Below are 144,179 nucleotides of genomic sequence, written 5' to 3' on the forward strand. Positions count from 1 at the left end.
CCAAAACCTTTTTATAGCTTATTAATTTAGTTTGTTTTCTAGGTCCATGTGCAGATCTAGCAGAAATGGATGTCTTACGCGTCTGTTGTGTTTTAAATGTTACAGTAAAATTCAAGGCACAGGCTCAGATTTTTTTAACAATAACTTTGAAATGAAAATGTTGATGTCTTTCTTCGTAGATTGTGGCTGTATTACTACAAATAACGACGAACCCGATTTCAATGTCGATTTCTTTAACTTTTATAGGAACTTTATCTCTTGTCGGGTGTTTTACCGTTTTAAGAGGTGTTAATGTACTGTTTATTTACTGTGTAATTCTTATGGTCGCACTGAATCAATTCTTGAATGCGAATGATAGTGAATATTTTTATTGTCTTTACTGATACATTATCTTATCATAGCATCATTTAATTTTTTTCTTGTCTTATCATAAACGGCCTTGCGTCATTTTGGCTGCACGATAGTGGACTTTTCAGTACTTAAATTTTAGAATTAACTTACAAAAATTGAAGTTGGGATGAGGCAAAGAATCCAATTCACTTAGCATTTTTGGCGGTGATCGCATAGTGGTGGTAATTTTACTTTTTTTAATTCATGAAAGGGTTTTAAGAAGCTCAAGCACTTATTAAAATTTATGAACCACAAGATGTGCAATTTCGCATTTTAAAATTTTATTAATGACTGGGTGTGAAATTACCCTGTTCCACGTAAGAAAATATAGTAGTAACTGAAATAAAGTTTCCACGTGCATTAAGTCTGTGTGACTTTAAAGAGTTGAGATACTAATTTATGTATAATGAACGGTTATCGATGGATAATTCTAGACATGTGCATCTATGTTCATTATATTTGCATAAATCGAAAAGAACATTTTTCATAATAAATATGCGAAATAACTGACAAAGTGCAATGTACCGGTACCTATTAAAATATGGCTATTGATGGATAATTGTAGACATGTGCATCTATGTTCATTATATTTGCATAAATCTAAAACAACATTTTTCATAATAAATATGCTAAATAACTGACAAAGTGCAATGTGCAATACAGTGGACAAAGTATGAAACTTCTAAATATAATTTAATAAATATCCATTTGGAAACGAATTTCGTGTTGAACGAACATGTTAAAGACAGATGCTTCCACATTATGTACTTCAGAAACATGAATTCCCTTTACGTGAGATTGATTTGCGAGTGGCACAAAACTGAAGACGACTTTGTTGACATATCGTTAGTTAATAACCTCTAATTAATTTTCAGTGTATTCTTATCTACGTACTTATTGCATTAAAGAAATGATTTTATCATTATTGTTATTATCATTATCAATATTCGCGTAATAGGCTATTGTGATATTGATATTAAAACTGGCTGCAATGTTGTTACATATAATTACGTATGCAGTATGTATCGTAGTTTAATAAAGACCTATTGAAGTGCTGAGAACGTTATGTTTTATTTATTTCAGTAATTATGTTCCTAGGGCTTGCTAAAATGACTATAATATGTAAAAGCAGGGGAATTTCTTGTAGGTTTAGTGGCAGGTACACTTGTTTGATAGTCTAATAAGTTAGTCTTTCTTGTTTTCAGTATTTGTGTCTAGGGAATCTTGATCAAAGTTATATTTCTCAAGACATATCGCTGGCTCAATATTACAAGGTTCTATGTCTATGTCAGAAATATTACTACATACATCCTTGTAACATTTAGCCAGCGATATTTCAACAATACTTCAGCTTTGAGAATTGATTTAGACAAAGGAATAAGGAAAACAAATTTATATATTACGAGTTTGCTTCCACAGGATAATCGCTAGAATATACCCTTATATTAAAGTGCTGATCATCTGAACAAGTGAAGTACTCATAAATTAAAACAAATTTAATGTGTTCTTTGAAAATAAAAGTTTTCTCACGTATGCTTTCCTTCATTTCATCGACGTATGAAGTGCTGTCCACACACTACCAATTCTGTCTTATCGTATGCATCTATCGTTGCGTAGGTCGTGAAATAGACGTTGATTCTTTACAAAATATATATTCTTAGTTCTTAATACTCTAGAAAGTGAAAAGTTGTATGTCTACAGCTGATTCAAATTAATACATACAACTCTTAGTACGGTATGTTGTACTATTCAGGACAGCAAACTGAGTGGACTCATGTCCAGAAATGCTTGGTTTGGCTGCGTTCCGATTATTATTTTTTTTTTTTTGCATCCTTGTGGTTATGCAACCCATTAGCCATCAGCGCAAGGTGCATGGACTAACTGCACCTGATAGCTTTCCTGCGTATGAGCGACATCACTCCATAGTCCATGCTCCACATCCTAATTGGGTCGTTTGTGGTGTATTGCATTAACGTTGACAGCAGTAAGACATGGTATCAGTACATAACTATGGAAATGAAGGCTATGTTGCTTGCATTTGTAGACGGCGACGTCTGTTCCATGGCCACTACTGTTACCAGATCTTACACTCCTCGACTGTTTTGTTTGGGGTACAATGAAGGGCATTGTGTACGAGACTTCTGTAACATAGACCTTATCAGAATCCACGCAGAGACTGATATACTTAGCACACAACCACACTTTTTCACTGTGTGTGCGCCAGTCTTTGCACCGACGATGTACGCTCTGTAATAAAGTTGGAGGTCGACAATTTGAACCCCTTTTATAATTTAATGCACGATGTGATGCTCTTGTTGGGTTGAAGCGTTGTCATACTTTGACGTCCCACATGCGCCCAAACTGTGTATTTTCGGGCATGGGTCCTCACTTGAAAAATGATCAGTGTCCTGTTCTGTACGACATACTAAGAGTTATCGGTATTATTTTGAATCACCGTGTATATTTTCTTCCTAGCTGTCTTTATCGACAGCTTTAAGGTGGGAACCAATTTTTTATGCACATCCTTTCTTTAAGACTTGATTTCTGGGTTTCTCTTATATCCGTTTACGGAAATTTTACAGTTCGCCCATTTAATACTAATTATATATTCCTGGGAAATGTACAAAGTTATTAACTTATACTTGTTTTTTTTTTTTAAAGATGGGCCATGACAGGAGCATTGCGATCGGAGAAAAACTGAATGTCACATAGCGTGGTAGGCCTGTTGCTATGGTAACAACAGTTGAGTTGCCGAACTTAGCTCTCTCGGCGACATTTATTGTGCATACAATGTTAGCATTGGTACGTTTCGTCTCTGATTCTCTGTCGATTTTTGTATTGTTTTCTTACCTTCGCGTCAATTGTCAATGAATGTTTTAACGTCAGTCATCTCAACGACAACTGCTAGCTTCCATCAGCTGGCAGCGTGGTAGTCCATATTGGCAACATGGCACTGTAGTTCCAAGCTCGGCCGCTTAACTGTCATGTCCCATCTTAAAAAAAAAAAAAACAAGTACAGGTACGTACTGAGCGACCTAAAAGTTTCTCTTTGGCTATATTTTTTTATGTTCGCACTGTGCCGTAGTCCAACAGTATGGAATATCAGAAACCATTTGTTGGCAATATTTTGAACTTCAGGAAAGGTCTCTTCTGTTTCATTGTGACTTCCACTTGTGATTTTCTCCGCCACAAACTGATTCATTAAGAAATATACTATAACTTTTATAATATCCCGAGGAAAAATTACTGACGCGACGTTCAGTGAAAGAAACGAAATGTTGAATTTCTAACAATGACATTAATTATTGTTTCGTGTTATTTTGTAATTTTGTATTTATTACCCAACCGGAATTCAATAACATCTTTTATACGAAACGGAATGTCTCCTGACTTTTTTATGAACCGGAACTGAACAAGTCTCTTTTTTTCACGAACGGGAATAGTGTACTGTTTCGTTCTGAATAAATTCAAGCACTGGGCATGAAGGATATTGCTTTCCGTTATGAAGTTTAGAGATGAGAAGCAATGACACTAATGCTCATACAAGGTGTCCCAGGATGAATGTAAAATATGCCCATGGTAATGTAGTTTGAGTTGACTCATATCAACTTAACCTGCTATAGCTATGTCCAAAATCTAACGGTTGGAGAGATATTGATGGGCGAAGGGAGAGACATACTTTTCTTCTCAGACGAGATTTGCTTCCATCACCATGGCAACGTAAATTCGCAAAATTACCGCTACTGGTCCACTGAAAACCGGACATTATTCATGAGGTTCCTCTACATAACGAGAAAGTTGTATGGTGTGCCATTGGCAGGGGAAAAGAATCGTCGGACCATTTTTTAGAAGCAATTAATATCGATATGTATGTGAAATTGATTTTATACACATTTTTTCAATAGTTGACCGAGATAGAACGAAAGTACGCATTCTTTCAATTGGATTCCACTCATACGGCGAACATTTCCATGCAATACATTAATCAAGTGTTCCAGAACAGTGTCATTAGTGTTAGTCTGTGGCCCCCTCGACATAACCCCCTGTGAGGTTCATTGAAAGAAACTGTATAGGACAAATCCACACATTGTGGAAGATATCAAGCATGTTAGATTTCCTCTGTTGCTCAATGGAAACTCGAAAGAGTCATGTTAAACAGGTATCAACAATTTATAGAAAAGGATGGCGCAATTTCAGCATGTTCTTGGTTGATTGGTCGAGTGCATAACATTTATATGAGCCTATATTCGTATCACCAGCGTCAACTCAGCGCGCCGTGTATCGTCCCTACACATAAAAATGCCGTCGCGCTGGCTATGTTAGGCCGAGACAACCAGTGCTTTATCCTTGAATATTGTGATTTTTTGCGGCGTTCAGAAAACGTGTTCTCAGTTGTTGGTAGTACTGTTCTATAAAGATAATGTTTTGATGTATAATAGGGACATTGGAGAAAGTTATGACTTAGCGACATTTTGACGAAATTGCATAATAAATAAATGTTATTTTTACATCAGCGTATTGCAAAGAATTGATGTTGTAACCAGTGTATAAGTGTATTGTGAAGAAATGACTCTTAAACTTCAGAATATTCGAACCAAATTGCTTGAAATAAAAAAAAAGAAATATATATTATTATAATATACCAAAGTACATATGATATTTCCATGCAGATATTCTGCGTCATCATACGATGAAAGAGTAATGGAACGAGAAAAATTCTCTCCGGCGCCGGGATTTGAACCCGGGTTTTCAACTCTACGTGCTGACGCTTTATCCGTCGGATCCCGGCCAACTAGTCACTCATTACGAGTGCACCTCAGCACATGTGTGTACTTCGGTCCTAGGTTCATAGATATCTATTACGTAGTGCAGAGGGCGGCCACTAGAGGGAACCCAAGAGTTGGAACTTAAAACTGAGACGATTCTTTCGACGCCGGGGTGGAATCCGGTGTGGCTTAGTGGATAAAGCGTCAGCACGTAGAGCTGAAAACCCGGGTTCAAATCCCGGCGCTGGAGAGAATTTTTCTCCGTTCCATTACTCTTTCATCGGAAAAAACAGAAAGCTTTGAAATGTCATCAGTCATCATGTAACACTGAATATGTTTGGAAATTGGTTCAGTAATGTTAATAATAGCAAAAATACACATGTACACGGCCTATCTTTTTTATCTCTTCAATTGCTTTAGGAAACAAGATACAAAATTCACTGATAGGAAGAAAAATTGCAGGCTCTTTGATAGAATGTTCATCTTCCTTCAGCTCATCTGATGAACATTTTAGTAGATAGGATGGCTCGTTTATTTCATTGAGTATTGGTTGTGAATTTATCTGAATACAGCAACGTCTCTAGACTGTAATGTTGGCCTAGCCGTAGAGCAAGAATTGACAAGTTGCTATGTTTAGAGGGATGAAGATAGGGAGTGAAAGACAATGAGTCTGCGGTTGGAGCGATCGACCAAGTTTTACTGTTATATTATCTTGATTTATGTGTTATTGAAATGAAAAGGGATGTCGAGGGATGAAATAAATTGCGACATAGTGACCGTGGCAATGTGATCGATAATTCCATGTAACAAAGAAATTCTGTTTAGAAGGATAAGCGATGCGATGGAAAAATGGGAATAGTTTTATAGAAAACTATTTTCTTCGTAAACTTTCGCTGAATTATTGATAATTTGTGAACCTTTACGCCTTAATTTTATTTAAAATTGGTATCTTGTCTGTAGTTTGCTAAACTTTTGTAAATATTAATGCAAATGCATAATTTTTAATGAAAAACGAAATCTGGCTTCAGTAATGACGATGACTGTGATATATTATGGTGTTGATATGAGTTGAAGATAACAGGATTATTATGAAGTAGAATATGATTATGAAGTTTACTATAATGCTAATGACGACACAGCAGTAATAGCAGGTTCTCAGTACAGTGCCCTTCTTTTGTGATTCATTATGATAGTTGGCCAAGCTTGTGGTCAGTGTTTGGTCCATACGTGCAGGTAAACAAGCATCAGCAGTGATATTTTTAAGTGAAGTGTTAGTTGATTCGGAGTAACTTGGCAATCAAGACATGCCTTCAAGCGGCTCTCCCGCATAGTAAGTCTTAATATTTGCTTTGTGCCATTATTCGAATTTTTCGTAGAACTCTTTCACTTATTTTAATTTTGTACACTGTATTGTGAGTAGTGCATATCTTACGTTTCTGACGTGTTTTTTTGGTTTGAATCGTGTCATCTCGGATGTTTCAATTAAACGTGATTCTGAATTGATTTTCTTATTTTTATTTTGTTCGACGCTGTCCATATTTTTACATACAAGTCGTTCCTCTTTTCTCCTCATTGATTTCTGCGCTGCCTCAGCTGACAGATTAAATCGGCATAAATATCCATTTAAAATGATAAACATGTTAATTTGTACAGCGACATCAAAAACTTTTTCCTTAAATTTTTATAGTACCTTGTTCTTTTACTATGCCATGCAGGCTTTGCTTAATCGTAAGTTTTAGTTGCCATGGTAATATTTTACACTGCACAGGTACAATCAGGACATAGTTAATAATGCAAGAAACAAGTTTTTGATGTCACTTTACTACTATAGTTTCTTTATACAAAGTATGAGTTGGTGCTTAGGTATAATATGCTGCAGCAAAAATCATATCCGAGATTTTCGCGGAAATACAAGTTTGATCATTACTTTTAGCGAAAGTAGCCAAATTTTGGCATTCCGTCCGGGTAGGTCAGGAAAACATAAGTTTATTTTACTTGGATGCACAGTAAATGACTGAATTTGTATTTTGAGTGATAGTCAAGTGAAATAAAGGTACATATTATTGAAGAGCCTAGTTCCGTAAGGCATAAAGACGTAATTTCGAGTATTCTTGGACTTTCTAAACAATGCTGTCAATCGACAGGTGAACTTAAAATTATTTTTGTTAGTTACGTATTATTACAAGGCATCTAAATTGATATCGGTATTATGGCATTTATAGGTTATATTTTATGTATGTATGTATTAACACTACTATTGGGTATACACCCGGTGGCAGTGATATAATATTTTTAATATTCATAATTCTACACATTTAAAAATACTTAAAGGATTAAGAAAGTTTTTGGTGTGTTTTAAAGCTTTTTTTTTCCATTTATTTTGGATTTCGCATAATTTTCTTTGTTTTTTCTTCTGCACGTAACTTTCCCCCCGCCCCCCCCCCCCCCGTTACACAACTTTCAGTTTGTAAATCTGCATCATTCAGTAAGACGGTGTAATTATTTTTATTACAGAACACATTAACACGAATCAATAAAATTATAATAACCTTTAATAAGAGCGTCAGCTTCTGATCTAGACTGCGATCAAGAGAACGAGCCAAATCGCAGTCTGCTGATATCACGCCACCTCAATGCCACTTGATGTGCGCGTTATTTCGCGCATTTCCATGGTCTACATCATCGTGCAGTGTGATAAGACTGATATCTCTTAAAGATCAGGATGTATTGTTACTTTTAGTATTAGTTCTTTCAAGTGTAATTTCAGCGTCTGTGCATTACATTAGATTGTTAGACCATTGCGAAAAGTTCATGCTGGAACAAAAAAAATTGTATGTATGGCCGTGACACATACAGTAAGTAAAAACAGACTCATGTCGAGACACGTGTGTCCTTTCAATTTAGTAAGGGATTACTTGGTGTTCTAGTTCAAGTATTAAAACAGTCAATTCTTAGATTAAGGGAAATGGGATATCTAAATGCTAGAATTTCTAAGCCAAAACGAAGGGTTCTGACTGAACAAAACCTCGATAAAATTGGTGCGTTATGGGAACTTTCTCCAAAGTGTCTCACGGAAAGTATGCATTTCAGAAACCTCACTCTATACGACTACAAAACTTTAAGACTGAAACCTTACAAAGTGGCTATAGTTGAAGAATTACGGCCACATGGCAATTTATGTAAGTCTAGTGACTTTCTGTAATTGGGTTTTACGGAACATTGCTAACGGTATTGTTGATTCACATCAAACAATTTTCTCAGAGACTAGGTTTCATTTACATGGTCATGCTGCTTTGCAGAATAAGTGTTGGAGCATACCGAATGTTATATACCGTATTTAAAATCACTTTCAACTCTTGGGTTACATAGTAAACCGAATGTTATATACCGTATTTAAAATCACTTTCAACTCTTGGGTTACATAGTAAATCCTGCGAAATCCGTATTGAAGCTGCATTACTGGTATCGAATGACTGAAGCTTTTTCTTGATGCTAGAAAAGCATTGGCAATAATACTTGCATGCATCCAGCCATGATTCCCATCTCGTTAGAATCGGTAATGGAGGTAAAGCAATTCCAGGGCATTAATTTTTGAACGGTGTCACACGTGAAGATGATTTTACAACACTTTCATGACATTTGCAATTAGTTTGTTGATCTCTGGAAAATTACTTCTCACCTCTTCAGCAATTCTGTGGTAGGCATGTGCAAGGCATGTTACATGAATGAGATTCTTGTAAGAGCATTTTAGAAACTTCCCTGCCTTAATCATGCAATATATGGCACGGCATCATCAGAAAGGAAAAGGAGCCCTTTTTCCTTAGTCAGTTTCGAAGGCCATAGCAACTTCAGAGCACTTTCAAACACTGAACTAATGCTGGAATAAATAACAAAATCCACAAGTTCACATGCGAGAAGGTAAGGCTTTGTGGGACCCTCTGGATCCAAAGCACCTACAATATTATATTCACTACATGTTGTCCGATGGAGCCTGTTGTTTCGTCCATTGACACCCATATAGTGCTGTCTTTTAGTTTGTTCTGGATGTCGCTAATATATAATTTTTCACTTAATTCTTTCGCAAACTTGTTATGCGGAATTGGCTTTTTGGGTATACTTTTCCAAAAATGCACGCAACTTTTTGTTCCTGAGTTTGTACTGAAGTACAGTATATCTGCCGCAATGAATGCATCACACAGTTCTATATTAAGGGGAGAGGGCGATATTTTTTTGGTGAAAAATTAGTAAATTAAAAAAAAATCTTTAGAATACGCTGTGATATGTGTGGAATGCATTGCATAACATTTTGTGGATATTTGCGCCCTTAGCGAATGTTGAGACGCCATTTTTAAACTTCCTGCGCTGTGGATTTTTAAATCACACGTCTCCGTTCATTGTTGTTTTGGGTAAATTACATTTCCAAAAAAAAAAAAAAAATCTTTAAAATATTCTTTGATATGTGTGGAATGCAGTGCATAACATTTTATGGGTATTTGTGCCCTTATCAGATGTTGAGACGCCATTTTTAAACTTCCTGCGCTATGGACTTTTAAATCACACGACCCCTTTATCGTTGTTTCCGGTAATTTAATTTTTTTTGCTACATTGCCAGATAAAAATGGATATAATTTCTGAACTATTAAAGATACATGCATGAAATTTAGAACACACATTCTTTAGACTATTAGGAAACTTTTCTCTGTAACAGAATTTTGTTAATAGATTTCATTTTTAAAATATGCCCGTTTGTTTGCGAAAAAGGAAATAAAAAAAGTGTTATTAAATTTTAATTGTTTATTTTACAAACGTAGGGACTAATATCAAAATTCTGTTACAGACAGATTGTAGAGCATGCTTTTGCAAGTACATTGCAAAAAATTGTTTCAATCTATATTTAAAAATGGTTTAGATGTATCGGTTTTAGTAAAATCCTGCATTGGGTATATATATATATATATATATATATATATATATATATATATATACATATATATATATATTTTTTTTCAAATTTGGGCCCCCAAATAATTTTTTCAAAATACTTATATTTGGTTGAGTTGCTACAGCTATGAGCTCTCTACTTACAAAAAATTAATATTTTACACCAAATAGGAAAAAAGTTAAAAAAAATACCATCCTCTCCCCTTAAATTGTTGACGTTCGTTCAACTTACCCTGCTGCATCTTATTAGTGTTATCCTGCTGTACCTCTTTTTTGTGGTTAAAATAATTGTCAATGCCTTTCTTATGCATCTTGGTATTCACGTGGTGAGTTACGCAAAATGTTTTGTGTTGGAACTGCAACTTTGCTAAGATTGCAAAATACATTTCTTTCTATATTGCTAAACAAATCTGGACCATACCTGGAGGTTAAATTGCGTAATTTTGTTGACAAAGTTAGTTTCGTCCTTGGCATCCCGCTATTATTGAATGTTGCCTGTTACGAATAGCAGTATTCGGTCGTAATGTAACCAATCAACTAAAGTTCACTGCTGAACGAAACACACTGAAATCCCCACCCCAACGCAATTCCATACCGGTACCTAAAGTCAAAGGCGCATGGAGCACAATGTAACAGCATACAATTCTTAGTCCTAGTTATAAAAATTAACTTTTTTTCATAAACAGGATTTTAAATTTGACTAACTTAATATTACACCATAAAGGAATAAGATAATATTCAGAAATATACAATAAATTTTAATTAAAAAAAAATTGAAATGCTGCGTTTTTTTTTTTTTTTTTTGTGTCTGCAAGTGTACTAGATGTCACATGAAAATACTCATATGGGTATTGATTAGTAACTGGACATAGCTAGTTCAGAAAATATTTATGATTGTTGGGTTTATGTAATGATCTAATTTTCCTATTTTGCAAGTGGAGACTCTTGAAAGGAGAAGATGGGATGGGATACAAGTACTCTTTGAGAGAAGTAGGAAGCTCAGAGGTGTGAAGGTCTTGAAAGCAATAATAGTAAAGGCCCATTCACAATGAAAATTAAACATAACCGTAACATAAACACAGAAGTTTGCGCCCAGGCTACCAAATGGGATCATTCACAATGATTCACATAAGCATTGACATAAACATTACCGTAAGACGTTAACATGAAAGTTTGAAAACTACAAACTTTCGTGCTTAAGCTTACGTGATTTGCAAACAGAACACAATCGTGGAGCGCTGAAGTATACGACAGAATATGAGGAAATGGCGTCGTTGTTATGTTTCCATGGTTACCAAATATGTTTGCGGTTATGTTTATGTTCCCATCGTGAATGATGGTATGACTTCTTGATTTTACCGTAACGTTTATATTCTTAAGTTAAGGCTTACGTTATGTTTAACTTTCATTGTGAATGAGCCTTAACAGATATATTGGGGTGTACATAATCTGTGAGATTGCTGTACATACGCAGTGTAATCTAATCTGACCTAATGTAGACATGATATTGTGTAGATGTATCAGATATTATTATGGTTTCGACACATGTTTCTCTTTATGTAGGTGTCTTATCAGTATCACACTTTGCCTATAAACTAAGTTGCTTAAGTATATTTATAGAACTGCTGATTTTATTTATTTATTTTTTGCAAAGGCTTGTTTGTGAAAGAACGCAGTAACTTATAGTGAGCTAGCTACTCAGAATTTGTGTTACAGCATCCTTTATATTCCCCTCAAGTGCTCGTATGCCGTCACGCTAATACGTCGATGCATTTACCTTCGCCAAATTCATGCTTGATCATAAAATTGATGGAATTAAATATTTGTCCAGTTGCAAAGATTAACGGTTATTTACAAGAAGTCGTCGCTGAACGATTCACATTATTTCCAGGTTAGTTGAATCAACTCAGTGAACGATATAAATCTTTAAAATACTAGGTGTCTCTCTCCCTGGTTACTTGTGGGCCATCCCAAACCCCGACCTCCACCCCTAAGAGCGCCGGTCCTTATATACCCGTCAGTCAAGGCCTTCTGACAAATAAAAGCAATTGACAATAGATATCTCAGTCATGACAACCTCATAAAATATCTTATCAATTGAATAATCGATCTTGCTACGTACAACATAATTATATTATATTATTATATTATTACCCATTTCAGCGAGTACTGACGACCACTGCAAAATACGATAATTTGGTCCAGGGAGTATTCTCTTTTGGCACAAGGATGATTTATGTAACATGTTTCTAAATTATTAGTCTTTTAAATATCGGTACATTCTTTAATAAATCACTGAAAAACAAATGTGAATATAGGAAGTGGAGTGAGTACGAAATTATTATTATTTTTTGGCGCATCATTTTTACGTAAGTAACGAAAAATAAAAAGGGATTATTAGAAAGTACGTACACTGCGTTTGTCAAATGCGCATCACCATGCTTTCGAAAAGGCACTTTTAAGTGCCCGACACCCCGCTTTTTTTCATCATGTGCTACAAGTCAGCTCATCATCGGGGCTTGCAGCCCCGATACCCCGCTTTTCTCATCATGTGCTACATGTCGGATCATCATCGGGGCTTGCAGTCCCGATACCCCGCTTTCTACGTCATGTGTTACACGTCGGATCATCATCGGGGCTTGCAGCCCCGATACCCCGCTTTTCTCATCATGTGCTACATGTCGGATCATCATCGGGGCTTGCAGCCCCGATACCCCGCTTTCTACGTCATGTGTTACACGTCGGATCATCATCGGGGCTTGCAGCCCCGATACCCCGCTTTTTACATCATGTGCTACACATCGGATCATCATCGGGGCTTGCAGCCCCGATACCCTGCTTTTTACGTCATGTGCTACACGTCGGATCATCATCGAGGCTTGTAGCCCCGATACCCCGCTTTTTACATCATGTGCTACACGTAGGATCATCATCAGGGCTTGCAGCCCCAATACCCCGCTTGCTACGTGCAAAACAATTACATTATATTATTACCCATTTCAGCGAGTACTGACGACCACTGCAAAATACGATAAGGATGATTTATGTAACATATATCTAAATGCTACGTACAACATAATTATATTATATTATTACCCATTTCAGCGAGTACTGACGACCACTGCAAAATACGATAATTTGGTCCAGGGAGCATTCTCTTTTGGCACAAGGATGATTTATGTAACATGTTTCTAAATTATTAGTCTTTTAAATACCGGTACATTCTTTAATAAATCACTGAAAAACAAATGTGAATACATAGGATGTGGAGTGAATACGAAATTATTATTATTTTTTATTTTTTGGCGCATCATTTTTACGTAAATAACGACAAATAAAAACTAACATGCCACAAGTCGGATCATCATCGGGGCTTGCAGCTCCGATACCCCGCTTTTTTCATCATGTGCTACACGTCAGATCATCATCGGGGCTTGCAGCCCCGATCCCCGCTTTTTTCATCATGTGCTACATGTCGGATCATCATCGGGGCTTGCAGCCCCGATACCCCGCTTTCTACGTCATGTGTTACACGTCGGATCATCATCGGGGCTTGCAGCCCCGATACCCCGCTTTTTACATCATCTGCTACACATCGGATCATCATCAGGGCTTGGAGCCCCGATACCCTGCTTTTTACATCATGTGCTACACGTCGGATCATCATCGAGGCTTGTAGCCCCGATACCCCGCTTTTTACATCATGTGCTACACGTAGGATCATCATCAGGGCTTGCAGCCCCAATACCCCGCTTGCTACGTGCAAAACAATTATATTATATTATTACCCATTTCAGCGAGTACTGACGACCACTGCAAAATACGATAATTTGGTCCAGGGAGCATTCTCTTATGGCACAAGGATGATTTATGTAACATATTTCTAAATGCTACGTACAACATTATTTTATTATATTATTATTACCCATTTCAGCGAGTACTGACGACCACTGCAAAATACGACAGTTTGGTCCAGGGAGCATTCTCTTATGGCACAAGGATGATTTATGTAACATGTTTCTAAATGCTACGTACAACATTATTTTATTATATTATTATTACCCATTTCAGCGAGTACTGACGACCACTGCAAAATACGATAATTTGGTCCAGGGAGCATTCTCTTTTGGCACAAGGATGATTTATGTGACATGTTTCTAAATTATTAGTCTTTTAAATACCGGTACATTCTTTAATAAATTACTGAAAAACAAATGTAAATACATAGGATGTGGAGTGAGTACGAAATTATTATTATTTTTTATTTTTTGGCGCATCATTTTTACGTAAATAACGACAAATAAAAACTAACATGCCACATAACATTATTTTAAGAAATAAAAGAAATAAGCATGAACGATATTCACCATTCTTAATGATCTTGGGATAGAAAAAAAACCGTATGGAATAGAAATTACATACAAATGTGCGTGTAATAAACAATAAGCAAACCATCTTCGATTAATAATTCCAAAACAACGTGAATATAGCGTGCATTGTGTAGGAAAATAATTTCTTATAAGTTGCTCCCAATGTGCATCATTGTTAACTTATGAAAACAAATGAAAATTAAAATGGCATATAAACACTATTTGAAGAAAGGTAGGAGATATTAAGTAATATTCAGCGTTCTTAATGATCTTCGGATGGAAAATAACAATGAAATATGTATGAAATAGAAATTACATACAGGTGAGCATATAAAAAACAGTAAGTAGAATCATTTATTTGATTAATAAGCTTAAATTACTCCAGGTTTAGTGTGTTGTGTAACAATAGACAATGGAATCGTTCACAGAAGTGAACTATAAATGATGTGAATCGTTCAGTGCATCCATCTTGTTGTGTAACAATACCCTAGAAGTGAACTATAAACGATGTGAATCGTTCAGCGACGACTTCTTACAAATAACCAGATTAACGTAAGAGAGAATAATCTCTTCAGTGAGTATTTATATCTACATCGAATAAATATGAGCAGCATAACCAATTCAGAAACATTAGTATTCTTGTCTAATTGCAACACACATCCATCACAACTTTTTCAATCTGTGAACGAACTCTTCCTTAATGTGATTACAGCAAGATTGTGGATGTCGTGCCATTGTGTTATTTGGCAACACTGTACTGTCAAGTTTCTTAACTGAAGGTGCCACAGTGTTTTCTGTATAATGAGGTAAATATTTGTGATTTGTTTCGAAAATGTTTGAATACTGTAGTTTACTAGAAATCCTTGAGCTATTGGCCAGAATGTTGTTACATAATACACTGCACATTATGAGCATATTTCTTTGTGCGAGATCGTGCGTATTTGCTTGGTTTCCGCACAAAACCAATCCGCGGAAAGTCAAAAATTCCACATTCAGTATTCCCAACCTAACACACACAACAATTTCCCTCTTCTTACCGCTTAAGTGAAATATTGATTTTACTGCTTTAGGCTTTTAACATATTATTTTTAGAGACGTTCAATATAGTAATAATTATAAATTGGAAACTTACCACTGCAATTTCACCTAAATTGCACTGTTAATTATTGTTTTTAAATATTTGAAAAAATTTAAGTAAACTCTACAACTCCACTAAAGTTACTGCATTCGTGATGCAAGTAACATTAAGGAAGCCGTGAAGAAATCAACAAGATTCCAGACTCATCATAGACTGGGGGGAAAAAAAGACAGACGTATATCACGGCCTGCTGGAGTATAGTAAACGCAGAAAACATTTTAAAGCAACAATGTTGAAGATAGATATTTTTGTTTTGCAAATTTGCCGTCATTGAACAGAAACCAGGATGGAGATTTCATTGCAACTAATTAGAAATTCCTCTTTCAGGTATGTAATGAACGATCTTCGCACAAAATAATGTACGATACACGAGCGGTATGTTTTCTTTCAATTCTCGGAAATTAAAAAAGCTCAACTACGTTTCGCTTTTTCAAACTTTTCCTCGAACATGAAGACTTCAACATACCGCTCTTGTAATGCATATTACTATTCTGACACATAGGAAAGCTGTGAGACAAATCATTTTCGTAGTATTTATGTTTTGGTCTTATCTATTTCGTGCGTGGTGCGCTTTGAGTCGACATTTTGAACTGCTTCACTATTCCTTCGTTTAATTCGGCCATAGCAAATGTATTAGAGGATTTTTTTTTTTCAAGCTTCCAAAATTAGCCCAAAATCCATGTTGGTTTAAAAGAAACTTCTTGTGTATGGTAACTTAGCTTCACAAAATATAACAGGATTTATATCCTGGATTCCTGGAATGATTGAGCTTCATTGTTGGACTCGTGCAATTACAGACCATCCAGCAATTTTGTAAAAATGAAATTTCGGTCTTTAAAAAAAAACTTTTTTTAATAGTTCTTGCCCACTTACTTTTCCTCCATTTTGTATTATACGACATCAAACCAAAACTTAGTTTGTTATTGCAAAATTTACATCATATTTATTACAGTGGTAAAATGACCTGTTTGGTGTTGAACTAATTTTCTTCCATTCTCAGTCTGTTGGATGTGAACAAAACTGATACTATGAATTTATAATTAAATTCAATTAAATACCTGAATATCTATGAAAAATGACTTTACTGGTTGGTCTGTTGCATAACTCTGTGCAATCTTAAACTGACCTGGCTTAACCTTAAGATTAATTAGGCAGACTCCTACGTATTGATTGTACAGTATGAGGCAAAACAAACAATACTGAAATTTTCGCTCATCTGCTGTCCATGTTTCTCCAGCAAGCAAGTATTTATTTTATATATATATATATATATATATATATATATATATTTTATATTTTATATATTTATTTTATATATGACATGGTATATTCAGTGTTAGTGTTAGTGCTGCAATCATGATTTTCACAACAGATGAGAAGGTGTTTATCGTCGAGCATTATTTCTGGTCATATGGAGTGGGACATCAGAGTGGACCGATCTTGCGTCACTTTAAAGAGCAGGAGCGAGCGATTTAACAATGCGGCACCAAATAACACAACAATGTTAGCTGTCGTGGAGAAGTTCCGTCGTGCCGAATAAATCTTGTCACTTTGTATGTTATAATGACTTATACTGTATTGAATTTCAGAGTGTTTGTAGTTTCAGTACTCTGTATGACCAGAAATAATGCTCGACGATAAACCTGTACCTCAGAGCGAAAAGGATGAAAGTCCAATTTTATTGATTTTGAGATAAGCACATCATTTTGACCAGAATTTCTTTCTCTATGAGCTGTAAAATGATGGAAGTGCACAAAATCCGTATTCTCTTTAAATTCAGATGTCAAAGGATGCAAGAACCATAGCTCTTCATTGACTTGCTATGGTCCCCCCCCCCCTGAAAATTTCTGTTTTTGTGACTTTCATCCATTTTGCTCTGAGATACAGAAACAGCTCCCTCTGTTGTGAGAACCATAATTGCACCACTAACTCAACACTGAATGTGTAATATGTCACACTGCCATATAAAATAAATAAGTACTTGGTTGCTAAGGAAACATGGATAGCAGATGAGCGATAATTTCAGAATTGTTTGTTTTGCCGCATAGTGTACAAGGCAGAGTTACGAATACAATATTTTTTTCCCCCTCTGATCGTTACATGGTTACCAGATGAGTAGCTTAGACTGAATTCAATTGCAATGGATAGGAGTAATAACTTCTAGTACTGGAAAGACATTGCGCTACCCACATTAATTTATCATTGCTGGACTTGTAGCGATAGTGAGCCAAAATACCAATATAACAACAGTTGGCGGCAAAATCTTTCAAGCCGAGTGCACTGTAGGATATTTTTAGTAACTGCAATGAGTTTAAAGTTGAACTGTAAATGGTTTGTCAATATTAAAAACAGAGGAATGGGAGCAATGGTTGCTATACAAAAAGTAATGTTTATTATTATTTAAGTAATTTGTTTATAGGTTTATCTAGTTACACTTTGATACATTTTGGTTTTCTGTGGACTATACAAATGTGATGGAACACAGTTTGAGGAAACTCTGGTATGAGATAATGAAGTATGGATTATTTATCAATGGTAGTAAAGATCCCTTGCGAATGAAAAGAACAACTTAATGAAACTTAGGAAGACGAAAGCCACTGGCATAGCTCCGTCGGTTAAGGCACTTACCTGCCGGTCTGAAGTTGCGTTCGGGTGCGGGTTCGATCCCAGCTTGGGCTGATTACCTGGTTGGGTTTTTTCCGAGGTTTTCCCCAACCGTAATGTGAATGCAAGGTAATCTATGGCGAATCCTCGGCCTCATCTCGCCAAATGCCATTTTACTATCATCAATCTCATCGACGCTAAATAACCTAGTACTGTAGTTGATACAGCGTCGTTAAATAACCAACAAAAAAAAAGAGGAAGACGAAGGCCTAATAAAACACATACGTACCTGTATATTTAAAGTCCGTCCATGTTTGTGGTCTCTTAAATTAAGTCCATGTTATGGGTATTGAGCATACACTCTTCAACAGCATTATGTGTATGGCTACAAGTATTTCCTTAAAATACGTAACTTTTGAAAATGCAGTTTAACGTGCTGTTGTGTGTATTCATTATGTATATTGATTCTAATGGGGAGGGTTTATGTAATGTCAGTCCACTTGCATTGACGCACAATGGCTATTTTTGTTCAAGTGTTAAAAGTAGAACACACAACCATTGTGTTGAAAGTTTGTACATACTGATAGTTATAATAGAGCAGATATACTGTACGTATTTTATATTCCAATCACAGAGACGCAGATTTTGAACATGTAAAAAGGTAGTTATATCTGACTTGTGTCATAACACAGGTGTCAATGTGAAAGAATCATGAACAGTTATCGAAGTGGACCAGTATGTAGTACTGACAGTGATGGTAATTCTATGGAAAACAGTATGTCGCGAAATCTCAACTCAGAATTTGTTAATTAATATTTAATGCTCCTTGGAGTAAACATAACTCGCATACAGTACTGCCCAATAATTTAATCAGTCGTTTTGACGGTTCTACAAAGAGTTTAAATGTTAATGCCTTTGCAGACATGCTTATTATGTTCATTATTTGTTCCTGGCCAAATGAATATTCAAAAATATCTTTTTGCAGTATCTTTAGCAAGAGGATAGAGAGATATTATTACGTGCGAAATTATCATAATTTATACTTTTGTTGTTGAGCACAAATAGAATGTAATTTAAACATTTATAACAACAATTCAAATTTTTTAAATATTTTTTGCGAAGAATTGTATTGAATGTTTTATTTTACTTGTGAAAGCTTCGTAATGGAATCCTAAAACACGTCAATTTTTGCCTTGTCTTTTTGCTATTGTACATTTTAGTTTCAATATGGCTCTCTTAAAAGGGTGAGTCCCTTCCTTTGCCTGTCGCTATTCAGAAAGTAAATGTACCAAAAATTGCTGTTTGAAACTGCCCGTGTCCGTTATTACGAATGTCCTCTATTGAGGATATTTTATTCCATAAGAATGTATTTCTGCAGGAACTTTTTAAGATGTCCATTATAAAGAGATGTTCGCTATTTGGAAGTGTCCATTATGGAAAGTTTCACTGTTATAACTAATTCTCTATAAATTATTTATTTGCACTTATACTTTTCCATTACTACTACATTTGTGGTTATATCTCTTTTCTGTTGTCTTTCACGGATTGTAATATTTAGATGATTTTTTTTTATTGTTACAGTGAACAGAGTGAGGCATGTCCTCAGTACTGTATAACGCTGGGGGCAGGGCCTCAGTGGTGGTCCTGATGCCCCCCATGCCGCGTTTAGTGTGTCTCCAGTCAGCACAGAGGGCAGCGGCGTGGGGAAACCAAAGGAGCTCTCTGTGAGCCACCCACGAAACTACAACAAAACCGTTACTGTAAGTTTCTGGCATAGGTTAAACACACACCCACACCTAGTATAGACATTACAGTGGAGTCCAAATCTCCTGAGAGAGCCAATAAATGTTGAACCCACAGATCAGGTGATGCATGCTCCACTGAACTCATCTGGCAGGAGGGATGTGTGGCTGGTGTTGAAAACAGGTTCCGTTCTGAATTTAAAAAACAGTGTAATGCAGTAATAACTCATTTTCAGCCTGTCTCATGAAGCAACAGTCATTTGTTTGGTGATTGTTATGAAGAATATGACATTGTGTGCATGCAGCAGTATCCCAAATCCAACTCTCAAATTTTTTTAGTGTGTGTGTGTGTGTGTGTGTGTGTGTGTGTGTGTGTGTGTGTGTGTGTGTGTGTGTGTGTGTGTGTGTGTGTGTGTGTGTGTGTGTGTGTGTGTGTGTGTGTGTGTGTGTGTGTGTGTGTGTGTGTGTGTGTGTGTGTGTGTGTGTGTGTGTGTGTGTGTGTGTGTGTGTGTGTGTGTGTGTGTGTGTGTGTGTGTGTGTGTGTGTGTGTGTGTGTGTGTGTGTGTGTGTGTGTGTGTGTGTGTGTGTGTGTGTGTGTGTGTGTGTGTGTGTGTGTGTGTGTGTGTGTGTGTGTGTGTGTGTGTGTGTGTGTGTGTGTGTGTGTGTGTGTGTGTGTGTGTGTGTGTGTGTGTGTGTGTGTGTGTGTGTGTGTGTGTGTGTGTGTGTGTGTGTGTGTGTGTGTGTGTGTGTGTGTGTGTGTGTGTGTGTGTGTGTGTGTGTGTGTGTGTGTGTGTGTGTGTGTGTGTGTGTGTGTGTGTGTGTGTGTGTGTGTGTGTGTGTGTGTGTGTGTGTGTGTGTGTGTGTGTGTGTGTGTGTGTGTGTGTGTGTGTGTGTGTGTGTGTGTGTGTGTGTGTGTGTGTGTGTGTGTGTGTGTGTGTGTGTGTGTGTGTGTGTGTGTGTGTGTGTGTGTGTGTGTGTGTGTGTGTGTGTGTGTGTGTGTGTGTGTGTGTGTGTGTGTGTGTGTGTGTGTGTGTGTGTGTGTGTGTGTGTGTGTGTGTGTGTGTGTGTGTGTGTGTGTGTGTGTGTGTGTGTGTGTGTGTGTGTGTGTGTGTGTGTGTGTGTGTGTGTGTGTGTGTGTGTGTGTGTGTGTGTGTGTGTGTGTGTGTGTGTGTGTGTGTGTGTGTGTGTGTGTGTGTGTGTGTGTGTGTGTGTGTGTGTGTGTGTGTGTGTGTGTGTGTGTGTGTGTGTGTGTGTGTGTGTGTGTGTGTGTGTGTGTGTGTGTGTGTGTGTGTGTGTGTGTGTGTGTGTGTGTGTGTGTGTGTGTGTGTGTGTGTGTGTGTGTGTGTGTGTGTGTGTGTGTGTGTGTGTGTGTGTGTGTGTGTGTGTGTGTGTGTGTGTGTGTGTGTGTGTGTGTGTGTGTGTGTGTGTGTGTGTGTGTGTGTGTGTGTGTGTGTGTGTGTGTGTGTGTGTGTGTGTGTGTTTTTTTTTTTTTTTTCTGGTATTATGTAGCTTTCCTAGATATATAGAAAGCATTTGATATAGTAAGTAGACAAAAATTGTGGAATACTTTTCTTGTGAAAGATATAGGTATCCTAACATCTGAGTAATGTCATACAAAGTTTGTATTATGGTACTAAAATCAAAATTAAAATTAACAGCCAAATAGGAAACGATTTGAGATTAGTAGTAAGAATCATAAGACAAGGATGCCCACTTTCACTTGTACTATTTAATTCCTGTATTGACAAAGTCAATTCTGACAGGTATAATGAATTGGAAATGTTTTTACAACATTATCTTCCTATCCATTATATTTTATTTGCTGACTATATGGTAATTATTGCCAAGAGAGAACATACTCTTCAGTTTCTTTTAAATAGTACGGTAGCAATTATACTATGGAAATATTACTTGCAAAAACGAAAGTAATGGGATTTAAGGGTAATGAACACTTAAGGGCAGGAATAATCATACAAGATAAATTATTGGAACAGGTTTCTGAATTTTGCTATTTAGGTTGTAACATTTCATATTTGAAACCTGCAGATGTTTAGAATAAATTATCCAGATTCCAAAAGATTACTGGTGGGAAAAGACAGTCACTAAATTTTATAAAACAATGACAATCCCGATATTAACATATGGTTCCAAGACTTGTGCACTGACAGAAGGAGAAATAGAACAGTGGCTGCTGAAATAGATTTCTTCGGTCAATAAAATAAATTAACCAGATTCCAAAAGATTATTGGTGCAATAAGGAGCACTCTGTCACAAAGTAAGAAAAGACTCAATCACTAAATTTTATAAAACAATGGCAGTCCCAATATTAACATACTACTACTGATGCTACTAATATGCAAAAATATCATTTGATTAACATGATCTAAAGTGAATAGTAGTTTATTTTACGATGTTTTATCAACTGCTGTGGTTATCTAATGTGTGAATGAAATTAAAGTGATAATGCCAGTGAAATGAGTCCAAAGTCCAGTGCCGAAAGTTACCCAGTATTTGCTCTTAATGGGTTGAAGAAAACCAGGTAACTTGTCCCAACCAGGATGATCCTGGATCTGCTCGTTTCATGATCATGCCTGCTAACATTATTCCACAGAGGTAGAGGAATGGTAGTTGAGCACTCTATTCTCAGATGCTTTTTAAATTCGGTAATGCTGAATATGTTAATATGGTATTTTTTTATGGATTTTGCAATGGAAATTTGGTTGCTGAATATTGACTTGTTCCGAATAGGGGAAATCCGGATTGAAGAGTGTTTACAAAGCTTTTCAGACTTTGTGAGATACAAGTTCACTTCCTAGAGTGAATCAGCAAACTGAACATGGACCTTGACAAAATACGAATGAAGAAGAGATGTGTATTGTGTAAATATCTTGATGCTTCCCAATCGGGAATATGGAGAACTTTACACAAAGAAGGAATGTATCCATACCATGTGCAACATGTTCAGCATCTCGAACTCTTGAGATCCTGCAAAATGTATCGAATTTTGTAACTGGCTAGATGGTGATCAGCAGTTTTATGATTTATCATGACATCCTGTTTATTCGTGAAGCCTAGTTTATCCACGAAGATGTTAACAATGGTCGAAACTTGCTTGTGTGGACGCAGTTACATCTCGTGTGACTGTTGAAAGCAATTTCCAACATTATGTTAGTGGAATGTGTGGTGTGGTACAGTGCATGATAAATTGAAGACCATTTTTGAAAAACTTGCTAACTGTAAAAGCTAAATTTTATAGGAAAACAAAAAACTGAAATAACTGCAAGTTTTGCTATAGCTCTCACATAGCAGAAAGCAAGTTTTGAAAAAACGATCACACTTTGACACACTACTGTGAAGGAAATAATAAGATTTTCCTAAGAAGCCTTTAGCATCATGTAGAGGCATGTCTTATGTTAACTAATCCACCAAAATCTCAATTTTGAAAATTTTGCAGTTAGCAAGTTTTGCAAAAACTGTCCTCATTTTTTATCAACCATTTGTTTTGGATGTGTGCTATGATAAATTGATCGACCCTTTATTTTGGAGGGTTATCATAGAGTTATCTATAATTTCTGCTGGACGAATTGCCACAACTTTCGGAAGATGTTCTTTAGAAATAAGAAGAGTTGGTATGTGCTTCCAACATGACAGTGCTCGTCATTTTTACTGTAGTTCGGATTTATCTAAATGAGTATACATCATGAAAAATGATGCATGCTTAATTGCAATGAAAGAAAACAAATTATTCCATTTACATTGGACTTCATAATATTTTTTTTTTTAATTTGCAGCGACTTTCTAAAGTTGCCGATTTTACATTATATAATGCATTGTTAACTTTAGGAAAATTTGGAAAATTGTGTGGCATTGTATTTTTCTCCAAATACTGCTTTTTTCGGGTATATAGCCTAGATTCCACATTCTGCAATTATTGTCAAATGGCACAATAAATTGGTTTGAAAAGCAAAAATCATGAACACTAGATCTCGAAGTGAGTTTTCTTCATTTTTGTTCGAGGAATAGCTTGATCCAATTATAAAACAAGTTCTTGTCTCTCTGGGATGCAAAAATTCTTCTTTCATTGAAAATGTAACAGTCAGATTTACATCTGAGTACAAAATGATTAGATATGCGAAATAGTTTCAGATATCGTGTGTTCATTTCAGAACTTTCCACCTTGACTAATTTATTTTAGATGTGTAGGGAACACAATTTTCCGGAAAAAACGCCTCGATTTAGTTATTGTGAGGGGAAGTTCAAAACCACTGCTTATTGAATTTTCTGGTCCACTCCTTTACCAACACAACTAGTTTTGAATTTCAAATTGCGTTCTACACATTTGAAAGAGGATGATAAACACTCTCCATCTACTAAAAAAAATAATTCAGTCTGTCCATTTCTGAGATAAAACCAAAAACATACCATGTAAAGACTTAAAGTATAGTTGATTTAAGACTGTATTATGAAGATACTGTGCCATTATTGTGCCCAAATCTGTTGTTTGTCTGGTGTGACTGGAGTTCGTATTGTCTTGGAATTGTCCAGCTTAATATCTTAGGTCATATCACAGTCTACTATATACAGTCGCGAAGCTCAATATGTAGTAAAAATGCAAACATGGATAGTTGCCCACCACTAGGATCGCTACTATCGCCTCATCATCGCAGATCTCTCTCCTAGCAGACGACAAAATATGTTACACTTTCGTTGTCGTGTTCTTTTGGAAAAATTAACACCTTCCTTCCATTATTGAAATATTAAATGCATAAAGTTAATTTATTATTTTAATGAAGTATATTAAATTCCACCATAAACTTGAAGATACCTGCAAGAAATAAGTTAATATAATTTTTGTTCGTGCAAAACGAACTGAAATGTACTATAATAGCTTCACTCATTCAAGATTGTAGCGATAAATAACTATGAAACCAATAAATATTAATTTGCATTTCCCTTTACAACAATAATAATGGAAATATGAATTAATGGAGTAACTTACGTGTACCGGTACTTGTAGTGTAGGCTTACGTAGTTAACAAAGTGGGATGAGGTTAAGCAATAATAATCACACCAGAATTGGAAATAAAACGTGATCAATACATTTTATTGTAACAGACTTTTTCTACGTCTCTAGTAAAGCAACAAATAAAAATAACAACAAAATTAACAGCTATAATTAAAAACATATCCTTTGAAAAAAAAAAAGTAGGCCTAAGCAATAATAATCCCACCAGAATTGAAAATAAACGTGATCAATAAATTTCATTAAAACAAACTTAATTTTTCTACGTCTTTAGTAAAATAACACATAAAAATAATAACAAAATTAATAGCTACAATTAAAAATATATCCTCTGAAAAAAAAAAGTAGACCTAACCTTTATTTCTCTGGAAATTTAGCAGCCTAAGTGACAGAACTTTAACATGTATCTAATGTCCTTCCGGTTAGACTGAAACATTTCATTGTGAAATTTAAGGATATAATGTATTCTAACAGTCACAAAGAACTTCAAAATTAAGAGTTTTGTAATCTTTCGGAAATCGGAAAAAGGATAACTCTGGCCTCTTTCTCTTACTGTTGCTACAATTTATAGCACTACAAACGTCTCCTCTTTGTCCCATATTATTATTCCAGTTATTATATTTTAGCCATTAACATTTTCATTACAACCAATAACGAACATTTCACATAACGAACATTTCACAAGCATCAATGTGAAATACGCAACGAGCTAGCACTCGATAGAAATACGACATAATCCAAAGTCGACCATGGACAGTCTATTGTTTCTAGTTGCTAACCGCTTGGAGCGCTTTATCACGAGATTTGCAAAAAAACACCTCAAGCTTCGCGACTGTATATAGTAGACTGTGGTCATATTGTGTGTGTAGGATCTTTGGTATTTATCAGTAGGCTGTGAACTATTGTGATTCTGTTTCTATTGTAATTTGTTAAAAATGGCTTGTATCCATTTTTAACCCTATGTAATCGTATTATTGTTATTCATTGAATGTTTAGAGTGCTGCAGGTGAAAACAATAAGCTGTCACAATCTTAATTGAGTTGTCTATTTCATTTTGTAGTTGTGATATAATCACTTAACAGAGGATACCCTAGTGTTTATTTTGGCTCGTTAAGAATGCTTTATTCTAATTAATTCTCTATTACAGGAGGAGGAGTTATTGGAAGCAGCTGAACAGAAGCCATCACTACGTCTGACGTTCTTGCTGCGACTGACCCCATCACTACGTCTGACGTTCTTGCTGCGACTGACCGAGAACACTGAAGTCTCCTGGGAAACAGTGCTATGGCAGCATCGCCTCTACATCCAGGTGCCATCATACCTTCTGCCAGAAGGCTCCAAAGAAGGGTAAGTGACAGAAGGTGCTGAGTTTGTTATTTTCGTAGTTGAATTGTGTGATTGCAGGATGTTTAACTGGCACTTTTAAAATCCCATTTCTTCAAAGTTTTTAAACTGGTCACGTGTTGCATTTTGGAATGTTCTATTGAAGAGATCTAATTAATGCACTATGTTCCTAGTAAGTGATGTATGCAATGGGGAGGGTGGGGTTACCAGACATAAAGTCCAGGATTATAATGTCCATGGAATAATGTCCACGTTGAAAATGTCCATGTTAAATCGTCCAGAGTCAAAATGTCCATAGTTCTATAATGTCCATAGCTCTATAATGTACACTATATCCATTGTTCAAGGTAGTTATAGTAATGTGTGTAAAAAAATTTTCAAGTACAGAACTAACCAGAACTGAAATTTTTGAAGGTGAAACTAAATCTTCAGTTAGTGCCATCACAGAAGGGTAAGCCACTTCTTTTATTTTCGTGGGTATCTGTACCAACATCATGACTTTAATAGAGAGAGGACAAAAATATATTGGCGATGCAGGGAAAGAAAAATTTGTAATGCTGCAATGATAACTAGCAGCAACCTGGATAACATTCGGGTTTTGCGGGATGGCACAGATAAGCATTTACATAGTGCCGATGAAGCAGGTATAGAAGTAAAGTGCATCTTGAACAGTGTTAAAGGGAAGAGCAAGAACGTTGGCTGTACATCATCCATTCATTTGGTGATTTATACACTGCCTAAAGCGCGAAGAAAATGAAATTTGGAGACAAATATTGCAAGAAAGAAGGCATACACAAATTAAAGAGCCGATGAATAAAACGTATTTGACGAATCAAAGAAAAATTCTCCAGATAGTGAGAAACTACAACGGGTACAAAGAAAATGGAGAAATTCTCATATAGCTACCTTAAAAGTATTGGTTACTATCTTAAAAGTGGGGCTCCGGTTCACCGATGATTAATAACTTATTTGTACGAGTTATGGAATAAAATTTGTGTTCTATTCAAGCAGAATTTTCCTTTGCACTTGGACATTATGGACGTTCGACACTATGGACATTTTCACCTTACGAACGTTTTATCATATGGGCTTTCTGTCGTATGGGCATTTAGTACATGGACATTTTCACCGTATGGACATTTTGACTTTATGGAGGTTTTATCATATGGACGTTCTGTAGTATGGACTATATACGGTGGAAGTGAGGGTGGGGATTGCATCACAGGACTAACTTGCTTGCCTGCAATGTGCACTGAAACAAGGATAGACTTAAATCAGTAAAGTGTGTTGTGAATAAAGATAAAAAGATATGAGTACTTTATGAATTATCACACAAAATTACATTCAGCTGTTTGCTGATAACATAAAGTCCACTATAGTCTATTCAGTTTTTCATTTCCACGAGAAATGAGGGGTATTTTGATCGGTGTTCATTATAGATGCCTGTTACTAGTAGCCAGAGTTGGGGTGTAGTCAATATATACTGCAGGGCTGTGTCTTCTGCAACTGGTACTGATGATTTTAATTTACTTCTTTTGTGGTTTATGGATGGGACAATGAAGTAGGTAGTCACCTTGTCGTGGTGAGGGGGCTTAAACTTGTTGTTTAAGCTAACATGTAACAAAGGTATCCACAGAAGCTGCATTAACACCAATGCAGTCCCACTATATTTTTCACTATCTGAAGATTTGACAATGAAGTATGAAAACCATAAATGATCTATACACAATTTATTTATTTTTCTTATGTAGCACCTCTCTTCTATAATGATCAACATATGAGATACAATTTTATATAAGGATTTTAGTGATTAGTTGAAAGAGTAAAGATGAAAATAATTAAATTCAGGACACAAGGAGCCAGTAAAATTGAATTTACGAAAAATACATGTATATTAAAATTAAGTAAAAATGATAATTTTGTCTAAGTAACTTCATTTTCACGAACTATGCACAGTCTTAGAAAAAAGTTTTGCCACACAGATACTTTGTAAGTCTCAGAAAGGAGGCAGTGAGCATGATCAGATGTACAACGAAAGAAAACTAATTTTATTACCTCAACTAGTCCTCTTGTGAACCAGATTGCTCATTCTCTGATCATGTGCACTGGCTCCTTTCTGGGAATTATAAAGTATCTGTGCAACAAAACTTTTTTCTAAGACTGTACAAATTTGTGCGTTAAAGAGTAAAAGAAGAAGTGAAACCAGTCAAAATTTCACTGAACTATCTGTATTTCACGACAACCAGCCAGATATAACTTCTTTCAGTCTGCAGATTCGAGTGAAATTTCAGTCTTGAGTCTTAGCCTTGATCTTTTGCTTTCTGAAGGTATAGTGTCTTCAGCCCAGACTCTATGATATCCCGGAAAAGAGGTTGCTGTTTTCTCATGTTACAAAATAGTCAGTTACTATATGTTGTAGTGGTGCACAGTGCCCTGTTTTCAGATAAGTTCCATTCTGATGTACCAATAAACTGAATTATGTGAGGTATACAAGTGCCATTTTAAATGTCTCTCGTGAGGTAATAGTGAGTTTTATTTTTGTTGACAGGTTCGTGTCACTGCTGGAATATGCCGAGGAAGTGCTTAAGTGCACTCACATCATTGTGTGCTTCAAGAAGGATCGCAATGATAGAGGTATGTTATAGATTCTTGCTAAATAATATGAGTACACCTACTGACACAATCTCAGAAGTTTGTGAAGAAAGATAAATTTTGGTTCTGTTTAGTGCAGTTTTTTTCTCACTATCTGCGTCATAGATGTAGAGACTTCTAGTTTCAGAATTACATATTAGTTCCATCATCAAGGAAAGGGGAGTCTCTCGGATCATACTAGGAGCTCTATATTTTCGTAAGAAGACTGGAGAGCAGATGTTCACCTTTTCTCACTTTCCCTTATGTTGGAGTTAATATACAGAGTGATTCAGACCACCCGTAATAGGAATTTATTTCGGAAACCAGTGCATTAAAATTTTCGAGACAAAAATATTTATTACTAAAGCACATGTGAACTTTCACTTGAGCTTGATTTCATCAATCAATCTTAACAGAAAGTAGGGTCAGTGGCGTATCACTTTAAAATTTCAAAAGAGAGTAGTGGTCAAATATGGTACCATTTGATAGAGCTCTTCAAAACAAACAACTTTCAGAGGAAACTTTTTATTAATTCATACTCTTTCAATGAGAAAACGTACGAAAAGATAATGCCATTAATACTGAGAAATGTTACAAGAAGAAAATGTATTAGGAGTCATTGACGGTGTTAGAATAAGAGTACGGGTGTGTGCTGCTCAGAACGGCAGATAGTGTGAACATTTGTAAAAATTAATGACATCATCCAGTTTTCAGTAACATCTGTCAACATTAATTGTCTTGTTTACATTTTCGTATTGTAACATTTCTCAATATTGATGCCATTGTCTTTTCGTACGTTTTTTCATTGAAAGAGTAGGAATTAATAAAAACGTTTCCTATGAAAGTTGTTTTGAAGAGCTCTATCAAATAGTACGAAATCTGACCGGACTGCCATTTGAAATTTCAAAGTGATACGCCACTGACCCTATTTCCTGTTAAGATTGATTGATGAAATCAAGCTCAAGTGAAAGTTCACGTGTGCTTTAGTTAAAAATATTTTTGTCTCGAAAATTTTAATGCACTAGTGTCAGAAATAAATGACAACGGTGGTCCGAATCACCCATTGCTTTTTCGTATGTTTTCTCATTGAAAGAGTAGGAATTAATAAAAACGTTTCCTCTGAAAGTTGTTTGTTTTGAAGAGCTCTATCAAATGGTACCATATTTGACCACTACTCCCATTTGAAATTTCAAAGTGATACGCCACTGACCCTACTTCCTGTTAAGATTGATTGATGAAATCAAGCTCAAGTGAAAGTTCACATGAGCTTTAGTAATAAATATTTTTGTCTCGAAAATTTTAATGCACTGGTTTCCGAAATAAATGACTGTTATGGGTGGTCTGAATCACCCTGTATAGCTCTGAAATTTTTAATGTTGCATCTACAACTTCTTGCAAAAGAAAAAGACCATATTGAACACCACAAAAGTCTTCAATCTATTAGTCCACTTGTACCTGTGGGCCATTGCTAGTTGGCAGTAAGATCAGTTCCACAATGCTTGTAAACAAATTTTCCCCCATGGGCGAAAGGTTACTGTTATTTTCAAACGTATTGGAAGAAAACTATTTCATGAACTGCTTTTGTAAACATAAACTCCCTGTTTCATTGGTCTGTATTTTAGTGTTCGGAAATGACTAACTGAACAATTCTCCTAGTTACATGCTTTTTTTAATTGGCATATTTATTTTTTGTAACTAACTATGAATTTGAAAGTCATATTGAGGTTAAGATTTCAGACAAGTTGAATGAAGTGTATTATAATAATGAATTGTTTTATAATTTCAGTCAACAACTTATCAATTATTTCAAATCACAGGTTATATATACACAAATGTTCGATTTTTTAAAATCATCTTCAGGTGGAGAGACATAAATTGACAAATTGAGCATAGGTGACATACAAGGAAAAAAAAAACACACACACATATTGTAAGTGAAAATCAAAACTGTTTAAAAACAATATGATATAAAATGTGGTTCTGTCATTTTAATAACTAACAGTCATATAAAGTGATGAACACACTATTTGAATCTTTTGACATTATATAAGAATTTCAATCATAAAATTGTGTGTATGTATTGATGAAATTAAAATTTAAAGCCATTAGTGATACCATGTTCACAAGAGAAGGCTACAATTATTGGTATTCTGTAAGTTTGTTAATCAGTCACTCAAATCAATGATATGTATGTGACATGATGTTAAGAGGAAGATACAGAGTAAGAGTGGGCACAGGTTAGCTCTGGCTTCTCATTGGAGCCCCACTGAGATGGAGTGATTCTTGATTGCATTATCAAAAAATGAACTAATGATTGTTTCATGCCAAGGTTTTATTTGAAGTATCACAGAAATTGCGAAGTTGTTAGAAATTTCTATTCTTATCCAGAAATTAATTTCTTTCAAGAATAGTCATCTGCTATTTTCGAAAATAAAAGCCTGATATAAATTCAGTCTGAACTGTTGCCTTTCGTATGATTGTAGTTACAGTCCTATCACACCAAAACTAGGAAATGTAAATAGAACATGCAAGTTTTTTTAGTTGGCTATGTTCTGTTCAAGCAGATTCGAACAAGTTGTACTTCTGACTTCACACTAATTGAACTGTTCGAGCAGTGCTGATTCCCATCCCTAATGTAAATTACCAAACAGTTCAGCTCAGTTGTTTGAAGTAGCCAGATCTAACAAGTCCAGGTGACTCTTCCGGTTGGACCTATTTGCCCTGATGATGAAACCTGTATGTAGTTAGGAAACATTGGAAGTATTAAGTTCCAGAACACGGAATACGCAAAAGTATACTTCTGAACACATTTACCATGAAAGCCTAAAAATTCATATAGAGCAATTATTTCTGGTTCAGTATTTAATTGAACCATGATAACTCAAACTAGTAACTCATTCTTCTAGCAACCTGTTGCTGCTATACTTCAGAATACTGTGTAAGTACTTGCATACAAAGACTGTGCCCTTAAATAGTATATTACGATACAAGGTTGGGAAGTGGTTTTTACAAGATAGAGAAGTTTGAAAAATGAGCAGAGCAAGAGCGATCATATTTTTAATATATATATATATATATATATATATATATATATATATATATATATTTTGCATTGAAAATTTAGGGCAATATTATTCCAAAGCCTTTGCAAAACTATACTGTAATGGTAACTAAGTAACAGTAATGGATCTATTTCAGTATAGTTTTATGTTCTGAAGAATGATTTCTCTAGCAACAAGTTTTTGTGGAAATTGTAACTTTCAAGGCCTAACAACAATAGCTGTAAATACAACAAAAAACACGATCGTGCAAAAAATAATTTAAAAAACGTAGGCCTATGTTTTTATTATGGTACAAAGATAAATATATATATTAAAAAAATGATGGTCCTTGCACCAAAAATAAATAATACAATAATGCAATAACGACATAAGTACTTATGCGGTATTCTGAAATCATTGCCCAGTTTTAATTGTAATAACAATGGAATTGAGGACGTCACCCGAATAAGGGCGTATACAGCAAAATGTAGTTCCGATATAAACTGATTTCAATGTTTGTAAGCTGTCAGGTTCATCATAGTTGCGTCGAAAAAAATTATTCATTACTGTTAAATAGTTTCGAGGATATTTAAAACAAAATTATTGAAACATAACAGCAAATAGTATGTTCTGCTATTAGTAAATAAATATAATATGGAACTCTGTATACGCCCTTTTTCCGGCGACAATATGTTTTAGTAGTGTTTTTAATCATTCTGATGTTCTAGGTGTCTAACTTGCATGAAAATTATGTATGAGAACATCTCGTAATTTATTAATAATTTTGTCTTAAAAAGTAAAATAAAATAAATTCAACACAAAAATATACATTTACTATAACACATGAAATAAAAATAGTGAATAATTACGCAAGTGGACCTACAAAATAACAATACATTTTCAGTTTATGATTTTCGTGTTCTTATAAGACGTATGTTCTTTTCTTCTTTGTGCATCATCTCTATTGTTGCTACAGTCATCTTCGCCATTGTGTGATGATGTCCCGGCTTTATTCAGAATTGAGTTCAGCCAACTTTGGCTATCTTCATCTAAAAACTGTAACAGTTCTCTTAAGTTCTTCACTGGAGGGTTCCAAAGGCACTGGGTTCATTTGTGTTGGACTCAAAAGTTTCAGTTGCGACACTTCCATTCTCGTCTTTCAAATGTTGAAGGAAACAAATGATGCCGAGTATGAGGTTCAAGCTGAAAATACCCCTGATGTACTGTATTGCACTTATTTATACTTTTGCGGCATGATTGTATGAGAACGATTTAAGTGTGTACCCCTTTTATCATTGAGGATTCACCAATTTATTCTGAACTGTTGTTAATCGTTTCTCTAAAATTTGCAGTAGAATCAATAGAAAGATCCGACACACATTAATTTTTTTACCCCCTTTATAGAAAACACTATATTTCCACAAATTATCGCTATTCTTGAATGAGTGAAGTTTCTAAGTTTTTAGATTCAGATTGTTCTAATTTCGAACCCATGTCGCAAAAGAGTTTGAAAATAGAGAGTTGATTGTCCTTTGAAATTTCGTCTGTACACATTTTCATATATCACTTTCTTACCGGTGTAATGATTTCTTTTCCATTTCCTTGCCTGTACAACTTGTGTATGACTTGCCACTGTTTCTATTTATTTTTCTTTCTTCGGTTTTCCATTTAGTTTTGTTCACAAGCTTCCTTTTTTCCTATATTTTCGGTCATGATTCACTGCTGCAACTGACAACCTGAAGTAGGCCTAAACATCGAATATTAGCCTACTACAGTACGGCTTGCAACAGCATGTGACTGCCGCTGTAGTAGGTGCGTCCACTTGTTCAACGTAAACACGTAACATTGTGTCCTGTTACGTATTGAAGCTAGACTTACGAAAATTTGCTACAGAGTACTATATGCATTCAACTATCTTAATTCCTTGATTGTCGGAAAACGGGCGTATAAGGGTATACGCCGTTATTCGGGTGATGTCCTCAATTAGAAAGTTAGAATTTATAAACAGTTATATTACCGGTTGTTCTGTATGGTTGTGAAACTTGGACTCTCACTTTGAGAGAGGAACAGAGATTAAGGATGTTTGAGAATAAGGTTATTAGGAAAATATTTGGGGCTAAAAGGGATGAAGTTACAGGAGAATGGAGAAAGTTACACAATGCAGAACTGCACGCATTGTATTCTTCACCTGACATAATTTTAGGAACATTAAATCCAGACGTTAGAGATGTGCAGGGCATGTAGCACGTATGGGCAAATCCAAAAATGCATATAGTGGTAGTTGGGAGGCCGGAGGGGAAAAAGACCTTTGGGGAGGGCCGAGACGTAGATGGGAGGATAATATTAAAATTGATTTGAGGGAGGTGGGATATGATGATAGAGACTGGATTAATCTTGCACAGGATAGGGACCGATGGCGGGCTTATGTGAGGGTGGCAATGAACCTGTGGGTTCTTTAAAGCCATTTGTAAGAAAGTAACAATGGAATTATTTCATTACTACATATTTTTGTGCTCTCATAGGAAATGAAAAACTTGAGTATTTCGAGTCATCGTTAAAATTCCGGCATTCCTTCAATACCTCTTTGCTGTATCAACTTCCACAACATACAAAATTGGTATATGAATTTATGAATCAACTATTTTATATCAGTTATCTTCAAACACTTCAATGAAAACATTTCGTTGAATGAAGTGATCCTTGTATACAACACTGTTCAATTTGTTGCATAAAGTGCTATTTTAGAATGTTGTTCTTCTCCTTTTTTTTTCTCCCCCTTCCCCAATATATTAATCATATGAGTAACATATTTTTATATTCTTTGTTGGCAGCACTGCTGGTGAGGACTTTCATGTTCTTGGGCTTTACAACATTGCCACCAGGTCACCAGCTGATTCCAAGCAACACAGACACGTGCAACCTATACATGCTGTACTCCATCGAATAGCCTGCCTCACAAATGAGAACAGATTCTTTTCTTGCCACTTTTAACAATGAACGCTGCAAATACGAAACAACACGTGTTGCAATATTCTTGCATAATTGTCTCTCTTTCATTACATCACTAAAAAGTTGGACTACATTTTAGAATTTTCAACAGTATTGATTATGGAATTGTGGGGGGAGTGCAATTTAAATATGAAACAATTTTGCTCACAAATTATGGTAAAGTATCATCTTTGCATATACTTCTGATGTTTAATTTTGTTTATCAATTCTGGTCATTAGGTAGTACATTGATTTTAAGAGTTATATTTGTATTTGATTGAATATCTGTACATGCTCATTTCTCACAGTGAATCTTGAAAAATTGAACTTAAAATGGTGGAACTTGCGATACAAATTTCGTATGTAATGATGTTTTGAGTGGTTTTATGCTAGAATTACACCATTTTTCAATCACTTTTATGTTCTATGAAGATATTTTAGTTTTTTAAAGATATAGATGTTTTCATACATGAGATACTAGTGATATAGTCTGAGTAGTCTTAACATAAATATTTGTAACTGTACTTACGAGTATGCATGTGAGTTTCTTAAGTCGAGTTTGCTGACAAGGTCGGAATGAATTGCGGTTCAGGTCACAGTAATAATTTAGGAGCCTAGGCCTATATAAGTGTGTATATGTATGTGTGTCTGTATATACACATATTATGTATACATACATACATACATACACACATATTTATTTATTTAATAATAGACTGAGAAATATTCATGTAAGGTTTAAGTTTTTCTGCATGCTATAACTGTGTTTGCAGGATTGAATTATTTTAATTCTTATTTTATATGGGATATTTTTTTCACTTTCAGATATGGTATAATATATATATGAATCGTATTTATCATTAGGATAAGCTCTTGACTGTCATTTGGTGTTGAACTACGCCATCTTTGTGTTACATTTCTCTTGTGTTTCCTTCCTGTTAAAAGTGGCAAGGTAAATCGGTCCATACATAACTATGCCTGCAGCTACATTCAACATTCTGTAATTCTCCTAAGTGGTAAAATGGTTTATTAATTTGTTTCCCCATGTCAGGTGAAAGGTTTGCGAAAAATCTCTAAAAATACAACTTTGTGGCAGGGTAAGGATTTCATATATTTGTCTTAATCTCTACAGTAATGATGATGATTTTTCATTAACATTTTTCTTGGCAAGTACAGTTGCATAATTATTAGACTTGATGCATTTTGAAGTTTTCTAACAAATACGTAAACACCAAAGAATGCACTGTTTTTCAGAAATATTTGAGGTGTTACAAAACTTTATTGCAAGTAAACTATTGAACTTACATTAATGAAACCAGTACAGAACAAATGAGGAACTCAAACAGTTCTTTTTTTTGACACCTACAAATATTCAATGTATGTACCACAGCTGACACAGCACACTTCTACACGACACTCTAGTTCTTGCCACTCACAGCAACATGGACCTGTTGATAGTGTCAACCACTGTAATGATATACTCCATAAAGTCTGCAATATTACACGGCATCAGTGGGATGGATGAATACCCTGTCTTTGATGTAACCACACAAAAAGAAGACACACTGTGTGAGGTCCGGTGATCTTGGAGGCCACAGCATTAGGTGCTGGTCGTTTTCCAGTGCGCGTTTATCTAATGCCTTGTCAATGCTGTGTGGGTTCTTTTCGAATTTTCTACGAAATGCATGTTGGACAGTAATCACTGATTTAATAATGTGGAATTCTAAAATGCAGAATGATTTCTCCACATGTGTAGCAGCCATTGCACAACAATAAGGAATACGAGCTGCAGCTGAACAAAACGGAGTGACTGCCTAGCAGCAGAATGCGAACTCTTGTCTTCCTCGTCTGTTCTGGACTGGTTTCATTAACGTAATTTCAATAGTTTACTTGCAGTAAAGTTTTGTAACCCTTCAAAGCTTTATGAAACACGGTGTCTATTATTAGTCCTTATTCAGTTGTTTTTATAGATGTTTCGCTAGCCTCTGCCTTTGAATGCTGAATGATTACACACTTTAAAATATAAAACTCATTCATTGAATTGAATGATAAAAAAAAAAGTGAAAAAAGTTTAAAAATTGACCAAAAAAAAATAGTGATAGTTACTGTATACCCAAACTTTGTTCAGTGGTAATACTTTAGTTACAAAGACTCCATTCCAATTTTTTAAAGAGTGCATTCTATTCCAATCTTGATGCAGTATAAGAAAGAAAGAGAAAAGTGAATCAAAATGTTTAAATGAGTGAAAACAGTGATTGAAATAATTTTTCAATCAGATACAGGTTACAGAAGTTAACTTTCAAATTTTTATTTTTGTGGAAAATGCAACATAGAGGACCATGTGCTTTCAAAAGCAATACAAAAATTCGAGTCTGCACAACTGTATTTTGATGCTAAGAGTAAATCCAAAGTTCTTGTGCATATTGAATATTGATTTAACTCATGTAAGGTGTGGAACATGAAATACAAAGAATGGAAAGGAAGGCATTTTCAGCGTTTTATTATCATCCTGGTAATTCCTTACCTGTATGTTCTGCAATGTATATGGGAAGTGACATTCATTGGAGCTAAATGCCATATGTTATATTATTCTCTATTATTGTAATGTTATTCTTTATTACTCTACAGAGGAAGTTTCATCAAAATTGTTGGCCATTTTTAACCAGAGATGTTTTTCTGGGACTACACAGATATCTGAAAGCTAAATAAAATATTGGGAAGGAGGGGGAATGGTATATTAGCCTATCATTTCACATGCAGGTTGTGACAGCTTGATAATAATCCGTGGTGCTACAGTGCTGAAGGGACAAGACCGACCAACCGGCTGCTGGCATCACGGCCACATGCCGAAGCAGAGGTGGACGATCATCCAACCAGAATGGAGGTATCGTGTGGTTAGCATGAGCAGCCCCCCCCCCCCCCCAGCCATTATAGCTTGTTTGCGTATCCGGATTTCGCTACCTATCGTAGCTCCCCAAGTGCATCACGATGCTGGGTGGGCACTGGTCCCATACACTGGCCGAAATTTTATGAGAAAATTTCTTCTCCCATGAGGACTTGAACCAGCATGCATTCGTAACATGAGTCCTAGGCAGGATGCCTTAGACCATGATGCCACGGCGTGGTACATGTGACAACTTGACAAGATACTGAAAATCTGTAGGAAGAACAAGACTGGATTAACAATATTAAGTACCTATTAAGAGAACAGGCTTATAATACACTCTATATCTCCAAATAGAACCAGTTTAATCACAATTAAAATTTGGACTTTGCAATCCCTTATTTTCTGTAAAATACTGGACTGGGTTGTTCATAGTTCGTAATTGAGGTTTTATCACATTCTGGTTCTTTTTCTCTTTATACTTGAGTTTGAAAAGAGTTCCGATTTTATATATATATATATATATATATATATAATATATTTTTTTTTAATTTTGTGTGGTACAGTTTCTCTTTTGTGGCCGTGAAAAAAGAAAAGTTTTACAGAGGAAATGTGTGTTTCCAGGATTCCCGAAGCTATTTTAATGATGTGTTTCGGATGGAATCTTTGATGATGACAATTCAAACATTAATTGCCAGAATGATCTAACTCGTTACTATTTTAAATAGTTTAAATTTTGTTGCAATATACATAAAAATTAATTTTGTTACCTAATCCAGCATTGTTTGATACAGGAACACTGCTTGTCTGATAATAAAGAATGAAGATTATTCCAAAGATAACGAAAGGAAAATCGACAAAGGTTACCAAAGTAGTGGTGGAAGATTACAGTCCATGAGGATTTACTTGTCTAGTCCCTTTTAGAAAGAGAGAGAGTGCTCACCATCTCTCTCTACCCTCATTTATGATGGTCGACACTCCTTCAAACGACCACGAGTTACCAGTGGCGGCATTCTCTTCCTCTTCAAATTCTGACTCCACTCCGCCAGAAAGTTCGTCCGTGTCCGTGTCGTCCAAATTGATTACGAACCAATACTAAATTTCCATATACAAGTCCATCCTTCTCCCAATAAAATTTTTCAACTTTTCTACGTGTTCACAGGCCTTCCTCCAATTTTCTTCCGTCACTTTTGCAAGAGCGCTCATTTTTAACTTGTTCCATATTAATTCATCGCGCTTAAGTCACTATAGTAGGGGGTGCTTTGTCGCAATTTGGCCGATTTTATATGTTTTGAAATTGCCTTTTTTTCTTTTTATAAGTCCATAGAATACAGGTTTCGTGGATCGTAAATCAAATTCAACGTTACTGTTACGGAGGCAGGACTGCATTTCAGATTTCGGTGTTGATGAAATCTGTGCCTTATTGAGTTCTGTTGAATGATAGGGGGCATTGTCTATAATAATACTATTGGGAGGAATGTTTGGTAATAATTGATTAATGAATCAGTTCTTAAATACAGTACTGTCCATCTCTTCGTGACAGTCTTTAGTTGACTTAGATTTGAAAGTTAGAAGCGCGTTGGGAACGAAACATATTGAACATGTGGCATGTAAAATAATAAACCGCTGACCTTTTCCTATTGGGGTTTGAAGTGGGAAATCAATTTCGTGGTCATCGCTTTTCCAAACTTTGCTTCTCGTATGGTTCACATTAACCCAAGTTTCGTCTAGACAAATAATGGTGCGTTCAGTGGCGCGTAATTTCTTCATTTTTCTTAAGAATTTAAATCTTTTTAAAATAACATCTGATTTTCCATTAAAAATTTTCTGGTTTGAGTATTTCTGACTTAACTAAATTTAATTTTCTTTTAGAATATCTTTCAAACTCTTTATGCTCCCAATAAGTTTTCCTTAACGCGCCATTTAAATTTTTCAAACTAGGCAAAAAAATCAGTCTGATATAAAGAATAAATTACTCTTCTTACGGCGACAATTGCAATTTTTTAGGAGTCCTGTTCAGGCCTTTCTTTCCTGCAGTTCGCAGCACACTTCCACTTCCGCTTTCTAGCGCTTCCTTTTGTTTTTTTTTTTTTTTGTGTTTTTTTTTTTTTAATCCTGTTACCACGAGATGATATACCTGTCGCTGCAGCAGTTCTTTCGATAAAACTCGGCATAGATATTGTTTGTTTTCCGCATTTCAGTGCCTCATATTCTTCAGTAAATAATTTATGTGCATTAATAACCATGTTCATACCGACTTCAAGGTTTTCCCGTGTTTTCCCATAGGATATTGCCTACCATTATTATTAAAAACAAAAGCACAACACTAATTACAATATTTAAGGTAACAGTGAAACCATGTTTCTCCGAAAACATTTTAATTTATGAATTATATTAAATTGGTACAACAAGATACAAACTCGCTTCACTATTCACAAAGTACTACTAACTAATGAACTCTAACAACCCGAGACGCCACTGAGAGATCCACTAATTGGGTTTGCAAAAGTGTGAAGGGAGATGAGAGGAAAGGGAATTCCAAGAATTGTACAAAAGGAAACCTTTTGCCAGTTACATCTGGTGACAGTCGGTAGACAAGGACAGTAGAAATCACGCCAACTTAATCCTCATGCACTGTAGAATGGTATGGAAAAAACGTACAAAATTAAGATAATTAATTTTACTTATTTCGCAGTAAGTTTTTTTTTTTTTTTTTTTTTTTTTTTTTTTTTTTTTTTTTTTTTTTATACACGTGAATCCAGTGAAATTCATACCATAATATATAAGTGGTAAGATAATATAATTTTTAACATCCCCTTCCCTCATAAAGTTCCCGAAATTTTTCCAGATATAAATTTTCGACATAGATGCTCTGGCTCAGCTTTCTTACATTACCCTGTTACATGAGTGAGGTTACTCAACTCTACTCGCACTGCAAAAGGACACTGAACCTTTCAGTGTACAGACTCACAACTTGTAGCATTTCTTCCAGTGGTCTTGGCTTAACCTTGAAATGTACAATGGCCCCTACACCCAGTGGCGTATACTGGTTAAAGGGTTTGGGCTACCGCTGACCCTATTATTACACAAAATATATCTAACAATTACTTTAATTTTAATTACTATGGTAAAACTAATAATACAAAATTATTACATTATGTTATATTATAAACTTTTTCTTTTGTAATTTCCTTGGGCTACCGCCGGTAGCCCGCAAAATACGCCCCTGCCTACACCTCTTCCATGTATTTTGAATCCCTGTCATGACGACATGGCTCATCTTCAGGTTACAGACAGAAGGGACAGCCTCTAGATATGGAGGGTAGCTGCAGGGGCATATTTTGCGGGCTACCGGCAGTAGCCCAAGGAAATTACAAAAGAAAAAGTTTATAATATAACATAATGTAATAATTTTGTATTATTAGTTTTACCATAGTAATTAAAATTAAAGTAATTGTTAGATATATTTTGTGTAATAATAGGGTCAGCGGTAGCCCAAACCCTTTAACCAGTATACGCCACTGGGTAGCTGTGAATATATTGAATAAGCAGTCGTGGACAGCCAATAAGGGGTGCTTCTCCAGTGTGGGCATTGGGCGAAGGGCTAACAACCCATCACAGTAAAAAAAAAAAAAAAAAAAAAAAAACTTTATGAAACCCCCAACATAAACCTCAGAATGGGACTGATTCTATGGCACAACCACAGCAAAGGAATAAAGTTACGAGATTTAGTACTTGGAATGTCACGAGTCTTTATAGAACAAGAGGGTAACATTGATAATAAAAGAACTAGCTAGATTTAGAATAGACTTTGTGGGAGTATAGGAGGTTAGATGAGATGGGAATGGCATGTGACAAATTTAGGAAATTACTAACTTGTGCTATGGCGAAGGAAACAATAATCACCAATTAGGAACAGGATTCTTTATTCATAAAAGAAGTAAATCAGCGGTAAAAAAAGGTCGAATTTATCAGTGACAGGTTGTCATATTTATTACTTAAGGGTAGATTGTGCGATATAGTTATAAATGCTCACGCCCCTACAGAGAAGAAAGACGGCCATATAAAGTAGAGCTTCTATGAGGAATTGGAACACACTTTTGATCAGTTATCTAGATGTCACATGAAAATTTTATTGAGGGATTTTAATGCTAAAGTAGGACGGGAAGATATTTTTTCTGGAAAAAAAAGCTACATGCTACCAAGCTGACAATATTTAACGGATGTTTCATTATGTTCTTTCATAATAGTAATAATAATAATAATAATAAGTGGCACTACAGCTCGTGGAGGGCCTAGACCAACCAGCTGGTTGCTGGCCTCACGTCCACATGCCGAAGCAGAGGTGGACGATCATCCAACCAGAATGGAGGTATCGTGTGGTTAGCATGATGATCCCCCCAGCTGTTATAGCTGGCTTTCGCTACCTATCGTAGCTCCCCAAGTGCATCACGATGCTGGGTGGGCACCAGTCCCATACACTGGCCGAAATTTCTTCCCCCATGAGGATTCGAACCAGCGCGCACTCCGTAACGCGAGTTCTAAGCAGGATGCCTTAGACCACGGCGCGGGACTGTTCATTAATAACTAAAAAACTAAAGATTTTCGGATATATGTTTACTGAACTTTTCTTTCTTGTTTTGGTGTGAGGAACATCCACCCAAGGTTTGTATTTCTGAAACATTCTGTAGTTTTTCCAACTGATTCACATTTCCGTGACTTCTAACTTCTAACCGATTCTATTGCTTTCCAATTTTGCCAACTTTAATTTCCATATAATAACACGTCAGATCAATCTGTTGATAAAATGTTTTCCTTATTCGAAACTCAATACGGTATTTTCTCGAATACTCCGTGCACTTTTTCTTTTTCGAAATATGCAAGTAAAAAATAGGTATACGCGGCTTATTCGAAATTAAGTTGACAATATTGCCCCATTTACTTTCCGCGCAATTCCTACGTTGGTGACGCAATCTTCCCGCGCGGGTATTTCAAATTCTTAACATTGTTCAATGGCGTTTGCATTAGCAGTAACATGTGGCAGAATGAAGTTGAAGTGTGATACGTGTATAGTTTGTGGGTTTTATATTTTTAATGGATTTGTGATGCATGGGCACGCATATCGCTCTCTCTTATCAAACAGTGCAGCATCTCCAATCTCTATACGGGACAGACGATTGTGATGAAGTGAGAATGAAGACATGCCCTGGCGACGACGATGATGGTGATCAAAACAGCGCAGAATGTAGAAGTTAATAATGATGGCAGGTATTTATTATAAATCACGTAGTATCATACAAAATAAAGGTAGTTAATTTACTCACGCGTGTTATTAATATTGCAGGATATCTTGTAAACGGTCGATTAAGCAAGATAGCTTATATGCATGCAGTTCTTACGCATTAGGGTGGGTTTGAAATGTGTCCTGTACCAGGATAAAATGTATTGTTATTATAACAACTGTATTTGTGTTTGTTTTTAACATATCGTGAATACATTGAATTTGTTGAAAGTTTTATTTTTTGTGTTTTCTTTTCTCCCTCCCCCCACCTTTCAAAAGTTAGGTGCGCGGGGTAATTAGAGAAAATACGGTATTATTACTTTTTTTTATCAATGAAGGCTTCTTTGGCTAAAACAACTCTCTTAATTTCGACTGTTTTTATTTGTATTTGTTATGAAATTGTCAAGGTTCATAATCAATAGACTTTTTCTGTATTTATATTCCTAGTTTTGGATATCCGCAGAAAGAGTCGGTATCTTATTCATCACTAATAATTTGGGCTTAACATTTTTTTTAACTTATTAAAACCATTTAAATATTGATTTTAAAAAGCTATAGATTTAAAATTGAAAGCAATGCACTAACTTTTACTTGGTATTGAGAGTCAAAACTCGGCGGATCTTTTTGTACTTTTAAATGGATAATTGACAACTAAACACAATACATTTCTTTCTGCCCAATATGACTTATACTGTTTCATAATATTAGCTAATGCAAATCTCTAAAATAAATATACAATTCCATACCATTTCCTCATTATCGAAACTTGAAACATAAGTAAGTTAAACAGAATGATGCTAAATTTTTAATTAATAGGTAACAAATTAAAATATGAATAGTGTCTCTTTGTATTTATCAATAAGACAAGTGACAAATAATGAAAATGGGAAAGTTATGAGATACATATAACTGTATTTAAATTAAGATTGAATTGGGTTGGAAGTGTTCTCAGTTAAGTAATATACTATGTGCTTAATAACCATTGTACATATTAAGGAGCTCGGCAGCTCTTAAGACTTATAAACAGCTTAAGCCAGGTGATCCTGATCAACAGAGTAGGTATTGTAAATGGATTTTGCAGTCCGTTCACACGTATAAAAATTCACACATCCTCTTTTTTTATGCAGTTTTCCGTAAGTTAATATTTTTCAACCAAGCAACCAAGTATTTATTTATGCTACGAACTTATGCAACAATCCAATATTTACATGAAATTTTTACATTGTTTTCTGCAGCCTGTGTTTTACAAAGTAGTTTTAATATCAGAGTTTTAATATTTTTGTGTTTCACTAAGAGTGAAATATTTAACTAAATTTTGCTTTAGAATCTATAATATATTGTACATTACTTGATAACTTAGAAAAATAGAAAGTATATGAGTGAAGATTGTAGCAAATAATGTGCACGTGATGTTTGAGGTACATTTAGCAAAGTGGGAGAACAGATTATCAGTTAGGACCTTCCTTTTGCACTTGATAAGAAACTATTTAGCTGTCTTTTATGCCTCTGAATACAGAACGATTTGTTGCATAACCATGGAAATTTTATTTCATTCTGAACACTAAAAGCCTAGAAATATTGAACTAAACTTTTTTATGAAAATTTTTAATCGCGCAGGCTTCACTACCCCATCCCCTTAAAAACAATATTAAGAGTACTATTTATTATGACATTTAAGTATATAGATTCGATATGTGTCAGAGGAAGAATTGTTTGTATGCATGTGTAGTCTGACTAGTGTAATATGTAGCTGTAATAGTTGGCGATGTATGCAATGGAGGGGAAAAGGAACTGGTCACCTACCACATTTTCTCCTGGCTTAGTTGCCTCATAAGTGGTGTCTTTCGACAGTTGACTAAACATACATATATCGTATTCCATACTACGTGCTGCAATATTGTACTTCGTAACAGATTCTAATGATTTCTATTTGCCTATTTAGACTTCAAAATTCGCTCCAGCACAAATTTCAGATGTCCGTAATTGAAAAAAATGGTAGTGTTGGCAATACTGCTAGAATGTCAACGATGCGGCCATCTGCGACTCTGGTGGTAGTGATAAGAACTACGTCGAAGAGTTCATAGATGATACGGATGATCCCACAGTATAGAGAACATATGTGATGCAATGTATGCGATGTGACTACATCCTTTGCAATCGATTGTGTTTGTCCTTGTTTCTACATGTTCAACACTGTACCGAAATAAATTACCGATTACTTTTAGTGTTAATTCACAAAATTGTTATTTCGCGAAACTTGTATATTACCACGTTTCCATAGTATAACATTTCGAAGTCCAGAAGTGTTTTTGTTATGTATTTCCCAATATCAATTACTTTTTCCTTGATATAATTGTACGTATCTTCTGTTCATGCTAAGAGTATCGTATTTCAGAAGTTCTCCCGTGAATCCCGGGAACGGGAATTTACTAAAAATAGTTTAATCGCATCACGTGGCAGGTTTTTTTTTTTATTGTGGTTCGTGTTTGACGTGTATGTAAGTAAGTGGTACTGAATTTAATTTATTTATCGTTGAAGCTATTTTATCAGACATTTTAAGTGCTGGTGCTTTATGTAATTAAAAACTGAAGATCTGAATTATATCATATAATATACGTTTCGTTTATGTTAATTAAGCAATCAAGTATCAAGATGATTTGACTTAAAAGCCGAATGGAACTTCGTAAATAGTGCGGTTCACTTTCAAATGTGTTGGGCATAGGTTGATAACGTCTGTACTGTATATTGTTGCTACCATAGTAACATACATTGTTAATATAAATAGTGTAAATTGTTAATTGCCATCTTGATCCATTACAACATTTTGTGGTTCCAAGGCAAAAATGATTTTTGCGATAGGTTGTGCATCCTGATGGTGTTTTTATTGTGGCAAAATATGACATAAGTAGGTATCGCGGACAAGGTAGAGTATCCACCGGCCACTGAACGAACGAATATGTTGCACAATTTTATCACTACCAATGTGGCGCTATAATCCAATTTTCAACACTTTTATCACAGCCACAACGCATTTCAATTTTACTGCACTATATATATGGGATATTACTGCTTTAACACATTGATTAATGCACAAAACACACTTTTAACGAACTTAATGTAATTATATAATTACAGGGGCGACCGCAAGGGTGGGGTGGGGGTTACAAGTTCAGTATGATATAGGCCTTAGTCTTTAACTTCCTAGAAGTAGAACAGCTTCGTAAAGAAAAGTACTTTGAAGTTTGTGGAGTCACTCTTATCTCTTAAAAATAACACAGTAGTGCTTTGTGCATACAGACCAACATCAGGGAACTAAATTACCCTTTTAGTAAGAGTAGAAAGGATACCAATCAAAGGTTTTAGCACCAACTCGGAAATAATTTTATGTGGAGACATTAATGTAAATTATTTGATAGAAAATAACTACTAAAAGAAATTATCCTCATTATTTCAATCTTTTACACCCTACAGTAGATTTCCTACTAGACTTAGGATTGGATCATCAATTGATAATATTTCGTTTTTCAAAGTATTTCCCCAATAAAAAGCATATGGGCCAGGTCAGGGGAACGTGCTGGCCACAAATCACGACTTATTCTGTCTCCAAGTACAAATAGGCCTATCAGTACAATTTCCGAGATGGGCAATTGCCGAATCTTTACGGAATTATAAGCTACAAATAATTGTTATCACGTAATGTTCAGTAAGTAGTTGCGGGGAAAACTCTTTATTAAACGAATATGTTACATATGAATTTATGAGAATATCGAACCATATTGTACCACGATCATTATCAGATCTGATGATAAAAATACCGAGACATATCAATTTAAAAAACTGACAATACCAATACCTTCCCTGGCACAGAATTGTTGGACTATGTTAAAGTAATTCACGCGGAACTACCAGAAGTTTATTTGAACATTGATAGGAGTTGCAACAGTGCAGTATGAGAACTCTATTCTGGTCTTATGGTCAGAAGGTAAATACTGGCTTTGCATTTATGACAAATGTGTTATTTGTACACTTAGAACCAATTCCAGACTATAGATATGTAAGTTTTATATAAGATCTGTGAACTAGTAATACATTTTATCATTTACTTCATTACATGTTGATGACTATAATGTGCTATGTTGTTCAGGTTATGACAGAAACCTGTCGTGGCTTCAGTTCTGTGTACCATTCACTGGATGCGATCCTGGCATATCTGAAGAATGGCGAGGTAACATATCGAAATTTAAATTTTAATACCTAATTTCAGTACTGTAGATTAAGATAGCGTTAAGTTCTGTTTATTGCAGAAGTTTGAAATGACTATACAACTTACCCAATAACTTAGCGTTTTCTCAATTATAATTCCGTTTGTATCTCTTAATGCACATTTAGAGTATACAGATCTCGATTTAGTTGTGCCTAAGCAACAGTATTGTACCAAAGCAATCAATATTACTGCTTGTGTTATTTGTAGTCGTTGTTCAAAATTTCAGATATGTATTGAACATTTCAGCACTTACTTCTAACAGGATGGTGTACCATGCTAAAGGACACCAAATTCTGATGATAACTAGGGAATAATACATTTTTTTCTTGAAGATAAATTTACCGTATGTGGGAATTTACTTTGATCAATCTTCTTAATGTATCCAGCTGTTTGCTGACAACATAAAGTCCACTAAAGTCCACTGTAGTCTATTCAGTTGTTGTTTTTCACGAGAAATGAGGGGTTTTGATTGGTGTTCATTATAGATGCCTGTTGCTAGTAGCCAGAGGTGGGGTGTAGTCATTTTTATTATGGTAACAACACCTCCACCCCCTCTATCTTCACGAAACAGATTACAAATTTTGTAGTCAGCAAATTTGTAAAATTTTAAAATATCTGCAATCTGAAAAGATTCTTGTATGCATATTATAGAAGGCTTTTTGTCCTGAACTTCTGCTTTAATAAATCCATTTTTTTTCTTAAAGACCTAGAGTTCCATTGTAAAATTTTTAGAGTGTCTATATCTTTTTCGTTAATGTTGCCTTTTCGTTTTAATTCTCGGTCTTTAAATTACTACCCAATGAGACATGGAATTTATTCTTTTTAGCCTCATTTTTTATATTGCAGAGAATGGATTTTGCTTCTGCATTGGACCGACACCATACTTCAATCCTTTTGGTATTGAATTTACTTTGGCATGACATTGTGTTGCAGTTTGCCCAGATGCCTGAAGTTCAGAAATTGTTGGCGATATTCAGTGACAACTACCCAGAGAGGAGTGGACTTGATAGTGACGTGCTCCACTCTCACCCATTCATTGTGTTTGAGGGACTTGACGGAGCTGGTAATTCTTTCTGAGATCTCAGAACCATTCTAGATGCCACTTTTCTAACAGTCATGAAAATCAGGTAGTTGGTGGCAGTCGGGAGGGGTGAGAGAAGGTGGTGTGATAGGTATAATTATTTGATTTTCATTTATCTAGCAGAGTTTACACTAAGGCCATATTTTGACTTTTTTCGATTATTACTTATATACAAGCAATAATTTGTAGACAGTGGCAGTGGAACTGATACTTTTCTGTTGAATTAAATACTATTATAGTCACAATCATGCCATGGTATGAAAGAAAAATTTCACAACCTCGAGCGGGAATCGAACCTGCGACTTCCTGTTCTCCGGTCGCAGGTTCGATTCCCGCTCGTGGTTGTGAAATTTTTCTTTCATACCATGGCATGATTGTGACTATAATAGTATTTAATTCATTAATATGTCACATCAATGGACGTATATACGTCATCCAAACATCGTAAGATGAAGATTACTTTTCTGTTCCTCTAGTTTCAATTTACTTATTTTATTTAAAAACTAATACACCCCTGTATGTCTTTTTTATTTTAATTTTACAGTAATATAATCGTCAAAATTGATTCCAACTTCATTGTCATTAGCAGTGCTTTCTCAATTCACACAAGAGCAAATGATGATAGTCTTTCTTGTTTTTTGTATTGATCTGTTGTGCGTTTTTAATAGTTTAAGACGTGGAAATGAATGCTCTGCAGAATAGTAGCAATCAATATAATGCATTCAAAAATGTCAGACATAAACAGCTCACATTAATTCTTATAGTATTGCTCAACAGAGTGACGTATGTGAAAAATTATGGTACCGTACAGTATTAACATTCAACGTTTTCTTAACATCATTATAATTATAAATAATTGCATTTAATGTTTATATAAATTGGGTTAGTTTAGGTAGTGTAAAATACATACATACCTAACTGTTTTGCCCTAGGACTGGTCTTTCACTGCAAACCCAGCATTCTCCAGTCTTTCCTATTTACCGCCTTCCTCTTAGTCTTCACATATGATCCATATATCTTAATGTCGTCTATCATCTGATATCTTCTTCTGCCCCGAACTCTTCTCCTGTTCACCATTTCTTCCAGTGCATCTTTCAGTAGACAGTTTCTTCTCAGCCAGTGACCCAACCAATTACTTTTTCTCTTCCTGATCAGTTTCAGCATCATTCTTTCTTCATTAATATTAATATTGTTTGAAAGTTCTGTAGGAAGTCACATTCTTGTGTCAAAACTTTTTCATTCACGAGCTAGTTTTTTTGTTAATCATTGTGATCTAAGAATGTTGCTAGATAGCGTTTAGCATTAATTATCATGAAATGACTCTTTCAATCATATTCATCAGTTTATTGCATTCCTTTATACGTCATGGGATATATTAAACATTTCTTTGTTAATGCAGAATTTTTCCTATAACTAGTGCACCCCCAATTTATAACTTGTGATGGTCAGATCCGTGGTCCAGGTAACATAGAAGTTTTCTCTGGGAGCTACATTTCCCCTGTGGCATCTCAAAAATCTCCATCATCATCTCATCTCATCTCATCATGTGTGTAGCATAGACTAGCTTCCTATGGTGCACCCTGGGCAGTGAATTTGTAGGTAAATTGGTCTACACAACTGGCTTCATATGGGTGAATGACAAAAAACAAGAACCCACTATTAGCAATAGGCCTAATAATAATAATAATAATAATAATAATAATAATAATAATAATAATAATATATACTGTTTTTTTTAATAGAATAAGTAATAATTGTAGATGCTGGACTACCGGTACTTTAAGTTTGAACTGGGTTCATTCAAAATGTATTCTCTAGAACAGGAGTCGTCATCTCAGTGCACTATGGTGCAGCGACAGTTTTTGCTCGCTGCTCAGTTCTATCCCTTTGACATCAACTGTGCAGCAGGGGTTGGGGGGAAGGAATCAGGTGATGGCAGTGGCGTCCGTTCACTTGTTCAGCCCTTTTAATCAATCTTTAATAATTATAATAAATACGGAAGAAGCAGGTACTTAATTCATTTTAAGAGGAACTGTGTAATAAGTAAACCACTTTTCAGTTTAAGATAAGAAACAATATGTATTTTGCCGTTATGTATTGTATCGGTTTTGAAAGTAAATAGTTTTTTTTCTTAAATCAAAGTAATTGAGAACTTACAGACTTATAGGCTTAATGGATTTTCACTATTACGAAATATTAAACAAATCGAATCCATTAGTAATATTTAAATCCTGTCATCCTATTCCTTTGTTTAAGTGTTGTCAATAAAATAAAATAAATTATCCATTTTTTTATCTGACACTATATATCACAAAACCAATTATTTGTTATTTTGTATAACATATGAAACATATTGTCGTTTCTGTTACAAGACTGAAGTAGGCCTAAATTATTTTATTACAATGTAAATAACAAATGATAAAAATTATTTTCGCCGTTCATTAGCATTGGTTTTCCTGGATTTTTTAATTCGTTTTTCCCCTCACTAACTGGTTTATGTTAGGTGTCAATGCTCGTGTAGAACACAATCGAAGAAGGCATTGTAAATTATGGTCAGAAAGTTGGCTTCTCTGATGGTATGTGTTGGCTTGGCTTGACACACTGCACACTACTACCTCCTCAGCCAGCGTCTAGACACTCCGAACTAGTATGCAGGCCAGTTGATGATGGTTGCTCTAGAACTTCCACGAGCATAGACTATTACAATACCTGATGACTGATTTCTAAGATTTAATCATACACATAGATTTAATGTCAGGAGGTCCCTTCCTTTAACTCACAGAACCTACATTTGGGATGTCCATCGTAGAGTCCCAACCTTATGCATTTGTTTTGAAAGGTTGCAAACATCACAGTTGCCCTTCTAAGCCCAAAACCTGCTTAGAAGTGTTCTGTCAATCATAATCTTATTATGACTTCCTATTCTGGATGAAGGCAGTAACACTCGAGCTCTGTTGTTATTGGCAAATGCAGCCTTGTGAGTGTTGTAAAATTTCTGTATTGTGCAGTGGCGTATGCTGAACCTGGAGTTTGGGTGTTCTGTTAAAAATATATAGTTGGTCTATCTCGCACAATTATTATAGGCCTATGTGAAATATCGGGTCAACATTAACTGCCATTTTTAATATATAATTTAGTATTGTTTATATTTAATAACTAGGCGGCGAATGTTGATGACCTAAAAATCTACTTAAAATGATCATTAAAATGCCCTTAAACTAATGGAAAAATGACATAAAATTAAAAGAAAATGACATTTAAATATTATTCAAAGTACTCGCACCACAACTTCTTAAAAATTAATCACCTTGTTTCAATGACTGCCCTGCAAATGCCAGAGAAAGGAGGCAACTACAAATAACGTTACCGGTATTCAAAATTGCATTATTTATGATCAAACAATAAGCATGGCCAGCAAAATAATCTGTTTGAAGTTTCACAACCCGCTAACCATTCTACATTTTCATATTGTGAAATAGAAAAATGTCTAGTGTATTGTTCGCTTTTTGTTTTATACTGTTGCACTAAATGCGGAAGTGGCGGGGAAGGTCTACCCTTATTCACTATATGTAATTTCTCTTCTAGTGGGCGAGAAGAGAATGGCTTTTGCAAAAGATATTTTACAGTATACATTTCCAAGTGCTATTATCATTAAATAAATAATTTAAATTGTTCACCTGCGCTGGCACACAGCTATGAACCCTAGTAAAACCTAAACACAGTAAATTCACTCACACTAACAGTAAACATCACTCACACAAACAGTAAACACACACGTCAAACACAATATTTTGTAACGCTACAATTGACAAGTTGAGCTGCCTGTATACAGGACGACCTGTGAGCTTGAGAGAAGCGAGTATCCCCACCATGCCACCTTGCGTGCGCAGACAATTACAGCAGTAACTCTCAGCAGGGGATGTTCTTTTGTACGGACAGGACAACCAGACCAGACCTCATCCCACTTCATCAGGCAGAGCGTACATTATAAAAAGAAAGCCGTTCTGGGTATGTTGTGCACATTCAACCAGCAGGCATTTAAAATTTTTAAATCGTAATAAATTAAAATTAGTCTTGAACTATATACGTCAACTTCCAATGAGATTACCACGCATTTAAATTGTGATAAATTAAAATTATTATTGTTGAATTATATAAAACAACTTAAAATAAAAAATGAGATTACCGAATTTACAGAGTGTCCAGCGCACATCTTGAACACCCGCAATATACGCCCCTGGTATTGTGTAAAAGAACCTAAAATGGGTGAGAGAAGTCTGTATAGCCAGGGGCGTATTTTGCGGGCTACCAGGGCTACCGGCGGTAGCCCAAGGAAATTACAAAAGAAAAAGTTTATAATATAACATAATAATTTTGTATTATTAGTTTTACCATAGTAATTAAAATTAAAGTAATTGTTAGATATATTTTGTGTAATAATAGGGTCAGCGGTAGCCCAAACCCTTTAACCAGTATACGCCCCTGTGTATAGCAGAATAATTTTCCAGCTGCACTGAAAATGGGCACTGTGTGTGATTACTTAAAGGAAAGACTACGAACGTGAAGAAGCTGACAGAATTTCTTCAAGGCCAAACAGTGTCAACACCCCCTAACTGTATGCTTCCCCTAAGAGATCACTTCAACCAGCAGCCTGCAGCTCTGAAGCGTGCATACTATGGGTTGGGGAACTACATTGCTGGAAGACATGTGGAGACACTGCTAAACTCCCATGCTGTGATTATGGACCGGTGAGTGTTGGAATACAACTTTCCCCTTTAATCCACGTTCAGTATTTTATGTAGAGAAAATATAATAATTATGGGAAAGGCAGAGGGTTGAAGGGAGAGAGGATATATATCATTTTAAAATTTCAGAAGAAATACATGTTGTTACGACCTCTGAAAACTTGTGACATTTCAATAGTGTCTGTTATATAGTAATATCACACTAACTCTTATATTAAGTAGTGCTATATACCGATCAAAATATTTAATCCATTAACTATTTCAATTTAATCTATAGATTAATCGGGTTTTGTTCGAGTTGAAAAAAATCTTTTAATATACTGTAATACACAATTATTGTTAAATTAACTTGTGTTCGGTGATAAGCATAAATATTAAATTTGTATATGTGTATATATTGTATCGTTATATTACAAAACAACTATTTTAATTACTCACTAACATAATTATTATGAGGCTTATAATTTATTGTGTCATGATTTTAAACGTGTGTGCATTCACATGCTCCGAATTAAGTGCCGCTATACGTTTAGTAACAATGTTTCCTGCATCACTAAACACGAAAAAACTTTTTTTCTGTCAAGCACTTCTCCACAATCGTTCAATTTAAATCCAAACGTTTCACCGAGTTTACCTCTCAAATTCTCATATGACATAATGGAGTTTACACTTTTCACAGACCACAGAAAACTGATTTTTTTTTCTTTATCAAACTAAACACACAACCGTCATATACAAACTCAGTAAAGAAACTGCAAGCACCTGCAAAAATACAGCGGTCGAAATAGAAGACTGGCCCCTACTGTAATCGAATTACCCGATTTTAGAAAGAGAAAATGGTAGTTACGCTCTCACTTGCACACAGTGTAGACATGGCTATTTTAAAAGAGATGAGGGGGAACTTTCAATAGAGGTAGACTAGGTCACTGTCCTCATATTTCAATCTCTTTCTGAAGTGTTTGTGCAAAGATTTTCCCTACTCTATCTGGTTTACAGTTACTAAATAACAGTACCCTTGTACTTTTAAGTAAGCAATTTCCGAGAGAGGAATATTGTCGGAATTTTAGTATGAGTTTTTATTAACAAAATAATAATTAATATCAACTACAACCTATTAATTTTAATCGACTCGATTATTCGTTTAAATATTTTTGATTGATTAATCTTACAACAGAAATTGATTGATTAATCGATTAAATCCCACAACACTAATTATTATTATTGTTATTATTATTATTATTATTATTATTATTATAATATTCGTGTTGTATTGTATGGTATAATTTAGAAGATATACAGTATTAAATATAGTATTAAACTGTTATTAGCTGAGTTGTTATGTTAAGAAGCTGTTCATAGTAGGTACTAGTGAAATGATGTGTTATATTTGTATTTGATATGGGAATGACGTATTTGAATTCGCCATGTCCGGACAAGATTGATGAGAAATAAATAATAATAATAAAAAAGTAACACGTCAGTGAATCTGCAGGTTCTGGCACTCAACAGCAGCATATGCGATTGCCGAAGAAGTGAAGACTGGATGTCTGCAGCTGCCCCAGGAAGGCGACCCGTTATACAGATGGCCAAGTGACCTCGTGAAGCCAGATCTCGTGCTGTTTTTGGAGCTGGATGAGTCTGCTCGCAGCAGCCGGCACAGATGCCGCAACACTACCAACACCGAGGAAGAGCAGCAGCTGTTGTGGGACAACCTATACAGGGAGAGGTAAGTCTGATCCGCTATCATTAGAATCTCGAGTCATTATTATGTTCTCCATTAAATGTTATTTTCGCCTGTTTGAAGCTGGTCAAGGATGATTAAAGTTCTTAAGAAAAAAAGTAAAGCTAGGGATTCCGTCTTTTGCACTTAAAATAACTCTTCCTGAATGAGAAGACTGCAAGCAAAAACTGCTGGTCACTTCTGGGAATACCTATAATCCACTAGCATATTTAATAATAGTGGAAAAATGGTTAGGTTTCACCATTAGGGTATTAAGTGAGCATTCCATTCTTACTTCCTGTTCACAAGATGCTTTATGATCACTTGCCAAGAACAGCCAGGGATTTCTTTGTGAGGTCAGAAAATTGGAAGGCCTTTAAAAGCACTGGGCACCAAGCTGGTCATCACTATTATCCATCCATTGACTCACTAAGAAGCCATCATTAAAGAAAATCAGGTGTAGCCTAAATAGAGGGCGAAAAAGAAGAAGACTACCACCCAAAAAGTGTTTAATAGAAGCAAATTATTTCATCAACCTGTGTAATTATTATAATTATGACAGTCATATTTTTTGCAACATTTAATAGATGAGAAATAGAGTCCTCTCATTCAGGGACAGAGTTATTTTATATGCTTAAATATATGATATGAGACGTCTGACTTCCTTTCCATGGGTAGCCATGCTGAGGACTTCTATGGACCTTGTTGCCAACCAGATTTAACTTGTATACCTCACATCTAATGGCAAGCATGTTAACTATTAAACTACCGAAAGCAGGACTATAAAACAAAGCTGTATTTTGATTTCAGCACAATTGGAGCATACAGACGTATAGCAGGCGTACCTCTCATTGCAATCAACGCCAGTATGAATGAGAGTAAAGTGTTCGAGCAAGTGCAGCAGGCTATCCAACAGTTATTAACTTGTTAAGAAACTTGTATGGTTATGATCACGTCAGTACTAATAGGAGCAATACAAGGAGGGCACAAATTACAATTTAACATTGTTTCACTCAGAAATAACGTTACTGAAGTACATAGTTATGAAGTCAGGAAGTAATAGTGGTTGCGTATTTGAAAGGGTGTGCAGCATTTCCATTAATGTGAACAGCATGGCTACTTCAGTTTACTGATCCATTGAATGAGTTCTGTATGTCACATTACGAAAGAGTTACAAGCAACAAATCAGAATTAACATGTATTTATTTATAACTTATAATTGTTAAATTGAGTTTAAAAGAAAATTTAATAAAAACAATTTATTTAAGTTTATTTAGTTTAAATTCAATGAACCATTTTTCCTTTGGGGCTGAGGACAGTAAGTATGGCTGACATCCCTACTGTCGCTAATGCCAGTTATCTGTAAAGATGAGAGCCTTAACTTCCCGCCACCCTGTGGGTCTCCATGGCATGTAACTTTACTTTATGACCCATTAATATAATACCAAAAATTCATTTTGTTCTGTTCATGGCCATGAATGTGTGATATTTGTATAATACACATATCAGAACTGTCTAAAGAACAGACAAAATTCTATAGCAAATTCGGGATTCTTTTATTATAGGATATTGCTTAATTTTCGTAAAGATCAACAAATGATCCTGTCACAACATGGTTGACGTAAACCAATATGACAAGTAAATAAAACTATCTAAAAAGCAATAATTACGCACAATTTCACGATATCCCATTCTGAAAGAGAACCCATCCGCTCTTATTCAAAATAGGATATCTTACTTACTTACAAACAGCGTTTAAGGAACCTGCAGGTTCATTGGCGCCCTCACATAAGGGCCATCGGTCCCTATCCCATGCAAGGTTAATCCATTCTCTATCATCATATCCCACCTCCCTCAAATCCATTTCAATATTATCCCCCCATCTACGTCTCGGCCTCCCCAAAGGTTCTTTTCCCCTCCGGTCTCCCAACTAACACTATATGTACTTATTGTATGGATTCGTAACGAGCTGTTTTTTATGGTGATGGGTTGTTAGCCCTTCGCCCAACCCCCAAGCTGGAAGACCACCCCTTATCGGCTTTCCACGACTGCTTATTCAATATATTCGCAGCTACCCTCCATATCTGGAGACAGTCTCTATCCGCGCACTCAGTTGAGTTGCTCGAAGATTCTTCGAGCAGCAGTGCACATTAGTGTACAGATTACTGTGGAATTCCGTCCACCAAGTCACTCAACTGAGTGCGCTCCTTGTATAATGGCAGTTGACTTAATATATAAAATGTCAACATAGATGCCCAACTTGGAGTCAGGGCACAAAGGGAAAAACACTGGAGGGGGATTCGATCCAGTGCTGTGGATTGAAGTTTGGCGTAGCTCAATGGTGAGAGCGCTTGGTACGTAGAACCAAGGACCCAGGTTCGACCCCCGACACTGGAGCGAATTTTTCTTCTCTAATATTAACATAACAGATATATTCTGCAGGATCAAAAAAAAAAAATCTTTACATAGAATCTTAGTAAATGTTTATATTGTCCACGCAAGTCATTTGCTAGCTAGGTTCCCTAGTGTTCCCTGCCTCCTTTGCGAATATCTGTTTTCTGCCCAGAGCTTCTCAAGCAGTTGTACTGACTTACCAAAACAAAATTAGGTATTTTCTTTAGATTCGATATAGAAAACGTCCATTACTGTCTGACCATATTTCAAAGCCTAGCTGATGGATTATGATATAGCAGCTTCCATTAGAAGTTCCGTCATAGGAATTTGCTGCATAGTATTTTGTGTAATGCATGTACACTCGTAGTATAATATATGTTTGTGTGCAATTCGGGGAAGGGATATGGAAGGTGGATCTTTATGTCGCTCAAAACAAAACAAATAAAAAAAAAATAAATTCATTCTTCTAAATATACAGTGCAGTATAGCTAATAAAATACAACAAATAAAACACAGTGAAGAAAAATAACTCATACAATAAACGGACTCTAATTATTAAAACACAAATTATTGAATTTAAAATATTATCATCAAACTTCCAATTACAATTTCCATATCACCTTTTGAAGATTACAGAATTAAGCAGTATACAGTTTGCTGCATACAAACTTAACTTAACAAAACTCTCACCACCTTGATGACTGAGAAATTTGAAACAGTATCATTCCTCTTATTAATATTTATAGTTACCATTTGTTTTTTGCCTCATCACAACACGGGTATTGAATTATTTATAACTTCCTTGTACGGTAAAGTTACCTAATGCCGTGATACCCCTAAGCCTGTGATACTTTTTTAAAACTGAATGCCAGTCAAAACACCTCCACATGTGCAGAACACATCACAAATGCTAACCACACCCACAGAGACATCAACACAGACATGGAAATACTACACATCCAACCAAAAAGCCAGAAACTAAACACACTAGAACAATATGAAATATACAGACACACAAAAACACACCCCAACGAAATTCTCAACATACAACTCAACTTCAAAACACATACACTCTTTGACTCTACACTATACCACAGGAACACACCCTCACAGGAAACAGAACATGTGGTGCCAAGACCAACAACGACCAGTTCTGAAGATGACCCATAAATAGGTCGAAACATGTAAACGAGGTACGTTGAAATTTAACACAAGAAAGTCTTACCATACATATTCCAAAGCTTTGTCATTCGACCATAGCACCAGACATCTTTCTCAAAAGAGTGCATCTTTCAGCTAATTTTGAGACATTGGTGAACTTTCAAGCAAGATACCCAATTCCGTGATAGTGAAAAAAACGTATCACGGAATTAGGGGTATCAGGCATTAGCATCTTTACCCTACATACTGTGAATAACCTTGTTGAGTCTGCTCTTGCTACCAGACATTGCTTATATCTTCACCCCAGGCAATATTAGGCATAACAGACTCTGACCACACAAAGCAACTGTATTTGAACTCACTTTTACAAGGAGTGTAGGCACTGCCACTATGACAGATCTCATCCCATGCCTCTCTCTTCCAAGATAACTCGCAGGGAACACATTCATTTCTTGTTTTATATGCTCTTTGCATATATTAGTACCACTGTATCTCTTTTAACAGTGTAAAATGTATCCAGGAAGATATCTTAAAAATATTTCCTCTGGTTATTACACTTTTTATCATTCTCATTTAACAGTTCAGTTTCATATTTGTATCTTAACACGGATATTGAATTATTGTCTTTTGTTTTTTTAGTCTTTCCTTTTTTATTCTTCCTTTTAGTCACTTAACGACACCATATCAAATACTAGGTTATTTAGCACTGATAACATGGGAGGAGTGACAGTAGGAGGAAGAAGAATAAAGTGCATAAGATTTGCTGATGATATGACGTTAGCAGAAGAGGAGATGCTACTGGAGCTTAGTGACAGCTGTGAGCAGTATGGAATGAAGATAAATGCCAACAAGATGAAGACCATAGTCATAGGAAGAAAAGTAAAGAAGGTAAACTTGTGAATTCTAAATGAGGCAATAAAGCAAGTGAACAACTTCAACTTGGGGTGTACTATAACATGAGCTGCTGTCAAGAAGTCAAAAGGAGAATAGCAATGACAAAGGAAGCTTTTAATAGAAAAAGAAGCATCTTCTGCAGACCTCTGGAGAAAGAACTAAGGAAGAGACTAGTGAAGTGCTTTGTGTGGAGTGTAGCATTGTATGGGGGCAGAAACATGGACATTACAACGAAGTGAAGAGAAGCGACTAGAAGCATTTGAAATGTGGATATGGAGAAGGACGGAGCATGTAAAATGGACAGACAGAATAAGGAATGAAGCGGTGTTGGAAAGAGTGAATGAAGAAAGAATGAAAATAGAGACGGTGGTGGTGGTGGTAAATATACAGAACAGTATAGCTAATAAAATACAACAGCTAAAACAAATTGAAGAAAAATAACTCATACAATAAATGGACTCTAATTATTAAAACACAAATTATTGAATTTAAAATATTATCATCAAACCTCCAATTACAATTTCCACATCTTTTGAAGATTACAGAATTAAGCAGTATACAAACTAAACTTATCAGAACTCTCACCACCTTGATGACTGAGAAATTTGAAACAGTATCACCATTAAAATTCAGAATAATCCTGGGAAATCCAGGATGTCTGCCAACCCTGCACAGAATAGATGTATACTACTATCCAATAATGTAAATATAGTCAGATTCTCCTCCAAAACCATAATTCCGCCCCTTATTTCACTAAGGGCGATTGTCACAATTGTGAGGTTTTCAGGAAATGAAATTGATTGTGGACCACTGCCTTATGAACACGAAAAAAAAAAACTTAACCATAAAGATGGTTGTCCATGTTATCTAGGCGGCTGTCCATGAAAATAATATTGTCATTTCTGAAGTTGGAAGCCCACATTTGCCCTTAGTACCCCAACAATGACACTGACTTCCAACCATGTACAAACAGATTTCGTAAACTATTGGGAGTTGAACTACTAGCATTCGTGATCTGATAAAGCAGCCTTTTCTTTTTAAGAATTCTAAAATAACAAGAATGGACACCTGCCCTTAGTGAAATAAGGTACAGATATGTTAAAGTGTGAGGTAAATATGATTTGCACCACTTCAGTAACTATATCCCGTACTCCATTAAGAAGAATCTTCCAAATAATTCAAATATATAAGAAGATTTTCATAATGTGTAAGCATTTGCAGGTTGTACACTTTTTCAGTTATGGTAGATATTTTCTTCGTGATCATTAAATGTGAACTTGAATTAAACCACATGCATGTCAGTAGATCCTGCCAACAACACAAAGACGCGAAACATATTGATTGCATACAGAAGTCAAGTTTGCCTCAAGAGTTATCGTGCGGCAGATATTGACTGAACAGAGCAATGCATAATTATTAGGAACGAAACTAATACAGAGCAAACGTACAGAATGACCTGTTTCTGACTAGCCTGTCTACAGTAAACACAGCTGGAATCATATTATGTGTGCATACAGTCTGCGTTTTATAATACTTCATAAGTTTCCATGGATCAGTGTCTTGGGCATAGGATAGAATCGTCTGTATCAGTTAGAATCTGTGCAGCTACTTTTAAACCTAAGTCATATTGCCCATCCTTTGATATTTTCTCTGGTCCTTGCAAAGCATGTTGTTTGATGAAGTTCTGCACAATACCAGGTTGGACAGTTGACATGGTTAATCGACATCCCCACGTAACTAAGGCCAAAGGCTGAAAAATACAGAAACATTTTATTATAATTACATATGTAATATTTTTTCACTATCATCGTTATGGATTAAATACTCAATTGTTCTCGGGACACTTAACATGTACTAAAGGAAGCTCGAATTTTTGTATAAACTAATGCAGTTTTACAGATAACTATTCTATCATTCCTTATATTAACATTTTACTAAGTAGTTTGTAAAAACCAGTCTCACAGTTTATAAACAAGTACCAGCTGCAGTGGAAAAATCATGTTCCATGAATGAATCGTAATAGACTTTCAAAAGCCACGCTTCAATACCGTCACCAGGGGAAGAGATCTTTGAGCCGTCCCCCCCCCCCCCCAAAAAAAAGGACCAAGAATGAGATTGTAACAATTTATTTAAGTGATTTTTAGACATTAAAACTGGGGAGGCCGAGACGTAGATGGGAAGATAATATTAAAATGGATTTGAGGGAGGTGGGATATGATGATAGAGACTGGATTAATCTTGCTCGGGATAGGGATAAGTGGCGAGCTTATGTGAGGGCGGTAATGAGCCTCCGGGTTCCTTAAAAGCCAGTAAGTAAGTAGCCAAGTAAGGAGTGATAAACCTCTTTTACATTGGCTGGTCATGATAATATCTTTGAAAAATATTGGAGTGCAAGAGGTCAAATGACTTTATTGTCAAACGCCTGGCATTAGAAAACAACAAGATTTAAAAAGACAATTATCAACTAAACATTCTTCTGTTAGCACTTGTAGTTTAATTATTTTCTTACCGAGCTTGAAGAAAAACACTGCACTAATTTCCAACCTAATGAAATAGCTTTTAATTTCCAACCTAATTAAATAGCTTTTAAACAGAGAATTAAGTAAGAAATTTGATTGTAGCTCATTTATCTGACAATTTTTCACCAAAGAAACTGGAATACGATTCCAAGTAATAGATAATACATAACGAATTTTCTGAAAATATTGACTTCCTTCCAGTTCTCATATCATTGCAGCTCTGTACTTTAGAAATAAAGTTCCCACCCCTGACTTTCTGAGGAGGGCCTGAAGGCTTGCACCACAGCCTAAGACTTATTGTGCCGACCTCCTTATTATGGAATGATTGTTGAAGTCCTTAGAGCCACATTCCTGAAAGTACGTGAATCACTGCTTGGTGCCATCTTATCAATTCAGCTACAGCATCCAGGTCTGATGGATTCTCTCTGTTGTCTGCAGCCTCCTCAGATTAATGGTATCTGTTCGCAAATCATGTAATATGTCCTGCCGCATCCTACATTGATCTTTAGATTGCAGCACTCTAGATACCGTGATCCACCATCGTGCCACCTGTCCAAGTGAGCTACACAGAGTTACCAGATCCCTGTTCTGTTGTAGTATGATGTAAAAACCCCTTTGACTCCCTCTCCTTGTTGATCTGAAACTATTGTAGATTATATGAAGTTGAAATTAATAATAATAAGTTGAAATACGCACACACCATGCATGGGGTAAGAAACATTACTTGTCTTTACTATAAGCTGCGATGGATTTCTGTCTCTTCATACACTTGATAATATGATATCTGTCACATAGTTCTGAGCATAAAACACACACACACTTATCATTTGGTTCGTGGTAAGTCTTGTTGCCGCACACCTTGTGGTGGAAGCCATAGGTTGCCAATCTTGTCGTCACGTGTCTCATTTCATGATTAGCTTCTGTCCATGTCCTATCTTGCATCGCACACATTGCGTAGAATTCCTCCGGTATGCTGGTTTTCTTCTCGTGCAGATCTTGTAGGTGTCGTTCGCTGGGAGCATTATTTCGCACCTTAGGTCCTCTATCAAAAAGGTCTCTCTGGTTAGTTCGTACACTAGTCTCGATCTTGCGTTCTGTGGTAGTCCTAGAGCTCTCTTCAAATACCTAGCCTTCACCCGCTCTAGTTCTTCCATCTGTTTGTATGTGAGGTATTCTCCCACTGATTCTAGGCCATACGTCAGGATGGGTAATATCTTTATCCGGAACAGGTCCATAGCTGTGCTGATCGATAATTGTGTGATGTTCCTAATTTCATTCATGGCTCTTGTGGCCGCCATTTCTCGATCTTATGTGTAGCCTGAAACTTTTCCCAGTCGTCTGAATTGTGATTCCTAGATATTTAAAATCGCTTTTCCTTTTGAGTTGTTTGCCATTGCATTTTACATTTTCTTCTTCGTCGAGTCTTCCTCCTTTCCTGAACACTACCAGTTCCGTCTTCTCTTCGTTTATCTTGATGTCGTTTCGTTCCGCCCATTTGCTTAGCGTGTCTAGTGCTGATTGTATATTGTCTAAGTCTGTCGCTGCGATGGCCATGTCATCGGCATAGATGTACGTACTTACTCCTTCCATTTCTTTCATGACATCATGTGTTAGGACATTAAACAGTATCGGGCTGAGCAGGTCTCCTTGGAGGATGCCATTCGTCTGCGGAAGTTGAGATTAATGGAGACAGAATGAGTCTGAGGTCCAAGACCGAAAGTTGCCCAGCAATTTTGCTCCAAGTGGCTGAGGAGGGAACGCACCTTGGGGGGGGGGGAACTAGGCTTTGAACCGAGGTCTGTTTGTTTCATGATCAGGTATGCTAACCAATGTGGTGGACAGAAATGTAGTTTAATAAAGAAATTAAGAATACAGTGCAAGTTTCCGATTATGTGAGCTATTTTGAAACAATTTTTTGCATATTATAATACATTTCTTTAACTTCTCTAATGTTTATGGATATATTATACTATATTTTTTAACATACCCTTTCTTCGTCTAAGAGTGCATGTGGTGTAATGATGTGCCTGCGGAGACATCTTATGACGAGATGCCTCAGACGATTCACTTCCAGCTGGTTTGCACAGGGATGATACAACATTACAACAGCTCCATGCTGTAAAGATGTACAAAAGATGTTTACAAAATGTAAACAATTTGTTGTTTTCAAGAATTACTGATCAAGTGCAAGGAAATAAGGATCAAATTTTACAAACCAATGTCAAATGGTCTTCACAAAGAAAAGAGAATGGAACACAAAATACAGAAACAGGCACAGTTTGTATACAAAGCTAGATTTATGACAGAAATGATTGAAGATGCGAGAGAAATACTGTAACATTATCACTGTAGTTGTACACAATATGCGGACAGAATGGTGGAAACATGCCTGTCCAAATACTTGTAAGCATATCACTACAGTATAGATCACTGGAAAAAGTTGATATGAATACAAAAGACAGAGTGACTAATCTATGAAATGTAGAAGAGTGTAGAAAAAGAGCAAGATGGCTCAGTAATAAAACACTGGACTAGCATTAGACAGCCCACACCACCACCACCACCACTAGTTTTCATATATTACACAGGCATGTACGCACGCAAGCAAATGCACATAAGTTGCGTGCACAAACACACATATATAGAAAACTTAAATTACAGATAAGTACAAAATTTAATCTGCAAGTACGAAAGCAAAATTGTTAAAACTGTCATTTTGTACAAAAGAAAACCATTTTACCTCTAAACTGTGAACCCATCTTTGTCGAGGTACGAACTTGTATTCACCATATCGAGGCCAAAGAGGTCGATGTGTGCCACTGAAAATAATTAATATATGTTTGATTGCAATTTAATAAAATTACTGTAACATCAGCTGATATAAAAAGTGTCAGAAAAATCAGTGCTATTTTCCACATTTCAACCGAGTGAAAACAATAAATATTTAATTTCAGAGAGTAAGGCAAAGGAAGCTTTTAATAGAAAAAAGAGCATCTACTGCGGACCTCTGGAAAAAGAACTAAGGAAGAGACTAGTGAAGTGCTTTGTATAGGGCAGAAACATGGACATTACGACGAAGTGAAGAGAAACGAATAGAAGCATTTGAAATGTGAATATGGAGAAGAATGGAGCATGTGAAGTGGACAGACAGAATAAGAAACGGAGTTGTATTGGAAAGAATGGGTGAAGAAAGAATGATGCTGAAACTGATCAGAAAGAGAAAAAGGAATTGGTTGGGTCAATGGCTGAGAAGAAACTGCTTACTGAAGAATGCACTAGAAGGAATGGTGAACGAAAGATGATAGACATTAAGATATATGGATCATATGAGGAGACTAAAAGAAAATAGGAAAGATTGGAGAATGCTGGGTTTGCAGTGAAAGACTTGCCCATGGGCAGAACACTAAAAAAAAAAAAAAAAAAACAGAGAGAGAGAGAGAGTAAGACTATAACTCTAAAGTCAAAATAGCTAGTTTTCAGGACAGAGGTTTGAAGTTTTCAAAACAATTAAAACATAAACTCGTCAGGATTTGAAATGAATAAAACATCAAAATATTTTGTGAATCTGATTTATCAGCATTGCATAGTATTTTTTTAAATTATATTTATTGTTAAAGTACTTGTATTGTGAGGACCCATGAAAATTGAATTTTTTTACTTATACTCTTAGTCCCTGGCATGAAAGACAATTGTTACCATACTTACTTACTTACAACTTACAAATGGCTTTTAAGGAACCCGAAGGTTCATTGCCGCCCTCACATAAGCCCGCCAGCGGTCCCTATCCTGTGCAAGATTAATCCAGTCTCTATCATCATACCCCACCTCCCTCAAATCCATTTTAATATTATCCTCCCATCTACGTCTCGGCCTCCCTAAAGGTCTTTTTCCCTCCGGTCTCCCAACTAACACTCTATATGCATTTCTGGATTCGCCCATACGTGCTACATGCCCTGCCCATCTCAAACGTCTCGATTTTATGTTCCTAATTATGTCAGGTGAAGAATACAATGCGTGCAGTTCTGTGTTGTGTAACTTTCTCCATTCTCCTGTAACTTCATCCCGCTTAGCCCCAAATATTTTCCTTAGCACCTTATTCTCAAACACCCTGAACCTATGTTCCTCTCTCAGAGTGAGAGTCCAAGTTTCACAACCATACAGAAGAACCGGTAATATAACTGTTTTATAAATTCTAACTTTCAGATTGACGATTCTAACTTTCAATTTTTACCATAACAGATATATTCTGTAGGACCAAAAATTAACCTTTACGTAGATTCTTCGCCCAACAGTGCATATTACTGTGGAATCCCGGTCACCAAGTCACTCAATTGAGTGCGCTCCTTGTATAATGGCAGTTGACTTAATATTTATTTATTTGTCTAATGGCTAGTACATGATATTTAATATCATTGACTGAGGGAAAAACAAGAAAGTGGTGAACAAAACTACGGATTAAGTAATTAAAAACATTCGGGCTCTGGCTTCCCAGTAGCGGTCGACTTCCGTGGAGGATTTCAGAGCAGGGCATTTTGCAAGATGTTGTCTATCCATCTCTTCCTGTTGATGGCACAAAATGCAGGATGCTGATGGAAGGATGCCAAGACGATTGAGGTGTTTACCCAGGATGTCATGTTCAGTGTTAAGACGAAAGCTTGCAACTGCCAGTCTTCTGGGTTCAGGAGGTATGTCCTTCAGTAATTTCCTACGTTGTTGCGAAATGTTTATGTCCAATTCTTGTTGGCGATTATAGTTGACTTAATATAAAGACTAAAAATTAATCTTTATGTAGATTCTTCGCCCAACAGTGCATATTACTGTGGAATCCCGGCCACTAAGTCACTCAATTGAGTGCGCTCCTTGTATAATAGCAGTTGACTTAATGTAAATGTCAAATATGCCACAAAAAGAAAAACACTGGAGGAGAGGGATTCGATCCGGTGCTGTGGATTCAACTTCAGTATAGCTCAATGGTTAGTACGTAGAACCAAGGACCCGGGTTCGATCCTCGACGCCAGAGCGAATTTTTTTCCTCTAATATCAATAATTTGGTATGACTTTCTTACTTGGATTCTTTTAAAATACAAAGAAAGTAATTTATTTGATATACTTACTATGTTGGTACAGCAGAGTCATAATGTATAGACTTATTCATACATTCATGCCGACCCTGCAAAATAATTGAATATATATTAGCTACAGCATGATAAAAGGAAGCAAACATTTCTGCAAATAGGTAATTAGAATTAAATTAGTAAAATAAATAAATATAAACAAATATTTTAATTTGTAAGTTTGATATGCCAACAAAATGAATTAATAAGTCTAGGATCAGAAGCAGAACCTGCTATTATAGTATTTTTTAACAATGAACCAACAGTCAGTGCAATATAATTATGCAGTCTATTATTTATGTATTTATTATCCTCATCGTCATCTTTCATGAATTTAGGCTTTAATGTCTGCTTCCACATCAAGAGAGCAATTCTTGCCTTCTTGTCAATGGACAGCCAATAGTTCCTCTTCATAGTTGTATTGAAATATCATCTTTGGGATTCTTCCCTCGTGCATTCTTTGGATGTGGTTATACCAAATTTGTTTCATTTGGATTATCCTATCTGTGAGATTAAAGATATTCAGTTCTAGTATTTTCACCTGTTACTGAAAGTAAGAATTTAATCTCGAATGTGTCTATTTTCTTTTTGTCTCTCCTACAGAACAAAACTAAAATATGCAACTAGTGGAATCATTATTATTGTATATTACTTTAAAAAAAGGTTCAAAAGTTTTCTCTTCAAAATTAGGAAAGACAAAAGTATTTCAATCTGTCAGCATTTTAATTTTTTTTTTTTTTTTTTTTTTTTTTTTTTTTTTTTTTACTAGGACCCTATACAACATACATGGGCATCGTGCCTCACTTGAGAATTTGTGCCTCACTGACCTTCACAGAGCTTATCGCTCTGAGTGACATCATCTTCACAGTCTCCGTTTCTCCCTCACTTAGCTCCTAGGCATGGGCAGGTTCTATATCAATTTCATAAGCAATATCAGTGGTGGCATAATGGCATTATCAAAGCAGTGTGTACGCGTTAGAAAACGATTGTTTCATGAGAAATGGGAGGAAGAGTTTTTTTGCTGTTAGAAGGGGAGAACATACGATATATGTTATGCTCGAAAATCCTATTAGGCATTAATAAATTTAATATACAACGACATTACTCCTTATGTCATAAAGAACATGCTGAATTAGAAGGTAAGACAAATTAAATGTTATTTTTTCGTACTATTCCGAAGAAAATTTATGATCTTAACATTTGCATAGTACACTAAATACGACATTATACCTTAAACACGCTGCATTAAAAGGTACGAGGAATTAAATGCTGTTTGTACGTATTATTTACAAAATAAATTTATTAAAAAAATATATATATCAGATGTGCGTAGAAAACGAAATATGATTTTCTGAAATTATTTTAGGTCGAGAATGTGCAAATCTATTAAGTAATCTTGATAAACTCCAGAATATTCAAGAAAATAAACGTAGACAACGTGATGGAATATTATTGACTAGTTACGCAATTTCTCGCCTGTGATTTAAATCAATTCAATGATGGAGAAATAGTAAAGAGGTTTATGATTAAAGCTGCCGAATTAATTTGCCAAATTGAATAAAAGTTTTCGAGTCTCTCACGTTAACCAAGCGCTTTCCTAATAATTCGCCACTGACCACCTTAGCGATTACGATAAGGTGACGCAGGTCACAGCAGTTTATATTTCCCATCCTACTCTGCAGTCTCCTCTCCTAGTAAACAAACTATTTCAAATCGAGTGCCTCACATAACCGAAAATTGTGCCCATGTATGCTGTACAAACTGCCTGAAATAATTCAGTTGCCTATATCTGTAGGTCCAACATGTTCAAATATTTCTTAATCAAGAAATGACACTTTTGTGCTAATGAATATTAAAATTACGTACTGTATAGTATCTCGGAATATTTTCACACTCCAAAATAGGTTTAATCCTCCAATCTGGAACAATCTTGCTATTGTAGTTGTAGCAGGTATAGTCACTTGGAGAGTAGTCCCAATCCATTGTCAGATTTGTCTGGAATACGAAACATAATAAGAAAACAAGCTACATAAGTTTACAACGTAAAACTGTGATATATGCTGTGTATCTACATAGTTTTATTTGTCATTTGTTTCCTTGAAATCGACGTCTTTTGTTCGGATTAGTTGGCACTAAAATTAATTGTTTGCTATTGTTGATTTCGTGAGTCCTAAACAAAATTTGCATTACACATTGACAGTATTGGGACGAGATTCTTTAGAATAACGTTTTCCTAGCATCATTAATTTTTTACTTGTCTACGTTTTCATTTGTGAGTAGTTAAGGGGACACTCAACTACATTTTGGAACTTTTTTTTCTATTTGGCCAATCTTTTTCAAATTTGGAGAAAAAGTTTAATATACACATGGGAAGTAACATGCAAAATCTCAGCTCATTAGATCCAATACTTTTCAAAGTAAAAAATATTTCAATTTTTAATCAATCATTAATTGAAATATCACTTTTAAGTTAATTATCATTTTTTATTTTTTGGCTTTGCGCATTTGACTGTGCCTTCTCAATGAAGAGGGGAAGAATTCTGTGTATTGATTTAGTTCTATCACGTAAATTAGTGTAAAATATATTATTTTTATTTCTATGAAATTAAATTTTAAATTTTTTAATGATTAAAAAATCATAAATAGCTTCAAAAAGGTAATACTGTAAAACTGATACACAAAATGACACTTTTTCTCCAATTTTTAAGTTGAGTGCCCCCTTAATGCACTAAAAAGAACCACACCTCAAAAGTATAGAACTGCCACCACCACTACCACTAATTCTTCTTCCTATGTGTATCCAGCCTCATCTTAAATGATATGCCTCAAATAAATTGTGCTATTTTCCATATTGATATTGTTCAAATTTCTTTCATGTTGTAATTGTACATTATTATTTCGTCTAAAAACTCAATGGGGCAGCCTTTCAGGATGTTCTGTAGTTTCTTTTTCAGATTTACATAGATTGTAAAGAGAGTTTGAACTAAGTTCTAATCTTTAAATTTGTGACTTAGCGACATAGTCAAATTCGAGCTCTTAGTGTTTGAGCGATTTTTGTTTTTTTCATTTTTATGCCATAGTACTACTAAGAATTGCAAAGTAAAGCTGTGAGTTGATTGGAATGATGCTGTCAATATGATTATCTTGTAAATCTTATCATTCCCACTAATATTTATTTGGTGAAGGGATAGTTATCTCTGTACAAACAATTAGGTTAGCTTGGCTTATCTCAGTTCCTAGTTCAGTGACAGAGGGTTTAATGAGAGCAAAAAGATTAGCTTAGTTTAAGATTAGCTAACGTTAATTTAGAATGGAACGGAATGGGATTTATAAAATAAAGTTAATATTTTTATATAAATTATGACGTAGGCATATAATTACTTTCTATCTAGTTTTCATTTGTTACATAATTTACTATAGTTAGAATTAAAATATCTTCCCCTTTTTCACATCTTGATGTTCGGAAATACTTTCCTTACTTTCAAAAACCTCTAAATCGACTCTTAAGTTTAAAAAAACAGTTGACTCCAAACTAAACCTTAAAAAAATGTTATTTTCCATGAAGTAGCAAGCCTGAAATTAACATGATTACGTCTAATTATAGTGAACAGTTTTATAAAATCATTAGTTATATTCTAAGAATGTTGTTTATAGAAAATGTTTTCTTCATTTATAGATCTAGATTCGTGTTCCGGGCTGAGAGGCCGTGGTCTGTTGGTTCATTTTCTACCAGACATTTCGTCTGCTCCTGCGTAGAAAATGAACCACGGCCTCTCAGCCCGGAAAACGAATCTAGATCTATAGACTCTGGCCGTGAAAGCCTAGACAACAAGATGTTCGTTTTCCCGAGAATTTAGTATTTTGGAGTTGGTGGGTTCTGATTCTAGGCACCTCACATATAAAGACTCCTTTTTTACAAGACACGTAGACCATGTATTCATTCTCTGCTATAGATTGTTTTGACAACAGTATAGACCAGTGTGAACTATGCTTTACTCATGTCTTCGTAATGTTATTTCTTAAGTCTGGTCAATCACATCATAAATACAGTACAGTTGAAGTTAAGGTTTATTTAGTTGAGCTTATAAATGAGTATTGAAGAGTAACCTTTCCTTGGAGATCGCCAATTAACCTTATAGTTTTGCCCAATTAATTTTATGATTTTGAACCATGAAATGTTTACCTTTGCATCATCACATTCAGTCGTTTTCACGCCCATCTTAACTCCATGTTCACGATCGTGTAGTACATCTATAATGTTCGTTTCCGGTTCTGAGTATGGGGGATGTGGCATCCATCGACCTGTCCATGGTTCCTCAGAAGTATCTGCTTCAGGTACATCAAACTGTGCACTTGCCACAGTTAGCAAGATACAAAATATGACTAACTTAGACACAACCCAATATTTGTTTTGTGTATGCATATTCCACTCTTCCTGTAAAAAACATAGAGTTTTTTAATTGGTTTATGGTAAATTTCTATAAGTAATGGTTCTGTCCTTTCGAGGGAAAAATATTCCAAAAACTCCCGATTTTTGCATCAAAAAATTAAAACACTAAGAAAAAATGTGAGGAAAACATTACAATTTTTAAATAAGTTAAAAAGAAAATCTAAAAACTCCCAGCTTCCGCAAGTAAATTAAAAAAATTCGCAAAAACAAGATACTTTAAATATACTTACACAATTTCAAAGTTACATTTCAATTTATAATAACGATCAACTTAACATTCCTAAGTTAATATAGTCTAACCTAACGTATGTCAATGACGAAACAGTTCAGTAAATATCTAACTGCAATCACTTACATTTCTCCCATTTCAATGAAAAAATAATGCATGCATTCACAATGATCTGGATATCACCTTTTGAACATGAACTCTGCTAAATATCCGACATCTGTAAATACAACCTTCACACAGAACACCATCACGAGACATAGAACTAAGTTACACGCTTCTTTCATCACCAGAGACAAAATGAAAACAACGAATATCGAATTAATGTGACAGCATCAAATATCGACTTATACACGTGCAGCTCATGACTGGATCTTGCGCGGACTTGGTTAATAAAACCTTAACTAACCAAACCTAACCTTCGTATATGCAAGATGTGTAACCAGAGCACGAAGGAAACTGCTTGATTTGATCTGGAATATACACACGAAAATAAATTCACGTAAAGATCATGAGAGGTCAGCGCATACACTAGGCCTACAGCCAAACTGTTTCTGTCCTGCTATAAATACCAAACACAGAATGGTGACAACTTCCAATTGGCCGATATCCGTAAGTGCGTAAATATAATAAATCTAAACTAAGATCGTTTTCTGCTCAATTTTTGTGTTTCCACATTAGGAATAATAATCAGAATGTTTTAAAATATTAACTTTATAAAAAACCAAAACCAGTACTTATAGATAATTATTACCAAAACCTCAATCAGGCAACTTGTCCCAACTAGGATTTTAACCCACACCCCCTCGTTCACGGTCAGACATGTTAACCATTACTTCACAGCTGTGGTCAATAAAATGTGACTAAATTCATTTGTATATAGGAAGTAACGAAAGAAGTGGAAAAAAAAAATTCAGGTATGCATTCCTTATATGTACCGTACAGAAGAAAAAAATGGTTATATCAACATTGATCCAGAAATGCTTGGTTTGTGGGTTATAGGGCTTCCAAGTATCATCATAGTGCATTCTAGTATGTTTACTTGAATTATTATGACGCATTCTGTTTACATTTCCTTAAATGAACTATTCAAAATGTTTACCTCTTGCCTAAATACAGGCCGTAGTTCGTCTTCTTATCGAGATGCCAACATGCTCCTAAATTCCTTGCAGAGTTCGTATTGTTAGATAGCCTTTCGGGTAATTGTGAATTACAGGAACGCCACTTTTTACCTTTTTCAAAATCGCTGAAATAAACTGTAAAATGAAAGTATTCATTTGTACAAATAGATGTAATCACTTGGAGAGCTGTGGGCCCACCCAACCCGCCCTAAATAGGTACTTTACTTATATACGAAAATCGTCGTCTGTGAATGAAGAATGCAGCCATATTTCGTTAATTTCATAGTGGGTTTCAGTGTCGCCAACATAGTAATAATAATACACACCTAATAAAACCTAACCTAACCTTCCACCTGTAGCAACATTCTTCACGTTTGGTATCATTTCGTTTGCATGAATTGGCAACCCAGCTACTCGTGTCGGGAAGCCATCTAGTGGAAGTAGATCGTACTGCCAGGAAGAAGAACAGTCTGCAATATTCGTTCAGTGGCCAGTAATATACTCCATCTTGGCGTGCCCAAGCTTCACAATTAATGCCTTTCGTAATCCGTTGATAGAAAGTGTCTTCATTATCCACAGAAATCGAATACACCAACGACTTGAAGTGCCCTCACAGAAAGACGTGCCATGGATTGAGATCTGGTGAGCGTGGAGGCCAAGCATATTCAGATTTCGATGACGACGACGAGCTGTGAACTGTATTCAGGCAAAAGATCGACTTTTGAACAGTTTATGTTCAGAAATGTAAACAGATTGCGTCACAATTATCCCAGGGAAACGTACTGAAGTATGCTATGATCAATCACACTTGCAAGTCCTGCTCAGAAACCAAGCATTTTCGGACCTATATTGATATAACCATTTTTTTTTCTTGCATTCATATAAGGAATATATACTTGAAGTTTTGCTCATTTTTTTCTCTTACACCCTGTATGAACAGGCACTGAGAAAATTCACAGAACTTAAGACATGAAATAGATAGGAGTTTAGTTACAACATCAATTGAAGAGTTTATAAATTTAAGTGATCGAAGAAAAACTTATAAGATATTAAAATATATCGTTCTCGTAAGATAACTTTCCAAAAGAGAATGCAGATCACAAATTATGTGTGTAAATATAGACTGTTAAAGATGAACACTAAAGAGCAATCTGAAAATACTTCTGAAAGTTATTTTCTAACCGCACTTCCTCAACTTCGATTTGACATATGGATGACGTTTGTTACGAAAAATCTCTTAGGAATAATATGAACAGTCAAGAATTTACATAACACTATATCTACTTAAAGCAGTGTACCGTTAATTCACTATGGCTACAAAAGTACTTCATATTCCTATGTTGCAATTACAAATACATTACCTCCGTCCAACTATTCAACAATTCAGCAGAATTACTCGCCCTTTTCACATACACGATAATTCCATGTCGTGCAGACAGTATGCCCAACACAACACCAGATTAGTGTGACGACCAAGTCGATTCTTAAAAATCCGCTATGAAACAGTGCAGAACCCACTAAATTGGTATATTGCCAAAGTAAAGTGATATTATTTTCCAGCTGTATATAAGTTCTAGAAAAGAAACCGCTAAATCTCTATACTAGCAATACAAATTTCGTCAATTTTACCCGCTAAACTAACACAGAAAAACGCCTGATGTAGCGGAAAAACCGCTGAATTGGCAACACTGCCAGAAGGCAGAAACACGAAATCCGCTGATCCATGTAGATCATATATGTTACATAATATATGATCTAGGCCGCTATGTAGTTGCCAAAATGCCATGACTACTTTTCTGCTATTACATTCCGCCGTTCGAAGTGTGCAGCTCTGGTTGTGCTCGTTATTTAGAGGAAATCAATCGATTTATTTTAAAGATATTGATCAAATACTATATAGGTATCGTACCATGCCATATACCATTGTTTTATTTCACAATCAAGCTAAAATGGCAAAAGCACTCTACCAGAGCCTTCTACCAATATTTAGATTAAAAATGAAGGTATGGAGTAGAACATGTAAAGAGGTTATGATATTTATAAAACAACGTGAGTCAAGATCACTGCCTGCAGGATCACATTCTGGCAGCCGTAGGAATAAGTTGCGATCCAGCAGGAAGTGGGTAAGATAAACAGGTCAGGTTTGAATTTGTGGGGTTTGAGCTGTCCACGGGCGTAATTTTGATATTTTATTTTATTCGGGAAGAATTCGGCAGGTCACCAGGTAAGGAACTGATTCTTACGCTTCGCGCAAACAAATGCAAACGAATTAATTAGATTATGTATTATATATTAGGGATGTAAGAAAAATCATGCCAATGTTGTTTATCATTCAGCATGTTCCACAAAGCCAGGGTCAAAACATGCTATGTACCTGGTTGCCTGGGATCAAATAGAACGGACCCGGACTTGGCATTTTTCCACTTTCCGAAAGTTGTTGAGAGGTATGTAATATTGAATAATTTCAAGGAAAAAATTGTTCCGGGAACGGGTATCGATCCTTGGACCCTTGCGTCTTGTCAGCCCATTTGAGTTGTGTGGATATAAACGGAAGAATTGTGACTTGTATAGTTCCTGAGGCACTCAGTCAGTAGAGCATTCGTGCGCTAAGCGTAGGGTCCCGGGATCGATACGCGGCCCCAGAACAATTTTTCCCATGAAATTATTCAAGCCTGCTTCACAGGAAGCTTCTAACTGAAAGCCAGAGTTGCATGTGTAATATTGTTTACTTAATGTATTGGTGAAACTAGCGCTAGCTGAGGTATTTCCGGTGGTTTCGGGAGTGAAAATCGTCGAATTTATAAGGGATTCTTTTTTGTAGAGATGCAGTTGGTAAGCCCAGTTGATCATATATGCTAGGCGTAACAAATGCCTAACCTAACCTGTCACAGATTCATACATGCAAAATAGGGTATGTAAGTGGAATACGAAGGGAACTACCTCAGCGCTAGTTTCGCCCAAAGTATAACGTAGGATTACAATATTTCATTCATTAATAGTTTTCTGTCCAAGGGCGCAAACCCATCATTTTCCAATCTTTCCCATTTTCCGCCTTCCTCTCAGAAGAAGAAAGCTGCTCCTGATCTAAAGACAAATTCCTCTGCAGTATATAGCATATGATACAGCAGCAACCTGTTGACTATGCTTTTAAATTGTTTTGTTTACTGCTTATTATGGGAGCTTGGAATTATATTATATATGTTTATGCCTCTATTGTAAAATACTTTTAACATTTGTGTTGTGGAAATTCTATTAGTGGACAAATGGATATGGTTTGATGTTCTTGTTTGATGCATGTGGTAGTCTGAATTCAAATTGAATTTTGCTTTGTTTTTATGAATGAACGACACTGTTTCTAGAATGTATATACAGGTCGATTCACATTATAAGAAATGTCAATGTCATGGTCTGGCACCGTCACATCCAATGGCAACACATTCATATTTAACGGCAATTGACCATCAGTTTGCCAGTGCCATTAAGGGTAGAGAAGTGTGCTTTAAAACAATGCCAATATTTAACAGAAAAACTTGAGGTGATTAGTATTTGGCTGGATTAAGAAAAGGCCGGAAAAAAACCTGAAAGAACATAGATGAGGATGATGCCAGATGTTGTCTTAATGGATGTAAAGTGTTTCACTGTGGAAACTATATCAGTTTTTAAATTAGTGTACAAGTAATTATGCAATAGTATACAGCATTGCAATTAGGTGCTTGTTATTAGCTTACTTAATATACAATACTTGATACTAAAATTATGAAATTTGTGGTTATGATCAGAGAGAACCAGTTATTAAAAAAATTAGAACGTCACCACTGCATACAATCTTCATATTTACATTTTTCCTCGGTGTTGACTGCCTCTCAACTCTTACAGTCTTACTATTTTCTAATGCCTTTCTAAGCTGATCCCTTAATGAAATCTGCGTTGCTTTACATGTAGGACCTAGAAAATAATGGAATATATGTAGTATAATCGGAAAAATATTTTTAGTTTCCTTTGAGGGATACTGAGATACTGTAATATGTAAATTTGTATCAAATTTCAACATTTTCCCTCAAAATAATGTCATGAGCTCATAACACATAGGTAATGTGTGACTCACTGGAATGTGCCGCTACACTGTTCACTCTAGTAGAATAAACCGCGCAGTAGCCTACAGGTTCTGTCACATCAAAACATTCTTCTCGAGAATCCCAGATGGTCCATGATGTTGCCTGTATATGTGAACCTTACCATACAAAATGCGTTTTGCAATATTTTGACCTAATGTTAGGCCTACTGTTCTGTGATGTGACGTTGACATTCTGTATAATGTGAATTGATCTTAACTTGCTTTTTCATTCCTCATGATTTGTTTGCATATCTTGATCAACATTTTTTTTTAATGCTGCCCACGGATATATTTGCTTAATTTATTGAAAAAAGATAAACTTAATGTATGGTATTTCTGCATCTTGACAAAGTCAATACAGGAAGCATGCAGAATAAAATAAAGAACATAATATTATCTTGTATCTAGCCTACAGGGCTCCTGGCAGCCCTACCTGAAATGAAAGTATTTGAGAATGCCTAATAAGTCATTTTGCATGTTCATATTTAACTACTCTAGTTTCACAAATTGTTGAAAACAAAGCCGAAATTATGTAATATTTCTAAGCAGTGTGTGAAAGAAAGCTTATAGTGTCATACTTTTCCTAGAACCTTCAGGCATGATCAAAAATGCCAAGGAATTTTTCAAAGTCCAATGATGGGACACTGCTCATGCGCAAGACCACTGCCTGCTGGATCACATCCTTTGGCTGCGTAACTGCCTGCTCATTCCTCTTCCTTAGCATGGAGTTTCGCGTGGACATTATTGTCCAGTTTCGACACTAGAGCGCAGCAAGTAACTGCCGTTGAATTGGCTGTACTAAATGTGTAGAATTAATTATACTGTCTTATTTAACATCTTAGAAGTAATTACAGTGTTTGTCAGTTATTGTTTATTAATGATATGATTTTCTTCTTTAAAATACATTGGAAGAAAGGAACATTCGGTTTGAAATACATTTAATTTTGTGAGATATAAAACTTGGTTTAAGGGTTTAGGCGGCGGAGATCTACAGCCTTGCGTAGTACACCCATGTAACTTGCAACATAATTTATATTTAAGTTTTGATTACTGTCACATCATAAAAAAACATCTGTTCACAGTTTCTAGACCAGGATATAGCAGACAGAGAAGGAATGATCAGTTCAAAATTCATCAAGGAAATATACAGGATACAAAAGGACTTAGCTGTGAAACCCATTCGATTTCTAATGAGGAAGCATGTCGAACCCAGTTCCTTTGAGAAAATGAACGTTCTTTATGCTGTACAGACATTTTCACTGGAAGTTATAAGCACTTTGGACTATATGAAGGACAATCATATAGGCCTACGTCTGACATCTCGGGTAAATTTTTCAGAAGCAGGACCAACAATACGTTTCATGAAAAATTTTTTACTGTACACGACATAAGCGATAAATTGTTTACAGTATTTTCCTCGGCATTTCTTTTCGGGGATGGGGGAGAATTTTTTAATGAGCGCAAAATTTATCACACTTCAAATGGGCCTTTTATATATGGGGAAGTTACTTTCTGGCAATACTGAACTTAATAAAACAGTAGACCAAGTGTCCGTATAACAATTTCATGGATTGGAAGATACTGCAGGAAGATACCACATACTGTCGTTAATTCAAACCGTGATTTCCAATAATCTCGTAGCTCGGTTAAAGGAAGCATATATTTTTTCTTAAATATGTTGAAACATGTTGAAATATTTTATATAAGTTTCAAACTTTTATTACGTTAATTGATTTTAATAATAATTTTAGTAAACGCCTAAAGCAAGTATAGGCCTACTTGTTTGGATGTAGTATCGCTTAGAAAAAAATTAAGTTTTAATTTCAGTATTAATAGTATTACATATTAAGCATTGCGGAAGGATTCGGACACCCTGGGCCATCGTTTCCCTAAGCCCTTGTCTCTTCTGGTACTTAAGACTTCGTAATAATAGTTATTTTAGGGTACTTTGCATATACTGATAATGTTAATAGTGGTGGGCACTACCTGCCACCTAGCGGCAAAATAGCTTTTTTCAAGACTCGCACATAAGCGTTGATTGAGCAGGCAGTGTAAACAGCCATAGGATGTGATCCAGCAGGCAGTGCTCAAGACACAGACAAGTAAAGGAGCTACCACACCATAGATAAAGCTGGTGCTAAAACAGTAACATGTACTTGAACCGTTTTAGCAGGTACATTTCACAATAGCTGATACTCAACATAACAAATGGCGGCAGTTATATTGCATCGTTTAGGGCCGTTTTCTCCAAAGTTAGTTAAACTTGGGACAAATTAAACCCGTTCAACTTTACTATTCAGTTTAAACATGCTTCCATTTTCTCCATAAATAGCTGGCAGCCCACCCGTTTAAAGTAATGTTGGCACCAGATGCTCATGGCTTCTCATGTGTAGGCTACACTGAATAACAACAACAACTGGCCAATCAGAGCCAAGATTACTGATGGCGCGTATTATACGTTTTCAACTTTTCAACATGTCAGCTGTTTACAGTGAATTGATGTTATAATCAAATCAACGCGAATAAAGAAGGAATGCATCTACTAGTTTCACAAATAAATAAATCATTTATACCCATGTGAAGTGTTGTGTATCATTTAATCAGCTGTTTTCTTGAATTTATTGGAAAGTATTCTCGATTCCACTTTTCTCTGATAGGCAAGATCGTACAATAACTTGTGTCTTGTGTTAATGTGCATTCTCTGGAGGCATATGTGGATCTATTTTAATATAACAATTAATTTCCTTTAGTTTATTCCGTTCCCTCCGAAAATCATGATCTCCATTAATTTCAAGAAGAAAACTTCCAGCTTTTTAACGTGTTCGGTAACCCACTAAATTAGGCCTACCTGATGTACCCAGGATCTTGATAATTCTAAGGGAAATAGCTTTTATTTTTAACGTTGTAGTATGTGATTTAATCTAGTTATGTAATATTCACAGGCCCTAGTTTATAATTGGCTAGAATGGGCAAATACCCAGAGCAAGGGAGCAAGAAAAAGTATTTTAAGGTAGGATGTTGAAATAATTGTTAAATACATGGTCAAAAATGAATATTTATAAATAATGTAATAAAAACAGCCTTTTGTTTGGTGAATTGGCAAAATTATTGTTTCACATTTTTGTTTGGTAGTAGAAGGGATAAAGTTAAAGAAAGAGGATTGGGTGCCAACATTTGCTCTGTTCAGTTTTTCAGTGACCTAAACCCAGGGCCTAAATATTCATAATAGGCGTCATCCTCTTGTATTATTTTTATTTCAGTAAACGTTGGTTGTACTGTATGATTGCTTCATCGTCCATTATGAATTTTGATCAGATTATCATAAGCTGATTAACGTACACTGTAAGGTCCTGTGTTCAGACAATGGAGAATTCAGGAAAAAAAGTAAGAATTTTAGAATATGAAACTCACAGAACTTCATATAAAAATAAGGAATTTGATCTTGAGATGAAAAGAATTCTTGAACTTGATGTTAGGAATAGGGAATTGGACCTTAAAACAAACAGCTAACTGAAATCAGAAGATTTTGAAGTAGTTATGGTGTTCATTTTGTTCAAGTCTATATGTTCTTTTTTATTTAAATTAAAAAATTTAATCTAACATATTAAATCACATTAGGTAACTTATATATTGATAACTTCAGTTTTGTAGTGGTCGTAATATGTTATGATGTCATTTTGATATTTTCATAATGTCATTCAGTTTATATCATTCACTGTATTAATAATACCATATTCAACATATCACATCAGGTTATCATGCTACTTAAAACAGAAGATATTTAAATTTATGTAGCTTCTTAAATAATTGAATAACAAGTTAATCAGTAGGCAGTTTAACTTAATTCCAATTAAAAAACGAAATTTATTGCATGTTATCACCTACCACATAATTTATATATGGCTTATTTATAATATAGTAATAATACATGAGAAAAAAACAGTAGGCTAGGCCTAATTATGACATGACATCAAAATGTTCATAAATCAATTGTTAGTTTCATTTCTAATTATTTTAATAAACATGAACATAATATGAAATATACAGTATATTCCCTCCAGCTAATTTCTTATATATTATAAAATAAACACACTGTATATTTCAAGTAATTAGTTGCTTTCTTTCATTGAAATCCGACATTAATATAATTTTGATACAAATGCAGATATATTTCAACTTCTAACATCACTGCGTAATTATAATGAAGTGGAATTTTTACATAAATTGTGACTACACTATCATGTGTTAAAATATTTGTGTATCAGTAGTAATATTTTATACAACACAGTTACAGTTAAGTCATGTCATCATTAAATTCTATATTATGGTGGTTGTGTTGCATCTAAAGCTACACCACACAAGATAATATGTCAGGTTTTAAAAAATAACAATTTTAGGCTTAATAATTATGGTGTAAGTTACTGGTACTGCTTAATTTTCAGTGAAGTAAAGTTATAATACTTTTGAAAATATCCAAGTTTAACATGAATAATAAACAATGTTACATGTACTACAGTGAATGAAACTTACTTTGTTAATTTCATCCCTTTGTTTCACTGATTCACAAACAAATTTTAGTCATAAACGTACCGGTACTGATGGATAAGGTGCTGGTAATGCTTAATTTCCAGTGAAGTAAAGTTATAATATACTTTTGAAAATATGCAAGTTTAACATGAATAATAAACAATGTTACATGTACTGCAGTGAACGAAACTTATTTTATATTAATTTAATCTCTTCCTTCACTGGTTCACCAACAAATCATGGAAGTATTGATGGATAAGATGGTTTCACCTGACATTATTTTCTGCTACATTTGGGTGTTGATCTAAATGAGGGGAAAAAAAGTCCAAACCCCTGACCTAAACATACATTTGGGTGGTTGTTAGCTGCTTAAGGGAAGTTATGCACAGCGTTAATGGCATCCAACTGGTATATTTTCATTCTCATTGCAAGCTATATTGTGTAAAATAGCTGTTGCCACAATTAAACTTTGAATTCTGTCCAATTTTAGTCTGATTCCAGTAGCTAAAACAGGAAATCTTCTTTTCAATACCCCATAGCTCCTCTCTACTGGACTTCTAGTCCTTATGATGGCCTCCTGAAAAAGTTGTTCCTCTGGCGTGTGTGTAATTGTCAGTGGTGTAATGAGATAATTTTGTACAGCATATCCACTATCTCCAACTAGAATGGCTGCACCAAATTCTCCATCTTCAAATTGCCTCTTAATTCTTGAAGAATTAAAAATATGTGAGTCATGAGATGAGTCTGGCCACCTAGCCACAATGTATCGAGTCAACAAGGAAGAATCAGACACAGTTTGCACATTCATTGAAAAAAATTCCTTGCGATTTCTGAAGATTTCTGCATCTCCTCCACCTGGTGATTTTATTTTCACATGTTTCAGTCAATTGCACTTACATAGTTACGAAAACGCGAAATCGTATAAAATCCGTGCTTAACCCTTGCCGTTCCTTTAGGTGTTGTTGGCATGTTGATATAACGCTGTGACAAATGTCGTATAGCTGTAGAAACTTTTGCAAGGACTGAGAGGACAGAGACTGGGATTAGAGTACAGAGAGTGAATTGAAAGTACAGAGAGTGAACTGAGAGTACAGAGAGTGGACTGAGAGGACAGAGAGGAGCCTGGGAGGATAGATAGAGCACTGAGGGATATAGAGTAAGCTAAGAGAACAGAGGGAACAGAGACTGAACTGAGTGACAAGAAGGTGGAGAGCGAGGATGGTGAGTATACTGAGAGACCAGAGAGTGGACGGAGGGGACAGAGAGTAGACTGATAGGAAAGGAAATGGACTGAGAGGACAAAGTGGACAGAGATTACAGAGAGTAGACTGAGGGGCAGAGAATGGAATGAAGGGACAGAGTGGACTGAGACGACAGTGAGAGGACTCAGACAACAGTGTGTAGCCTGAGAGGATAGGGAATGAGCAAGAGGAGTGGGACTGAGCTAAGAGAACAGAGAGTGAACTGAGAGAAAAGAGAGTGGACACAGAGAATGTTGAGTATATTGAGAGAACAGAGAGTGGACTGAGAGGACAGAGAAGGGGCAGAGATTACAGAGAGTGAATTGAGAGTACATTGCGTGGATTGAAAAGACGGAAAGTGATACAAAGAAAACTGAGAGGATGGAGTGGGCTGAGGAGAAAAAGAGTGAACTGAGAAGACGCAGATTGGATTGAGAGGAGAGAGAGAGAGAGAGAGAGAGAGAGGACTGAGGTAGTAGAACAGGGAAAGGAAACAGAGTGGACCGATATCAAAGAGAGATTACTGAAATTACAGTGAGTGAGCATAGAGAGGACTGAGAGGAAAGAATTCTGACTCGCAGTTTCCCCAGTTCACTCTCAGTCTTCTCTCTATCCTCTCAGTCCACTCTCTGTCCTCTCAGTTCACTCTCTGTACACTCAATCCACTCTCAGTTTTTCACCCCACTCTGTCCTCTCAGTCTACTCTCTGTCATCTGAGTCCATATTCTGTACTCTCTGTCCTCTCAGACTACTCTCGATCCACACTCTGTCTCCTCTGGTCTCCTCTCTGTTCTCTCAGTCCACTCTCTGTCACCTCAGTCTACTCTCTGTCCCTTCCCTGTTCTCTCAGATCACTCTCTGTCCTATCAGTCCACTCTTTGTCTTCTCAGTCCATTCTCTGTCCTCTCAGTCCATTCTCTGTCCTCTCAGTCCACTCTCTGTCTTCACTCTGTCCTCTGAGTCCACACTCTGTGCTCTCAGTACACTCTCTGTTCTCTCAGTCAACTCTATCCTCTCTGTCCACTCTCTCTTCTCTCAGTTCACTCTCTGATCCCTCTCTATTCTTTTAGTTCCCTCCTATTCCCACAGTGCTCCATCTATTCTCTCAGTCTACTCTCTGTCCTCTCAGTCCACTGCCTGTCCTTTCATTTCACTCTCTGTAGGCCTATTCACAGTCCACTCTCTGTACACTCAGTTCACTCTGTCATTTTTGTGCCTTCTCTGCCCTCTGCCTTCCCTCTGTCCACTCTGTCTCGTCTCAAGGTTCAGTTCATGAAGGAAAGAGAAGACTGAAATTTAGTGGAAGGGGTTCAATATGTAAGTTTTTTTAGATTTAGATTTTCCAGCAAATCTGTCATACCCACATTAATGAATTTTAATTTTAAGGGGCTCGAACTAAGGAGATAATACGCTGACTAGGTTCAAACTAGAGTCCGATATTTAACGGAGGAGGTTCATTATGTATACAAGTTCAGATTTTTCCTGCAATTCTTTATTCCTACAATAAGCAATTACACATTTTCAGGGCTCGAACTCAGGAAGTAATTCCGTCATTGGGTTAAAACTACAGACTGTAATGTGGCGGAAGATTTGCATTGTGCATACAAGTTTTTAGTTTTTCCTGAAATTTTTTATTTCTTTAATAAAGAATTATAAATTTTCGAGGCTCAAACTCGGAGAATAATACCGTCATTGGGTTCAAACCACAGGCTGTAATTTGGCGGAAGATGTGTTTTGTATATACAAGTTTTAAATTTTTCCTGTAATTTTTATGTCTCTAATGAAGAATTATAAGTTTTCGGGGCTCAAACCCAGGAAATAATGCCGTCACTGGGTCCAAACTACAGACTGTAATTTGGCGGAAGTCGAGCAGTGTGTATACAAGTTTTTAGATTTTTCCTGGAAATTTTTATGCCTCTAATAAACAATTATAGCCTACACTTTCGGTATTCGAACTCAGGAAATATTGCCGTCACTTTGTCCAAACAAGAGACTGTAATTTGGCGGAAGATGTGCATTGTCTATACAAGTTTTTAGATTTTTCCTGCAATTTTTTGTCTCTAATAAAGAATTATAAATTTTTGGGGCTCAAACCCAGGATATAATGCCATCACTGAATCCGAACTACAGACTGTAATTTCGCGGAAGTGGAGCATTGCGTGTACATGTTTTTGGACTTTTTCTGTAACTTTTTATACCTATAATGATGAATTATATATTTTCGGCCTTAATTGGTTCCTATGTTGGCGGTTCATAGATGAACCGTTCCTGCTACAAATACAATCTTTGTAATAATACAGCAGTATTTTACACTCTTTGCACGTATTCTACTCTCTGCTCGACCTGCTTTAGGTTTTTATCGAGAGGAAGATTGGCATAAGTAACAATTTTTTGTTACAGTGGAGGCAGATGAGTTAAGGTTGGTAGCGCAAAAAGCGCTAGAAATATGTTGGCACTCCTTCAGATGTTACAGCATAGCGGGACAAATACTGCAGTTGAGCCACATTTTCTTCAGTATATTTGCTAGGACTTCTAGTCATACTACATGACAATTTTGCTTAGCTTATTCTTTTAAGCATTCCTTCTAGGAATAGCTCAAGTGTTTTAAATTTAGCGTACATAAGTTTAGATTAAGTTCCTAGGGCGTATTTCACGAAATACTAGGTTTTTCCACTTCAGTCTGATTTATGCAAACGAAATTTTGACAACTGACTATTCTAATGTCACTTATCGCCACGCCCACTTTGTGTTGGGCGCATGAGTTTATGGCGAACGGTCGTTCAATTTTCTTCAAACATGGTGGCGCAATGACCACTCTATATCTTTCTCTTTTTAACTCGTTGACATGGGTAAATAAATATATTATATATTTATCCATGTCCGCTATGTAGCTGCCAACATGCTATGACCACAATCTACTATATACAGTAGCGAAGCTTGAGGTATTTTTTTTGCAAATCTCGTGATAAAGCGCTCCAAGCGGTTAGCAACTAGAAACAATAGACTGTCCATGGTCGACTTTGAACTGTGTCGTATTTCTATCGAGTGCTAGCTCGTTGCGTTTTTCACATTGATGCCTGTGAAATGTTCGTTATTGGTTATATTGAAAATGTTAATGGCTAAAATATAATAATTGGAATAATAATAATATGGGACAAGGAGGAGACGTTTGTAGTGCTATAAGCTGTAGCAACAGTAAGAGAAAGAGGACAGAGTTATCCTTTTTCCGATTTCCGAAAGATTAGAAAGGTTCCTGGGTTTCCACAAGAATGCTGTGCAGAAACAAAACTGTTAATTTGAAGTTCTTTGTGACCGTTAGAATACATTATATCCTTAAATTTCACAATGAAATGTTTCAGTCTAACTGAAAGGACATTAGATACCGGTTAAAGTTCTGTCACTTAGGCTGCTAAATTTCCAGAGAAATAAAGGTCAGGTCTACTTTTTTTTCAGAGGATATATTTTTAATTGTAGCTATTAATTTTGTTATTATTTTTATGTGTTATTTTACAAAAGACGTAGAAAAATTAAATTTGTTTTAATGAAATTTATTGATCACGTTTTATTTTCAATTCTGGTGGGATTATTATTGCTTAGGCCTACTTTTTTCTTCAAAGGATATGTTTTTAATTATAGCTGTTAATTTTGATGTTATTTTTATTTGTTGCTTTACTAGAGACGTAGAAAAAGTTTGTTACAATAAAACTTATTGATCACGTTTTATTTCCAATTCTGGTGTGATTATTATTGCTTAACCTCATCCCACTTTGTTAACTACGTACGCGTACACTACAAGTACCGGTACACGTAAGTTACTCCATTAATTCATATTTCCATTATTATTGTTGTAATGAGAAATGCAAATTAATATTTATTGGTTTCATAGTTAATTATCGCTATAATTTTGAATGAGTGAAGCGATTATAGTAAATTTCAGTTCGTTTTGCACGAACAAAAATTATATTAACTTATTTCTTGCAGGTATCTTCGAGTTTATGGTGGAATTTAATATATTTCATTAAAATAATAAATTAACTTTATGCATTTAATATTTCAATAATGGAAGGAAGGTGTTAATTTTTCCAAAAGAACACGACAACGAAAGTGTAACATATTTTGTCGGCTGCTAGGAGAGAGATCTGCGATGATGAGGCGATAGTAGCGATCCTAGTGGTGGGCAACTACCCATGTTTGCATTTTTACTACATATTGAGCTTTGCGACTGTATATAGTAGACTGTGCTATGACTACTTTCCATTACACTCCGCCGTTCGAAGTGTGCAACTCTTGTGCTCGTTATATAGAGGAAATCAATCGATTTTTTAAGATATTAATCAAATACTGTATAGCCATCGTACCATGCTATATACCATTGTTTTATTTCACAATCAAGCTAAAATGGCAAAAGCACTCTACCGATATTTAGATTAAAAATGAAGGTATAGAGTAGCACATGTAAAGAGGTTATGATGTTTATATAAACAACGTGAGTCAAGATCACTGCCTACAGGATCACATTCTGGCAGCCATAGGAATTAGTTGCGATCCACAGGAAGTGGCCAAGATACACTGGAACACAAATCGGATTTGAATTTGAGGGGTTTGAGCTGTCCACGGGCGTAATTTTTATATTTTATTTTATTCGGGGACAATTCGGCAGGTCATCAGGTAAGGAACTGATTCTTACGCTTCGAGCAAACAAATGCAAACGAATTAATTACATTATGTATTATATATTAGGGATGTAAGAAAAATCATGCCAATGTTGTTTATCATTCAGCATGTCCCACAAAGCCAGGGTCAAAACATGCCATGTACCTGGTTGTCTGGGATCAAATCGAACGGACCCGGACTTGGCATTTTTCCGCTTTCCGAAAGCTGTTGAGAGGTATGTAATATTGAATAATTTCAAGGAAAAATTGTTCCGGGACCGGGTATCGATCCCTGGACCCTGGCGTCTTGTCATTGTCAGCCCATTTGAGTTGTGTGGATATAAACGGAAGAATTGTGACTTGTATAGTTCTTGGGGTACTCAGTAGAGCATTCGTGCGCTAAGCGTAGGGTCCCGGGATTGGTACCCGGCCCCAGAACAATTTTTCCCATGAAATTATTCAAGCCTGCTTCACAGGAAGCTTCTACCTGAAAGCCAGAGTTGCATGTGTAATATTGTTTAGGCCTACTTAATGTATTGGTGAAACTAGCGCTAGCTGAGGTATTTCCGGTGGTTTCGGGAGTGAAAAATCGTCGAATTTATAAGGGATTCTTTTTTGTGGAGATGCAGTTGGTAAGCCCAGTTGATCATATATGCAAGGCGTAACCAATGCCTAAACTAACCAAACCTAACCTGTCACAGATTCATACATGCAAAATATGTAAGTGGAATACGAAGGGAACTACCTCAGCGCTAGTTTAACCCAAAGTATAACGTAGCGGAATAATGATTTACTTCAACTACACCAGAACTTAGGATTACCATATTTCATTCATTCATAGTTTTCTGTCCAAGGGCGCAAACCCATCATTTTCCAATCTTTCCCATTTTCCTCCTCCTTCTCAGAAGAAGAAAGCTGCTGGTGATCTAAAGACATAAATTCCACTGCAGTATATGGCATATGATACAGCAGCAACCTGTTGACTGTGCTTTTAAATTTTTTTTGTTTACTGCTTATTATGGGCGCTTGGAATTATATTATATATGTTTATGCCTCTATTGTAAAATACTTTTAACACTTGTGTTGTGGTAATTCTATTAGTGGACAAATGGATATGATTTGATGTTCTTGTTTGATGCATGTGGTAATCTGAATTCAAATTGAATTTTGCTTTGTTTTTATGAATGAAAGACACTGTTTCTAGAATGTATATACAGGTCGATTCACATTATAAGAAATGTCAGTGTCATGGTCTGGCACCGTCACATCCAATGGCAACACATTCATATTTAACGGCAATTGACCATCAGTTTGCCAGTGCCATTAAGGGTAGAGAAGTGTGCTTTAAAACAATGCCAATATTTAACAGAAAAACTTGAGGTGATTAGTATTTGGCTGGATTAAGAAAAGGCCGGAAAAAAACCTGAAAGAACATAGATGAGGATGATGCCAGATGTTGTCTTAATGGATGTAAAGTGTTTCACTGTGGAAACTATATCAGTTTTTAAATTAGTGTACAAGTAATTATGCAATAGTATACAGCATTGCAATTAGGTGCTTGTTATTAGCTTACTTAATATACAATACTTGATACTAAAATTATGAAATTTGTGGTTATGATCAGAGAGAACCAGTTATTAAAAAAATTAGAACGTCACCACTGCATACAATCTTCATATTTACATTTTTCCTCGGTGTTGACTGCCTCTCAACTCTTACAGTCTTACTATTTTCTAATGCCTTTCTAAGCTGATCCCTTAATGAAATCTGCGTTGCTTTACATGTAGGACCTAGAAAATAATGGAATATATGTAGTATAATCGGAAAAATATTTTTAGTTTCCTTTGAGGGATACTGAGATACTGTAATATGTAAATTTATATCAAATTTCAACCTTTTCCCTCAAAATAATGTCATGAGCTCATAACACATAGGTAATGTGTGACTCACTGGAATGTGCCGCTACACTGTTCACTCTAGTAGAAGAAACAGCCCAGTAGCCTACAGTTCCGTCACTTCAAAACATTCTTCTCGAGAATCCCAGATCGTCCATTATGTTTCCTGTATATGTGAATGTTACCATGCAAAATGCGTTTTGCAATATTTTGACGTAACATTACTGTTCTGTGATGTGACATTAACATTCCGTTTAATGTGAATCGATCTTAACTCGCTTTTTCATTCCTCATGATTTGTTTGCATATCTTGATCAACATTTTTATTAATGTTGCCCACTGATATATTTGCTTAATTTATTGAAAAAAATAAACTTAATGTATGATATTTCTGCATCTTGACAAAGTCAATACAGGAAGCATGCAGAATAAAATAAAGAACATAATATTATCTTGTATCTAGCCTACAGGGCTCCTGGCAGCCCTACCTGAAATGAAAGTATTTGAGAATGCCTAATAAGTCATTTTGCATATTCAAATTTAACTACTCTAGTTTCACAAATTGTTGAAAACAAAGCCGAAATTATGTAAGATTTCTAGGCAGTGTGTGAAAGAAAGCTTATAATATCATACTTTTCCTAAGACCTTCAGGCATTACCAAAAATGCCTAGGAATTGTACAAGTAGCTTTCTAATTTCTTACTTTGCCAAAAACATGATAGATCTAGAATGATAGTTCACCAGTATAATCCAAGAACTTAAGAGAAGTTCAGAACAATTTGTAGCTCATAAATGGCCCTAAATATATGTAACATTAAACGATACTGAAGTACTGTATTTAACTCTAGAATTATAAATTTCTCGTTTTACAGGGCTCGACAATGGGCAGAAAATGTTGGAGTGCCTTATACTGAACATACTGTAAGAATGCTGTTCAACAGGGTAGTATGCAGCCAACACTTTTCAGAGGCTGATTTTAAGACAAAAGAGAAGAAAAGTCTCAACTTCTTTGCAGTTCCATCTTTGCATGGATCAGTTAGAAACACACATTCAACACCACAAACTAATAACCCTTCATTCCTAGAACAAATTTTATCCGAAAATGAACCTAGGCCTACTCAATTGTCTCCTGAAAAAGATCTCGTATTCCAACAGCCCTCAAAAACCTATGAAAGGAAGTCTGTTGGCTTACGTCCCTTCTGTAATCAGTGAGTATTACTCAATACAGAAATGTATACTGTTCATAAATAATTTATTTCGCTTTACTGCTGAGTGTATTATTGAATAACTTTGTGAAGAAAGAATGTTTCTAATGCAAAACCATGTATTATTTAAAAATTGAGATTGAGGACAAAGTTGCTCAGACTTTTAGATTAATAATGGCCTTTTATTTCTGTATATCCATAAGAAGACTCATGTAATAATTTCAAATGAGGAAAAGAAAACGTAATATCTTAAGTTGAATGTGAAACTTATTTTCATAAGCACCATATTTAAGTCTGACGAACGAAATGTCAGAATTAACACTTAAATTGGTTTATCAACAATAAGAATATTTTCCAATATGTAAGAAAACTTGTGTAGGCCTACTGCTTCATAAATACATACATTTTGTTGACACATTCGTTTATATATGTATTTTAAGAGCATGAGGGAATACACAGATAATATGTCTATATATTTCAGAGGAGACCTTCGAACTTCGGCCCCAGTGAATCATTTTGAAGTCCTAGGACAGAATGCAGTGTGTGCAGTGTCTTCACCTGTTGACGTGAAAGAAGAGAAAGAAGACAGGTATACAATAATTGAGTTCATATATTTAAAGACATTTATATTATGTTAAGTGTAAGAGAATAAGCATACAATTATAGCATACCTGAAGCTTTGTTTCTAAAAAATTTATTATCCTTAGCATAATAGCTGTTCAACTACTGAGTAGAGCACATGGATATTGTACCGTATTTACTAGAATATAATATGCTATTGAATATAATATGCATCATAATTTTTTATTCTGAAATCTAGAAAAAATACTGATTAGAATTATGTTATCAAGACAGCTTATAAAAACACCCTTACCGCTAGCTGTACATCATATTCAACCTCACTTGCAGTATTATAGTCTTGTCGCTCTAATTTCGCGTTGCAGGTCGGCTACATTTAAATGTGTGCGTCTTGTGAGTCACTGAGGAAGACGTTATTAATTTCTTAAGGCTCGATAAATACTTAATATAATCGCCCGTCATTTTGGTTCTTTCATTAGCTTTTGCTGAAAGCACACGAAGACGTTATTTGCCGCTCAATTATTTGCTCATTTACAGTGCGTTTGATTTATTATCATAGGAGCTACGACATGATAATGTTTAACAGTGTGGCAAATAGATTCCTCGTATGGTAGCTCGGCAACGAAAGAACAAAAATGGCGAACGGTACTACCTACTTAGACTTTATAGAGCCTTCACTTCCTAAGACGTATGCAAAGAGGAGGAGTCACACCGGGAATAACAGCGTCGCGACTTTAGAACTGGAACTTCTGGTCCACAGGTCAGAATGCTGATTGACAGTAACTAACGTCATGCCATCCTTTCATTAAAACTGGGATTACAATTACCATTCATTTCGTTACGGTGAAGTTCATTGAAGTTTGACAAATACAAACTCCGTGTATTTGATTACGGTTAACGTTAAAATGAACGAACACATGACGTTGCTGATTCAACATTGCCAAGGTCTAGCTTCCACAAATGCAAAGAAATGTAAATTGAATGTCATCCAATCACAAATCAGATGCTCTATATAGTTTTACCCTGCATAGAATTGGAATATATCAGTCTCCTAACTGCCCATTGTGCATATCAAACCAAGAAATGGATTCAGAACACCTCAAAATCTGTGCTTCAGTGGCTGGCCATGATAATATGTTTGAAAAATATTGGAGTGCAAGAGGTCAAATGACTTTATTGTCAAATGCCTAGCATTAGAAAACAACAACATATATTTTCACCTCTTCTTAAATACATTTACAACACACAAATTATATCGTATTTCAAAAACAATATTATATGTAACTGGCAAAGTGTATATATAAGCAGATGCAATCCATAATCTATCCATGGTTCCAATTCTGGAAAAGAGAAAAAAATAAATATCTAATATTTTTAAAGAATTCATGTAATATTTAATTTACAAACGTTGAATAACTGTAAATTTCCTTACATTCCAGCAGATTATTTTTCCTATTGCATAAAAGAACTAGATTGTGGAAAGGCTCTGTAACCAGTGAATAAAGACTTCCACTATGTGCACTTGTTTACACCAGGAACAAAGACTCGCTGAATTCTTGTAGAATAATATGATAATATAATGTTTAGTCAACAGGTTTAACCCTCATAAATGACACCAATAAGGCATCATTCACGAATTAATTAATTAATTAATTAATTTCATTCCAAAGACTGTACAATGCAGCATAGGAAAATGTCATAAGCAAAATGTTCATAAGTTACATACAATAAATAATCACATTATATATTATCATATGGACAATTCTCCTTAAAAGTTATGCAGCTATATAGAGTTAAAATACTCACCAATATTATATAGTAACAAGTCTATTAATTTATTTTTAATTTCTTTCTTGAAAAGCCTCAAGCTTAAATGTCTAATATTGCCGGGTAAAACATTATATAACTTTTTATAAATCTCTACAAAGCTGCTATTAGTAGTAGTGTAATTACATTGTCCTTTTCTTAAATCATTTTTATGCCTTGTAGAATAGCTATGCACTGAGCTATTTGTAGTAAAATTATTAATATTTGTTTGTACATACATTAAACAACTTAAAAATATACAAAGACAGTACAGTTAAAATTTCAAGTCTCCGAAATAAAGGTTTACAATGTGTACGGTTATCAACATTACAAATTATTCTTACTGCCCTCTTTTGTAGTTTCAGTACCTTTATTATTTTAGGATCATTACCCCAAACTATTATTCCATACGTCAGATGGCTATGGATATAAGCATAATATACGGATTTTAGCACTTCAACACTAACATTTGTTTTTAATTTCCTTAACATAAAAATACCTTTGTTGAGTTTCTTAGATAGTATGTCAATATGACAGTCCCATTTAAGTGTAGATTGTATATGCACTCCTAAAAATTTGACAGATTCTTTACAATTGATTCTATTGTTTAAGGAAAACTCTAAGTTCTGTATCTTCTCTTTGTTTAAGCAAAGATAATTAGCCGAACACCAATCTTCTATTTTTCGGTTGATTGCATCAAGATCATTAATAATTTTCAATCTATTGTATCCAGTAATTGTTATAGCAAGATCATCCGCATATATTATTTATTGGGTTATTTTACGACGCTGTATCAACATCTAGGTTATTTAGCGTCTGAATGAAATGAAGGTGATAATGCCGGTGAAATGAGTCCGGGGTCCAGCACCGAAACATCCGCATATAAATATGACCAGGAGTTAATAGGGTAGGGTGGCCAGTTACTTTCCCCCTTCATTGCATTTATCGCTGACTAGTAACATATTACACTAATCAGATTATGTCATTCCATATTACAGCATAGAAGTAGGTCAAGAAATTTACAACTGCTTGCTTCTTGGTGCTGGAGGAGAACCAGATGCTCCAGGCATGGATGCATTAGACATAGTAAAAGAAGAAGTGCACATAGTAGAGGAGTTTGAAAGGCAGCAAGAAGAGGAACCATTGCAGGACCAACAGTCACCGCAATTTATTTTAAGCCATTTGTGCCGTGTGTGTGCTTTGGAGACAGAGGACTTGGTGGCTGTGTTTGGAGAAGAAGGCACAAAATTACAATTAGCTGATAAAATTAATTTGCATTTACCCATTGAAGTAAGTTGACCTAGTGATTAACACTACTAAAAATAATTATTAAGAAAATGGTTGCTTTACTTTTCTGCTTTTTTTGTTCACGTGTAGATTTTCCTTCCAATAAAAAGGGAGAAATAAAACTTCAGTGAGTGAAATATAATCGACTCAAATACATATGCTGATATCAAACGCAATTAGGATTACCATGTGGACATCTCATGCCAATGGTATTTAACCAGATACCTATTCATCTGGATTGTTCACAAGAATGTCCACAGTTTCACATGAAATATTAATGCCTTTTAATAAATCGATAATGTTGCCAGTTAGTTTTGGTTAATTGGTTCACATTGAGCCTAGTATACTTCGGCTCAGTTATACGAAGTTTTGTCCAATGAACTGAAACATAACTTAGCCTACATATCTGTTTTTTTATCGAGTCAACAGAACAGAAATACACATATAGTAGACATTCATTGAAATTAATTTTAGTACAGTTTAAAAAAAATAATAAAATCAATCTCAATGTACTGTTACATACATATGGGCTATTCCATATGAAATCGATCAGTAAAAAACCTCGCATTTTTTTAATACTCTAATTTTTTCCCTATTTATACAAGGTGCTGAGGAGAGTGCATTTTCAAAAATATACTATCGAAAGTCAAATGGTTTTCTTACTATTGAGCGACAAATTTAGCGTATTTTATAAAAACAAGCCGCTTTCAGCGCTCAGAACTCTGGAACCATTTACTGCAGAACATTGAACGGGAGCTCATTTCGAAGCTGACATTTAGTAGATTATGATAAGAAGTAATACTTATTTTTATTGTATACAGAGAGACAGATAATCTGATTTTACTTACTTTTAGGCTTTTTGCCCATTTGTAAAAATGTAAAAAAATATTGAGAAAAAACCTTGCATTATTAAGAGGGATTCGGCATTGTTTGCTTAGTGGCTCTGCAATAAGTTTCGAGGGGTATTAAATAAATTATTTTCACACGCGTAGACTTGAACGGCGCAGTACCCCACACACTGGCCGAGAGCTGAAGATAAGCGAGCATTGGGCGTCATTTTACTCCTGTGTTTATGAAAACTTGTGATAAAGCTAGCCCAGCCATGACTGCTAGATGACACATCACGTGTTTGTCTCCTGGCCTTGCTTGTCTCGACTACCTACAGTCAGCTGGTTAGTTCACGCGTGTACTATTTATTTTCTTTATTTGATATTTCGATACTTTCTTATCAATGGTGCACCAGTAAAAAATATGTGTTTATTTGTACTTTCAATGCGGACTCTAACCAGATATTTTAAAAATATTTTTTCGTGGGCGAAGGCGTCTTAATGAAGAAAAATCTAAATTTCTCCATTTGCATAAAAAGTAAGAAAAACTGTTTACATGTCAATATAAACTATAATTTCTCAGCATCAAAATAAACCATGATTTTGATCATTGGGTGAAAGGGTTTCGGAGCCACAACAGTTTGAAGTTGCTAATTTTATGAAAATACGATAAATTTAAATATTTTTAATTTAAACGCTATGAAGTTCTGATGCCTCAAACTTTGCACAAAGCATTGTATCACAGTTGTCAACGGACAGAAAAAGTTTCATTGTAGGCCCCTATTTAAAAATTGCAAGGTCAATTTTCTCTATATTTCGGTTGATTTGAGATGGAATAGCCCATATAGTACACCTTTAAAATAAACATGCAGTCCTTAATGGCTATTCTGTAGAAATGCATAAAATGTACTCTGACACCTTCTTTTAATAGACTGTGACTAAAAAGATCAGTCAGATATCTATTGCACATAAAGGACTGCCTTTGTTACATCCCTGAAGTAGTGCTGCTGTTCAGTAATGCATTTCCTGCCGTTGTGGTTTGTTGCTTGCTTATGGTTAAGAATGTTATTAGTATTTTCCTCATCTTGTTTTATATTACTATGATGTACCGAAGTACATATGGAGTTTCAGTTGCTAGTCTCTTGTCAGAGTAAATATACTGAAAGCATTGGTTGTATTTTTTTGTTTTTGTTTTACTATTGATTGACTTCACTTTTTTTTAAGGTCTATTATTATTGCAGTGTTATAATTAGAGCCTGGATGTTAAGCAAAATATATTTTTTAAACTGAGTGTATGTATGAAAGATCTATTAGAGATAAACACGTTTTCACACATTTGGGGATGATAGGCACAATTTTTATTTTGCTTTTTGTTTGCCTATTTTAGCTCCTATTGCCTATTTTAAGGTTAAATGCCTTTTTGTAGCCTATTTACGTCGTTATTGTACATTTTCTATATTTTTAATGCATTTAAAATAAACCACACATACATTACAAGTTAAAAATATATATTCACCTCACACAAATATTTGCTGAGAATCTTATTTTCCAGCAATACTATGTTTTCAAGAAGTTGTAAACTTTTCTCCCCTACCAATTCCATCTTTTATGTCACTTAACAAAGATGTTTGAACAGTATAACCCTCAGTGTTCAGGTCACTTCGGGGTTTACCAGCAAAAGAAAGGGGATGAGAGAAGTATTAAAAGCAAGTCTCCAGGTCCCGTTACTGTTGTTGCTTGCACTCACAAGTTATGCATACTTCGAAGTCTCTAATCCTTTCTCACACCCCTCTTTTTGAGACAATACACAGTCGATTTTTCCCGATCTCTGAAAGAAAGTAGAGACAGTTCTTCTGAAATAAGTTGTTTTAAGTTAGCTCCAATCACTTCAGTAGAAGTAGAAAGATCTTTTTCTACCATGAAAAACGTTCTCTCTGACAGGCGGCTCACTATGACAGTTGACAACTTAAAAAAGCATCTTGTGACATGTAACGAAGGAAAGTGAGTAGCGTATGGGATAGTTTATTAACTATTTGTCTATTTTTTTGTCTGTTTCCATGAATAATAAATGTCTATTTCACTGCCTATTTTTACTATTTTTAGTGCCTATATGCCTGCCTATTTTAACCAAAATAAATGCCTAAACATGTGGGGTCTAGTTATAATACACTTTTCTAGTGGAACCAGAAAATACAAGCTTGATAATAAACCTGCTTTTCATATTTCAGAATATTAAAAATAGCAATAGTTTAGAATTTATTATTATTATGTGAGGGGGGGAAATAATATATTATGTAATTAATTAATTAAATACTCTTCAATAAGCATATTTAATATTACAGTTTCGGAGTAAACTGCTTGTATGAATCTATTTCAATACAAACATATTGTACACAGAGTTCTGGATTTTACGTATAGTATCATACATTTAATGTAAGAACGTTGTAACATTTGTAAGTATTTCAAGGTTGTAGTGCGTAGTAGATTATTTTTTATAGGAGACAGCTGCTACAATTGCCATTACGCTCCTATTCGCAATAGTTAACAAATGAGAGGCTGTTACACATTTGAGAAGAAACCTTTCTTTCTGAGAAAGCTATGAACTTTCCACCAATATGGTATGACACTTCCTTGTTACATACAATATGAGCTATTTGGGTCCACTCTGTATGCTATTAAGGTGTACATATCATCACAATAACAGTATACAATATTGTCTTTTTTTATTTATATAGGTAAAACGAGATGATAGATTGCCACTGGCTGTGTGCACTTCCTGTGTATCTAAGCTGAACTCTTGTCATGAACTGGCAACATCTTGTTTGGAGGCAAATGAGAAGTTACAAGAACTCTTCAATGTTACTGACTATAATATGGTATGTGTTCCGTGCTTTACATTCAGTAGTACATTCTATATCTTGGCTGACTTTTCAAAGGCAGGATCTGGAATGGATACACACACTTAGGTTTACATCATGTGCTCTATATGCCATGATCGTTTCAGTCTCAGAGGTGGTCACGGAGGCACTTCCCCCCCCCCCCCTATTCTTCTCAATTTTCATAGCTTGCCACAATTAACCCCTCATTATTGGAAAAGATTTCAGGTTTTAAGCATGTGTTTGTCAGTTTTTAACAGTTCTGGAACGAGAGTGTCAGAGTACTGCATTGGAGTTAAATTGCTCGCTTGAACTCGGTCATATGTCGCACCCTCGAGGGAGACACGATCGGTCGTGATATGCTCGTAATAAATAGAAGCACAGTACAAGGTCATCTCACTGACATGTCTTATCTTGTATGGAACTATCTCCTATGTACACTTAACGGCAAAAAGAATGGGCCGACTCTTGGTCGATAGAAATGCTAAGTTCTATCGCGCGGTTCACTCGTGTAAACGTAACCCACTGCAATGCATTGCTGTGGTGTCTCTTCAATGAAAGTCGTCTATCTATAATGTAGTAAACCTTACAAGGAGCAGTGTGTGGCCCAGTGGTAAGCAGTCTGACTTCCGTACCAGAGGTTGTGAGTTCGCTTCCCGGTACAGTAAAATTATTATTTTTTTTATTTTAACTTTTTATTAATTTATTAGTTTAAATGTGATGTTGCATTTGTTAACAAACTTCGTTATGCCTGCCTTGTAAAGATATTATTTCCCATTACCTGTGGGCTATTAATAGATGAGACCTGGCCTGTATAAACAAAAATATTTGTTTCACATCCTAAAAAAACCAGACGCATATCAAACACAAATAAATAATTAAATTAACAAAAACAAACAGTTTTTTAATATATTAACAAAACCAGGCTTGTGGTGGGGACTAGTATATCGTCCAAAAACCACCTGTGTCAACATCTGCCCTTATTCTGCGCGGCATGGAGTTCACAAGATTATGGAATAGGTCTAAATTCTTGGCCATCTCCTCCCACGCATCTAGAACTCTGTCCCACAATTCCTCAGGTGTCTGAACAGGTGGTTCTGCCCAATTAGAGCGTAGGATTCTTTTGACTGCAGCACACAAATTTTGAATCGGATTCATATCTGGTGAATTTGGAGGCCAGTCGACTGGGTCGACATCACGCCTCCTCGTAAACATCTTTGAATCCGGTTGGCAGTGTGTATCGGATGATTATCCTGCTGGAAGAAAAGTGTTCCTTCTGGATATCGTTTTCCGTTGTATTAACAGATAGCAGTATTTCTTGAAAGAGAGAGAGGGAGGTTTATTATTTATTAGAGTTTGGGCATATTCTAAGAGATATCGCCATATAATTATAGCTTTGCGAGACACATATGATGGCAAATTTTTAATTAAAAAAATAATATTGGGGAAGATTCGAATGTTGAGCTACTACTATCAACTTGTTCAATATACCAATGCCGTAACGACTTATGCTACTGTCACTGTTACTATCAGTTCGGCATAATACATGGTTTTCCTATTCATATTCGCTCCAGTTGATTTTGTATTTATCAATTTTATTATTATTTCACTCTTCAAGGGCCCTGGTGTATCTAGAATCAACCCGCCATTCGAGTTTATTACATATTTTAGCCTCTTAAACAAAATACAGCAAATTTAAATGGTTTAATTATGTGTTACCTAGTGAACTATGGCTTTGACGAGACGAGCATGCGCAATGTTATGTCTCCGTAACTTAGAAATTGTCGGTCGGCTCATTCTTTTTGCCGCCAAGTGTACCACTGCCATAGAATAAATAAATGTGTTTTTTTTTTTTTCTGACTGAAAAATTTTATATTTTGCACATAGGAGTTATTGCAGGAACGACGACAATTTGCCAATAGCATGCAATGAAGCCTTCCCTTTTAAAAATCGATTCATTCTGTATTCTCCAACTTCACCTTCTGTCTAATGCTACAGCTAAATAGATAAATTTAGAAACTCTATCAATTGGTATCTTATTCATAAACAATTTTTCTTTTTTTGGTCTGAAAACTACCATTTTTGCAGATGAGAATGTTTGTTTTTTTTTCACACTCACTTTAGTTTCATGTTTTACAAAAATTAGAGATTTCATCAATTTGCATTTTGTAGACTAAGTATATGATTATGTCTCGTGATCAGAATATTGTACGAAATGGAACAATAAAAGTTGGAGATTTATCCTTCGAAGAGGTGGAAAAATTAAAATATCTTGGAGCAACAGTAACAAATGTAAATGACACTCGGGAGGAAATTAAACGCAGAATAAATATGGGAAATATGTGTTATTATTCGGTTGAGAAGCTTTTGTCATCTAGTCTGCTGTCAAAAAATCTGAAAGTTAGAATTTATAAAACAGTTATATTGCCGGTTGTTCTGTATGGCTGTGAAACTTGGACTCTCACTTTGAGAGAGGAACAGAGATTGAGGGTTTTTGAGAATAAGGTTCTTAGGAAAATATTTGGGACTAAGAGGGATGAAGTTACAGGAGAATGGAGAAAGTTACATAACGCAGAGCTGCACGCATTGTATCCTTCACCTGACATAATTAGGAACATTAAATCCAGACGTTTGAGATGGGCAGGGCATGTGGCACGTATGGGCGAATGCAGAAATGCATATAGAGTATTAGTTGGGAGGCCAGAGGGGAAAAGACCTTTGGGGAGGCCGAGACGTAGATGGGAAGATAATATTAAAATGGATTTGAGAGAGGTGGGATATGATGGTAGGGACTGGATTAATCTTGCTCAGGATAGGGACCAATGGCGGGTTTATGTGAGGGCGGCAATGGACCTCCGGGTTCCTTAAAAGCCAGTAAGTAAGTAAGTGAAATCAATAACCGAAAATTATCCTATTGAACAGTTGTCTGCAAATAGGTCCAAAATAGATTTATTAATTATAACTGGGTAATGGGTATTTACATTTCTAATATTGTAATAAAGTAAATATTTTATCTATCACATCATTTAGATTTAAATGGTTTTGAGTAATACAGTAAAATCTCGGTAAAACGGTCTTGAAAGGATCGTCCACACCTGTGGAGTAACAGTCAGCGCATCTGGGCGCGAACCAGATGGCCCAGGTTCGATTCCTGGTCGGGGCAAGTTACCTGGTTGAGGTTTTTTCCGGGGTTTTCCCTCAACCCAATATGGGCAAATGTTGGGTAACTTTCGGTGCTGGACCCCGGACTCATTTCACCAGCATTATGACCTTCATCTCATTCAGACGCTAAATAACCTAAACTGTTGATAAAGCATCGTAAAATAACCTACTAAAATAAAAAAATATTGAAAGGATCAGATGAAAATCATGTTACAAGCAAGAACATTTTATAAGTGGAAAATGGGATTTTTTTTAACATTAAACCCTCCACAACCTCTTAAATTTCTTCGATTGGATTCTTAACAGCTGTTATATAACATAACATAACAGAAATCTGTGGAGCAAACGCAAGTTTTTGCCCATTTTAAAAAGGCGGCTTTTGGCCTCACTTCATGTTGCGAAGTTAACAATCTAGATCATTGGTTCTTTATTTTGCTTGTGCACAACAATAATAGTGCCATCTAGTGATGATAGCTTCAGACGCCTCATTCAAAATGTGGGTCGTTAATCCAGTTTACAACTTATTTACTGACTCTCCCTCACATTTGCATTTTTCTTTTCTTATTCAAAAGTGCTGTTGTTTTGGAATAGTGGCTAATTTGGTACTGAGTACAAGAGATTCCACTGTGTGCAATGTTACTAAGCTTTGGAAAGGAACTTTCAACACTGGATGAAAGGATTATCATGTAAAATGAAATACATAATTCTTACTTTCACCGTCACCATTAGGCTACAGGAAGGTGAATCAATTTCTTGTAAGTTTCATTTATACACGACTAACAATCGTGATAGGCTTAATTTCTGATATTGGTTATATATTGAATTCTGTGTATGTTGTTGTGGCTTGTGGTTTTGTTTTTATTGTTGCTGTTAAACTATTATTATTATTATTATTATTATTATTATTATTATTATTATTATTATTATTATTACAGAATAAGGGCTGCAATATAGCAACGACACTTGAGTTTTCTTTGAAGTGTCATACACTTCCAAGCCGCCAGTTGTCGAAGGACATGGAAGTTTTGAATAAAACAAAGGAAGAACCTTTGAGGAGAGAGTCACAAATCGTCTTGAACAAGTATGTCAGATATTTATATTATCAAAGCTTTTTGCAATTATTTATATATCTACGCCATATGAAGCCAGTTGTGTAGACCAATTTACCGACAGAGTTATTGTCCAGAGTAGGTCATAGTAACAGTATACCTAAGATCTCATTTAATAAATATAAAAAAAATAATGAGATCTGTGGGTATACTGTTACTATTATCTCTGAACTCTTAGTTAAATTTAGGTTTTAGAGTTTATTTTAACTTTCCCAAGATTTTGTATTACGTGAAATGAGCATTGTTCATTCTCCATTCTCTAACACAGTTTAAACACAAAAATTAAACTGTATACCGTCTGTATTTTGGGCGGACGGGTAGCTCAGTTGGTAGAGCAGCTGGCTACGGCTTGGAGGTCCGAGGTTCGATCCCAGGTGGTGACAGGATTTTTTCTCGTTGCCAAACTTTCAGAACGGCCCCGAGGTTCACTCAGCCTCCTATAAAATTGAGTACCGGGTCTTTCCCGGGGGTAAAAGGCAGTCAGAGCGTGGTGCTGACCACACCTCCTCATTCTAGTGCCGAGGTCACGGAAAGCATGGGGCTCTACCTCCATGCCCCCCAAGTGCCTTCATGGCATGTTACAGGGATACCTTTACCTTTTTTTACCGTCTGTATTTTTCCTTACGAGTTTAAAGACAATTACAATAACATTAACCTTCAACAACCCAAGTGTCCACGACTGTGGAGTAATGATCAGCGCGTCTGGCCACGATACCAGGTGGCCGGGTTCGAATCCCAGTCGGGGCAAGTTACCTGATTGAGGTTTTTTCCAGGGTTTTCCCTTAACCCAATACGATCAAATGCTGGATAACTTTCGGTGCTGGACCCTGGACTCATTTACTGGCATTATCATCTTCATTTCATTCAGACGCTAAATAACCTGAGATGTTGATACAGCATCGTAAAATAACCCAATAAAAAAACAACCCAAGTGAAGGGGTAGTTCGTACTCCCAACTGGTTGCAGCATGCAACGTTGCAAGATCGCATATTTGATGTGTTTTAAAATGCACGTTTTTCTGGAAAACTTCAAAATATAGAAAAATTGTATTTGACTTTTTTTGTTGCTCTTTACTCAAGGAATCACCTACCAGAATTAATGACATTGTGTGGGGTTCAACCTGTATATTTTCCCCTGAAGCACAGAGTTATTTAGGGACCTTAATGAAGAAAGTACTCTAAGACTTCTTTATCTTTTACATTTTGTAAGATATTTATTTATCAGTGTATTCCTTTCCTATTACAGTGATCAGCAGTCAAACTTCATAGTGGATGACAGTGAGCTTACTAGAATGCAACCATTTGGGGATGAACAGTATGGTGAAAATGAAAATACAGTGGTGAACAATTTGCAAGTTGAGGAAAAGAACTTCACAAAAGATTTTGAAGAATCTGATCCATGTGAATTGCTACATACCTCTGTTGACTCAGGTGCATATAATAGAATACAGCGGCATCTTAAGAAAAGGACAGTGGAAGACTGTAATAATGTTCTAAAATCAAAGATGGCCGGAGTTATTCAAAATATAATAAGAAGAGAAGACGAAGGTGTTGAAAATGAGGAAAGGAAGTGCAGTGCACACCATGGGGAATGGAATTGCGAAATTTGCGGACATGCGTTTTCTAGAAAAACTGCATTAATTATACATCAGCAGCGAAAACATAAGCCCCAGAACTTCTTGTGCAGTTATTGTGACAAAAGTTTTCTTAATGCTAAAGCAATGTGGATACATGAACGTAGTCACACAAAGGGTACTGCTGAAAAATCTGAACCAACAACTTATGTGTGTGAATTTTGTGGTAAGTTACTCCAAGGGAAAAAACCATTGAAAGAACACCATCTTGCAAATCATAGTGATTTAAAGATTTATAAATGTGATAAATGTGACAGAAATTACAGTTCCTTGAGCTGGCTTGCTATTCACAAAGCCACCCATTCTAAGGAGACACTATTTCTCTGTGATGTCTGTGGTAAAGTCTTTAAGTGTATGAAAAATCTGCGCGGTCATAAGCGTTCACATAGGGATTATTCAGTCAAGAATCCTGAAGTATGTAACGTTTGTGGTAAGTGTTTTCGATCAAAGTTCTATTTGAATGAGCACATGAATGAGCATTCTGGGAGACGTCCGTATGCGTGCAATGTATGTGGAAAGCATTTTCACAAAAAAAATCTGCTACGGCAACATAGTTTAGTGCATTCAGGTGTGCAGCCTTTCAAGTGTCACCTGTGTGGTGTCCGGTTCAATCGTCGTGGTAATATGACACAACATTTAAAATACCATGACAAAAAATATAAATACACATGTAGGATATGTGATGAAGGCTTTGCTACCCTTGGAGCTGCGCTGAGCCATCGGAGGAAACATACAAAAGAGGAGGTGGAAAACAGCTTTAAGCAGAAGGCTGTAGATGATCTTGAACAAGTTTCTTACAAATGTGAAGTGTGCGGAAAGTTATTTGCTAAGAAGGAAAGTCTTACAATCCACAGGCGTTCACATACAGGTGAAAAACCATTATTTGAGTGTGGGTTATGTGGAAAACGGTTAAGTCATAAGAGTTCATTGCCACATCACATGCGCTCTTTCCATACAGGAGAACGACCTCACACCTGCCAATACTGTGGAAAAAATTTTGTATCTCGACTAACTTGTCTAGTGCATGAAAGGATACACACAGGAGAAACTCCCTACATATGCTCTGTGTGTGGAGCGAGCTTTCGCTGTTCCAGTAACTTGAACCAACACTGTCGTATTCATTTTGAGGGAAAACATCCTTGTCCACACTGTGAGAAAAGGTTTCGACGTAAAAGTGCACTTGATATGCATATCCGCACACATACAGTAGCTTGCAAATTAATCCGAACATCGTAATTACTTATGCAAAAACACTCAAATGGGATAAAAAAAGGATCTAGGACATACCTCAGTAATCTATGTGGCCTCCCTTGTTTCTAATAACAGCTCTGAGACGATTTGGCATGGATTCCACTAATTTCCCACAAATATTCTTCATTTCTTCATCGCGAAACCGTACACCAATGAGGGCAGAAATCATCTTCTCCTTTGTAGAACAATCCATTTTTTGCATTCTTCTTTTGCAAATTGACCACAAGTTCTCAATGGGGTTGATGTCGGGTGAGTTGCCTGGCCAGGGGAGTACCTGAATATTCTTCTTGTTGAAGAATTCTGTAGTTTTTCGAGATGTATGGCATGGTGCCAGGTCTTGTTGGAACACACCTCTGCCATCCGGAAATGATTTTTGCAGCTGGGGTACGATTCTGGTTTCCAATAAGTGAATATATTTGTCAGAATTCATCATTCCCTTGATGGGTATTAATGCTCCAGGCCCTTCATGTGTAAAACAACCCCAAACATTACTTTAGGGGGGTATTTGGGTGCTTGTTGGAGATGAGCTGCTGTTACTTTTTCGGATCCTTTCCGTATGTAAGAAACACAGTGGCCATGGACCTCGAAAAAAGTACATTCCTCCAGTCATTCACTGGCCAGTGTTGATGTAATTTTGCCCACATTAAGCGTTTTTTGCACATAACAGGGGTTAGCAGTTGCTTCTTAATAGACTTACGAGCCCTTCGTCCAGCTTCAAAAGCCTACGCCGCACTGTTGTGACGTGAATATTCGCCTCAGTGGTAGCCATTAACTCGCGGGTTAAGTCGACAGCAGTTAGTCTAGGATTTAATTTACGTTTCCTGACAATTAAACGATAATCTGCAGGTGAAGTCTTCCTTTTCCGGCCACAGTTTCCTTTTTTCTGGGGTGTGATGGATCCAGACTCCCTGTATTGTTTTATGATCGAATTAACAGTAGCCAAACCGATGTGACATTTTGCAGCAATTTGCCTCTGTGTCATAGAAGAATGCTCTGGTAATGTTATAATTTTAGACCATTTTCGAGGAGTTGTATCCATTTGTGAAGACGACAGAATGTACACAGGATTGCAGTATTAAGTCTTCAACACAACTGAAATGCTTATAAGTACAAAACGACAGGCAAAATGTCACATATTATAAAAAAAATAATGACAGACCTTCAACAATGGAATTACACGTACTACAGATGTCAATTAAAGCGGTATGAGCAGCTGTGAGGCCAACAATGACAGAAAATGTAAAAATATGTCGTGTTCGGATTAATTTGCACGCTACTGTACAGGTGAGCGTTCTGCCTGTGACATTTGTGGTCATTGGTTTACTCGGAAGAGAGGTATGCTTGAACATCGTCGAAAACATTCATGAGATCAACCTTGTTGTCTTCAGTGTGGCCAGATATTTGCACACAACCGTGAACTTGCCAAGCATAAGCTGCTGCATGTTGCAGCAACATAAACACTAGTTGAGCACCACCTTCCACACAAACTGTGCTCATCACAACTGCTCACAATGTCATCAGTCATCACATACCTAGAAGTAATTGTGCCAGTTACAGAAAATACCGCTCAGACAATCATTCTACATAAATATTAGACAGAAGTTTCGTAAGGGACAATATTTCTCTATAAAGAACAAATTTTGGGACTAAAATAAATAATGTGTGTGTATGTGTGTGTGTCTAATGCCTACCCACTTCACTTGCGTGATTTGGGTTCCATCTATTGTGGATAGAAGGCAGGACAGTGAACCATTTTTTTTCAAGTTGTACACCATTTCGGCAGGCCACGTTATGCATGATGTGTATCTGTGAAGAGTTATGTCGTGTACTAGGGTGAGTGTATGTGTTCGTGTAAGTGTAGTGAGGATGGTAATGGTGAGGAAGGGGGGAAGGAAAAACCTGGTACCTGCACATAGCCTATGCCTGGAATATAATGCTTTCAGAAACTGTTTCTACCAAAATATTTTAATTTATATTTAACAGACTGTGGATGTATTGTTTCATGTTTTCATATCACATAGACCTAGTCATTTGTTATGTTTTTGTATAAAATGTATATTTGAAATATAACAATTAAATTATTTTCTTATTGCTTTAGTGTTACTCAGTACAGAGACAATGACTAGAACCAGTTGTTTGTGAAGTGAATGCTTTATTTCTGCTTCATAATTCAATAATTGTACAAATTAAATTACTTGAACACTTCATCTAATATATCATAGATAGAGATGGTGGATTTTCAAAGTTGCGATAAATGCAAAAAGTGATCAGATGCCACATAATCATGCAATTGTGCCTGAGAGAGGGAATTTCATACCTTACAGTCATTTTCTAATCCGTGATAGAATGCGAAGTATAGGAGTTTCTGCAAATAAGAGTGAAATTATAATTTCATGGTTTTCTTTTCAATTTTGCATGCATTTTGGCCAGCCCTTACATTTTTCTTGCACTTGGACATCTTTTGCTTCCATTCAATCTTTATAAATTAAACTACCTCCTCATTGTTGCCGAAGAAATTTAAATTGAACTTAATGTATTTAAAAGTAATTGTTGACTTGTTCGTTTCTCTGTGTTGCTCCATTCTTGCAAGTTGCACACAAACTGCATGAAGATGGGCCGAGACAAAATTATTGTTAAACAATGAGCGGAAAGCTGTAAAAGTGAGCAGTTTTATGTAAGTGATTCAAATATTTTTATGTGCAAATTATGTAATAAGAGGTTGTTGTGGGAGAAAAGAGATGTATTGGAAAAACACATAAAATCCAATCAACATGTATATGCAAAAGAAAGAAAAAATCATTACCATATAACGAATTTATAGACACCAAAATAGATAAATCCGAATCATGTACAGTCAACTCCGGTTATAGTGAACCTCTGTGGACCAGCATATTGCGTTCACTATATCCGAGGTTCACTAAAACTGAAGTATCTGTTTTCATACTACTGACATTGCTATACATAAAGTATTAATGTCCGTTTGAATCAGACCACATTCAATATCAGTGCTTATGTTCGCTGTATCTCTTAACTTAAACACTTTACACTTTGACATCCTGATGTTCACAGTTCGAAACTTTAATCTAATCTGACCATGTAGGTAGTAGGCTCTGACCGATTTCGCACCTCTTCCCACTAGAGCTATGCTACTGTGTACTCGGCCTTGGAATTTCCCCAGGTTCACTTTTACAAAGATGCGGGAGGAAGGATTGAGAACCATTATACTGTAATCCTCCTTGTATTTACCTGTTTGTCATCACTCTACTCCCTTTTACAAAAGAAAACACTTTTCCTTCCGATTCTTCTAATAACCTCGTTTAAAGGAGTCAGAAATAATCCTTCCTTTATCCCTCACTGCATACACTATTCTCTTTAACATGTTTCAAGCTGAACAATCCTTCGTCTTTCAATGCACTTAAGGAGTAGAATGTTTGAGATTTTGTTCTGAACATATCGCGGGTGCTCGTGTAAAGGGGGTTAAGTCAAATTGTAAGGTATGTAAACTTCTCTCCTTTGGTACTGAATAAAACCCCTTTGTAACAAAATATGGAGCACTGTAACTGCATCACAGTTGGAAGAATGACTTAACCCCTTTAACACAAGAAAAAAGTAATTGTGGATAGTTCAAATCTGTATTTATTCCAGTTTAGCCAATTCATACTTAACCCCCTTTACACGAGCACCTGCGATATTCTTGGAAGTTTATAGGAGAAAGGGTTTCTTAAAGTACCATTTAGGCTATTTTAAAATTACATTTTCTTGAGGAAGTTCTAGTTTTAGGTTCACTATAACCGAAGCGAGGGTTCACTATAAATGTAAATATTAATGCACATTTTAATGTATGCAGGTCGGGACCAACGATTTAGGTTCACTATAGCCAAATGTTCACTATATCCAGAGTTGACTGTATTTCTAATTTTGCTTCATGTGGAATGCGTTTTTTGTCAGGATTTTATTCTAAAAGTTTAATTTTAGAGATGGTATCTTTAAATTATGTTCCTTTTAAAAACAACCAAGAACAACATGGGGTTAAATGGCAGGCAACGATTTCAGAGCTCGAAAGCAAAGCAAAGAATGCTCAGAGAGAAAGAAATTAATATGTTGAAGACACAGTGAAGCTGTGTTTACGAGCCAACATTCCAATGAATAAACTGGATCATCCAGCCATGCAAGTGTATTTGAAAAAGTAAGTACTGCATTGAAATAAAAATGAAACTCAGGGTTTGAAAATATTTTCAAGTGTTAAAATTTTAATATTTTGTTTAATATTTCTATATTTAAGCCCAGGATTTTTTTTTGCATATTTTACAGCATTGTTTGTTTTGTAGATAGTGTCTTCGCTGTGCTCTTCAGAATGATGGTACCAGCTGAAACCAGGAGGTGCATCGGGCAAATATCTGTTTTCTTGATGCGGCAAATGGTACAACCTGTAGCAGAGCTGTTATCATTGCCTTGAAAGATTACAACATTAAGTTTGATAATGTCCTGAGTTTAGTTTCAGATTGAGCTCCATATATGACATGTTTTTGGATCTTGCTATAAATGCTATGTTTTATTTAACGACGCTCGCAACTGCAGAGGTTATATCAGTGTCGCTGGATGTGCCGGAATTTTGTCCCGCAGGAGTTCTTTTACATGCCAGTAAATCTACTGACATGAGCCTGTCGCATTTAAGCACCCTTAAATGCCATCGACCTGGCCCGGGATCGAACCCGCAACCTTGGGCATAGAAGGCCAGCGCTATACCAACTCGCCAACCAGTTCGACTTTTGGATCTTAAGAACAATTATTGGCGATTTGTTACATTTCCAATGTAACAAAGCGAAAAAGTTCTGAGAAAAGGCAGACATTCACCTCATTGCTTCACGTCTATTGCTCTCAGGATTGTTGCCTGAATATGCTTGATGCCCATGACAACGAACTTGTCTTCTGGATAAGAAACCCCAATAATAGCCATCTTATGTGAAGCTAAGGCTTCCCTAAAACTCTAGGTTCAGTGGCCCTTTGTCTTGTAACATATCTGTGCTGGTCCTAGTTCTTTTGGAAGCCCCTGGCCCAGCTTGAGTTACGCCAACTCTAGGATGAGGAGGGAGTCTCAGTTGCGTGATGCAGCCAGTTCCCTTTTCCTTACTCCTAGCCTTTTGTAATTTTCTGCTTGATGGCCTCGGGATAACTTCTTAGTGCTCTGGTCAACCAGTTTAAGAGCAGTGTCCTTGTCATCATTTGGAGTCCCATGAGTATCAGGGAAATAAAGTCACACATTGCAGAGCTCTGATTGCGTTGGAAGGCTAAATGCTACATAGTTTCACCTGGTGCCCTGTAGAGATCATTAGTGACACTGTTGTTTTACTACACTAGAGACTTACAGCCGTCAGCCAGTGGCGAAAGGTGGGTTTGAAAATTGAGGAAGTACAAGACATGACTGATGAGAGGTTGCATTTTATGTATTAAAAAATATAGGGTCTGTCACGTAATAATAATAATAATAATAATAATAATAATCCGTGGCAGCACAGCCCTTGAAGGGCCAGACTGACCAGCCGGCTGCTGGCCTCACGTTCACATGCCGAAGCAGAGGTGGACGATCATGCAACCAGAATGGAGATATCGTGTGGTTAGCAGGATGATCCCCCAGCGGGCTTTTGCAACCTATTGTAGCTCGCCCGGGTTCGAATCCTGGTCGGGACAAGTTACCTGGTTGAGGTTTTTTCTAGGATTTTCCCTCAACCCAATTTGAGCAAATGCTGGGTAACTTTCGGTGCTGGCCACCGGACTCATTTCACTGGCATTATCACCTTCATCTCCTTCAGACGCTAAATAACCTAAGATGTTTATAAAGCGTCGTAAAATAACCTTATTTTTTTAAATTAATCCGTGGCGCTACAGCCCGTGAAGGGCCTAGACCGACCAGCCGGCTGCTGGCCTCACGCCCACGTGCCGAAGCAGAGGTGGACGATCATCCAACCAGAATGAAGGTATCGTGTGGTTAGCACGATGATCCCCCCAGCCGTTACAGCTGGCATTCACAACCGGATTTCGCTACCTTTCGTAGCTCCCCAAGTGCATCACGATGCTGGGTGGGCACCGGTCCCATACACAGGCCGAAATTTCATGAGAAAATTTCTTCCCCCCTGAGGACTCGAACCAGCGTGCATTCCGTAACGCGAGTCCTAGGCAGGATGCCTTAGACCGCGACGCCACGGCGCGGGACAAAATAACCTAATGCTACTTAAATATTTTATTAGGTGGAGTCCCGAAATTTCTCGGCGTAGTTTTAAATTTAGTCGCTGCTGTGTGAGTCGCTTCATGGGCAGTGATTTAGCTACGATTGCCTACAGAGGATCTCGCGCGATGATTAAGATTTATCGAGTGTGAAAATGTGTCGATTCGTATCAGTAATAGAAGTATGAGCGCGAAAGCACAGTCTAGTATATACAGTCACGAAGCTTGAGTTGTTGAGGGTACTAGGAACAATACCACAGACTAGTATATACAGTCACGAAGCTTGAGTTGTGAGGTGGCTAGGAACAATAGACTGTGCCGGTACTATTTCACATTGTCTGTAATGAGGCGATATTAGCGAACCCAGTGGTTAGCAACTATCTATGGATGCATATTTGCTACGTATTGAGCTTCGTGACTATACACTGTGCCGGTGCTATTTCGCATCGTCTGTGGTGAGGCGATAGTAGCGATCCTAATGGTAGCAACTATCTATGGATGCATATTCCCTACGTATTGAGCTTCGTGACTGTATATACTAGACTGTGGTGGAAGTTTCGTAGTATGTGAAAACACTTCTTTTACATACCCGTGTTTCATTGAAAAAGTGAAGTGGCGATAAACGGTGAATAGTGCTGTATAATCAGCGATTTCTTTCGTTTTGCCTCAAGCAAAAAAACGTGTAGCGATGACGATAGTGAAACTGACTTTGGCGGTACAGATCTTTATCACGAATCAGTCTTTCAGGAAGATGGGACTGCTGTGCAAGAAAAATGTGATAAAACTAATACAACCTTAAGTGAAAGTGCCAATTCAATTGTAGGAGATATTATTTTCTACTTCAGCAAACGATGGTTCGCGTCAACCGTTTCTAAAACTATACCCTAGGACTCGTTATGACAAAGATTTCAGAAGTTTTCGAGCTGAATGGCATAAATTATTTCTTTGGCTGGAGTCTACAGTATTGAGCGTATTAGGCTATACAGTAACTTATTTTCCATGCAGATTATTTTCGAAAGAGGATATATCAGATAACATTGCATTCATTTGTGGTTAGTAATGTTTAATTTGTTACCCAAATCAACGAAGCGTATGCTGCTAAGTGAAGGAAAACAGTCGTGTAAACGTTCATTTTCGTGTATGAGGAGAATAAAAACATACCTCCGTAACCGAATGGCAAACGAGCACTTAGGTAGCCTAGCAATTCTTTGCATTGAAAGGGAATTAACCAAGGACCTCTACATGGACACTGTCATGGACAAATTTGATGCTCTACACAACAATAGACTCATCAATCTACATTAGTATTGGTATCGAGGTAAGCAACTTATTATTATTTAATGCCGACATAAAATTAATATAAATAACTAGGTAAATCTTTACAATAGCGTTACCAAAGGAAGGCGGATGGCAAGTACTCCCTATCAAAGACACTACGGGACAGGGAAGGAGAGAAGAGTTTGGGTGGGGCAGTGACATTCTTAGACAATAATTGCGTGTATACGCAAGGTATACAAAAGCAGTCTTTTACTTCGACGGAATGATCCCGCCTGCCCACACATTTCCACTGGCCACCACTTTCACAGTAAATTTCCATCATTGTCTATTTCGTGCGAAATCATTGTCGGCATTCATTTTTTTTTTTCTGATTACGGTACATATGATTCGACTAGAAGCCAAGTGCATAAACAGCCTACAGTTGTATCTTAACATGGTAACGCAATTGTAAAGAAATATTTTATGCAGGGTGGAAGTGAAATAGCCTTGCAGATTTCCAGAGCGAATAGCTCATGTTATTTGTAACAGAAAGAAACTATAATATATTGGTGGAAAGTTCATAGTTTTTTCCCCCCAAATGTTTAACAATCTCTATTGTATAACTATTGCGAGTAGGATCGTGATTTTTGTCCATATCGATAGGAAATCTAATAAAGAATAATTGATCCCTCTGTTGTATTTCAATAGCATGACGATTTTCGTGTAAATTTAATTTTAAAAACCTCTAAATTCAAGCTATTGCACGAAGCGAGCGAGTGGCAACGTCTCGGTAGAATGCAGCTTGTGTACGGAGACTCACCGAGTTCGTTGACCTCTTACATTTGTATCACGAGTATAGTGTATTAGCGACGATGTTGTCGGACTGTTAAAACTTCAAACTTAATTTTCTAATTAACCGTGCATTTAATCGCAAAACGTATTGTAAGTTTTCTATTCATTTACGTGTACTCTATCGTCCCTTTCAAGCTGCAAGGTTATTTCATTATTTGGAAAGTTTCAGAGAAAATACACAAATTCAATCTTCTAACACGATTTTTTTGTTTTTAAATTAAGTAATTTGCTGGGAGACATCGTTAGATATAGGCCTCTCCTACACTAAACGTGGAGTAATTTAATCTTATTAATCAAATATGATTCTACTTACTGTTTTTTATATCTCACCTGTAGGAGTTTATGTAATTTCTATTTTATACATATTTCATTGTTATTTTCCATCCAAAGATCATTAAGAACGATGAATATTACTTAATATCTCCTATCTTTCTTCAAATAGTGTTTATATGCCATGTTAATTTTCATTTGTTTTCATAAGTTAACAATGATGCACATTGGGAGCAACATATAAGAAATTATTTTCCTACACAATCCACGCTATATTCACGTTGTTTTGAAATGATTAATCGAAAATGGTTTGCTTATTGTTTATCACACGCACATTTGTATGTAATTTCTATTCCATACGTTTTTTTTCTATCCCAAGATCATTAAGAATGATGAATATTATTCATGCTTGTTTCCTGTATTTCTTAAAACAATGTTATGTGGCATGTTAGGTTTTATTTGTCGTTATTTACATAAAAATGATGCGCCAAAAAATAAAAAATAGTTGAAATGGGAGTGTAGAAATATTTCTTTATCTTTTAAATTTATGTTGAGATAAGCGTGTCTTATTGTTGTGTTTTCTGAACATTTAATTAAAATTAGGTTGTAGACTTTATTGTCAATTTCCCAAGATCTTGTTTAACGTGAAATCATGTGTTCATTCTCCGTTCTCGAATATAGTTTAAACAAAAAATTGAATGGTATATGATTGTGCGTTTAAAATAATGTATAATAGTTGAGCGATTCGAGTTTTTTCTAAATCGAAGAATGCACCCTACTCATGCTCCGAGCCCAAACTTTTCAGTCATATGTTGAGCAGATATTCGCTCCGTTTTTCTGTTTAAGTATTACATATCTATGCTGAGAAGGAATTGAAATTATAGTCTCTTATGAACCACGCTACAGATCTTGAAACATTTTCGCCCTCTCAACAATTATGCCCTTCACTGTACATAGGAATGACCTTGCACTTATCTATTCAGAACAAGTCAGGTGAAAGGGTTGTTCAGAGCAACATAATCCTGATGTGCACTCGCTACTGGCTACACTGTTGCACGATGTCATAATTTACGTATTTTAAAATGTTGGTTTTTCTGGAAAAGCATTCAAAATATAGAAACATGTTTATTGGACTTTTTTGTTGCTCTTTAAGAATAGAATTATCCATCAGAATTAATTACAATGTTCGCAATATTAAATACGTATGTAAGTGCATGGACATTTTACAAACGAGATTAGTTGCCTCATTACAACATTAACACTTAACAAAATCATTTTAACACAGCTCCCACCCCCAAGCTGATGTTTCGACCCACCTCTGCCCCCCCCCCCAGATTAAAAATCCTGACGCCGTCCCTGGTAGGCCTATTATCGCCATGGTCTCATGCTTAACATTCGGCAGGTCTTTGAGCAGCCTCGTGCGTAACATTCGGCAGGTCTTTGAAATCTAATTGTATTATTGTTTTCAATTTCTTGTGTCGCCGCTCCAACCACTCACCTCAATTTCAATGTTGCGACCTTGCTGCTTACATTATAAAGTGACACCTACTTGTCTAATCCACGTGGACTAAAACCGAGGTTGCAATGTCTTGTGCTGAGGACAAACATTGAGGTATGTGATTAAAATTACTATTAAAAAGTTATTAATAAGAGTTAAGAATGTCAACGTACTCGTATATGAAACAATAATAATAATAATAATTTAACAATGTAACAAACGATTGCTTATTCTTATCGACGAAGTAGACGTGACAACGTGACGCTTAGAGTGAAACCTACAGAGCAACAATCGGTCGACAAAATTATGTTTTAAAAGCACACCCCACGTTATTGTATGATGCCGGCATGTTAAGTACTGTATGAGGCCGCGACGATAATACTACAACTCAATAACATCCAATTTTTCGTTTTTTGATGCCGGCGATGATATAGCTGGGTAAAACATTTCGCAAATGAAATGATGAATGAATATTTTAAATCCTTTTGTCACAGTAGTTTATTTTCCACAACCACATACTAATGACAAAATGTAAACACAGAAGTGGCATCGATACGCAATAGCTCAACTTCATCTACAGAGATATCACAATGAAGGTAGGGTACGTATTGCAACGGTGGACCTCTGTGTATTCTGAATAGTTGATAAAAGTATTGAATACACAATACTACAAAGATCAAGTATTACCCTGCCGTAGAAAGGTATGATAGGGTCGATTGTCTGTTTGGTGAGGTGATACACAGAAAACACTCCATATAAATCATTAACACTCTCCGTCAAGATTTATTAAGAACACTTTAGGAAAAATAGCAATGAACCAAGGTCTCCAGTAAAGTACAATCGATGATAATTCCTCACTCCTTCGAAACTGGCTGACCACTAGAGTTCACTGAACTGGCATTCACCATTACCCAAACCAGTAATGCCATCTATCCTCACAGTTCGTAATTATTAGCAGCTCGTTAGACAAGGCCCAACTTGTCTGGTGTAGCAGAAATCACTATTACACATTCAATGTAAAACGCTTGACGAATGCCAGCTAATTCTTACACACTCTATCAGTAATCAAACTCTTTCTATGAATCATAATATATTTAACCTTACAAATATATAAAAACCTGTGTAGTTCTGGTATGCCAGTCTCGAAACCCACTCAACAAGGTTTAATTCTACACTCATACCTTCATAAACACGCTACATACGTACATCACCGCAGCTCGGCTACGCTCCTGCCTGTCACGAACCCCGTTCGATCCCAGAATACATCAGTCCGCGTCCTTTCCGAACTGGGTCACCCGCGATCCCATCGCGAGTACCCACAACACCAAACCACAGCTCTCCCAGCTGTCGTCCAACCACCCTCAACGAGTCGTTCCAGAAGACTAAAACTTCAAAACGAAATTCTCCCCCAAAGTAAAACTGTATGTTAATGCTCCCTCAAAATTACTAATCACAAACCAAAACCAAGTCACGTGATAACTAAAGTTCGCTCCTTATACGTGAGGAATAATAGAGCTATAATGGAAGAAAAGAAACAAGCTATGTAAAGGAGAAAGTAAGACTGAAAATGGAGAAGAAGTAAAGCCATCTATGAAAAGTGAGGTAAACTAATACTAAAAAGAAAATAATAAGAATAGAAAGGAAAGAAAGAAAGAAAGGAAAAGGAAATAAAAAAAGTAGTGTGCCGAAATAAAACGGCACAGTATTACTGCAACGTATTGTTGCCATTAACGAGACGTGGACACGGGCATACGATCCTGAACTAAAGAGTCATTCTAATGAATGACACGTCTAAAAATGTGCGATATGAACCCTCTAGGGTGAAAGTCATGCTGATAGTGGCATACGACAGTGAATGTGCTATTATTAGCCATGCCGTACCTCAAGACCAAAATGTCTATACAGCGTACTACCACAGTCTACTATATACAGTCGCGAAGCTTGAGGTGTTTTTTTGCAAATCTCGTGATAAAGCGCTCCAAGCGGTTAGCAACTAGAAACAATAGACTGTCCATGGTCGACTTTGGACTGTGTCATATTTCGAGTGCTAGCTCGTTGCGTATTTCACATTGATGCTTGTGAAATGTTCTTATTGGTTATAATGAAAATGTTAATGGCTAAAATATAATAATTGGAATAATAATATGGGACAAGGAGGAGACGTTTGTAGTGCTACAAACTGTAGCAACAGTAAGAGAAAGAGGCCAGAGTTATCCTTTTTCCAATTTCCGAAAGATTCAGAAAGGTTCCTGGGTTTCCACAAGAATGCTGTGCAGAAACAAAACTGTTAATTTGAAGTTCTTTGTGACTGTTAGAATACATTATATCCTTAAATTTCACAATGAAATGTTTCAGTCTAACCGAAAGGACATTAGATACCGGTTAAAGTTCTGTCACGTAGGCTGCTAAATTTCCAGAGAAATAAAGGTTAGGTCTACTTTTTTTTTCAGAGGATATATTTTTAATTGTAGCTATTAATTTTGTTATTATTTTTATGTGTTATTTTACTAAAGACGTAGAAAAATTAAGTTTGTTAAGTTAAGTTTTCAATTCTGTTGGGATTATTATTGCTTAGGCCTACTTTTTTCTTCAAACGATATGTTTCTAATTATAGCTGTTAATTTTGTTGTTATTTTTATTTGTTGCTTTACTAGAGATGTAGAAAAAGTCTGTTACAATAAAATTTATTGATCACGTTTTATTTCCAATTCTGGCGTGATTATTATTGCTTAACCTCATCCCACTTTGTTAACTACGTAAGCCTACACTACAAGTACCGGTATACGTAAGTTACTCCATTAATTCATATTTCCATTATTATTGTTGTAAAGAGAAATGCAAATTAATATTTATTGGTTTCATAGTTAATTATCGCTATAATCTTGAATGAGTGAAGCTATTATAGTAAATTTCAGTTCGTTTTGCACAAACAAAAATTATATTAACTTATTTCTTGCAGGTATCTTCGAGTTTATGGTGGAATTTAATATACTTCATTAAAATAATAAATTAACTGTATGCATTTAATATTTCAATAATGGAAGGAAGGTGTTAATTTTTCCAAAAGAACACGACAACGAAAGTGTAACATATTTTGTCGGCTGCTAAGAGAGAGATCTGCGATGATAAGGCGATAGTAGCGATCCTAGTGGTGGGCAACTACCCAAGTTTGCATTTTTACTACATATTGAGCTTCGAGACTGTATATAGTAGACTGTGGTACTACCAACATTTTCTCGAACACAACCTAAGTCCAGCTATGCGACGCAAACGTTCAGATTTCCTGAGAGACAATCCACCTTTCATCTTGCATGATAATGCTCGTTGTCATGTCGCAGGAATAGTGGCTGAATTGCTACAGAGATGGGATTGGGAAGTATTGGAACATCCTCAGTATTCCCCCAACATGAGTCCTTGTGACTACGACTTGTTTCCACTGTTGAAAGAACCAATTAGGGACAAGAGGTTTGCAGATATTGCATCAATGCTTCATGCAGCAGGACAGTCCATCAGAGAGATCAACAGAAACAATCTCTCTAACGGCATTCAACGGTTACCACGGGTTTGGTAAAAGGTATAGGAACACACTGTACTGAAGGGCTGTAAATATATTTTCCATGTAAGTTCATTAATATGTTCGTACTGTCTATGTTGCCGCTAGTTTATTTACAATTCTCGTATGATGCTCGCATTTTCCTTTGCTCCATCTGAAGATGTATCAGATCCGTTTGAAGAATTAAGAGAAATTATATTACAGGCACAGTAGCTCGGTGTAAAAGATGTGCAGCACCTCCTCGCTATCCCCATCGTTATGGAATATTTTTTTTTATTTTTTAGTAGGTTATTTTACGACGCTTTATCAACATCTTACGTTATTTAGCGTCTGAATGAGATGAAGATGATAATGCCGGTGAAATGAGTCCGGGGTCCAACCGAAAGTTAGCCAGCATTTGTTCATATTGGGTTGAGGGAAAACGCCCCGACTGGGAATCGAACCCGGGCCACCTGGTTCCGCGGCTAGAACCGCTAACCGTTACTCCACAGGGTTGGACGTTATGGAATCAGTATCAGGCAACCTTACATAATAAGCATAGAACTAACAAGATGAGTGAAGGTTTTTTCAAGAAGAAGAAGAAGAAGACTATTATATACATGAAACAGAAATACAAATTAAGGAATTTACCCCCGTATGAGCAAATGTTCGTGGTCGGGAGTAAACTGACTTGTAGATAAGCAGAAAGAAGAAGACAAAATAAACAAATTAATATAAGCAATAAAATAGCACTGATTACAAAAAAAGAGCCTATATGATAAAGAACAATCAAAATTGAAAATGTTTATAACCAATATTCACAAAGTATAATATAAGACTAATATTTACCAATTAACAGGGCCGGCTATTTATGGGGATCGCGAAAATCACGACATAATAGATATACAATAGATTTTTAATAATTTTTACGAATTAAGAAATTCTGATTAATAATATGCGGATAAAACAATCGCGAAATAGAGTTCTAATAGCGAAATATGAACACATTCGCGAATTATTACTATTGCGTCGTTTTATAGCGAATTTCATATTCTGAATTTTTTTTACCCTAGAATTTGTTATATATCCAAGTAGACTACATTACATTGTATTCCAAGTGTTCTGATTACATTAGTGAACTCAAAAGACGGAGAATTCAACATTTCACTAATAAATAATTTGAAAGTTTTAATTTGAGGGCTGCAATTTTTTTTCGGTTTTAATGAATGCGTGTTAAATACTCTAAATCCAACAAATATTGTCTATTGGCCATACCGCACCTTTACCAGAATCCAACGAACCTTTAATGTTAATTGTTTGGAAAGTAATAGTCATACTGAGTTAATACTCCAATTCCAAAATAATGGTATTTTTCAAAATTTCCATTAATCTCCGCCAAGAGTACAAATCAATCTCCAACAATCTCCGCCGACACCAATATTAAAAAACACAAATGCTAAAATTAATCTCCATAAATACCTGCCCCTGCAATTAATTATCTAACCCTATGCTAACAAGCAAACGTTCTGATGGGGGCAGATAAAAAAGTTAAAAATTTTTCATCCACCATGTTAATAATGTCAAAAGAAGTGCTTATACAAATTTTGACCACTCGACCGCAATTACGAGGGCCGTAAAAAAAATAAGTTCGCCAGGGACCGCTAACAGAAAAAAAAGCACAATTTCCTTGGACAAATTTATTGGAACGGACACGGCAATTGTTGAGCTATTTTTCAACATATTTTCCATCGGAATTGAGACATTTCTCATATCATGGGATCGACAGAGAGAGGTGCAGACGCAGTCAAACGCTGATTCCGATCTGAGGCGGCTGACTTCTACGACACAAAAATTGATCCCATGGTATGACAAATGTCTCAATTCCAGTGGGGGATATGTTGACAAATAGCGCAACAATTGTTGTATCTGTTTCAATAAATACACTCAGGGACAAAAAAAAAAACCGAACACTTTAATATTTGCTGGTATTTTGCAAAACATTATCTTCTCATACAATATTATGGTAGCCATCTGTTGTTATGGAGACGTGTATACATTGTTGATTGTTTTTTGTTTTATAAACAAGCCATTACAACCAAATATTCCAATTTTGCTTTCGGAGTCTCAGCTATAACAATTTTGTCTCAACCATTTTGTGCTTCATTATCGTTATCATTCGTTATTTCTTTATTTTTACATTTTCTGAGTTTGTCTTAAAACAAGATGCGACCTGAAGATGTGGCTCGAGCTGTAGCCCTTTACGATGATGGACGCAGTGTACGTTACATTGCAAATGTTATGAATATGGCTAGAAGCACAACCCATGATGCCATAAAACGGTATAGAGAGACCCTAGAATATACCAGAAGACCAGGTTCGGGTCGTCCAAGAGCTACAAATCCAAATGAAGACAGGTATATGGCGTTGAGAGTTCTTAGGGAGCGCAACCTGCCAGTATTAGTGTAGCCCAGCAATTTGTTAACATGCATGGACGCCCAATTTCGGCCAAAACAGTTAGAAGGAGATTGAAAGCAAGTGGACTGATATCAAGTAGACCTGCAACTGGTCCCAGACTTCTCAGGATGCATCGAGTTGAACGACTGCGTTTTGCAAATGATCACAGGGATTGGAGAAATGGACGGTGGAGCTGTGTTCTGTTCACCGATGAGTCCCGTTTCAATCTGTGCTCACCTGATGGACTTGAAAGAGTTTAGAGAAGGAGGGGAGAACGATTTTCACAGTGTTGCATTTCCGAAAATGTGCCGTATGGAGGCGGTGGAGTGATGGTTTGGGCAGGAGTGTGTACGGATGCTCGTACAGAGTTGGTTTTTGTTAAAAATGGAAGACTAACAGCTGATAGGTATATAAATTAATGTTTGGCTGATCATGTTGTGCCATTTGGCCAATTTGTAGGCGATAATTTTGTTTTAATGCATGATAATGCACGGCCGCATATTGCCCATGCGGTCGGAGATTATCTCCAAGAAGTGGGAATCCATGTTCTTCCATGGCCAGCAAGGAGTCCAGACATGAACCCAATTGAACATGTGTGGGACATGCTGGGACGGCGTGTTAAGAATAGACGACCGAGACCAGAATCGTTACAAGAGTTGAGGCGAGCACTTGGCGAAGAATGGGAACTTATTCCTCAAGAAGACATTGCTAACCAAATTGAGAGCATGCCAAGACGTATGGATGCAGTTATTCAAGCCAGAGGGGGTAATACCCGTTACTAAAAAGAGTTTTTAATGTTTAAGGCACCATAAAATGAAAAAAAAAAAAACAGACCAAACGATGCCATAGTTATACGCCCTTTGTAATTTTTTGTAAAGTTTCTCATCAGAGATTTTTTTTTCAAATGTTGTCGTATAAGGTGCTAAATGAAACATTATTTTGTTTAAATGGGTTTTGTTTCATTTTGAAATAATTGGCAACAAAATACAAGCAAATATAGAAGTGTCCTGTTTTTTTGTCCTTGAGTGTATTTCCATGCAATTGTGCATTTTTCTATAAACGGCCCCAGGGAAAATCACTTTCTGGATGGCCTCGTAATTGCGGTCGAGTGGCCAGAATTTGTATAAGCACTTCTTTTGACATTATTAACATGGTGGAAGAAAAAAATTTAACTTTTTTTATCTGTCCCCATCAGAACGTTTGCTTGTAAGTACCCTTAATAATTTCTTTAATTTTCAGTTTAAATTTAACCATACTTATGTTAGCTAAAATAGGGTACTGAGAAATTAATTTGTTGTCAAGTTTTAAGCTATAGTTGAAGTCATAATAATACATTTAAATAAGTAGTGGGGGACATTATGCAAATTTTCATTTTAAGTCATTCTAATATATGTAGGCTTTAGTTGAATTGCACATTTTATAGAGGACTACGAACTTTACATTGATTATATTTCACTGCAAATGTTCCGAACAGGTAGTGCACAACGTTTATGTTCCACCGAAGTATACTCTGTCTGTATATCTCAAACGTGCTCTTGTTTACATTTGATCGCTGTGTAGAGTTCATAGATACCCACACTATGTGGTTGAAGAGTAGGCAACCTCGTATTGTGCTTACCGTGAATGATTGGGTAGCCGCACTCTTGTACAATTACAGCACGCCGCACCGTGAACTTAACCTGAGCTATTGCATGGATGATGATGATGATGGTGATGATGATATGAGCCACCGGCGTAGCTCCGTCGGCTAAGGCGCTTACCTGCCGATCCGGAGTTGTGTTCGGGTGCAGGTTCGATTCCCGTTTGGGCTGATTACCTGATTGGGTTTTTTCCGAGATTTTCCCCAACCGTAAGGCAAATGTCAGGAATGTATGGCGAATCCTCGGCCTCATCTCGCCAAATACCATCTCGCTCTCATCAATCCCATCGACGCTAAATAATGTCGTAATTGATACAGCGTCGTTAAATAACCAAGTAAAAAAAAAGATGACATGTGAATTAATGATGGCGAAATGAGTCCGAGGTTCAACGCTGAAGTTACCCACAATTCTGCTTCAATTGGTTGAGGGAAAACTCCGGATAAAACCCCAACCAGGTTTTGAAGCCAGGCACGCTAGTTTCACGGCCAGACGCGCTAATCGCTACTCCACAGCGGTGGACATTGGAGGGTTAAATTTCAATAAAATACAGTACTTCTTAAAATAACGAAACACCTCTTCATTTTGTTCATCACAAGGAAACTATTTTTATCATCAACGCCCATTAAGAATAGTGGTAATATTACTGAATTAACAAAATACCAATGTACTCGTATGTTAATGTCAAGTTGGAGGACTTACTTACTTACTTACTTACTGGCTTTTAAGGAACCCGGAGGTTCATTGCCGCCCTCATATAAGCCCGCCATTGGTCCATATCCTGAGCAAGATTAATCCATTCTCTATCATCATATCCCATCTCCCTCAAATCCATTTTAATATTATCTTCCCATCTACGTCTCGACCTCCCCAAAGGTCTTTTTCCCTCCGGCCTCCCAACTAACACTCTATATGCATTTATAGATTCGCCCATACGTGCTACATGCCCTGCCCATCTCAAACGTCTGGATTTAATGTTCCTAATTATGTCAGGTGAAGAATACAATGCGTGCAGTTCTGTGTTGTGTAACGTTCTCCATTCTCCTGTAACTTCATCCCTCTTAGCCCCAAATATTTTCCTAAGTACCTTATTCTCAAACACCCTTAACCTATGTTCCTCTCTCAAAGTGAGAGTCCAAGTTTCACAACCATAAAGAACAATCGGTAATATAACTGTTTTATAAATTCTAACTTTCAGATTTTTTGATAGCAGACTGGATGATAAAAGCTTCTCAACCGAATAATAACACGCATTTCCCATATTTATTCTGTGTTTAATTTCCTCCCGAGTATCATTTATATTTGTTACTGTTGCTCCAAGATATTTGAACTTCCCCACCTCTTCAAAAGATAAATTTCCAATTTTTATATTTCCATTTCGTACAATATTCTTGTCACGAGACATAATCATATACTTTGTCTTTTCGGGATTTACTTCCAAACGTATCTCTTTACTTGCTTCCAGTAAAATTCCCGTGTTTTCCCTAATCGTTTGTGGATTTTCTCCTAACATATTCACGTCATCAAGTTGGAGGACTGCTCACAATTTTTAACTTTTTTTTTTTTTTTTTTTTTTTGCAAACGTAAATTTAATAATGAGAAAACTTAATAAGGTCATTTTAATGAAAACGCGGAGACCTCCTATATTAATATTCTTCGTCATTATTTTCAAAATCTGTTAGTGGCCCAGAGTCTAACAAATCGTCCACTGTTTGTAACCCAAGGAAATAGTAGTGCTAGTTCGGAGGTCTCTATTGAAGAAGTTCAAGCATGCCCTTTTTTTTGCGCTCGTCACTGGTCTAGGCGAATCATACAGTTTCATCAAATCAAACACTTTTGCAGGTACTACCATACCCTTTTTTATGACACACGCCTTCCCACGGTTACGATCTATCTTGGCTTTCTCGTTTATGTGTCGAATTATCAGGCAAACGTTTTTTTTTCCTCCTTTCAACTTCACCTCATTCACTAACATGAGAACGAGTCTGTAGATGTCAACAAACAGAACTTTAACCTAAATCAGGCATGCAGAAGACACTGAGTTCCTTGCGCGACTACGTTGATATGCTTGTTCGTCGGTTTACCTACCCTCATGCAGCGGTCAGAGTTATTAATGTAAACATTCAGTGGCATATTCCTTGCATTATCACACTGTGATTTAATTGATGCTTTTTTCATTTTGGTAGTTTATACTAGAAAACGAAGATAACAGTATAATCAGCTACATAATTTCTCTGAAATTAATGTAATTATGGAAGTAAAAATATTACTTACTTACAAATGGCTTTCAGAGAACCCGGAAGTTTATTGCTGCCCTCACATAACCCTCATCGGTCCCTAACCTGAGCAAGATTAATCCAGTCCCTAGCACAGACATGTCAATTGATGCCCACAGGAGCAAGCGCGCGCTTTAAAGCCCAGGAGAGCCTGAGCGCTTTACAGCGGAAAGGAAAGAGATAGACAAAAGAGGTGGTATATGCCGCTTGGTCGAGCTATATTCAGGGATGGCCAGCACTGATTCAATAGATAAAGGGAAGATATCTTATTAAAACTGTATTCATGTTAATTTTTAGATTTGCCTGAGAAGTATAAGTGCATTATAAGAATGTAAGTTTTAATTTTAATGCTCATTTTTCACAAGTTTGATTTTTTTATTTAAAAGAAATATTTTCTCAACTCTTCGTATAGAAAAGTGAAATTTTCAGGCATAGGCCTATTTATTTAATAGCCTTACAGAATGTTTTCGTAAATCTAATATACCGTATATACGTAGGCCTATTACTGAAGATAGTGTATTGAACATTTTGAAAATATTCGCATGGAAATTGTTTGTAAGGGAATGAATTAACAAAGCAACTACTGTTACATCATAAGCAAAAGATACGTGCCCATGTGTTGTAAAAATGTCAGCTCTATAGCTTCAGCAGATTTCGAGAAAATAATTTAATATTCTGACGATAGGAAGTTGCTCACAAATATCACCTTAAAAGCATAATGCGATAAGAGTTTTGTTATGTAATATTAGTTACACTTAAAACAGATACAGTACCTAGGTAACTTTGCTTTGTACTATAATATTGTTTTGATTAGTTTATTGATTACTTTTGTAAGGCTAAAGATACCATCAATATAAACTCCAACTTATCATGTCATACTCAATCTCTTTCTTTGGAATATCACTTTCTTTATGAATGATGTGTTTCATCGACTTATACAGTATAATATTATACTACTATGGAATTTAAGTGAATATTCCTTCTTAACTCTCTATTATGTTATTAAGATTTAAAACATAAGTGCAATATTAAGAAAGCAGTGTTAGTACTTTTGTTTTACAGACAATATAGATAATATTAAACAGAAAGAAGCCATATAAAAATAACGACATAAAATTTCACGTTCCGTTTGAAGTTTGTGCACCACTGTTTTCTTAATCCAACAGATTGCTTATTCATATACACAACCCTTCCTCTTTCTATACTTAGCGCTTGCTGCCCGCGCACGACGTCAAGGTCAGAAAAATGCGCTTGCTTTGACATCACTGCCCTAGCATCACATCCAATCTCCCTCAAATCCATTTTAATATTATCTTCCCATCTGTGGCACAAAATTCCGGCACACTGGCGACGCTAATATAACTGCGGCAGTTGCGAGCGTCGTTAAATAAAACAATTTAAATTTTAAAAATACAGCAATGCATTACTTTTTCTTCCTGTGGCTTCCTAATAACAATTTAATATATTATGTCTATAGTCGAAAATGTTAAATAACACACTCAAGCGGGTTGACGCTCCGCCTACATTTCTGTACCTCAACGACGCTTTCCAGCAGAAGATCCCGCTGATAAGGATGGAAAATTCAGAAACGAAAATTTGAAGACAAATTGCATGTAAGCCTATACTACGTGGAGATATCAGTAACCTAATGATTGAAAATAAATTATTAATTTGCATTTAAAATAAAAAAAATTAAAAGGGACCCGAACTACTGTGCTCCAACCACGAGAAAGTCTCTGCCGGTTGAGACGAAAGGGAATAATGCTGCGAATGAATGTTGATGTCATAAGATGTCATAAGGTCACACACGTGGTACTAATATCTCTATTGGCTCGCTGTCACAGCACAAACAATAACATTGATACACATGTTTATACTACCCTAGTAACAAAATTAGATCACTGTTAATCTCCTGGTCTTTTAATTTCTCCATACAGGAAATAACAAATGCACGAGAGCGCATGGTTTTTAAACAGACGTTGTAACGATAATATTATATTTCTACTTCGGTCCAATAGATGTCGCAATAGTAAGCACATTCCTTTCGCGGTTGATCTCCTGGTTGGAGAACAGTATGTCAACAGAATAGAAAACCATTGAATTGTCAACTCGAATGGAACGAGAATATAGGGAATAGATATTACATACATCGACGGCGAATGCTTTGAAATATCGGGAGGGGGAAACTAGGACTCTGCACAAAAGTCCGAGAAAATTTTAATTGCTGTTTTTTTTTTTAATTCCCGTCACTAGGTGACGTATTCCAGAGGCGAGGCAATGATACAGTATAGAAGGATGAGTACTGTTCTCCAACCAGGACATAAACCGTGAAAGGAATGTGCTTACTATTGCGTCATCTATTAGAGCGAAGTAGATAGATAATATTAGAGTTATAACGTCAATTTAAAAATCATGCGCTCTCCTCCATATGTTATTTCCTGTATGGAGGGATTAAAAGACCAAGGGCCGTATTCATAGACATTTTTAACGCGGCTTCCGGTGGATGATCAGCGTTTTTCGTATTCATAAACTAGTGTTAGCGATAGGATATGATTTGAATTCTGTACTAGTAACCAGTGGATAGCCGGGGCTAGCTTAGTACGTTCGTAGCGCGTGCTGCGAAATGTCTATGAATAGGACCCTACGAGATTAACAGTGATCTAATTTTGTAACTAGGATAGTATACTTTCGGTGCTGGACCCCGGACTCATTTCACCGGCATTATCACCTTCATTTCATTGAGACGCTAAATAACCTAGATGTTGATACAGCATTGTAAAATACCCCCCCCCCCAAAAGGATAGTATAAACATGTGTTATGGTTTGTGCTTTGAGAGATAGCCAATAGAGATATGAGTACCCACGTGTGTGACCTTATAACATCTTATGACATCAACATCCATTCACAGCATCACCCCGCTTCCCTTCATTCCCTGGAGACTTTCTCGTGGTTGGAGTACAGTATAGGGAAGTTCTGTGACGAGGAATGGAAAGGAGTGATTGATGTTGATTTCGTGAAGTAGTGAGGAACTGAAAGCGTGAAGACAAGTAATTTAGAGAAGAGTTATGTAAAATTTTGTATAGAAGTAAAAGAGCATGTATGATTCTTCGTTTCTTTAGGCGAGCCCACGAGAGCAGCTCAAGAGACAATAGGCTGGACACAGAAGTTAAGTCGCTGTTGCATCTTTTATGGGGATTCACAGATCTCAAATGAAGGAGGAAAGCAAGGGAGAGGACATTGTAAGTTATGTGACTAACATGTAGGCCTACGTTAGTCCACCGCTGTGGAGTAACGGTTAGCGCGTCTGGGCGTGAAACGAGCGGACCTGGGTTCAAATCCTGGTTGGTACTTTTCCGGGGTTTTCCTCAACCAATTGAAGCAGAATTGCTGGGTAACTTCCGGCGTTGGACCTCGGACTCATTTCGCAATCATTAATTCACATATCATCACCATCATCATCATCATCATCATCATCATCATCCATACAATAGCCCAAGTTAAGTTCATGGTGCTGCGTGCTATACTTATACAGGAACATCATTTTATTTTTACTTCAATTTTTATTGTACCTGAATTTTTTAATGTACTTCACTTCCACCCCTTCTACTAATGAAGTTCAACCGTCCTCCACACAGATCCAAGGCCGCATATACAGTCATAGTAGCCTTACGGTTATAGTAAACAGTACGTTCCAAAAATATGTTCGCGTTTTCCAGTGACGAAAGAGCTTTTAATATTGAATCATTTTCGCACAGGTACTGTCGTCTATTTGCCTACATCGTATCTCGGTTTCCCCCACCAGCTTTTATTCGCCAGCTAGTGGCTGGGCTCTCTTAGCTCTTTTCTGAGAACATTAATTTCTGTTAGGAATTGGACGTCTACGTAATATTATATAACTGTTTAAAATAACTTAAATAAAAGGGACTCGTTAAGTAATTAACTGTCACGTGATTTCCTCCCTTTCTACGACCCTACGACATAACCACTTGGATGGACAGTAGATAGCATGTCTGAGTAATTTTATCTTTTCGGATCGGGCAGAAATGAAGATTGAATTTACAGTACTTAAGGTACTCTTTTATAGAGTAGGTACAGAATTATTTCAACATGAGTTACTAGTACGAAGGACGAAACTGGTAATTGGAATTAGGTACAATAGTCTATAGTGCGATGATATACACATTAGAACTGAAGGCTGTATCGAAATGAACGGCCACCATTTTAAAAAATATGTTTAAATATCCATATTATGATTATTTTTCAATTTAACTTCATTCTCTATATTGTACGTAGACTTCGTGGAATTGCCACGAGAATCGTAAGGTTTACTACGCACGCGGTATAGACTGTATGAGAAGGGGACGTGCAACGGATGGAGTATGCCTCTGATGTAAACACTGAGCAGTATACTGCGGTTACAATGAAACCTGTATCCTGCAGTCAAGAAATATAATGAATGATCATTGAAGTAGGAAATGTCTAAACATGTAAATAAACAATTATTTTGTAGTGAGATATATTAACTCTTAAAATTTAATGTAATATACTCACATCATCCTTGAATATGTGCATTGCAGTGAAGAGTTACGTACATTTTGAGCGACTGCAAAGCGAACCTCCTCCGATGGTCACTCAAACAGTTTTTATATTGGGAAAATGTACGTTTAACATCACATGATGTAATAGGTGCATATTTGAAGAACGGAAAGTCACTACTTTTTAGTACACCAACCTCAGACATCTTGTCGTGACCTTATAGTACATCATTTATAATACGAAGTTGTGAGTAGGCAGCATTTTCAGCAATAATGTTTCTCAACTTACATTTCACTTTTTCTGAAATTAGTGAATTGTTATTTTGGATAACGGTTTGTGATACTTTATACACTATATTAAGGACTTCCGAGAGTTGTACTGGCTGCGGGGATAAGGGTATTCCAGGGGCAATTGTTTGGAACAGCAACACTCTCATTGTAGTATGTTTGATTGAATTCTTGTCTGCACTGAACAAATGTTAAGCTTTGACTATTCCAACCACAGTAATGCAAAAACAAGTGCTGACGTAGGTATACATTGTCTGTAGCTGCTCTATCCTTTTGGACCGGTCACATCGCTTAACATGTACTGCTTATACTACGAGACCGGGCGTTCGCTTACCTCTTCTATACTACCGTACATCGGCAACCTGATTGCATGCTGCGTGTGGAAATTCAACGAAGTCTAATTGTACGCTAATGTGTTGAAGACATTATAATATATACTGCATAATGAATACGTCCACATGGACAGCTCAGTTCGTGAGTAAAAACACTTATTGTTAATACAGTACTGTATTTTGATTAAACAAAAACCTAATGAAACTGATCAAACTCAAAAGCGCAATATTTCCTGGTTTACGTAAATGGATGAACTACTTTTCTTCCCTATTATACCTAGTAAAGTGATTTGTTTGTATATTACGCCAGTATCATCGAACTCCAGTCGTGGAAAGGAGTAGCAAACGGCGTTGATCCAGAGGTATAGCCAGGTTAATATTAAAAATGTTAGTAAAAATAAAATGATGTCCCTGTACAAGAGCGCGGCCGTTCGACTACCCAGTCATTCACAGAATAGGAGTGGTAAGCACAATAAGCCTCAGGCTGCAGTGTAAGCCTTCGGGTCCCTCCTCCCTACAAGGTAAAGAAAGTACATTGCGACAGCTGACCTCTGTATGGATTTGAAGTAACAATTTTTTATTTATGTTCTAGTTCGTCTTTCAAACAAATTAATTATTGTTTTTTAACATGAGGAATCTCTTTTAGAATTATTTGGAAGGGCGAGACGCCTATATTAATTTTATTGGGAGGGGGGTCGACGTCCTTGTCGTTATAAATTGATCGATGTTGGCTGTAATAGATTTCAGATTGATACTATTTTAGAGAGGGAGAGAGAGAGAGAGAGAGAGAAGAGTAAAATATCATTTGTTACAACAGGCAATCATAGGGGGAGAGAGAACCGTTTCTTGGGGGGGGGGGCAAAGCAAAACCATAGAATCCCAATATAACAAGAATACGGGGGACATTTACCTTCTCCCCCCGTTATAGCTTGACCGTGGTACAGTATATCGGAATATGATAATTTAATAAAGGTATTTTGGGGATCATATTTCTTACAGTGTTACATCCATATCCGCGATGTTTCGGACCGAGTTGTATAGGGCTTGAACTGTAGGTCTACTACAAATTATAATGGAGCATAACTTAAAAGAATCTCCCTATTTTTTTCTCTCGTACAGAAACACATGCATACATCAATAAAACTATGTAACAGTGCAAACAGAAACTTTTTTATAAGAAGCTTACCTCCCCGAATATATATGAAATTTAATGTAAATTCTAATTATTTTACTTAATCTCTCATCTTTAAGTTTACACGTCATACTGGAATCACTTTTCTTTTTTCTGCATTGTTGTGCAAAATGTTATTCATATTTCTCCAAGTGGCTGTCTGATCACATGCAGACTTCTAACACATGAGTACAGGCTGTTACAAAAGAAACATTACAGTGTTTCCATTACTCAAATGAGGTATAGAAATTCTTATACATTCAGAAATGTAGCGTAAAATAAATATTACAGCCCAGACACATGATCTGAAGACAGTAATTCGTGAATTTAAGTACACAAACTTAATCAGAAACAAAAGCAAGTCCACATCTGTGCAGTAACGGTCAGAGCGTCTGGCCGCGAAACCAGGTGGCCCGGGTTCGAATCCCGGTCGGGGCAAGTTACCTGGTTGAGGTTTTTTCCGGGGTTATCCCTCAACCCAATACAAGCAAATGCTGGGTAACTTTCGGTACTGGACCCCGGACTCATTTCACCGGCATTATCACCTTCATTTCATTCAGACGCTAAATAACCTAGATGTTGATACAGCGTCGTAAAATAACCCAATAAAATAAAATAAGATAAACAAAAGCAAGAAAAATATTTTGAATTCATTATTTTCTAATGTTAATAGAAAAAAAAGAGTTCAGACAAGTTTTGGGGGGGCAGTGTGCTCCCCCATAACTCCGCCTATACAGACAATAGATTCGAAAAAGTTGAACATTCCCCACATTATTCACCTTAGTTTCCTTGGTGCGGTTTAAAGGCGTTTCGAATGTTACCGACTGTTACCGCTATCTTACGGGAATTCACAGCACTATTCGTAGTATTACAATTTTGTACGTCTTCCATTTGATTTCAGTACAATATGAGAGATGGCTCTGACATCGATAATTGAGGGTGCTATTAAATGGGAGGGCTTTCCGAGTTTCATGGCTGGCGAAGAGTCAGAGAGAGGGAAGAGCGAGATAGGAAAAACGTAAAAAAATATAAAACAAAAGGGAAATCCTGGGGAGGAATAATATCGGTGGGAGTTAGTCGGAGGGAGGGAGTGGGGTTTGTCCGTGGCGCCCAACCAACTCTTCAGTTCGCAACAACTTCACGTCACTGGAACATACATACGTGTTATTGTTTGTTGGAATGTGTATACACATTGTTGCGAATCTGTGCGTTGTGTCTTCGGCTGTTCTCCCTTGTTTAAGTTTGGTGACTGTTAGATAGCTGTTTTCAACCGCTGTTTTGTTGTTGTTGTGTTGTATACGTCTAACTAAGCAACCTGGAGGAGAGAGGGGATCTTAAGTCGACGGTGGTTGCACCCCTCGTCGACAACATGAATGTAAGTCAATGAGGTTGGTCATTCTGAAGACGTCGCAAGCGTGCCTTTTAATAATGACGACCATTCCCCCCTGGCCACACTCTATATTTGCAAATTAAAAAAAAATAATAAACTTCCTATTAGGTATGTAAAGCTTTCCTGGGTTGTCATTTTCTAATGTCTCTTCCATGCATTGTACGTTTAATTTCTTCGTCGAACATTGATGTTTATTTTTTTATACTTCACTACGGCTTATATAATTTAAATTTTTAGTTTTTACAGCATTTTAAATAAAACAACACATTTCTCTCTTTTATAATATGAAGCACCAGCACTTTCATATGTCGCATCTTGCCTGTATTCTTCTTCAATATATCAAGCGATTTAAGTGATGAATGTTGTCTACCTAATTGAAAGATTGCTGTAGGCTACTTCAAACCTCTTTTGCTACTCCCAATACAACCGGGCTCAAAACACATTTTATTTCATATCGATCGTCCAGTTCAAAAGTGCGACAACTCAAAAATTGCCATTTTTTAGTTATTTATTCTACTGAAAGCCCCTTTCGGAGCTCTTTCCGATTCAGTATTGAGATAAGTCATATTTACAACCAAAAAAAAAACCGAAATAAACTGCTTTAGAAGTAATTATAACTATGGACTTTACTAATTCATTATTAGTACATTTCGAAATGTATTAATAATGAACTGGAAGATTGTGATGTACTTGTCCTGAATACTGACTCATTTCTAATTATCGTGGTTATGAACCAGAAATCTGTTCCTTTCTAGGTGATTTATTTGAAACTTTCAACTGAAGATATCTCAAAACTAGTTTTTTTTTTAGTTGTCGCACTTTTGAACTAGATCGATATTATATTTTATTCAACGTAGCTATAATTATTTTTCAACGGAGTTATTAATAGCTTTCATTACACGGATCATGAACTTATTTCATTAAAATGTTTCGTGTCATTGACATGGATTGCATCAACATGCCAACTTGAGAAGAATGGGTTTTCTTATACTAATACCTGGCTTGAAAAGAGTAACTCTGGACGCCTCATGTAACCGCATGCGTTAAGGGCTCTTTTAGAAGTATATAGCCTATGGGTTAAAGTTTCAACTTCAAGTTATGAATGAAGCTGACAACCTTGAAATTTTCTTAGAAACACAAGAAAATATTTCAATAAATTTCTGAGAATACACAACAATTTCAAACAAATATCCATGGCAATCCGTAATTTACCTTTAAAATAATTTGAAAGAGTGGAAACCACTAATAGACCGGTTGCCATCGTCGCTCAGCACATCCTTATTGGCGACAGACTTTTTTTAATGTCAATTTACTTGTAAAATTAACTTTGCATGCACACGTGATTATCCTTTGAAATTGTTGTTTGTGGTTTAGCGTTTAGAATATGCTTGAGATAATTTCACAATGAAGTACTGACAAATGTCGTTTCAGAATACAAACATAATAACGTTTTTTTTTAACGAGAAGATTTACAACTTAGTTCAAGTAAATTTCAGTATTAGACGATTCTCTCTTTAGCAGAATTAAATTTAATTATGCATTCAAATTTGATATAACATATGAATATGACTTGTAATGGATTCTAAAATCACTGTCACAATACATATTTAATATTTATTTATTAAGGCATAAAATGTTAGCATATTATGCATCTTCCTATCGACATCAGGGTTTTAGTATCGCTTCCATAGTTTTGTTACAGAACTATCCACTTATTCTATCTTGGACTATTTTATTACTCGAATACAAAATAAATCCGCGCAATGAGGCGATCAGAAGCAAAGGGGTTTAAGTACACTGAAGTTACTATCGAGAAAATATGATTAAAAGTTACTAAGCTTTTGTAAATTCCGTGAAGTTTTAATTTTAAATGTTAATGTGTGATGTGGTTAAAAGGTATATCCCTTTGCCACTGAAATTTTAATTGCTTTAGTTTACCCTGGATGGACTTAAATAATTTTTTTTTTAGAAATGTCACTTACACCCCTTTGTTTCTAATCGCCCCAATTATAATATGTTTTATATATACAATTATTGTACTTATAAATACCTAATGCTAAACAGTATTATTTCTGTCGGTGAATCTCAGATAATCTAAATTGTTCTTTGGATGTCGAGTAGGCCATTTTTAACCGACGCATACTATCTGCGACTCGCCGCTTCATTTCGAATTGTTACTAATATATCCGTTGGAAATTAGGATTCGGGATGCGTATCGTTCCATTTCTTATCCTTTAAGGGAACACTATGGCGAAATAATGGTGAAAATTTAAGAAAATACAATTAAACATTTATTGTGACCCTTTATTTAGATTAAGCTCAAAAAACTACTTAATTTATATTCCCATGACTATTTTCAAGCTTTTGAAGCAATATGAACTAAAAATTTTGAAAACATTGTCGCAAGGAGCCTTTTTAGTGACGGATATATAAAATATATTAAAAAATATATAATTTCAAAACTATTAGCCCTAATGGAACCAAATTTTGTACAGATAACAGTATTGTAGGCATGTTTATGTAGTTTAAAATGAATCAAGTTTGGATGAAAATTGTAGAAGTTTTAAATTCATATAAGTGTCACCGTAAATGTTCCGTGTTTACTCAAAATATTCTTCTTCAAGGTTTAGTGCCGGTGTGAAAATACAATTATTTTAGGACATGTTGAGCGCACTTTTGTTGACCTGTCGAATACTCGGTTTCGTGAACATAATTACGTAAATAGCGTATTGTATGCCAATTGTGGAACATCTAGCTTACAAGTTTATATTCTTAAAAACATTTGAAACTTTTCATAACATTGGAGGACGGAATGTTTTCTTAAAAAAACATTTTGACAGTTTATTATCTTGGTAACATTAATACGTGAAATTCGCAAAAGTAGATGTTAACTTATGCCGAAGAAAATGGAGAATTTTAGTTCTTTTCTTTTCCGAAATTAATTTCATTGTTTAAGGGGACACTCAACTGTATTTTGGAACTTTTTTCCTATTTGACCAATCTTTTTCAAATTTGGAGAAATAAGTTTAATATATACATGGAAAGTAACATGCAAAATCTCAGCTCATTAGATCCAATACTTTTCAAAATAAAAAATATTTCAATTTTTAATCAATCATTAATATTGAAGTATCACTTTTAATTATTATTTTTTATTTTTTGGCTTTGTGCATTTGACTGTGACTTCTCAATGAATTGGGGAAGAATTCTGCGTATTGATTTAGTTCTGTCACGTAAATTAGTGTACAAATTTAATTTTTCATTTCTATGACACTTTTTCTCCAATTTTTAAGTTGAGTGTCCTCTTAATTACATACGAATATGTAAATCTCAAATTTTAATATTTTATTGCATTTGGAAAAGAACGCAAAACTTAATATAGTTAAATGAGATATTACGTAATAATAATAATAATAATAATAATAATAATAATAATAATAATAATAATAATAATAATAATAATAATAATAATAATAATTTGTACCGATGTACGTTACGGGAGTGCCATTTCGGATCTGTTTAGCAACATAGGTATAAAACAAACCAAAAACCAAATGAGTTTAGAGTGAACCCTGCAATGAGCATGACCTCTCTATACATAGATTAAATGTGTATAATAATTTGTTCGTGAAGTCGTTAGTATGGTAGTGTGTCACATAAATTAAAGTTTCTTAGTACTACGTGCAACTTAAACAGCTAGTGTCAACTTTTGAAACACGCAACGAAACAGAAGTTCTTAGAAACCTGGAAACTTGGCCTACAAGTTGGAATAAAAAAGTATCGCTTTCTTGAATGATGGATGTTTTAATCTGATATCTGTTGCGCCTTGTATTGCATCATAGAAACGTATTGTTTACTGTCGAAATTGTGCGTACTAAATATTAAAATAGGCTCTGTTAGGTGGTAAATAAATGTATCACTGAACAGTGGGAGTGTTGCGAGAGGTGTGTCTGCATTCAAAGTCACATTTATCAGCGATCCTTAAAATAACAAATCGTCTTTCATATTTACTGCTCCAGTTCGTAGAATTCGGCCGCGGCTCCTCATTCTATATGGACGCCCTGCAGTCCGAGGGCCGCTATCACGGATTGGCGGGAGCCGAGACCGCCACAGCGGGGAGCCCACTACCGCGCACCCCAGTCCACTTGACTCCTCTTTCGCTCCTTCTCCCTCCAAAATTCATCCCTAATACCCACATCATCTCTTCTGGCTTCCTTAATGTAGTTAAAATTTCTAACGAAATGCAAATAAGTCTATTTATAGATAGCATTGCTAAATTTTATAGTCTAAGAAAGGATTTGCTCGAACTGCGTGTACACAGGTGGCAGTGCTTTCAATCTGGATCTCGTTATTTTTCATTTGTTTATAAAACAATGTAACATATATATAATATATATATATATATATATATATATATGTATATATATAATTTGAACTGGTAATGGAAATTACGGGAGAACGGCTGAACATATTTCAATAAATGGCCCCTCATTTTGAAGCTTGGAACTCAAAGTTTTTCAGAAAAATAGTAGTTTTCAGTGAAATGTGAATTTTTCAACATAATTTTCTAGATAAACACAATATAATATTTGTTACTCAGTCAAATGACAAATCAATGTAAATAATGACTTATATTATATGATCATTAAGTTTTGAACACATAAATTACATATTGCAAACGTTTTCGCCCATTCAGGCATCTTCAGGCATCTTCAGGCACAATTATACAATACCTCAGTATCAAACTGTATAGTCATTACATTGGTGGTAGATAAACTGTTTAAAATTAATGATGTACAACATCTCCATAATTAAAATGTAATGTTACAGGTCATAAAATTAAAATAATATTAAAATTAGAAACAACGTAGTGTTATGATTTAAACTTCATAATATTCCGTGAAACTCTTGTTCAGTAGAGTCCAATGATTGATGGGTTATATGTCGTTTGAACGTGGCAACTGTTTCACAGAATATTATGAAGTTTAAATCATAACACTACGTTGTTTCTAATTTTAATATTATTTTAATTTTATGACCTGTAACATTACATTTTAATTATGGAGATGTTGTACATCATTAATTTTAAACAGTTTATCTACCACCAATGTAATGACTATACAGTTTGATATTGAGATATTGTATAATTGTGCCTGAAGATGCCTGAATGGGCGAAAACGTTTGCAATATGTAATTTATGTGTTCAAAACTTAATGACCATATAATATAAGTCATTCTTTACATTGGTTTGTCATTTGACTGAGTAACAAATATTATATTGTATTTATCTATATTAATTGACAATCTGAACAATTTTCATCATGCTCTCTAAATAATTTTCCTATTTTCCAAAATCCATCTTTCGTCAGTTTTGAGAACTAGCTAATTGCATCTCAGAATAAAACAAAACACACTACAGTAAACAATATTACACGAAGGCCATGATCTGCAAGAATGCTGACATATTTAGAGCTCAAATTAAATTGGTTATTAAAAACTTAACTTACTAAAAATTATTTACAGGTTCGATTCTGTGGTGTGTAATTTTCTGGGTACAGCTGTGTATTGGATGTTAAAAACTACAAAACTTGAGGTGGTTTGATGACATTATTACCATTAGAAATGAAATATTATTGTAGTTAATGCCATGATTCGACTATTTTTCATTAATTATACATATTAATGCTATATTGATGATACGAAAGTGAAACGTTTTGGGGTTATATACAGTAAGTAGATGTAGAGAATAACTTAAATTAGATTTTGATTTCTATATTTTACTGAGTGGTGGCTATATATTATGTGTAGTATATGTTACTGAATGCTATAAAACTTACGTAAGATAATAATATTTCTAAAAATCAAATATTTTTATAGTTATTAATCAAGTGGGGTTGGGTCTTTTTCATGTATTTAATGGCGGTGTGGTGTAGATATTTATATGCGTTGTTCTCTTCAGTATTGGCTCGAGAGAGAGAGAGAGAGAGAGAGTATCTTTTATTATTATGGAAGCAAATAACTTTCAGAATGTCTGGTATTCTTCATTGAAAATAAGTCTGAAAAATGTTTATTTGAACGTCTAATGAACTTAGTTTGTAATAGCATTTGCTGCACAAGCCACTAGTATTTATTTAATCTCTTAAGTTGTTTAAACACTAGACAAATAGAATATAAGTGCATTATACTCGTAACAGAATCAAGGAAAAGTTAGAGAAAACAAGACGAAGTCGAGTCTTCTTTATTTCCGAGATTCTGTTATGCACATGTATTGCATACTACTTCTTAGCCGATCTTAATAAAAAATAAATTATTATTATTCATTTTTAATTTAAATAAATAGTTTGTTTTTGGATGCTAACGTTTTTATGTGTGTTCGCCGTTTGTTTGTCGATAGGTATTATTCATTTGTTACTATTCGTATTTGTCGATAGGTGTCATTCATTTGTTATTATTCGTATTTGTCGATAGGTATTATTCATTTGTTATTATTCGTATTTGTCGATATGTGTCATTCATTTGTTATTATTCGTATTTGTCGATAGGTATTATTCATTTGTTACTATTCGTATTTGTCGATAGGTGTCATTCATTTGTTATTATTCGTATTTGTCGATAGGTATTATTCATTTGTTATTATTCGTATTTGTCGATATGTGTCATTCATTTGTTATTATTCGTATTTGTCGATAGGTATTATTCATTTGTTACTATTCGTATTTGTCGATATGTGTCATTCATTTGTTATTATTCGTATTTGTCGATAGGTATTATTCATTTGTTATTATTCGTATTTGTCGATATGTGTCATTCATTTGTTATTATTCGTATTTGTCGATAGGTATTATTCATTTGTTATTATTCGTATTTGTCGATAGGTATTACTCATTAGTTATTTTTGCTTACCGCACGTGTGTTGTAAATTTAATTTACAAGCCTACCAACAACATCGATAAGGTTGTTAAAAAATACGATCGGCGAAAAATAAATACTACACACGAAGACATAGTGAGAGGTATAGTATACGGTAACAATTTTGCATTATTTGCAACGAAGTTGAATTTCACATAAAACATGACGATGGGTTGCCAAAAACTTTTTATTTCTCTAACTTCGTGAAGAGAAGATCTGATGGCCTTAACACCACGAGAATAAATAAATGTCTTATTATTTTTATTGTTGTTATTATTATTAAAATATTTTCTAATTCATCTGTTCTGTAGAACTATCTACGTGAATTAATACTAGGCCTACAGAAAATGGGAACATCTCATTTATTTGTTAAATTTCATTTGAAAAATTCTTAAGACTTGGAATATATTCAAAACATCATTATTTACTATATTTAATCACGTATCGTACGTACATTGTCTCATTATTTACGTTGAGTTGCTAAATAAAGAATCATGTGAGTTGATAAAATCATCTTATTTCCTTTTGTTAATTGATTGAAGATGTGCATGCGTTCTTGTTATTTTTCAAAATGGCATTTTATTTTACATATTATGTTATTGTCTTATAGACAGTGATTGAGCCAAAGTCGTTCAATATGTATTTATAGGCACAGATCATGCGCATACGCGTTCCATTATTTTAGATGGCCAAATCGTGACTTCCAGTGGCATCCCGAAGTGAGAATTGCAATATCACAGTTTTAAATCGATTATTTAACGATGCTATAATATCAACTGCAAGGTCCTCTAGCGTTGGTGGAATTGGTGATATCGAGATGAGGTCGATATTTCTGGTATAAGATTACCTGGCATTCGTCTTACAGTTGGGGAAAATCTCGGAAAGAAACCCAATCAGGCAATCAACCTCAGCGGAATTCAAACTCACAGCGCAACGCTCAGTTCTACTTCCTACAATGATCTAGAAAGTATTTTGCTCCAAGTAAAACACTAAAATTCTGCGTCGTATTTCAGTCTTTTTTATCAGGATTATGTGTTACGCGTTATTCATGCCATTTGAATAGATTGGCTTGCACAAAGAGCGTTCAATCTAATTTTAATAATAATTTAAGATCATTAATCAACGAATGCATTTGAAGTTGATCGGGCCCCTGCTCGAAAATTGTGTTGCTTACATAATTATTGTCTTACATTTACTTCCCGTTTACCTTTCGAATTTGTACATTATTTTCTTATGAATCGAACTTGTCGTTTTCTTGTTTTGGTGGTGGGACCGGAGTATGTAGAGCCTGTAATATGTATTCAATATTTATTGCTACACACAATACAAAATAAATACATATTCTTGACGTAGCGCACACTCGTTTGAGCAAATTCGTACTCGGGGACGGTTTCTATAAATAACTATTTTGTACTAAATGGAACATAACAAAGATTCAATAAAATTACAAAACCAATACAATCATTAAAAACCGGAATAATTACGGAAATAAAAGTAGAGATTCAAGTCAAGATCAGAATGTAAGTTGGAATAAATAATTATATATTAAAATAAGAAAAAGAAAAATAGAAAAAAAAGGAACATGAATACTAAATAATTTGCTTAATTTAATTTATTGGTCTGACCCAGTATTTTGGGTTTAATAATAATTTATTTATTTATTTAATTTGGCAGAGCTAAGGCCAGTAGGCCTTCTCTTCCGCCCAGCCAGACTAATTCTAATTGAATACAATTGGTTACATAGTTATTACATTAATATCTAGACCATAAAACAACATGAAAGTAAATAATGAAAGTTGGATAAGTAATATTAGTGTGACAATAATAAACATTGGTAAGAAATAGTGATAATAGGCCTAATAATAATAATAATAATAATAATAATAATAATAATAATAATGCGATAATTTAAATATTTATTCTGTGATATATATAACCATTAAACATTGAGAAACCTGAAACAGCTATTATTGTTATCAAGAATTGTTTGAAAAATAATTCGTTAGTCTATTCTTAAATTGATTTGATGTATGACAGTCCCTGACATTACTCGGTAGGGAATTCCAAAGCCGAGGAACAGCCACAGTGAAAGAAGATGAATATGAGGATGTTCGGTGGGAGGGAATGGATAATATTGAGGAGTGTTGTGATCGTGTGTCTAGGTTATGATGGGTGGATAAATTTTGAAAACAAGAAGCAAGATAGACAGGAGTGGAGAAATGCAATATGTGAAAGAGGAGGGAAAGACAGTGGATTTTCCCACGACCTTCTAGACGGAGCCAGGACAACATTTCGAGGGATGGTGTTACGTGATCAGCCCGGCGAATATTGCAGACGAAACGGACGCACATATTATGAACACGTTGTAGTCTCTGCGCCGAATTGCCCTGCTACTCACAATAGCTCACAATCAAATTTAAAATGAAAAATTATATAAACAGTTTTCAAACAAAAGAGATTAAGACATTAAAGAAAATAGAACCTAGTGCAATTTAAATTGAGTGTACACCATAAAGGTGCTGGCGAAATATCGCTATAGAAAAATTTTATTATGGTGGTGACGATGGCATCTTGAAGATCTCTCTTCAACTTGTATTTTTCCCTCCATTTTACAAATGTTTTCGGAATGGTGCCTCTCGCTCCGAAGAGATCGGTAACTGTGATTTTTTTCAGTGTTGTATTTCGCTGATAGGTACTGAATCGTGGGCTCGTAGATTTTCTTTTTTTCCTCGTTCACTTCATATGATTGAGTTGCTGAGATTTCAAATCTGATCAAATCAAAATAATCTAGGTCAGGATTTATTATCACAATAGAGTTGCAGTCTTGGCCCGTAACTGTGGCGAAATATCGCTACAGAAAATTTTATTATGGTGACGATGGCTTCTTGAAGATCTCTCTTCAGCTTGTATTTTTCCCTCCACTTTACAAAGGTTTTCGGAATGGTGCCTCTCGCTCCGTAGAAGAGACCGGTAACTGTGATTTTTTTCAGTGTTGTATTTCGCTGATAGGTACTGAATCGTGGGCTCGTAGATTTTCTTTTTCTCTTCGTTCACTTCAGATTGTTGAGTGGCTGAGATTTCAAATGTGATCAAATCAAAATAACCTAGGTCAGGATTTATTATCACAATAGAGTTGCAGTCTTGGCCCGTAACTGTGGCGAAATATCGCTACAGAAAATTTTATTATGGTGGTGACGATGGCTTCTTGAAGATCTCTCTTCAGCTTGTATTTTTCCTTCCACTTTACAAAGGTTTTCGGAATGGTGCCTCTCGCTCCGAAGAGACCGGTAACTGTGATTTTTTTCAGTGTTGTATTTCGCTGATAGGTACTGAATCGTGGGCTCGTAGATTTTCTTTTTTTCCTCGTTCACTTCATATGGTTGAGTGGCTGAGATTTCAAATGTGATCAAATCAAAATAACCTAGGTCAGGATTTATTATCACAATAGAGTTGCAGTCTTGGCCCGTAACTGTGGCGAAATATCGCTACAGAAAATTTTATTATGGTGACGATGGCTTCTTGAAGATCTCTCTTCAGCTTGTATTTTTCCTTCCACTTTGCAAAGGTTTTCGGAATGGTGCCTCTCGTTCCGAAGAAGAGACCGGTAACTGTGATTTTTTTCAGTGTTGTATTTCGCTGATAGGTACTGAATCGTGGGCTCGTAGACTTTCTTTTTCTCTTCGTTCACTTCAGATGGTTGAGTGGCTGAGATTTCAAATGTGATCAAATCAAAATAACCTAGGTCAGGATTTATTATCACAATAGAGTTGCAGTCTTGGCCCGTAACTGTGGCGAAATATCGCTACAGAAAATTTTATTATGGTGGTGACGATGGCTTCTTGAAGATCTCTCTTCAGCTTGTATTTTTCCCTCCACTTTACAAAGGTTTTCGGAATGGTGCCTCTCGCTCCGTAGAAGAGACCGGTAACTGTGATTTTTTTCAGTGTTGTATTTCGCTGATAGGTACTGAATTGTGGGCTCGTAGATTTTCTTTTTCTCTTCGTTTACTTCAGATGGTTGAGTGGCTGAGATTTCAAATCTGATCAAATCAAAATAATCTGGGTCAGGATTTATTATCAAAATAGAGTTGTAGTCTTGGCCCGTACCTGTGGCTACTGAACACTAAATGTGCCGAATACGTTGACTTAAATTTTCAATTTTAATTGTGATCATAGTACATTTTGTTAGCATTATTTTCGGTTTAAAATATGAGGGAAGGTAAACATGTCTCATGCACAGGTCATAAATAGAGAACACATTCTTTACTTTCAGCTGTGGTTGATCTCACGGTAGTTCCGAAAATAAGTCCTTTCTTCGGCCAGGGAAGGAATCTGCCTACAGCGAGACACCTCACTGACTAAGCGGTTTGAGATATTTCGCTGTTTAATAAATTATTTATATATAGGGTATATATCGCGGGTTCTTCATACCTCTAACGGTATCTACTCTAAGCGCATATTTTGGGCTTTCATCTCTCTACCCGAGGCGATTGCATGATGCGACTTCCATGACGAGGGTTCTGTACAATGCGGGGGCTTGTCTTATGATAGACAACACGGA

At 35.8% G+C, this 144,179-nt stretch overlaps 4 protein-coding genes across 7 annotated transcripts; 3 read left to right on the forward strand and 1 right to left on the reverse strand.

Moving 5' to 3' along the window:
• Nucleotides 1-13,569: 13,569 nt before the first annotated feature.
• Nucleotides 13,570-37,465, forward strand: Oda (Ornithine decarboxylase antizyme). The gene is given in 6 exon segments (XM_069819809.1): nucleotides 13,570-13,772; nucleotides 19,791-19,854; nucleotides 19,856-19,969; nucleotides 26,122-26,321; nucleotides 28,867-28,952; nucleotides 34,822-37,465. Coding segments are annotated over 6 exon segments (783 nt in total). The 3' UTR covers nucleotides 34,938-37,465.
• Nucleotides 37,466-45,338: 7,873 nt separating this feature from the next.
• LOC138705883 (UMP-CMP kinase 2, mitochondrial-like) lies at nucleotides 45,339-56,225 on the forward strand. Of its 2 annotated transcripts, none has more exons than XM_069834624.1 (6): nucleotides 45,339-45,644; nucleotides 47,288-47,368; nucleotides 48,341-48,470; nucleotides 53,035-53,236; nucleotides 54,726-54,959; nucleotides 55,764-56,225. In XM_069834624.1, the coding sequence occupies exons 2-6, from the start codon at nucleotides 47,291-47,293 to the stop codon at nucleotides 55,882-55,884; spliced, it is 765 nt and encodes a 254-aa protein (XP_069690725.1). In that variant the 5' UTR covers nucleotides 45,339-45,644; nucleotides 47,288-47,290; the 3' UTR covers nucleotides 55,885-56,225. The 2 variants fall into 2 exon arrangements, with proteins under 2 accessions (XP_069690725.1, XP_069690716.1); XM_069834615.1 differs by lacking the exon at nucleotides 45,339-45,644 and adding an exon at nucleotides 46,704-47,125.
• Nucleotides 56,226-57,789: 1,564 nt separating this feature from the next.
• On the reverse strand, nucleotides 57,790-74,347 carry LOC138705906 (uncharacterized). Its single transcript, XM_069834664.1, has 7 exons — nucleotides 74,194-74,347; nucleotides 71,219-71,470; nucleotides 68,902-69,030; nucleotides 67,036-67,091; nucleotides 64,662-64,740; nucleotides 63,909-64,037; nucleotides 57,790-61,152 (listed from the first exon to the last, which is right to left on the reverse strand). The coding sequence occupies exons 2-7, from the start codon at nucleotides 71,456-71,458 to the stop codon at nucleotides 60,955-60,957; spliced, it is 831 nt and encodes a 276-aa protein (XP_069690765.1). The 5' UTR covers nucleotides 71,459-71,470; nucleotides 74,194-74,347; the 3' UTR covers nucleotides 57,790-60,954.
• A 277-nt stretch (nucleotides 74,348-74,624) lies between these two features.
• On the forward strand, nucleotides 74,625-107,088 carry LOC138705894 (zinc finger protein 420-like). Of its 3 annotated transcripts, XM_069834636.1 has the most exons (9): nucleotides 74,625-75,056; nucleotides 75,169-75,276; nucleotides 87,495-87,602; nucleotides 90,133-90,468; nucleotides 90,947-91,054; nucleotides 93,849-94,140; nucleotides 97,700-97,840; nucleotides 101,938-102,083; nucleotides 103,357-107,088. In XM_069834636.1, the coding sequence occupies exons 2-9, from the start codon at nucleotides 75,170-75,172 to the stop codon at nucleotides 104,978-104,980; spliced, it is 2,862 nt and encodes a 953-aa protein (XP_069690737.1). In that variant the 5' UTR covers nucleotides 74,625-75,056; nucleotide 75,169; the 3' UTR covers nucleotides 104,981-107,088. The 3 variants fall into 3 exon arrangements, with proteins under 3 accessions (XP_069690737.1, XP_069690754.1, XP_069690746.1); XM_069834653.1 differs by lacking the exon at nucleotides 87,495-87,602 and having other exon boundaries at nucleotides 74,626-75,056; XM_069834645.1 differs by lacking the exons at nucleotides 74,625-75,056; nucleotides 75,169-75,276 and adding an exon at nucleotides 86,648-87,382.
• The last annotated feature ends 37,091 nt before the right edge of the window (nucleotides 107,089-144,179 follow it).

This window comes from Periplaneta americana, chromosome 1 (assembly GCF_040183065.1).
Source record: "Periplaneta americana isolate PAMFEO1 chromosome 1, P.americana_PAMFEO1_priV1, whole genome shotgun sequence".
NCBI lineage: Eukaryota > Metazoa > Arthropoda > Insecta > Blattodea > Blattidae > Periplaneta > Periplaneta americana.

Coding starts and splice junctions, on each gene's coding strand:
- LOC138705883 (XM_069834615.1), top strand. CDS start 47,093: ATGAGAACTCTATTCTGGTCTTATGGTCAGAAG. Junction 48,471..53,034: donor TGAGGGACTTGACGGAGCTG/GTAATTCTTTCT, acceptor GATTACTTAAAG/GAAAGACTACGAACGTGAAG. Junction 54,960..55,763: donor GACAACCTATACAGGGAGAG/GTAAGTCTGATC, acceptor TTTTGATTTCAG/CACAATTGGAGCATACAGAC.
- LOC138705906 (XM_069834664.1), bottom strand. CDS start 71,458: ATGCATACACAAAACAAATATTGGGTTGTGTCTAAGTTAGTCATATTT. Junction 69,031..71,218: donor CTGAATGTGATGATGCAAAG/GTAAACATTTCA, acceptor TTCGTATTCCAG/ACAAATCTGACAATGGATTG. Junction 67,092..68,901: donor ATATTCCGAGATACTATACA/GTACGTAATTTT, acceptor ATTATTTTGCAG/GGTCGGCATGAATGTATGAA.
- LOC138705894 (XM_069834636.1), top strand. CDS start 75,170: ATGTTCCACAAAGCCAGGGTCAAAACATGCTATGTACCTGGTTGCCTG. Junction 75,277..87,494: donor TTTCCGAAAGTTGTTGAGAG/GTATGTAATATT, acceptor TTTATCATTCAG/CATGTCCCACAAAGCCAGGG. Junction 97,841..101,937: donor ATGTTACTGACTATAATATG/GTATGTGTTCCG, acceptor TTATTATTACAG/AATAAGGGCTGCAATATAGC.